This window comes from Lucilia sericata, unplaced genomic scaffold (assembly GCF_015586225.1).
Source record: "Lucilia sericata isolate MDLA Ls3-8-SP2 unplaced genomic scaffold, ASM1558622v1 Contig000023F_arrow, whole genome shotgun sequence".
Taxonomy (NCBI): domain Eukaryota; kingdom Metazoa; phylum Arthropoda; class Insecta; order Diptera; family Calliphoridae; genus Lucilia; species Lucilia sericata.
In genome coordinates this window covers 203,616-347,794 of record NW_023994061.1, presented here as the reverse complement: position 1 = coordinate 347,794, position 144,179 = coordinate 203,616, and the positions used below count along the sequence as shown (strand labels likewise).

At 31.6% G+C, this 144,179-nt stretch overlaps 1 protein-coding gene across 2 annotated transcripts; it reads left to right on the top strand.

The window, feature by feature from the left end:
• Positions 1 to 32,639: 32,639 nt before the first annotated feature.
• Positions 32,640 to 131,678, top strand: LOC119609416. 2 transcript variants are annotated; one of them, XM_037964179.1, is made up of 6 exons: positions 32,640 to 33,125; positions 64,507 to 64,664; positions 115,844 to 116,010; positions 123,825 to 123,961; positions 130,678 to 130,854; positions 131,440 to 131,552. In XM_037964179.1, exons 2-6 carry the CDS (start codon positions 64,581 to 64,583, stop codon positions 131,550 to 131,552), a joined length of 678 nt encoding a protein of 225 aa, XP_037820107.1. In that variant the 5' UTR covers positions 32,640 to 33,125; positions 64,507 to 64,580. The 2 variants fall into 2 exon arrangements, with proteins under 2 accessions (XP_037820107.1, XP_037820115.1); XM_037964187.1 differs by lacking the exon at positions 32,640 to 33,125 and having other exon boundaries at positions 64,581 to 64,664; positions 131,440 to 131,678.
• Positions 131,679 to 144,179: the final 12,501 nt, after the last annotated feature.

The window sequence follows — 144,179 nt, the reverse complement described above, 5'->3', positions numbered from 1 at the left end:
AGACTAGACTATAGACTAGACTATAGACTAGACTATAGACTAGACTATAGACTAGACTATAGACTAGACTACGACTAGACTATAGACTAGACTATAGACTAGACTATAGACTAGACTACAGACTAGACTACAGACTAGACTAGACTAGACTATGACTAGACTATAGACTAGACTATAGACTAGACTATAGACTAGACTATAGACTAGACTATAGACTAGACTATAGACTAGACTATAGACTAGACTATAGACTAGACTATAGACTAGACTATAGACTAGACTATAGACTAGACTATAGACTAGACTATAGACTAGACTATAGACTAGACTATAGACTAGACTATAGACTAGACTATAGACTAGACTATAGACTAGACTATAGACTAGAATAGACTAGACTATAGACTAGACTATAGACTAGACTATAGACTAGACTATAGACTAGACTATAGACTAGACTATAGACTAGACTATAGACTAGACTATAGACTAGACTATAGACTAGACTATAGACTAGACTATAGACTAGACTATAGACTAGACTATAGACTAGACTATAGACTAGACTATAGACTAGACTATAGACTAGACTATAGACTAGACTATAGACTAGACTATAGACTAGACTATAGACTAGACTATAGACTAGACTATAGACTAGACTATAGACTAGACTATAGACTAGACTATAGACTAGACTATAGACTAGACTATAGACTAGACTATAGACTAGACTATAGACTAGACTATAGACTAGACTATAGACTAGACTATAGACTAGACTATAGACTAGACTATAGACTAGACTATAGACTAGACTATAGACTAGACTATAGACTAGACTATAGACTAGACTATAGACTAGACTATAGACTAGACTATAGACTAGATAGACTATAGACTAGACTATAGACTAGACTATAGACTAGACTATAGACTAGACTATAGACTAGACTATAGACTAGACTATAGACTAGACTATAGACTAGACTATAGACTAGACTATAGACTAGACTATAGACTAGACTATAGACTAGACTATAGACTAGACTATAGACTAGACTATAGACTAGACTATAGACTAGACTATAGACTAGACTATAGACTAGACTATAGACTAGACTATAGACTAGATTAGACTAGACTATAGACTAGACTATAGACTAGACTATAGACTAGACTATAGACTAGACTATAGACTAGACTATAGACTAGACTATAGACTAGACTATAGACTAGACTATAGACTAGACTATAGACTAGACTATAGACTAGACTATTGACTAGACTATAGACTAGACTATAGACTAGACTATAGACTAGACTATAGACTAGACTATAGACTAGACTATAGACTAGACTATAGACTAGACTATAGACTAGACTATAGACTAGACTATAGGCTAGACTATAGACTAGACTATAGACTAGACTATAGACTAGACTATACTAGACTATAGACTAGACTATAGACTAGACTATAGACTAGACTATAGACTAGACTATAGACTAGACTATAGACTAGACTATAGACTAGACTATAGACTAGACTATAGGCTAGACTATAGGCTAGAATAGACTAGACTATAGACTAGACTATAGACTAGACTATAGACTAGACTATAGACTAGACTATAGACTAGACTATAGACTAGACTATAGACTAGACTATAGACTAGACTATAGACTAGACTATAGACTGGACTATAGACTAGACTGTAGACTAGACTATAGACTAGTCTATAGACTAGACTATAGACTAGTCTATAGACTAGACTATAGACTAGACTATAGACTAGGCTATAGACTAGACTATAGACTAGACTATAGACTAGACTATAGACTAGACTATAGACTAGACTATAGACTATAGACTAGACTATAGACTAGACTATAGACTAGACTATAGACTAGACTATAGACTAGACTATAGACTAGACTATAGACTAGACTATAGACTAGACTATAGACTAGACTATAGACTAGACTATAGACTAGACTATAGACTAGACTATAGACTAGACTATAGACTAGACTATAGACTAGACTATAGACTAGACTATAGACTAGACTATAGACTAGACTATAGACTAGACTATAGACTAGACTATAGACTAGACTATAGACTAGACTATAGACTAGACTATAGACTAGACTATAGACTAGACTATAGACTAGACTATAGACTAGACTATAGACTAGACTATAGACTAGACTATAGACTAGACTATAGACTAGACTATAGACTAGACTATAGACTAGACTATAGACTAGACTATAGACTAGACTATAGACTAGACTATAGACTAGACTATAGACTAGACTATAGACTAGACTATAGACTAGACTATAGACTAGACTATAGACTAGACTATAGACTAGACTATAGACTAAAGTGCTGGATTTTCCATTTGTGGAGGGAATAGTGTTTGAGGCATTTAATTTAAATCTTTTAACAACGAAAGTGGCGGGAAATACCACTGCGGAAATTCTTTTCCACATACGGACGGTTCAGCTGAAGAATAAAATTTCCCTACATATGCTCCGTAAAATAGGGTCCGCTTTATAATATAAAGCATAGTTGAAATTCCTTAGTATTGTAGAAATCATTAATTTTAAATGAAAACTCCATATTATATTATACGTTAAGTTGCGTTTTTTTTAGCAATTTTGATTTTCAAAGAATTTGTCTAAATAAAGAAAAAAGAGCCCATCAAAGCTTAAAAAGAGATATCTGTAATAAAATTTAAATGTCCAGACAGACAATTGCTTTCACATTCATGGATTTAGTGGTCATTTTGATTTCTTACGCATGGCTTAACATAATACAATTTTATTTGTTTTTATAATTTAAAGAACATTAGAAAAATATCCAATAAAAAGTCAAAACAAAAGCAACACAGCGGAAATTGATAAAATTTTAAAATAAACATTAGGAATGTCACAAATAAAGGGAGGATGGATTTTGAGTGGTTATCTGTTGTTTTAAAAAATGTGACAGTTTTAAATTTGTGTTACTTTGTATAATCTCCTCCACCAACAGTAGTGATGGACAGAATTTTCATACCGGTGCACCGAGATGATTATTTGTTTAAACATTTAAAATTATTATGAATTAAACTTTTATAACTTTATTGTACTATATTGTGTTCTTTAATTTATGTCTCACTCTTTATAGGCAATTTTTATTTATTCCAAATTGATTGCTGTCCTTTGTTTTTAAAACAATAAATTTTTAATGTGCAAATAAAATTGTGGCTGTGAAAATGTAATACTTATTATACAAAATAAATTGTTTAATGACATTATTTTAATGTTTTGGATCGTAAAAGATTAATTAAAGTAATGCAATAATTTTTAATTACAACGTTTAAAGTGTTATAAATATCTTCACTATTTAATCAATCCAAATAAGAAAATATAAAAGTGATATTTTATAATTAACCGACCTAAACTTAAAATCATGGCAAAATAATTCGAAACTTGAGTGAAATTTCATACAAATAATCTTCAACAAGATCCGTTACATATGTTGCTACAAAATTAAGTATAAAGTGTTCTATTATGATAAGTAACATACGTACTAGAACATTATACCTGCCCTTTTAGGAAGGAATAGTTTTTAAACTCCAAAAAACAAATTGTGAAACAATCAAATTAAAAAATATTTATTGGATTTTTTCTAAACTGATTTTTCATATGTAAATAGTAATACATATATTCAGGGTGATAGTAGTACTTATTTTATCACATTTAATAATTTTAATGATTTGATGTAAATTTACTTATGACCGATCCTCCTAAGATTTTGGTTTTAATAAAACTTGTTATGTCAATGCTTTCTAAGCCTTTTATGAAGGATTTGATCCTATATAACCCGATACTCATAATATTTGACAGAAAGATTTTAGATCCTACAAAACTAGTTCATGATGAATTTTATCGTCACTTAGGGTGTTAATGTCATTCTAAGAGAAAGGCGATTTAAAAGGGATAAGGTCAATTATGGACCAATTCTGAAAAAAAAACAAGTTAGAGTGCTATATTCGGCTATGCCGAATCTTAAATACCCTCCACCAGCAAGCTACTTTTTATTGAAAACCATTTAACTATATAATTTTTAGATAACTTGGCAAAATTTTTGTTTCCTTATTGAGGGTACTAACATTTATGCATATGTCAAATTAATTTTAATTAGGTCTAGAAAAATGTATATTAATAGGCCAGTTTGATAACATTTTAATATAATGATTTATCAGTACACAGAACATTCTCATTTTGAATTTTATCCGGATATAATCATTTAATTACGAATTAAGTGGTATTAAGTGATTTTCAGAAGTATACCTTATATGTGAGCTAAGACAACCTATGGACCGATCCGGAAGAAAAAATCCGTAGAATGATTTATATATACAAAATACGCATTTGAGTAATTTTCGGAAATGGTCCTTATATGGGAGTTGTGACTAATTATCAACCGATAAGGAAAAAATTTCGTATAATGATTTATATGCCAAAAAAAATTCAAGTCGAATTTTACTACAATAGATTTATTAATCAATGAAATACGTGCGTTTAGGTGATTTTCGGAAGTGGACTTTATATGTATAGGAGTTATGACCTTACACAAAACATATTTGTGTCGAATTTTATCAAGATATCTTTATTTGATAATGAAATATGTGCGTTTAAGTGATTTTTTTGAAAGCAATATTACCATATATGGAACAATCCGGAAAAAATTTGGTAGATTGATTTATATGTTCACAAAGCATATTTAAGTCGTACTTTATCCATATAGCTTTATTATAATATGTGCGTTTAAGTGATTTTCGTAAGTGGGCCCTCTATGGGAGCCTATCCGGAAAAAAATTCGTAGAGTGATTCATATAAAGACCAAACATATTTGTGTCGAATTTTATCAAGACAACTTTATTTGACAATGAAATATGTGCGTTTAAGTAATTTTCGGAAGTGGGACTTATATGGGAGCTATGACCAATAATGAACCGATCCGGGGAAAAAGTGGTAGAATGATTTATATGTACACAAAACATATTCAAGTCGAATTTTATCCTTATAGCTTTAGAATTTAATGAAATATATTCGTTTAAGTGATTTTCGGGAGTGGACCTTATATGGGAGCTATGACCAATTATGAGCCTATCCGGAAAAAATTTCGTAGAGTGACTCATATAAAGACAAAACATATTTGTGTCGAATTTTATCACGATAGCTTTATTTGACAATGAAATATGTGCTTTTAAGTGATTTTCGGAAGTGGACCTTAAATGGTAGCTATGACCAATAATGGACCGATCCGTAAAAAATTTGGTGAAATGATTTGAATGTATACAAAACATATTTGTGTTGAATTTTATCCCGATAGGTTTACAATTCAATGAAATATATGCGCTTAAGTGATTTTCGGAAGGGGACTTTATATGGGAGCTATGACCAATTATGGGCCTATCCGGAAAAAATTTAGTAGAATAATTTACATTTATACGAAATATATTTATGTCGAATTTTATCACGATAGCTTTATTTGATAATGAAATATGTATTTTTAAGTGATTTTCGGAAGTGGGGTTATATGGGAGCTATGACCAATAATGGACCGATCCGTAAAAAAATTTGCAAAATGATTTGTATGTATACAAAACACATTTAACTCGACTTTTATCACAATAGCTTTACTCATCAATGAAATATGTGCGTTTAGGTGATTTTCGGAAGTGGACCTTATATGAGAGCTATGACCAATTGTGGACCGACTGAGATCTGCGTTGATAGTATGATTTCTATTCATATTATATTTGCATGTACAAAATTTTGTGTTGATACCGATATATTTGAGGGAGTTATTAACGATAAACTAATTTCCGGGAATATATGCCTTTGTATGGGGGCTATGGGAAATATTGGATCGATTCTAAAGATTTTCAACATAATTGATCACTGCCATGAAAAAATAATGTGTGACAAAATTCATCGAAATATCTTTAGTAGTTTCTGAGAAAACTTCAAAAGAATTATGAAAAAAACGTAATTTTTTTCGAGGTAGTCTTAAATTTTTACTCATAACGTTTTACGTTGTGAACCGATTTTGCTGATTTTCAATACCAAACTGCTTAGGATAATAATAAATATTGGGTGAATTTGGTTGATTTCCTTTGCTTAGTTCTAACGTGAGCGTGTTTTACACAGACAGACAGACAGACGGACAGACGGACATAGCTAAATCGACTCAGAATTTCATAAGGACCCAGAATATATATACTTTGTTGGGTCTTAGATGAATATTTCTTGGTATTACACACGGAACGACAAACTTATATATACCCTCTATCACCACTGATGGTGGTGGAGGGTATAAAAAAACAATTAGAATTATGTTCCTATAAAACTTGTTTATGTCGAACTTCATTGTTTTACTATAATTTTGAAGAAGTTGTTTTTTATGTTGAATCAAGTTATAGTTATGAGCGTTAAAGCCATTTTATGTGCAGGACCTTTTATGGGGATAGAATCAATTATGGACCGAGCCTCTTAATATCTGGCTGAGAAAGTTTAGTTTCTAAATAACATGTTTATGTCAATTTCGATGAAATGCTGGAATTTTTAAGCAAATTAAGAACTTTTAAGTAATTTTCTGAAAAGAACCTTATATGGGGGGTAGGGTCAATTATGGGCCGATCTCCATAAATTTTTGCACATAGATTTTGTTTACATCGAATTTCGTAGCTTTACTATTACTTTGCAGCAAGCTATGAGCGTTATAGTAATTTTATTAGGGGACCTTTTATCGGGGGTAGGGTCAATTATGAACATATCCTCATATTTTTTAGTTTCTCTAAAACCTGTTTATGTTGACTTTCGATGATTTACTGAGATATTGAAAAAAGTTATGAACTTTAAATTAATTTTCTGAGTGGAACATTATATGGGGGGTAGGTCCAATTATAGGCCGATCTCCCTAAAATATGGAAAATATTCTAGTTCCCCTAAAACTTATTTACTTCGAATTTCGTTGCTTAGCTGCCATTTTGAAGCAAGTTATAAGCGTTAAAGTAATTTTCTGAAGGGGAGCTTATATAGGGGGTAGGGTCAATTATGGACCGATCATCATAAAATTTTGTAGAGATATTTATGTTCCTCTAAAACTTGTTTGTGCTGACTTTCGTTGATATACTGAAATTTTGAAGCAATTTATGAGCTCTAAAGTGAGTTTCTGAGGGGAACCTTCTATGGGGGGTAGGGTCAATTATTGGCCGATTTCCATAAAATTTTTCTGCGAGAGTTTAATTCCCCTAAAATTTGTTTATGTCGAATTTCGTTGCATTGCTATCATTTGAAGCAAGTTATGAGCGTTATAGTCGTTTTCTTAGAGGGACCTTATATGGGGGGTAGGGTCAATTATGGACCGATCCTCATAAAATTTAGTCGGGGGATTTTGGCTTATATTAAACTTATTTATGTCGAATTTCATCGCTTGTACTTTTAAAGCAGATATGCCCGTTAAATCTGTTTTTCGGGGACCACTTGTATGGGGGCTACCCGAAAACGTGGACCGATATTGCTCATTTTCAATACCAAACAAACCTTATCTATTGAGAATATTTTTGGAAAATTTCACCTTCTAGCTTATTCCGTTCGGACTTTATCGTGCTTTCAATAGACAGACAGACGGACCCAGAATATATATACTTCTGTGGGTCTATGACCAATATTTCGATGTGTTACAAACGGAATGACAAAAACAACATACCCCCCATCTTTTTTGATGATGGGTATAAAAAGGAGCGCACAACAGGCCCGATGGTGACCTAGGAGTATTTCTACCGATTTGATGTAGTATACATCCTCCTATCAACCTAACCATGATTTTAAAATCAAATAATGAAAATTATGCTTTTATGGGTAAAATATGCAAAAAAAATATGCGCTGAAGATATTCCAGTATATTTGACCTAGTTATGGACATGGATAATACCCTCCCCTCTAAGGTGGTATAGGGTATAATTATCCCAACGAACCAAGTCAAGAGTCATATCTAAGTCAGATTTACATACATATATTTCGATGTTTTTAGAGTTCCACTTTTTTGGTGTCATGTATATGTATTGGGCCACCCCATATTTACATACGTTTACAAATTGATTGACTGTTGGAAAAAGTAAATATTTTACTACTTACAATAAAGATTTTCTACTCCGCGAACACATTCTATTTATTTAGGATTGTATGTATGATGTGAAATAACGAGATGATTTTGATAATGATGTGTGTAAAGTAAATGTCACAATAATGATGTTTACCAAAAAAAAAAAAAAAAAAAAAACAAGTTAGAGTGCTATATTCCGCTCTGCCGAATCTTAAATACCCTCCACCAGCAAGCTACTTTTTATTGAGACCCATTTAACTATCTAATTTTTAGATAACTTGGCGAAATTTTTGTTTCCTTATTGAGGGTACTAACATTTATGCATATGTCAAACTAATTTTAATTAGGTCGAGAAAAATGTATATTAATAGGCCAGTTTGAAAACATTTTAATATAATGATATATCTGTACACGGAACATACTAATTTTGAATTTTATCCGGATATAATCATTTAATTACGAATTAAGTGGTATTAAGTGATTTTCAGAAGTATACCTTATATGGGAGCTAAGACAACCTATGGACCGATCCGGAAGAAAAAAATCCGTAGAATGATTTATATATACAAAATAAACATTTATGTCGAATTTTATCCCGATAACTTTGATTATCAAGTGCATTTGAGTAATTTTCGGAAATGGACCTTATATGGGAGTTGTGACCAATTATCAACCGATAAAGAAAAAATTTAGTATAATGATTTAGTATAATGATTACTACAATAGATTTATTAATTAATGAAATATTTGCGTTTAGGTGATTTTCGGAAGTGGACTTTATATGTATAGGAGCTATGACCTTACACAAAACAAATTTGTGTCGAATTTTATCAAGATACCTTTATTTGATTATAAAATATGTGCGTTTAAGTGATTTTTTTGAAGTGGACCTTATATAGGAGCTACTACAATATATGGATCAATCCGGAAAAAATTTGGTAGAATGATTTATATGCTCACAAAACATATTCAAGTCGTACTTCATACCGATAGCCTTATTATTCAAAGAAACATATGCGTTTAATTGATTTTCGTATGTGGACCCTCTATGGGAGCCTATCCGAAAAAAAATTTCGTAGAGTGATTCATATAAAGACAATACATATTTGTGTCGAATTTTATCAAGATAACTTTATTTAACAATGAAATATGTGCGATTATATGGGAGCTATCACCAATAATGGACCGATCCGGGGAAAAAGTGGTAGAATGATTTATATGTACACATTACATATTCAAGTCGAATTTTATCCTTATAGCTTTAGAATTTAATGAAATATATTCGTTTAATTGATTTTCGGAAGTGGACCTTATATGGGAGCTATGACCTATTATGAGCCTATCCGGAAAAAATTTCGTAGAGTGACTCATATAAAGACAAAACATATTTGTGTCGAATTTTATGAAGATAGCTTTATTTGACAATGAAATATGTGCTTTTAAGTGATTTTCGGAAGTGGGCCTTATATGGGAGCTATGACCAATAATGAACCGATCCGTAAAAAATTTGGTGAAATGATTTTAATGTACACAAAACATATTGTTGTCGAATTTTATCCCGATAACTTCAGAATTCAATGAAATATACGCGTTTAAGTGATTTTCGGAAGTGGACCTTATATGGGAGCTATGACCAATTATGGGCCTATTCGGAAAAAAATTAGTAGAGTAATTCATATTTAGACAAAATCTATTTATGTCGAATTTTATCACGATAGCTTTATTTGACAATGAAATATGTGTTTTTAAGTGATTTTCGGAAGTGGGCCTTATATGGGAGCTATGACCAATAATGGACCGATCCGTAAAAAATTTGGTAGAATGATTTGTATGTATACAAAACACATTTAACTCGACTTTTATCACAATAGCTTTACTCATCAAAGAAATATGTGCGTTTAGGTGATTTTCGGAAGTGGACCTTATATGAGAGCTATGACCAATTGTGGACCGACTGAGATCTGCGTTGATAGTATGATTTCTATTCATATTATATTTGCATGTACAAAATTTTGTGTTGATACCGATATATTTGAGGGAGTTATTAACGATAAACTAATTTCCGGGAATATATACCTTTGTATGGGGGCTATGGGAAATATTCGATCGATTGTAAAGATTTTAAACATAATTGATTACTGCCCTGAAAAAATAATGTGTGACAAAATTCATCGAAATATCTTTGGTAGTTTCCGAGAAAACTTCAAAAGAATTATGAAAAAACCGTAATTTTTTTCGAGGAAGTCTGAAATTCTTATCTATAACTTTTTACGTTGTGAACCGATTTTGCTGATTTTCAATACCAAACTGCTTAGGACAATAATGAATATTCTTAGTGAATTTGGCTGATTTCTTTTGCTTAGTTTTAACGTGAGCGTGTTTTAACCAGACAGACAGACAGACAGACAGACAGACAGACAGACGGACAGACGGACATATCTAAATCGACTCAGAATTTCATAGGGACCCAGAATATATATACTTTGTTGGGTCTCAGACGAATATTTCTTGGTGTTACACACGGAATGACAAACTTATATATACCCTCTATCACCACTGATGGTGGTGGAGGGTATAACAAGTTAGAGTGCTATATTCGGCTCTGCCGAATCTTAAATACCCTCCACCAGCAAGCTACTTTTCATTGAGACCCATTTAACTATCTAATTTTTAGATAACTTGGCGAAATTTTTGTTTCCTTATTGAGGGTACTAACATTTATGCATATGTCAAACTAATTTTAATTAGGTCGAGAAAAATGTATATTAATAGGCAGGTTTGAAAACATTTTAATACAATGATATATCTGTACACAGAATATACTCATTTTGAATTTTATCCGGATATAATCATTTAATTACGAATTAAGTGATATTAACTGATTTTCAGAAGTATACCTTATATGGGAGCTAAGACAACCTATGGACCGATCTGGAAGAAAAAAATCCGTAGAATGATTTATATATACAAAATAAACATTTATGTCGAATTTTATCCCGATAACTTTGATTATCAAGTGCATTTGAGTAATTTTCGGAAATGGACCTTATATGGGAGTTGTGACCAATTATCAACCGATAAAGAAAAAATTTAGTATAATGATTTAGTATAATAATTATTACAATAGATTTATTAATTAATGAAATAACTGCGTTTATTTTCGGAAGTGGACTTTATATGTATAGGAGCTATGATCTTACACAAAACATATTTGTGTCGAATTTTATCAAGATACCTTTATTTGATAATGAAATATGTGCGTTTAAGTGATTTTTTTGAAGTGGACCTTATATAGGCTACTACAATATATGGATCAATTCGGAAAAAATTTGGTAGAATGATTTATATGCTCACAAAACATATTCAAGTCGTACTTCATCGCGATAGCCTTATTATTCAAAGAAATATATGTGTTTAAGTGATTTTCGCAAGGGGACCCTCTATGGGAGCCTATCCGGAAAAAATTTCGTAGAGTGATTGATATAAAGACAATACATATTTGTGTCGAATTTTATCAAGACAACTTTATTTAACAATGAAATATGTGCGATTAAGTAATTTTCGGAAGTGGGACTTATATGGGAGCTATCACCAATAATGGACCGATCCGGGGAAAAAGTGGTAGAATGATTTATATGTACACATTACATATTCAAGTCGAATTTTATCCTTATAGCTTTAGAATTTAATGAAATATATTCGTTTAATTGATTTTCGGAAGTGGACCTTATATGGGAGCTATGACCTATTATGAGCCTATCCGGAAAAAATTTCGTAGAGTGACTCATATAAAAACAAAACATATTTGTGTCGAAGTTTATGAAGATAGCTTTATTTGACAATGAAATATGTGCTTTTAAGTGATTTTCGGAAGTGGGCCTTATATGGGAGCTATGACCAATAATGAACCGATTCGTAAAAAATTTGGTGGAATGATCTTAATATACACAAAACATATTTTTGTCGAATTTTATCCTTATAGCTTTAGAATTTAATGAAATATATTCGTTTAATTGATTTTCGGAAGTGGACCTTATATGGGAGCTATGACCAATTATGGGCCTATTCGGAAAAAATTTAGTAGAGTAATTCATATTTAGACAAAATCTATTTATGTCGAATTTTATCACGATAGCTTTATTTGACAATGAAATATGTGTTTTTAAGTGATTATCGGAAGTGGGCCTTATATGGGAGCTATGACCAATAATGGACCGATCCGTAAAAAAAATTGTAAAATGATTTGTATGTATACAAAACATATTTGTGTCGAATTTTATCCCAATAGCTTTATAATTCATTGAAATATATGCGTTTAAGTGATTTTCGGAACTGGACCTTATATGGGAGCTATGACCAATTATTGGCCTATCCAGAAAAAATTTCGTAGAGTGATTCATATTTAGACTAAACATATTTGTGTCGAATTTTATCAAGATAGCTTTGTTTGACAATGATATATGAGCTTTTAAATGATTTTCGGAAGCGGGCCTTATATGGGAGCTATGACCAATAATGGACCGATCCGTAAAAAATTTGGTAGAATGATTTGTATGTATACAAAACATATTTAACTCGACTTTTATCACAATAGCTTTACTCATCAAAGAAATATGTGCGTTTAGGTGATATTCGGAAGTGGACCTTATATGAGAGCTATGACCAATTGTGGACCGACTGAGATCTGCGTTGATAGTATGATTTCTGTTCATATTATATTTGCATGTACAAAATTTTGTGTTGATACCGATATATTTGAGGGAGTTATTAACGATAAACTAATTTCCGGGAATATATACCTTTGTATGGGGGCTATGGGAAATATTGGATCGATTCTAAAGATTTTGAACATAATTGATTACTGCCTTGAAAAAATAATGTGTGACAAAATTCATTGCAATATCTTTGGTAGTTTCCGAGAAAACTTCAAAAGAATTATGAAAAAACCGTAATTTTTTTCGAGGTAGTCTGAAATTTTTACTTATAACTTTTTACGTTGTGAACCGATTTTGCTGATTTTCAATACCAAACTGCTTAGGACAATAATGAATATTCTTAGTGAATTTGGCTGATTTCTTTTGCTTAGTTTTAACGTGAGCGTGTTTTAACCAGACAGACAGACAGACAGACGGACAGACGGACATAGCTAAATCGACTCAGAATTTCATAGGGACCCAGAATATATATACTTTGTTGGGTCTCAGATGAATATTTCTTGGTGTTACACACGGAATGACAAACTTATATATACCCTCTATCACCACTGATGGTGGTGGAGGGTATAACAAGTAAGAGTGTTATATTCGGCTGTGCCGAATCTCATATACCCACCATCAAACCGTATGCCGTAAAAGGAATGCTCCCCTATAAACATCAGCGTGATATTTGGAATATGGCTTAAGTCAATTATGGCCCGAGCTCTTTTGAACTAACAAAATATTAATTTTTAATTTCAATTTTATTAATTTCAATTCTTAAACCGTGAGCGTCAATTATGAACCGTATTTTAAATAAGGAACACTCGTAGTTTATTAGCCAAAACTCTTTCCTGAGGGGAACCTTTTGTGTATTACCGACACATTCCGCATGAAATTCGGAGCGAATTTCATAACCGTATTTCATAACTCATATTTTTAAGCCAGTAAGTAATTTTCTGTAGGGGACCTTATATGGGCGGTAGGGTAAATTATATACCGATCCTCCCTAAATTTGGTGGAGAGATTAAACTTATGTGCGTCAATTTTCGTCACATTCATATTTTTAAGCCAGTAATGAGCATTGTAGTTATTTGCAGGCCCCCCTATATGGGGGAAGGGTCATTAATGAGCCGATCCAAAAAAAATTGGTACAGAGGTTTTGGCTCGTAAGAAACTTACGTGTGTAGCATTTCATCATTTTACTCGTATTTTTAAGACAGCAGTAAGCGTTTAAGCTATTTCCTGAAGTGGACCCAATAGGGGGAGTAGGGCCAATTATGGACCTATCCACATAAAAGTTATTAAAAAGATTTTGGCTCGCGAGGAACTTTATTGTGTAAAATTTTATTGCTATATTCGTATTTTTTAGCCAGTAATGAGCATTAAAGTAATTTTCAGAAGGGGACCTAATATGAGGGATAGGGTCATTTATGGGCCGATCCTAAAAAAATTGGTAGAGAGATTTTGGTTTATAAGAAACTTACTTATACCGAATTTCATCGCTATACTCGCATTTTTGGACCAGTAATGAGTGTTAAAGTAATTTTCAGAAGGGGACCTTATATGGGGGGTAGGGTCATTTATGGGCCGATCCTCAAAAAATTTGCTAGAAAGACTTTTGCTCATATGGAACTTATTTATTTCGAATTTCATCGCTATACTTGTACTTCTAAAGCAGTTATGCCCGTTAGAGCTGTTTTTTGGAGGTCCACTTGTATGGGGGCTATCCGAAAAAGTGGACCGATATTGCCCATTTTCAATACCAAACAAACCTTAACAATAGAGAATATTTATGCAAAATTTCAACTGTCTAGCTCCTCTCGTGTGGTCCCTATCGTGATTTCAACGGACAGACGGACGGACGGACGGACGGACAGACGGACGGACATGGCTAGATCGTCTTAGAATTTAATAAGGACCCGGAATATATATACTTTTATGGGTCTATGACCAATATTTCGATGTGTTACAAACGGAATGACAAAATCAATATACCCCCCATCTTTTTTGATGGTGGGTATAAAAAGACACATATGTATGTAAGGCTTAAATTTAGCGACTAATTTAGCAATAATTTTGGAGATTTTGCAGGAAAATCAACAAAATTAAGAAAAGTTTTAATGCATATTTGTGTATCTATTGGGGTATTTAATTATTCGAGTTTTTGGATTATTCGGTTTATTCGACAAATAATTATTTGAGGTTTTGTGTTAGCCGGTTAATAATCGGATAATTCAAAATTATTCGGTTAATCGAATAAAAGTAAAATGGATGTTTTTTATTAATTTTATTGTTTTTACAATATTTTTTTTCTTATAATGAAGAAAATGATAATTTTCAATTATTTTGAGTTAAATTCAATGTAATTATACCCTACACCACTTCAGTGGGGAGGGTATATTGGGTTTGTGCTGATGTTTGTAACGCACAATAATATTGGTCCTACACCCACCTTAAAGTATATCAATCGGCTCAGAATCATTTTCTGAGTCGATTTAGCTATGTCCGTCCGTCTGTCTGTCTGTCCGTCCGTCCATGTAAACCTTGTAATCAAACTACAGGTCGCAATTTTGAAGATAATTCAATGAAATTTGGTACATGATCTTCTATTGTCCCAGAGACGAGCCTATTGAAAATGGTTAAGATCGCTCCATTATTTCACCTAGCCAACCCCACAATAGGGCTTGTAAACCTTGTAATCAAACTACAAGTCGCAATTTTGGAGATAATTCAATGAAATTTGGCATATGATCTTTTATGGTACCGTAGACAAAGTCTATTGAAAATGGTTAAGATCGCTCCATCATTTCACCTAGCCCCCATACAACTGAACCCCCCAATAGGGCTTGTAAACCTTGTAATCAAACTACAAGTCGCAATTTTGAAGATAATTCAATGAAATTTGGCACATGATCTTTTATGGTACCGTAGACGAAGTCTATTGAAAATGGTTAACATCGGTCCATTATTTCACCTAGCCTCCATACGACTGAACCCCCCGAATAGGGCTTTTAAAACTTGTAATCAAACTACAGGTCGCAATTTTGGAGATAATTCAATGAAATTTGGCACATGATCTTTTATGGTACCGTAGACAAAGTCTATTGAAAATGGTTTACATCGGTCCATTATTTCACCTAGCCCCCATACAACTGAACCCGCCGAATAGGGCTTTTAAGTTCATAATTATGTTTAATATACTCATATCTCGAAAAAGCTGCAAAAACCAAGTTCTATACAAGATTTGATGACCCTCACGAATTCCATAATAATAGGTCCTCATATGACCCTAGCCCCTATAAAAAGCCTCCATCAAAATTTCACTTAAATGTCCACAATTTTATTTAACAATAAACGGCTTAAGTATGTATATCTGAGGCAATGTACAATTCAATTTAAATGCTTTATTATGGCAAACAAATCACATTATATTTTTGTCAAAGGTGTAGGGTATTATATGGTCGGCCTCGCCCGACTAGGCTAGGGTCAAATGAAGTCGAAATTTCGAAATTCGGCAAGGTAATTAATGATATATATATATATATATATATATATATATATATATCAGTTTTACTGTTAAAAAGTGAGTTTTTATTAATCGGTTATTTGATAGAAATTATTCGGTTAATTCGTTATTCGCAATTTGGCATTTTTAATTTATTCGGACGATTAATCGACAAAAATTCATCGATTAACCGATCGACGATTAATCATTTGAATACCCTAGTATATATACATATAAATATATATATTTATATTAAAGTTATAAGGACTTTTCTGAGGCTTTTCTAAGACAAATTACTTAAAATTCATAATTAGCTCAAATACTTTTAGCAACGTTTATGGGGATCGCTTCAAAATGATAAATTGTGTTCAGTATAGGTCACCTGTTATAATTTTGCCCGATTTCAGCAGCAGGTTGACCTAGCTTAACTATTTACCTATGGTAAGTGTCGCATTTTTGCACATGCTTCGTAGAATACGTGATACCAACATAATAGTTTTTCTAAGACCGCTAAATTCATCTATATATATAAAATTCTAACGTTACTGACTGACTGACTGACTGACTGACTGACTGATTCACTGACTGATTCATCATCGCACAGCCTAAACGGTTGAAGCTAAAGAGCTGAAATTTGGACAGGAGGTTGGTCTCCCGCCAAATAGATCCACTAAGACGGGATTTTTGGAAATTCGAATGTTTAGGGGGTAAAAAAGGGTAAAAACGGGTAAATTCGGTAACCTTATATCTCCTAAACTAGAAAAGATACGAAAACAGTTTAAAGCTTATCGCCGTTCATTTAAAAAATAAACGGACAGGTGTCTGGTACTTTTTTAAAATTCGGCCCCTTTAGGGAATAAACGGGTAAAAACTGTATTTTGGTACTTTTTTCGCACCCCATGTATCTTTTAAACCAGTGCACATTCAAAAAATATTTTTGACTCCTTCATAACTTAACGAAAAAATAAAAATATGAATTTAGTACTTTTTGGATATTCGGACGTTTAAGGGGTTAAAATTGTACCTATTTTTGGTACTTTTTTCATAAAACATTGTTTTTGGTTTATTAACTTATACATATGAAAACATAATAACAGGCTCCCACTACGATGTTGCAACTTTTTGGAATAGAATTTTTATTTCGTTAATGGGGAGGAAAAAAGTACCAAAAGGGGTAAAAACGGGAAATTTGATTTTATTCAACCACAATGATCCAATTTAGATAAAATTTTTAAATTTAGAAACACTAAATATCCTAATGGGGTGTTATTTGGAACCCCGGTATCAAGTGATATTTTTTTGGTACTTTTCATTCTCCAACTGGTCCTTTTTGAGTTTTCTATGATATTGAAATAGAAACATGAAATTAATAATAAAGGGACTTTTCGCTACTTTTTCGTTCTACACAGGTACTTTTTTGAGTTTTCTTTAAAATTAAAGCTAGAAACATGAATTTAAGCATGTAGAGCTCGGAGTAAATGAGAATCTATAAAATGGGACTTTTTGGTACTTTTTCGTTCTTCAAAAGGTACTTTTTGAATTTTCTATAATATTGAACCTAGAAACATGAAATTAAACATGTAGAGACCGGAGTAAATGAGAATCTATAAAAGGGACTTTTTGGTACTTTTTCGTCCTTCGACTGGTACTTTTTGAGTTTTCTATAAAATTTAACCTAGAAACATGAAATTAAGCATGTAGAGCCCTTAGTAAATAAGAATCTATAAAAGGGGACTTTTTGGTACTTTTTCGTCTTTCGACTGATACTTTTTGAGTTTTCTATAAAATTTAACCTAGAAACATGAAATTAAGCATGTAGAGCCCGGAGTAAATGAGAATCTATAAAAGGGGACTTTTTGGAACTTTTTCGTCTTTCGACTGGTACTTTTTGAGTTTTCTATAAAATTTAACCTAGAAACATGAATTTAAGCATGTAGAGCCCAGCGTAAATGAGAATCTATAATAGGGGACTTTTTGATACTTTTTTGTCCTTCGACTGGTACTTTTTGAGTTTTCTATAAAATTTAACCTAGAAACATGAAATTAAGCATGTAGAGCCCAGAGTAAATGAGAATCTATAATAGGGGACTTTTTGGTACTTTTTCGTCCTTCGACTGGTACTTTTTGAGTTTTCTATAAAATTTAACCTAGAAACATGAAATTAAGCATGTAGAGCCCTTGGTAAATGAGAATCTATAAAAGGGGACTTTTTGGTACTTTTTCGTCCTTCGACTGGTACTTTTTGAGTTTTCTATAAAATTTAACCTAGAAACATGAAATTAAGCATGTAGAGCCCTTAGTAAATGAGAATCTATAAAAGGGGACTTTTTGGTACTTTTTCGTCTTTCGACTGGTACTTTTTGAGTTTTCTATAAAATTTAACCTAGAAACATGAAATTAAGCATGCGGAGGCCTTAGTTAATGAGAATCTATAAAAGGGGACTTTTTGGTACTTTTTCGTCCTTCGACTGGTACTTTTTGAGTTTTCTATAAAATTTAACCTAGAAACATAAAATTAAGCATGTAGAGCCCTTATTAAATGAGAATCTATAAAAGGGGACTATTTGGTACTTTTTCGTCTTTCGACTGGTACTTTTTGAGTTTTCTATAAAATTTAACCTAGAAACATGAAATTAAGCATGTAGAGCCCTTAGTAAATGAGAATCTATAAAAGGGGACTTTTTGGTACTTTTTCGTCTTTCGACTGGTACTTTTTGAATTTTCTATAATATTGAACCTAGAAGCATGAAATTAAGCATGTAGAGCCTGAAGTAAATGAGAATCTATAAAAGGGGACTTTTTGGTACTTTTTCGTCCTTCGACTGGTACTTTTTGAGTTTTCTATTAAATTGAAAATAGAAACATGAAAGTATGCATGTAGAGCCTGGATTAAGTGAGAAACTATAAAAGGGGACTTTTTGGTACTTTTTTGTCCTTCGACTGGTACTTTTTGAATTTTCTATAATATTGAACCTAGAAACATGAAATTAAACATGTAGAGCCCGAATTAAGTGAGGACCTATAAAAGGGGACTTTTTGGTACTTTTTCGTTCTTCAAAAGGTACTTTTTGAATTTTCTATAATATTGATCCTAGAAGCATGAAATTAAGCATGTAGAGCCTGGAGTAAATGAGAATCTATAGAAGGGGACTTTTTGGTACTTTTTCGTTCTTCAAAAGGTACTTTTTGAATTTTCTATAATATTGATCCTAGAAGCATGAAATTAAGCATATAGAGCCTGGAGTAAATGAGAATCTATAAGAGGCGACTTTTTGGTACTTTTTCGTTCTTCAAAAGGTAGTTTTTGAATTTTCTATAATATTGAACCTAGAAACATGAAATTAAGCAAGTACAGCCAAGATTAAATGATAACCTATAAAAGGGGACTGTTCGGCACTTTTTCGTTCTTCAAAAGGTACTTTTTGAATTTTCTATAATATTGAACCTATAAACATGAAATTAAGTACGTAGAGCCCGGAGTAAGTGAGAACATATAAAAGAGGACTTTTTGGTAATTTTTCGTTCTTCAAAAGGTACTTTTTGTATTTTTTATAACATGAAATTAACCATGTGGAGCCCGGAGTTAATGAGAATCTATAAAAGGGGACCCTTTGGTAATTTTCCGTTCTTCAACTGGTACTTTTTTAATTTTCTATAATATTGAACTTAGGAACATGAAATTAAATAAAAGAGGTCTTTTGTTACTTTTTCGTACTTCATTGGTACTTTTTGAGTTTTCTAAAATATTGAATATATAAACATAAATTTAAATAGGGGACTTTTTGATATTGCAGATATATATACATTTACAATAATATTTATTTTATTTCATTACGATGAGGGTAGCGAAGCACACTGGGTATAGCTAGTATATTATATAACTCTCCCGTTTAAGGGATTTAACACCATTTTTATACCCTCCACCACCATCAGTGGTGATAGAGGGTATATATAACTTTGTCATTCCGTGTGTAACACCAAGAAATATTCATCTGAGACCCAACAAAGTATATATATTCTGGGTCCTTATGAAATTCTGAGTCGATTTAGCTATGTCCGTCTGTCTGTCCGTCCGTCTGTCTGTCTGTCTGTCTGTGTAAAACACGCTCACGTTAAAACGAAGTAATATAATTTAACCAAATTCAACCAAAATATTCATTATTATCCGGTACAGTTTGGTATTGAAAATGAGCAAAATCGGTTTACATCGGGAAAAGTTATGAATCAAAATTTAAAACAACCTCGAAAAAATAAGCACATCCTAATGTAATTTTCTCCAAAACTATGCAAGATAATACCATGAAAATCACCACACATTCGTTTCTACACAAGATCTTGATCCGTGCAGAAAATTGCCAGAATCGCTCCACAATTTCAATACCTCCCATACAAAAGTACATATTCCCGGAAAATGGGTTTTTCGTTAATAACTTCCATCACAATGTCGATATCTTCACAAAATTTTACAAATTAAAATCTTATGCCAATAGAATTCTTTCAGAGAAAAATTTTCTGGATCGATCCATAATTGGACATAGCTCCCATACAAGGTCCCCTCCCGAAAATCACTTAAACGCGCATAACTCATTACTAAATTAAGATATCCATATAAAATTTGGTATAAGTATTGCCCATATGCATAGAAATATTACTGTGAAAATTTTTTCCGAGCGGTCCAAAATTGGCCATAGCTCCCATACAAGGTCCCCTCCCGAAAATCACTTAAACGCGCATAACTCGTTACTAAATTAAGATATCCATATAAAATTTGGTATAAGTATTGCCCATAGGCATATGTGCAAGTATTGCACATATGCGCGGAAATATTACTGTGAAATTTTTTTCCGATCGGTCCATAATTGGTCATAGCTCCCATACAAGGTCCCCTCCCGAAAATCACTTAAACGCTCATAACTCATTACTAACTATAAAGTTTGGCAGAAGTATTGCTCATATACAGAGAAATATTGCCCACATGCATAGAAATATTACTGTGAAAATCTTTTTGGATCGGTTCAAAATTGGTCATAGCTCCCATACAAGGTGCCCTCCCGAAAATCACTTAAACGCGCATAACTCATTACTAAATTAAGATATCCATACAAAATTTGGTATAAGTATTGCCCATATGCATAGAAATATTACTGTGAAAGTTTTTTCCGAACGGTCCATAATTGGTCATAGCTCCCATACAAGTTCCCCTCCAGAAAATCACTTAAACGCGCATATGTGCAAGTATTGCACATATGCGCGGAAATATTACTGTGAAATTTTTTTCCGATCGGTCCATAATTGGTCATAGCTCCCATACAAGGTTCCTTCCCGAAAATCACTTAAACGCACATAATTCATTACCAAATATTGATATCATAAATTTAGCAAAATTATTGCTCTTATATACATAAATTACACTATAAAATTGTTTTACGATCGGTCCATATTTATTCATAGCTCTCATACTAGGTCCTCTCCAGAAAATCACTTAAATGCACAGTATTTATTACCAAATAATGATGTAGATACAGAATTTTGAAATTTTGTTTTTATATATAATTCGTCATAGCTCTCATACAAGGTCCTTTTACGAAAATCTCTTAAACGCACATTACTCATTACCAAATAAAGCTATTGATACAAAATTTGGCACAAATCTTAGTTTTGTATACAAAAATTCTATTTCAAGATTTTTTCACGATCGGCTCGTAACATGGGTGCGGTCGGTCCCATACACATTACTTATTACTAAATTACGATATAGATACAAAATTTGACTGAAATATAGCTTTTATGTACAGAAATTTAGCTTAAAGAATTTTTTACGATCGGACTATAATTGGTCATATCTAGGTCCTGCTCCTGAAAGCACTTTAACCGTATTTAACTAGTTGCATTACCAATTTGTGTAGATTATATATATGTATTTTGAAAATCCTTTAATTTTCACACACATGCATACATGCAAATTACTAAATATCGCTAAGCGCTATAAAAATATAAAGAAAATTGCGTTTGTAATGTTCAATAAATCTTGGAATTGTAATAGATTTAAGCTGTTTAAATCTTGGGATTTTTCAATTTAAGACATGAGATAACTTATTTCTACAAATATTTGACCAATTAGAAAAGTCTTAATATAAAAGTAGCTGGTGGAGGGTATTTAAGATTCGGCTCAGCCGAATATAGCACTCTAACTTGTTTTGTCTAGTTTTATATTAAAGCCAATCGAGTCTCAAAACTCAAAATTCGTGACATTTTATGGCAAATTTATTATACATAATACACTTTATAATAATCCTATTCTGTTTTATAAATACTTGGAGGAATGTCATAAACTTTATGTTTGTGTTCCATGAATACTTTCATACATACATCTTCCCTCATTCAGGTTATAAAAATAAATTAACAACCACATATTTTCTCATTAAACATCTTTAATAATCCACAACCGTTGTTTGTTTAAATCTACAACTTAAGTGTACATTATATGCAAAATGACATTCAAAACAAGAAATATTTTAAAGTCATGGGAAAATAAAGGTGCACAAATCGTACAACCATAAATAGAATTCGTTCATATGGAACACTTACAAATCATCAGATGTACATAAGTGGTTTAATTTTGACTCCTTTTAACATAAACAAAAAAGTATGTAAAGGATTTTCCATTAAGAGCATCCAGTCTGCCTCATAAAAGTCCCAATTAGTAGAAAAATGTCTACAAATTGAGGAACTTTGCAAAACTTTAAAAGTTTTTTGGTCCATATTTCCTCGCTACTTCTTTTAATTTATAATTCGAAAATTTCTGTTAGCCCAAAATGTTAAAACGTGACATTCAGCGCATTTCTCTTTAATTGTATACCCATCTTTATTGGAAAACCCTTTACTAAATATGTTGATACTTACACACACTCATAAATTAAAGCACAAGTGCTATAGAAGACGACAACAAAACATAGAACAAAGTGACATCGACAAGAAAGACATCTCTACGAATGAAGTTCTATCATGTGAGAATATGAAACATACTTCTTTCGCAGAAACTTGTTCCATTTTTTAACGAGTATATATGGCATGGCCGACTATATGTTTTACTAAATCAGTTAGGAGTATATTTGTTTATATAATAGTTATTTATGCCGAATTTTATGTCATAGAATTAATAAGGTGTGTTATGGGTGTTTAAGTAAGTTTATGGGGTAGTGTGAAACCAGTCCCGAGTACTGTAGTATGGTGTTTTGATAAAATAATAAACCAATTTAGAATTTCATTCCATTCCTCCAGAAATATATTGCTAAATCGACTCAGAAAATTATTCTAATATGATAATATTTTTTAGGTGCCACAAGCATTAGCACAAATACATAATACCCTCCCCACTTAAGTAGTATAAGGCATAAAAGCACGTTCCTTTCAGTTATTAGAAAATAAAAGTGAAATGTTAATCTTCTTCTACATACATAATTTTTATTTCAAAGAAATGAGTCGATATGCTTATTAAGTTCCACCTGCTTTTAATAATATAACCCATTAAACATTTTATATGAGTTTTGAAAAATATATGAGACAAAAATTTAATTTGAATATGTTATGAAGAGATGCATACATTAAATATAAAATATACAGTGTATATTTATAATACCTATTACACTGATGACAAAAAGAGACACGAATCGGATGACATACCTCTGAAACTATAAATTTAATAGAGAAAAAATGCAGTTTTAGTTTTTCATTTTGTGATCCTGTATCCTTTTTAAAGGACTTCAAAGTTTTAAAGAAGTACATTTTTCAAAAAATATTTTAAAATACTTCTACTGATCAAAAAATGCAAAATTGTATGTCAAGAGAACTAGAAGAATTCGGGAACATTTTACAACACTTCTTAAGCAAAAGTATTTATAATTTGTTTAAAATTTTGTAGTCCTTTTGCAAGAAAATAGGATTACGATATAAAAATCTGTAAGCTCAGTTCTGCTTCATTTAACCTCTAGTTTCAGACTAATAACATCTGGTTGGTGTCTAACTTCGAATGTCGGACTGTGTTATTATTCGATACATATTTAATAACCCTATAAGTGGTGTCTACACAAAACATCGTAGGTATGAGATCAATATGAGGATCGATTGCCCTCACATACACAGAAAAAATTATCAGTAGTTTATTTTCAATTAACATGTTTTTCTCTTTCTTTAGTTTTAATTTAAGAAATTTTTTATGTGTCTTAATTATCTCGTTGTTTAAAACCTAAGTTTACAAATTTGATTAAATTTTTAATTGATTCAATTAGTTTTTTAATTGAATCAATTTTTAATATTTTATTTTGATTTCTTATGCTAACAATGTTTATAATTCTTAAATAGTCAATACGATTTTAGGCATATAATATTCAAGTTTCCTGACAATTTATAAAACACTTTATATGTTCAAATTAATAAAGTGATATTTGTTGTAAATGCTCAACGCATTGTTAAATGCCAAGCATTCCTTTAACATTGTGAGTAATCAGTTAATAATTTGATTGTTTTAATCATCAACTTAATTGGTTTTTAATACATTTTCTACCAAACAAACTAATTCATTTGATTAATAAATTAATAAAAATTAGATTTTATTTTTATTAGACATTTAATTTATACAATTAATGAATTAATCAATTTTAAATTCTGTCTCAATTATTGATTAATTCGTTATTTGGAAAAAAAAGTATTTTTTAAATTTTTTTACAAATTTGATAATTGATATCATCATTTTGGTGATAGGTGCAAAACTTGCTTGATACAATTATTTTGATAGTTGTCAAAGTATATACATACATACGACAACACTATGTAATGTTGACAACTTTGCAGCAATTAGTTGTCGAAATCTAAATTTTATACACATCCGTTGCCTAATGTTAACAAACGTGGTAAGCTCACTATTGGCAACGGATTGTTTGTCAACATTACATAGTGTTGTAGTACGTTATTGAAAAATTATAAACTCTTTGGTGTTAATTTGGTACCAGGCGTGTATATTTCCTTTTCTCTCTAACCTTATATGGGGGGTAGGGTCAATTATGGACCGATCCTCACTAAATTTGGTAGAGAAAATTTGACTCATATAAAACTTATGTGTATATAATTTTATCGCTTTAAATATTCGTATTTGTATGTCAGTAATGAGCGTTAAAGTAATTTTTAAAGGGTACCTTATATGGGGGATAGGGTCAATTATGGACCGAGCCACATAAAACTTGGGAAAGAGATTTTGATTCACAAGAAATTTACTTATGTTGAATTTAATAGCTATACTCGTATTTTTAAGCCAGTAATGAGCGTTAAAGTAATTTTCTGCAGAGTATCTTATAAGCGGGATTGACTCAATCATATGCCGATTCTCATAAAAGTCAGTAGAGAGGTTTTGGCACATAAGAAACTTACTTGTGTCGAATTTCATCGCTATACTCGTACTTTTAAGCCAGTAATGAGCGTTATATTAATTTTCTGAAGGGGACCTTATATGGGGGTAAGGTAATTTATGGGCCGATAATCCAAAAAATGGGCCGATAATCCAATAAATTTTGATAGAGAGATTTTTGATTTTTCATATGAAACTTATTTATGTCAAATTTCATCAGTATACTCGTATTTTTGTATGTATGTAGATATCATTCCCTCTTTAGTAGAAGGTTTTAGCATTTATTTTAAATTCGAAAACTTGTGATAAATTTTTGTTCAAGTTACAATTTAATATTTGTTTACAATCGTTAGAAAATGCAAACAATAGTAAGAAAACGCAAACAATAAAAACATTTTGTCTGGTCTATGAACTTTTTGTCGAGTAAATAAATTTTAAGGAATGCTCCCTCATATAAAATGTATTTTATATTATGTACATTAGGGAGGCTCTGAAGTGAAAGTTGCTGATGTCCCCACAAATCAAAATTTTGTTCTAAGATATTTTTACATATAATGCTATGCTTTGGGATGAAAGTTGATTTCGAAAAAATCCTTTCATATGAATTCAACATTTCTTATCATAAATGAATGAAGCAAGAAAAAATTGGAAAAATTTTAAAAAGTATATTTTTATCCTTTGATCCAGCTCACTAAATATTGATCCCAGGACAAAGATTTTGAAAAATGGTATCTTAGAAAGAACGGGGCCATCGTAATACATATTCATATATGTATAGTATACATACATATATTGTATACATATACTTATAAGTCATATGCTTTTGACAAAATGTATGGTACTTATGTATGTATTCAAATAAAAGTTTATTTGTCATATTCGGCACATGTGTTTGTGTATTATTAAAATTGTCAACAATGAAAAAATACGAATATAATAAAGTAATGATTTATTTGGAAAAAGTCAACATTATTTGCAAACCTTAAAAAAGTTAAAAAAAAAAACAATTTTCCATACAAAAACAAATAATCCCTTAATTTTGCAGACAAACTTAAGAATTACTTTCGATACTTCTTTAAGATTTTATTAAGATTTGAATACTTTAAGTAGAAACGCATGTATGTATGTCTCTCTAGTTAAGAATCTGATAAATGAAAGAAAAGGGTTGGCAAGTTATTAATAAACCAGACTTTTTTTATAATAAAAACTTATAAAAATCTTCATACTCAGTTGTGTTATATTATACATGTAGGGTATCCACAAAATGTCAATATCATGTGTTTGATTCATTTGAGAAAAAAATTTTAAAAATATAATTTCCACAATTTGCTTCAGGATCAAGTTATGTTTTCATGTACATAATGAAATATAAAGAAAATTTAATATTTTAACAACAAATTTAATTTTATTTCACAGAAAAAATCTCCTTTAGAGTTTGAGTAAAAACATAGAAGTGTATAAACGATTCTGACACTGACTATATTAATTTTTAAACCAAAAAGAGTGATGGCATGTTTTTGCTTATGTTTTGTCTTTGACAGTTTTATGATGGTTTAACAAGAACCATCATAATGTAACTGACAAATGATTGACAATAGGGTTGAGGAGAGAATTTTGTTTTTTATTTAGTAGGCTTAATATGTAAAGGGATAATTTTAGTTTTTGTTTTTTGGTAAACGATTATATCTTGCAGTGATTTTTGACTTTTTTGAAGGGTAATAAAATTTAATATTAAGTTGATGAAGATTTAAATTTGTTCGAGTATAAAAACATTTTTGTAATTTAAATATTTTAGGGTGATTAGGTTACAATAAGCTTTTAGTTATTAAGATTAGTATTAGTAAGTATATTCTATATTAACATTCATCTTAAAGTGTACCAGCAGACAAAGAATTCCTTTCTGAATCCTACAATTGTAACAATTTTGAAACCAAACATTGAGTATAGTTTTTTAGTTGAAAGAACAACCCTCTACATGGATGTCTTAGAGCTCGTAGAAAAATTATTATAGTAGAATTTGAAACATCAAAAGCTATACCAGATTTTTCCAGTATATCTTTGCAATTAGTCGTTCGCAGAGTATATATACAAGTCCTCAAAACCGAGTATACTTTAACAAGCTATTTTATATTGTCTTCTTAACTGATACACAGAAAAAACTAAAAATATGTTTCAATTATCAAAATAATTGTATCAAGCAAGTTTTGCACCTATCACCAAAATGATGATATCAATTATCAAATTTGTAAAAAAATTAAAAAAAAATACTTTTTTTTCCAAATAACAAATTAATCAGAACAATTAATATCAATAATTGAGACAAAATTTAAAATTGATTAATTCAGTAATTGTATAAATTAAATATTTAATAAAAATAAAATCTAATTTTTATTAATTTATTAATCAAATGAATTAGTTTGTTTGGTAAAAAATGTATTAAAAACCAATTAAGTACATGATTAAAACAATCAAATTATTAGTTGATTACTCACAATGTTAAAGGAATGCTTGACCTTTAACAATGCATTGAGCATTTACAAAAAATATCACTTTATTATCAAATTTGAACATATAAAGTGTTTTATAAATTGTCATGAAACTTGAATATTATATGCCTAAAATCGTATTGACTATTTAAGAATTATAAACATTGTTAGCATAAGAAATCAAAATAAAATATTTAAAAAAAAACTAAAATGACTACTGATAATTTTTTCTGTGTAGTGGTCCCTGGAGATCCATAGTGGTCGAAAGTAATCTCATAAGCAGACGACAGAAATACATAACTTGCACAATTGAGGTTTAGATCTTAAATAGCATTGACTCATTTCGATTCTTTGACAAAAAATAGTATGTTTGGGTTAGCTCATCTGATACGAAAAACTAGACTTACGACGCTATTGGGCTTGTTTGTGCACTCCTTTTCGTGGAAAATGTTTTTGGAAAAACATTATATAGCGATTTATGAAAAATTATCAGAAATTTAGTCCCTTAGAATTAAATTAAATTCTGAAGATTGAAAGGGACGATAGGTGAAAACCGCTTTAAACGAAGTTGTCCACTACATATGTAGGTGCATCCTTTGATATCAAACTGTATGCACTGGCGGTATGCATTGAAATCGAAGGCGCTTTCAATAACGTGCACACTGATACTCTTATCCAATCCCTAAACCAGTTTTATGTTGACCGGGTGCTCCGTAACTTGATCAACAACATGCCAAGGAACAGATGGATAAACTGCGAGATGTACGATTTAACTATCAGGAAAAAGGTATTTCGCGGTGTACCACAGGGCGGCATTTTGTTAAGGTGTAATCCTCGACCTGAAATTAAAATGGAGATACCACATAGAGGATAGGATCAACAAGGCACATCGGTGCTCGGCGATATGTAGGAGAACTATAGGCATGAAATGGGGTCTTAGTCCTACTATGACAATTTAGTTTTATAAAAGTGTAATTAGAGCAGCGTTGCGCGTTCATATTGTTCAAATTACGAAGATTTTCGGCAATTCACACGTACACTACCCGATCGTAAGCAAAACTCATAGCAAGAGCGTGTTTTATCTGTAAAATTTACTATTTTACTTGTTATGAATTTTGATCATAACAAGCGTAATTAGGCAATATTTTTGTTTTTTAGTATTTTCTCACCACTACAATAACAGTTTCTTAGCGTCTCTCTTTCTGCGCTTGGCTGAATTAGAGCAATTTCAGCTTATGCTTCAATAATCTGGTGGACTGCTTTAGACAAAAAATACAATACCAAACTAGTACAGGGATTTTAGTTGCTTGGGTATAAGTGTTGCCATGTGTACTACTTCAACCAAGCCTCTGGAAACGTTGGTAGATATTCCACCCATTGAAACATATTTAAGATATGAGGCGGCGCTTACAGCCGAACGGCTCTTTACTTTAGGCGAACTGGCCAAAAGCGGTTATAGGACACGTCACCAATGTATACTGGACACATTGGAATGTTACACACAATCATCGGACGTGCCTGATCGTATACCAGACACAGAATATGTCGGAAACTTTGAAACGCTGATCCCAGATATAATGTCTTGGAATCCGTTGTTACACGGATGGCTCTAAATTGGGGGACAAAGTGGGGGTGGGGTTATATATTGAAGACCCACAAACAGAAATATACCACCGTTTACCAAATCAGGTAAGGCAACGAAAGGGCGAATGTAATAGTTTTAAAGGAAAGGGAGCTCGAGGCAGTTAACCTGACAAAAGCAAACCCATTTGACGCAACACAAGCTGAGCTAAAAATATGGGTGTTGATTCAGACGATGTAGAGCCTGTGGAGAGGAAACTCTGGAGCACTTTCTTTGCCACTGCTAGGCATTCGTCGAAGTTAGATCCAAGTATCTTGGAAGTGATGTTATTCCGGAAATAATATTCCTGACTAACACTGATTGGATGATTCTTAGAAATTACGTTCAGGAAACTGAGTTTCTGAACACTGAAAAATAATTCATTCAGTGAACTTTTTTCATGATAAGGAGCGCACAACAGGCCTGATAGCGGACTAGGTGTATTTTTTCGGATTTGATGTAGTATACATCGTCCTATCAACCTAACATAACCTAGAATTTTAAATTCTGAAGGTTGCATATCAGGAATTAGCATAGTTTTCAAGTTATTTGGTTATACTTTTGACGAAAGTCTGGCAATTTGCAGAATGTTCTAGAGCCTAACCGACCTCTCTGAATGCTCGCTTGGCTCTCTTCCCATGATTCTCAGATTGAATCGCTGATTTCGCTCTAATTATCTTCTGGCAGTGGGTTAATATGTATGTTTGTTAACCTTTGTTATCGCCATAGTTAGTCCAATCCATTTAACATATTCCGTCACAGCACAGACTTCCGTTTGGAACCTACTGTTGAGATTGTGGTTTCCGTGTTTTCCATGTGTCTGGATTCCATTTTATCTCCCAATTTAAAGCCTAGGTGTGCGATCGGGCTTGTTTATCCAATACGTCCAGTATACATTGAATAACTTTTTTTGCATAAGAACCAGATTGTGTGACAATAGTTATTCACAGTTGGGTTTCGATGAAAGTGCCTTTAGAAGAACCTTAGATTTTAGTGTCATGTAAGAAAAATAATATGTTCCATTTAACATTGTGATGTCCTAGGTACGTAATATCAAATCTCCTGCCCGTGTTATTAACCACTGATTCTGATTAGACATGGGTTTTGGAAAAGTTCACTACAGTTTACATAAAATTCTCCAGGAGTCTCATTCTCTAATTTTCAAGTAGCATTTATCATAATTTTGAAATCACACAAAAGTTCCAAACTTCTAAATATATTGTATATAAAATATGTATAATAAAAGGTTTTTTCTTTCTTTATAGAAAATATAAGAACGAACAAGTGAGAGTGTTATATTCGGCTGTGCCGAATCTCATATATGGGCCGATCCTAAACAAAATGGTTGAAAGGTTTTGTCTCGTAAGAAATTTACATGTGTCGCATTTCATCGCTTTACTCGTATTTTTAAGCCAGTAATGAGCGTTAAAGCCATTTTCTTAAGGGTAAACCATATGTGGGGTAGAGTCGATTGTGCACCGATGCACATAAAATTTGGAAGAGAGATTTTGGCTCGCGAGGAAAATTTATTGCTATATTCGTATTTTTTTAGCCAGTAATCAGTGTTAAAGTCATTTTCTGAAGGGGACCTTTTATGGGCGGTAGGGTCAATTATGGACCGATCCTCACTAAATTTGGTAGAGAGATTTTCGTCACTTTATTCCTAAAAAAATTGGTATGGAGGTTCTGGCTCGTAAAAAACTTACTTATAACGAATTCCATCGCAATTTCAACTGTCTAGCTCCTCCCGTGTGGTCCTTATCGTGATTTAAGATCCTCTTAGAATTTAATAAGGATCCAGAATAAATATACTTGTATGGGTCTATGACCAATATTTCGATGTGTTGTAAATGGAATGACAAAATCAATGTACCCCCATCTTCAATCCCCAAAAATGAGCAATGTTTTTCGATATTCGCATATCTCTCACAGCTGGTAAAATACTTCAAAAGTAAGTAGTTGAAATCCAGATTTGGACATTTTTTCACTTATTAACAGACTAGCATAACTCAAAGACCATCCTTTCTAAAAATAGCTTTGATAATTTTAAGATATTTGACTCAATATCATATTGATCCTCTCTTCGCTTCCTTGCGAACGTTAGAAAACTCAAAAATACTGTTTTAATTTATTGTAATCGGGTCATAATTGGACATTATTTTTCATATATGGGCAATTTGTGTCAAGTGACCCAACTTAAAATTTTGCACCAGCTCTATCGGTCAAGAACTATCGGAGTTAGAGGTGGTCAAATTGTGACATTTTCGTCACTTGACAATTCGTCACAATTGCCTATATATATAATATTATATAGAAATATTTAACATTTTCTATTTTACTACTTATGTTCACAATTCTTTTTATAAAAGTACTTTATTTTGTTACTTTCCTTTCGTTAAAAATCCTGCAAGAGAATAGCGGACAAGAGAATAAATAACATTACACGGCGTATACTTAACATTTTCTCATTTTATCAATCATACGTACCGTAGTACAAACTGTAAAGCTCTACATAAATGTTACCTTAAAGTGTTAAGTAACATTGCTTTAAGAAAACAACAACTAAAGTAACAGCTAAATTCTATCCTTAAAGTACATGAGTGGCTCTTGTAAAACGTAAACAATGTAAAAAGGAATCAAAACAAATCAATGATTTGAAAGCGCCTGCGTTAACATGCAATATGATCGAAAAATATGTTTTATAGCTGCTAATCTGAGACGCTGCTGGAAAATCTCATTCAGTCACACGTGTACTTTCAAACAGTTCATAGCCCGTAAAGGAGCAACGGTGCAACGAAAAGTTAAAAAAGCAAAAAATAAGTAATAATATCACACAAAATAAAAAGAAAAGTAATTAGAAATATAAGAGAAGTGATGGTGATGATGTAAAATATCTCAAGAAAAAGTGTTAAATTTAAATCAATTAAAAAATATATATTCTAGAAGCAGTTATTAAAAGTTGAAATAATTGAAGATCAAAATTTGCAAATATTCATAAGTATTTTAAAATAATAATAAAAATTTTTAAAATAATAAGTAAAAATTTAAATAATAAATTGCTCATTAAATATTTTTAAAATAACCAATTTAAAATGTGCAATAGCTATAACAATTATATTAATATAATTAAGTGAAACCTTTTAAATATAAAATAAATTCTTGTTTATGTTTTCTACATGTTTTGTACTAGTGTGAGTGTAATTAAAATTTTAAATTAATTGGATACAGATCACTGATTTTTAAAAGGTAAATAATTACGACGTTAAATAAATTCCCTTGGGTACAAGTAAATAATACACATTTTTATTATTATTTACTTTGTTAGTTATTTATTCTCTTTGAAAGTTAAAACAAAAACAACAACAAATATATGAAAATAAACCTCAAGTGTTTAATACTTAAAGTTCAATGAAATAGGATAAGTTTAAGAGGAAATCAAAATGTGTTTAAAGGGTTCATAGATGCTGTGGAATTTTTTTCTTAAAAGTTAAACTTTTTAAAGTCTTAAAAGAATTGAGTAGAAATTCAAATTTAATGAAGTTATAAATTACTTATGAATTGTGTATGAATCATAAAATAAAATCTAAACAAATTTATAAAAGAAATTTAAAATAAAAAAACTTTGTTAAACACAAAAGACTTGAGTGCTTCATCTTCACAAATAAAGTTTTTTTCAACAATTTTTACAGGAAAATTTTTAAAATAAATCACATAACAAAATTTCAAAAAAGTTTCGGCGAAATTTTTGTACAACAAAATTAAAAGCTGTAAAAGCATTTTTATTATTTTCTTCTTTCAAAGTTTTAATTATTTATATTGTGAATAAAAGAAATTTTTTTATAACAGAATTTTTCAATTACACAAATGAAAAATGTTTATACATTTAATGAAAATTTTAAAAATAAACTCATGAAATATATAACATAAATTTTTCAAAAATCTTAAACTAAGGCTTAATCGATTAAATAGTAAGAAATGAGTCTAAAATTAAACAAGTGAGACTGTTATATTCGTCTATGTCGAATCTCATATAACCACCATCAAGCCGTACGCCCTAAAAGGAATGCTCCCCTAAATACATACATCAGGGTGATATGTGAAATATGGCTTAAATTAATTATGGACCAAGCTCTTTCGAATTAACAAAATATTAATTTTTAAAAACATTATATTTTTGTTCAATTTTTAAACCATGAATTATGGAGCGATTGTCGTAAAATTTAATAGAAAGGTTTCGATTCGTATATTACTTATTTTTTTCGAATTTCATCTCTATACTCTCATTTTTACGCCAGTAATGAGCGTTAAAGTAATTTTCTGAAGGAGACCTTATAGGGGGTAGGGTCAATTATGGGCCGATTATCATAAAAATAAGTGAAAAGGTGTTGGTTCTTCAGAAACTTACTCATGTCAGATTTCATCGCAATACTCATAATTTTTAGTCAGTAATGACCGTTAAACTCATTTTCTAAAGAGGATCTTATATGGGGTGTATGATCAATTATGGACAGATCCTCAAAAAAATTGGTAGAAACTTATATATGTCAAATTTCATCGCTATACTCGAATTTTTATGCTAGTAATGAACGTTAAACTCATTTTCTGAATGGGATCTTAAATGGCGGGCAGAGTCAATTATTGGCCGATTCTCATAAAATTTGGTATAGAGATTTTTGATCATATGAAACTTAGCTATGTCGAAATTTATTGCTATAATCCTACTTTTAAGCAGTTATGCCTGTTAAAGGTGTTATTCGGTGGTCCACTTATATGGGGGCTAAGCGAAAACGTTGGCCGATATTGCCCATATTCAATATCAAACAAACCTTACCTATAAGGAATATTTGCGGAATCTAGCTTTTTCCGTTCGAACTTTATCGTGCTTTCAACAGACAGACAGATGGACATGGCTAGATCGTCTTAGAATGGGCCTATGATGTGTTACAAACGGAATGACAAAATCAATACACCCCCCATCTTTTTTGATGGTGGGTATAAAAAATAAAATTTTATTAGAAGGAAAATATATTTACTATTAGAATATCGATAATGAACTAAATTTTAGTTTAATTTTTACACAAAACTAAGCTATAGAGTATATACAGCCAAGACCTCCCAGTAGAAATTTCCATTACCATGTAAGGGGTTGAAATGCTATACACAATAGATGTTATTGGAAGCAAGTAGGTACTTACCACATGAGATTACAAGTAATTAGAAAAAGTAGAAAAAGGCATTGAAAATCGCAGCTTCTATATCTGCACTGGCAAGATAACTAATGAATTAGGAAATATTTACATAACACACAATACAATGACTACTTTTTCTAATTATTTTGTAATCATTTGTGGTAAGTACTTGCCTCCAATCACATCACCGTGTTAAAAAAATGACTTAAAATGCTATTGTGTAAGTAAATTTTAGCATGGTAATGAAAATGTTGACTGGGTTGGACCAACCATAGAAAAAATTTATTTATAAAATGTATTCACATCGAATATTATTCATATATCGTTATTTATTAGTGAGTTATGTGCGTTAATGTGGTTTTCATAAGTCAACTTTATATATATATAATTACGAGCTCTAAAGCCGTCATATCTCAGGAAGTGATTCTAAGCCAAATGGTATACTTTAAGATGAATGTAGAACCTGTAATTCTATGCGTTATAAACATCAGAAAAACTCCAGTTAAAATGTACATAAATGATAAAAGTACATTCATATATTCTGGGTCCCTATAAGATTCTAAGAAGTTCTAGCAATGTCCGCCAGTTGAGCTAAAATTTTGCCCAAATATTTTTAGTCAATGCAATTTGTTTGGTATTGAAAATGGCCAACTGTCCACGATTTTATGTAGCCCCCATATAAAATCATGTTTAGAAAGCGTTTTAACGATAATATCGACTTTAACACTAAGTGTAACAGATAATACATTATGTGGTCAATTACAATTACTTGAAATGTGTAATTGAGCAATAAACGATTACAATTATTTGTAATATATTTTTTTCGGAATTTTCTTAAATTTGTCATGTATAGTTTTGACTAAATTTGAGTGTAACATTGAATAAATATTTCTCAATGTTACAGACTTTATCACCATGAATTGACCTAATCCCCTAGAGGGCTTTAGTAAATCATGGGTCAATTACGGACAAATCATGATGGAATTTGCTAGCGTGATTAAGGTTCTCATAAAACTATCAATTCGATTTTTCCCTAGGTATAAATCTGTGTTCAAACTGTAAATATATATACTTACTTAATATATCAGCTCTTAACTCCAGATTTTACATTAAATGTTTACATTAAAGTGGGTGTAAACCCAACAACACAAACATTTTATCTCTATATATTTCACTATAAGTAAGTTGTATGTGCTATAATAATAATCTGAAATAATTATATCTGACACATATTTATATTTATTTTAGGTTAATTATTATCTTACCAATTTCTCTTTATTACAAAATAATTTAATTTAACGATAAATTTACGTTGAAGGGCACTGTACACTCGGCTTCGATTGTGCTGAGTTAAGAATTCTTATTTTTTTTTTTTTTTCGCCAACTTTTATTTTCTTAAACTTTCTGTTTATTATTCCTCTTTGCATTCCATTATACTTACATACTTTTACACTTATTATTATTCGTTTCACTATTTCCCCACTAGATATTCAAAAGCATATATACATACACACATATTTACATTCAACCATTGAGATTCTTATTTACATTAGAGTAGGTTATGTTATGTTTTTGTTTGCAACATCAATTTCCTTTTTCCAGTTTTTCATATGTTATATGTATGTACGTCCTGGTGTATGTGAATTTTTATCTATTTGTATGTGAAGTGTTTGTCCTTTTGTATGTTTAGTTGAGAAGTGTCTCTTTGTGTTGTTCTAATAATGTTTATTCTAGTGTAACTAAATTAAGTGAAACCATTTTTCTACACTATACCCCCAGAGAAATAGCTTCTAGTTGTAGTGGTGCTAGCGATACTAAGTGCTGATATTTGTTATAGAATGGAAATATTTTTGAAAAAATATATTCAAACCAAAGCCTGCAGATGTGGTAACAATATCCGTAGAGGCTAAAAAATAGAATAAAAATAAGAACATATATTTGCACTTCATCAGAATTGTGAAAAAATATATTTTTTGTGGTTTAATATATGAAAAGGAAAATTGTTTATATTTTATTTGGAAATATGCATGAGCTCAATATAAACAGAAAACACATTATTGAAAGTATAATTAAATGGACACTTTATTGTATATCCTTAATGTATATAGAATGAAATGAAATATGTTGTGTTATGAGAATTTATTATAAATGGTTTTCGAGAGAAGATTTCTTTAAGGTGCTGAAAATTAATATATTTAATAGCTCACGAAAACATGCTATTCTCTAAACCATTGAATTTGTATTACACTTTTCTATTCACTTCCCTTGTGACAGTTTCATCATATATCGAAGTCCAATGAGTCGAGCCTGAGTTTCATAATGAGAAGAAGTTTTACTGAAATTTTAAAAATTTCATATAATTTTCAAAACTTTGGTATGATTACTTAAGGAAAAACTCTAAATACCGGCCTTTATTTTCATTTGTCAAATTACAATAATCATTTGGAATGCTAAAATTATCTCTAAATCTTATTAAAATAAATGTACAAACAGTTAAATGTTTACTCTTAATGCTTATTTCTATTCTAAAGCATTAAAGTAGTGATTTGCTAAATGTTTAATGAACATTTATAATACTGTCCTGTCTAAATCCTTTGCATATAATTAATTTTGTCCTATACACATTTCAATAAGAACTAGTGCAATTACTAAAACAATTACATACAATATTGTCAATTTTGACAGACAATAATTGTTTCAACACATTTGTTTATCTGCTTATATTCCTTATCTAAACTACACACATAAATACATAGCATATATGTATGTGTTTAACTTTAGTGTATATGCCCTGCAGTTCGACAAAGAGAATCAGAACAAGTAATAGTGTTATATTCGGCTGTGCCGAATCTTGTATACCCACCATCAAAACATTGCCGAAAAGGAATGCTTCATCTATATATATAAAATTCTAACGTTACTGACTGACTGACTGACTGATTCACTGACTGATTCATCATCGCACAGCCTAAACGGTTGAAGCTAAAGAGCTGAAATTTGGACAGGAGGTTGGTCTCCCGCCAAATAGATCCACTAAGACGGGATTTTTGGAAATTCGAATGTTTAGGGGGTAATAAAGGGTAAAAACGGGTAAATTCGGTAACCTTATATCTCCTAAACTAGAAAAGATACAAAAACAGTTTAAAGCTTATCGCCGTTCATTTAAAAAATAAACGGACAGGTGTCTGGTACTTTTTTAAAATTCGGCCCCTTTAGGGAATAAACGGGTAAAAACTGTATTTTGGTACTTTTTTCGCACCCCATGTATCTTTTAAACCAGTGCACATTCAAAAAATATTTTTGACTCCTTCATAACTTAACGAAAAAATAAAAATATAAATTTAGTACTTTTTGGATATTCGGACGTTTAAGGGGTTAAAATTGTACCTATTTTTGGTACTTTTTTCATAAAACATTGTTTTTGGTTTATTAACTTATACATATGAATACATAATAACGGGCTCCCACTACGATGTTGCAACTTTTTGGAATAGAATTTTTATTTCGTTAATGGGGAGGAAAAAAGTACCAAAAGGGGTAAAAACGGGAAATTTGATTTTATTCAACCACAGTGATCCGATTTAGATAAAAATTTTAAATTTAGAAACACTAAATATCCTAATGGGGTGTTATTTGGAACCCCGGTACCAAGTGATATTTTTTGGTACTTTTCATTCTCCAACTGGTCCTTTTTGAGTTTTCTATGATATTGAAATAGAAACATGAAATTAATAATAAAGGGACTTTTCGCTACTTTTTCGTTCTACACAGGTACTTTTTTGAGTTTTCTTTAAAATTAAACCTAGAAACATGAAATTAAGCATGTAGAGCTCGGAGTAAATGAGAATCTATAAAATGGGACTTTTTGGTACTTTTTATACCCTCCACCACCATCAGTGGTGATAGAGGGTATATATAACTTTGTCATTCCGTGTGTAACACCAAGAAATATTCATCTGAGACCCAACAAAGTATATATATTCTGGGTCCTTATCAAATTCTGAGTCGATTTAGCTATGTCCGTCTGTCCGTCTGTCTGTGTAAAACACGCTCACGATAAAACGAAGCAATAGAGCTTAACCAAATTCACCCAAAATGTTCTTCATTTTCCTAAGTTGTTTGGTATTGCAAATGGGCAAAATCGGTTCACACCGGGAAAAGTTATGAATCAAAATTTAAAACAACCTCGGAAAAAATAAGCATTTTTTACACATTCTGATGTAATTTTCTCGAAAACTATGTAAGATAATTCCATGGAAATCACCATACATTCGTTTCTGCACAAGATCTTGATCCCTGCTGAAAATTGCCAGAATCGGTCCACAATTTCATATACCTCCCACACAAAAGTACATATTCCCGGAAAATGGGTTTTTTGTTAATAACTTCTGCCACAATGTCGATATCTTCACAAAATTTTACAAATTAAAATCTTATGTCAATAGAATTCTTTCAGAGGAAAAATTTTATGGATCGGTCCATAATTGGACATAGCTCCCATACAAGGTCCCCTCCCGAAAATCACTTAAACGCGCATAACTCATTACTAAATTAAGATATCCATATAAAATTTTATATAAGTATTGCCCATATGTATAGAAATATTACTGTGGAAGTTTTTTCCGATCGGTCCATAATTGGTCATAGCTCTCATACAAGGTCCCCTCCCGAAAATCACTTAAACGCGCATAACTCTGTACTAAATTCAGATATCCATATAAAATTTGGTACAAGTATTGCCCATATGCATAGAAATATTACAGTGAAATTTTTTTCCGATCGGTCAATAATTGGTCATAGCTCCCATACAAGGTCCCCTCTCGAAAATCACTTAAACGCGCATAACACATTACTAAATTAAGATATCCATATAAGGTTCGGTACAAGTATTACTCATACGCACAGAAATATTACTGTGAAATTTTTTTCCAATCGGTCCATAATTGGTCATAGCTCCCATACAAGGTCCCCTCCCGAAAATCACTTAAACACGCATAACTCATTACTTAATTAAGATATCCATATAAAATTTGCTACAAGTATTGCCCATGTGCATAGAAATGTTACTGTGAAATTTTTTTCCGATCGGTCCATAATTGGTCATAGCTCCCATACAAGGTCCCCTCCCGAAAATCACTTAAACTCGCATAACTCATTACTAAATTAAGATATCCATATAAAATTTGGTATAAGTATTGCCCATATGCATAGAAATATTACTGAAATTTTTTTTCCGATCGGTCCATAATTGGTCATAGCTCCCGTACAAGGTCCCTTTCAGAAAAACACTTAAAGGCACATAACTCATTACCAAATAATGATATAAATAAATACTATTTTTGTTCATAAATACTATTTTGTAATGCAAAAAGCACTTAATGTTATTTCAAAAATTTTTCACGATCGGTCTATATTTGGTCATATCTCTCATACTTGGTCCTGCCCCTAAAAGCGCTTTAACCGTATGTAACTATTTGCATTATCAATTTGTGTAGAACAAAATTATATATAAAATCCTTAAATCTTTCACACACATGAATACATGCAAATACGAGATATCGCTAAAGCATATCTTAGGGCGCTATAAAAATTTAAATGAAAGTGGCGTTTCTAATGTTCAATAAATCTTGGAATTGTAGTAGATTTAAGCTGTTTAAATCTTGGGATTTTTCTATTTAAGACATGAGTAAACTTGTTTCTACAAATATTTTATTAATTAGAAATGTATTAATACAAAAGTTGCTGGTGGAGGGTATTTAAGATTCGGCTCAGCCGAATATAGCACTCTAACTTGTTCGTTCTTCAAAAGGTACTTTTTGAATTTTCTATAATATTGAACCTAGAAACATGAAATTAAACATGTAGAGACCGGAGTAAATGAGAATCTATAAAAGGGGACTTTTTGGTACTTTTTCGTCCTTCGACTGGTACTTTTTGAGTTTTCTATAAAATTTAACCTAGAAACATGAAATTAAGCATGTAGTGCCCTTAGTAAATGAGAATCTATAAAAGGGGACTTTTTGGTACTTTTTCGTCTTTCGACTGGTACTTTTTGAGTTTTCTATAAAATTTAACCTAGAAACATGAAATTAAGCATGTAGAGCCCGGAGTAAATGAGAATCTATAAAAGGGGACTTTTTGGTACTTTTTCGTACTTCGACTGGTACTTTTTGAGTTTTCTATTAAATTTAACTTAGAAACATGAAATTAAGCATGTAGAGCCCGGAGTAAATGAGAATCTATAAAAGGGGCATTTTTGGTACTTTTTTGTTCTTCAAAAGGTACTTTTTGAATTTCCTACAATATTGAACCTAGAAACGTGAAATTAAGTATGTAGAGGATGGATTAAGTGAGAACCTATAAAAGGGGACTTTTGGTACTTTTTCGTTCTTCAAAAGGTACTTTTTGAATTTTCTATAATATTGAACATAGAAACATGAAATTAAGCATGTAGAGCCCGGAGTAAATGAGAATCTATAAAAGGGGACTTTTTGGTACTTTTTCGTTCATAAAAAGGAATTTTCTATAATATTGAACCTAGAAACATTGAACCTAGAAACGTGAAATTAAGTATGTAGAGCCTGGATTAAGTGAGAACATATAAAAGGGGACTTTTTGGTACTTTTTAGTTCTTCAAAAGGTATTTTTGGATTTTTGTATAATATTGAACCTAGAAACGTGAAATTGAGCCCGGATTAAGTGAGGACCTATAAAAGGGTACTTTTTGGTACTCTTTCGTTCTTTAAAAGGTACATTTTGAATTTTCTATATTATTGAACCTAGAAACATGAAATTAAGCATTTAGAGCCTGGATTAAGTGAGATCCTATAAAAGGGCACTTTTTGGTACTTTTTCGTTCTTCAAAAGGTACTTTTTGTGTTTTTATAATATTGATCCTAGAAACATGAAATTAAGCATGTGGAGTTAATTAGAATCTATAAAAGTGGGCCCTTTGGTAGACATAAAACTAAGCAATCAGGGACTTGAGTGAATGAAAATTTAAACTGGAATATTTTGTGGTACTTTTTCGTTCTTTTTGAATTTTCTATAATATTGAACTTAGGAACATGAAATTAAATAAAATAGGTCTTTTGGTACTTTTTCGTACTTCACTGGTACTGGTACTTTTAGAGCTTTCTAAAATATTTAATATATAAACATAAAATTAAACACGCAGTATCCTAATTGAACGAAAATTGAAAAATGACACTTTGGTACTTTTTTGTTCTTTTACTAATAATTTTCTATAATATTGAACCTAAAAACATAAAATTGGACATGCAGCTTCTTGATTGTATAAAAATCTGTATGCGATTTTTTTTGGTTTCTGGTTGAAAATTAAACATGCGTCATCCTGATTTAATGAAAATATATAAAAAGGCACTGTCTGGTACTTTTTCGTTCTTCAACTGTTTTTTTTTTTAATTTTCTGTAATATTGAGACTAGAATCATAAAATCAAACTTAAAGAGTTCTCTAAAAGGGGAATTTTACAATAATGATATTTATTTTATTCCATTACGATGAGGGTAGCGAAGCACACTGGGTATAGCTAGTTATAAATAAACGTTGATATGTAAGAATCGTTGCTTTTGTTATTATCAAAACAATTTTCTCATTTATTGCATCTATGTATAATTTTACCATCATACATACATATGTATATCGATAGGATCAATTATGGACTGATCCTCCTAAAATTTGGTAGAGAAGTTTTTATGGAATTTTGTCGCTGCACTTGTAGGTTTTGGTCAATTATAGACCGATCCTCGTCAAATTTTTTAGAACGATTTTAGTTTAGGCTAGTAATGAGCTTTAAAGCCATTTCTGAAGGGGACCTTATATGGGGGGGTAGGGTCAATTATGAACCGATCCTTATAAAATTTTACAAAGCGATTTAGGTTCCTATACAATATGTTCATATTGAATTTCATCGCTATAGCTGCTTCTTTCAGTCAGTTATGAGCGTTAAAGTCATTTTCTGAGGATAAGGTCAATTCTGGACCGATCCTCATAAAATTTTACAGTGATATTAATGTTCTTATAAAATATGTTCATGTCGAATTTCATGGCTATAGATGCTTCTTTTGGATAGTTATGAGCGTTAAAGTCATTTTCTGAAGGGGGCCTAATACCTTATCCTAGCTACTTCCGTTTGGACTCTATCGTGTTTTATACCCCCATCTTTTTTGATGGTGGGTATAAAAATATAGTGATTTTCACTAACGTCTAACCACCCGGTTGGCTCTAATTCGTCTTTCGGCACGGATGTACCCTTTGCAAACGAGGATGAAAATTATCTTCACTTTAGTGTCCCCTTTGTAAGCGAGAGGGGGACACTTAAACATACTTAAGCTTTTTGTCTGTCTTTTCGTAATCTATGGGGTGACAATTCATTTCCTAGTAGGACAAGCACATGAAAGATCGGGAAAGTCTCCATATATTGGAGATTAGTACTGATTTAGTATGCCTTTTTACGCTTGGGAAGTTCTTCGGTGCATTGTGATTGATCCCTTGCTGCCTGTCATTCCTCAACGGGGTTGCTATGGTAAGAGATTAGATAGCTCGAGTTCTTTAACAAAGTGCTTGTACATGGACCGGCTCAGCCATATACAACAATTGCTACCTGTGTTCTTCATTGAAGGATTCATTAGGACTGTCTCTAGTCTCCCCAGTGGATGAAAAAGATCACCGTGAAATTAGGCCGTCATGGCAGGTGTTCACGAAAACTCTTAACATGTGACTCCCCCCGAGAGCATGTTACCTTAAAGAAATCTCCACTTTGGTGTTATTGCAATATACGGAGGAAAAGAGGTGATACCAAGACCTCTAGTCTGCGGGGACTATAAACTAGTGATGATCAAATGTATCCTCGGTCTTTCCTTGGAATGATTTGACATGGGGTCTAACCAGCGTATTATATAATCTGGCACTACGTGTCGGCAGTTGCCCGCAGGATTTGTCCTGGCTAGTCAGTTTATTTAGTTTCCTTTGGGATCCACGTTGTGGCTGTGGTTTATACCCAAATTCGCGGGGAGAGAATGTTGGTTCAAGGACTGATATATCCAAATGCCAAATATGTGTGGATTCTCTCTCCGGTGCTGTTGCCATCTCAACAGATGTCACAGGGTGATGTGACAGAGCAAATTATGCTGGATTCCTGAATCCGTTGAGTATCTCTTACTTTTCGTATAGTTGGGAAATTTTCAGGTTGACACTTGGTAGTTGCCTGTCATCACGAAGATCGTTCTTTATGGTCTGAGAATGGAACTGATGTAATTGGTGAGTGATCGGGAAGGACTCGAATTGACTTTGGAAATTTCTACATCCTTTGTCACAATATCTGACATACAGAGGGATCCTGATTTATTGGCTGGGTACTTCGGATTAAAAATACTTCTCTAGGTGCTGTTGCCGAATCAATAGATCCATATCAGTAGTGTGGTTGCGCGGGCTTTAAGAGATTTAGGAATTCACTGGATTGGGTCATTAGTTGATGCCGATTATATTTTTAATAATACAATCTTTCATGACATCATAAGGTTACCACTTCCGGTATACCGGAAGATTGATTTCACCAGATGTTGGGGTTGTCGCCCCTTCTATTGACTTTACACCAGTGATTGCTTTTTCCATGTCGGGGTTTGCATTGGTATTGATCCCATGCTGCCTGTCATTCCACAACGGGGCTGCTATGATAAGAAATTAGATAGCTCGAGTACTCCAGCAAAGTGCTTGTACATGAACCGGATAAGCCATGTATAAAAATTGCCACCTGAGTTCTTCATAGAAGGATTCAGGGACGCGTGGTAGACCGTCTCAAGTCTAAACAGTGGATGAAAAAGACCACCGTGAAATAAGGCCGTCAAGGCCTCGGAAAACTGCTGGGTATAAACTAGTACAAACTTAATAGTACATGTTGTATTGACAAATATTGACATACTGTGTGACGTTTCAGTAAAATAGTTTTAGTATAATCTTGTTGTTTTTATTGCTTCATGTCCAGTCCTTTCATTTCAATTTAAAGTGAAAGTTTGGGTGTTTCCATGATTTTAGATTTAGCTATTTAGGTGAATATTTACTTTTGTTTAATACTTTAATAATGCGTAGTGAAACTGGTTAATTTTTATTACGATAAAATAACTATATGGTCAATTATAGGTCGATCATTACAGAATACGATTCCTATTTATATAAGAGTTATTGTTTGAATCTTGTATAGAATTCAATATTTTTAGAATAATTATTGAAATGAAGTGTTCCTCCGGTAGGTGGTACTCTGAAAGTCATAGGTTCGATTCCTACCAGAGAAACTAAGTTTATTTCTTTGGATTTGGTGTAACATACATCCTACTTTCAAAGTTAATATCTATTGAACTTAAAGTGATTTCAGATGTCTTTATAGAGGATCCATCTGTTTGATTACACAGTTAACAAGACCTTACAGACGAACATGGAAAAAGATGCTGCTATACTGTAAGGTCCTTGCGTTTTTGCTGTGTAAAGGTCACTGAAAAATGTTATCTGTTTATTTTTTTCTTTCACAACAATCTTTAAAAAAGGTTTTGTTTTGTTGTCTTTAATTTTCCATTTTATTCATAGATTCGTGTTGTCTAAAACAGACAACAGCTTGTGTTACTGCGTCTATTCATTCTCATCCGTTGGAAACTTTAACAGATGATTAATTTACAAGATAGATAAAGAAAATTTGTGATAATTACAAATTACGTTTTACTTATTTACTACATACTAAGAATGCTTAATTATGCATGTAAATTGCTATTGTTGTGTGTATGTATTTGAAAATACTGTAAAAAAAATCCATAAAAAATCAAACAATATTTAAATCCATCAGGTGGCCATCAATGGCAAGCAACGAAAATACCAACATTTATAATTATTTTTATTTGCGTAATTTGTAATTTACGAATGCGTAAAATATTTCACTAATGAGTGAAATTATGTATAAAATGGCAGCTGAAAATGTTTAATGATATGATTAAGTTGTTTTCCGGAATATAATTTTTAAAGGTTATCATTTGTTTGTTGTTTCTTTGCTTTATTTATTATTATTATGCATAATATTAAATGTTAAATAGGCAATAAGATATATGAAAACGAAATAAAGAACGTCATTTTAAGTATTTTGTATAGGTATTGAGGCAGAGTTTATGGCAGATTAATATCTGTATTTGAAAGATGAATAATAATTTGAAAAGATAATCTTGAGATATTTACGATTGTGCTAATTATTGTAACACACAGCAAATAAATCTCTTTCGATGTCTCTCTATATGTTGGTCTACACTAGTTACAATAATCGAATTATTTTACTAATACTTATATAGGTCTCAATTTTAAGGAACAATTAAAATAAATTTTACACTTACGTACACAGTTTACCCATTTAAAGAATCGTAATATATGTATACATATCACGATTACTTAATCTACCATCGTCCGTGGAAATATTTCCATTATAGGACCTCTTTACATAAAATGTACCCCCATAACTGAAAAATTACAAACACGACAGAATTTTTGAGTAAAATATTTTAAATTTTTTACTAAACTCATATTTTTACTTTAAAAAATCCTAAATCTCTTATATTTTTCTACTGACATGAAATAAAACTGTTTTGCTTTAAAATTTACTACCGAAAAAAAAATCTACTAAATTATAAACTTTATGGCTGTTTCGCGCAAACATGAATATGTATGGAGTTAAAAAAGCACTTAGAAAAAGTAAAGTCTGTAAAAACATTTGACACAGTTACCTTAATTTACAAAACGAAAAAGGGAAAAACGAAAAAAAAAAAATAATAACAAATCCAACATATCAAGCCAAAAACTGACAACATAACAAAAAATTTAAGTAAAAGAATGTAAAACATATAAGAAATGAAACGGAAACGGATGTAAAGCATGTGAAGTGAATAAAATCTTTTTTACTCTCTGTATAACTCACACATACTGTAGACCCGCAAATATTCGTACATGAGCCTTAACACGCAGCAGTACTTAAGTGAGCCATTATGAGACTATTTAAACAACATTGACATACAAAAACATACTCCAACAACAAATGTACATTTACATTTAAATTAAATATTTGTTTACAGTGATGGACAAAAATGCAACAAATTTTAACTTATAGTGGAAGCAATAATCCCTCATTTGTGTTGAATTTTTTAATAAAAACATTCGTCCCGCTCCTAGTTTACAGTATATTAAATCACTAAGATTTAGCTATGTCCGTCCATTAGTCTGTCCATTCTTGAAATTATGGAATTTGCTCAAATGATTTCATCTAGCTCACATACAAATATTAGTTCTGCTTCTGCCCCCTTTATAAACCGTCATTCATTAGAAAATATCTATAACATTAACTAATCTTGTATAATATTGATGGTGGCATGTCATAATGTCCAATGTGTCCATGGACATTATAGCAATTTCAAAAGTGTCAAAGTGTCCATGAGCAAAATGACATAAAGTCCATGGATTTCAAAGGGTCTATTTATAAAAATGGCTTAATTTAGCGAAGCCGGTATTCGAATAGCCCAAGAATTTAAAACCCCTATGCCCGAAGGCCTGATATCCTGGAAACTTTTAAAAAGAAATACAAAATTCAACTTACACTAAATATAGGAACAATTCTTTTCGGGATAAGAGTGTAGCTTTCCTAAATTATAACAGATTTTCCAATACATTTCTGTTTTAAAAGTGTCACAATATACATGGACATTATTACACTTTTAAAAATTTTCACAGCGTCCATGGTCACTATGATACTTTTTGGTGTGTCATAACGTCCATGGACATTATGACACGCCACCTTATTCTGTTAAGATTTGTTCCGTCGAAAGTTTTTGCTTTAAATAAAATACTCTCCTTATAATCGTTGTAACATAACATACATATGTATGTATGTATATTGTATATAATACTTTTATGCTGTACATATGTATGTACGTTGTTATGTACGATAAGTAAATATGTATATACACTTCAACTTATTAACTGCGCATTATATTTTTAAATAAATTTTTTAAAATAATTTTTAAATATAAGCTGTCTTTGCCGCGGAAACAGATTGAAACCAAAATACATTTGGCATTTCAATAAGATAACCTACACCGTGATAATTTTTGGTTTAGTCTTTGTATTCAATCCAATTATTTATCTATTTTTATACCCACCATAAAAAAAAAACAAATCAAAATATTGGTCATAGACCCTCAAAAGTATATATATTCTGGGTCCTTATTAAATTCTAAGACGATCTACCCATGTCCGTCTGTCTGTCTGTTGAAAGCACGATGGAGTCCGAACGGAAACAGCTAGAGGTCTAAACTATTCTTATAGGTAAGGTTTGTTTGACATATATATATTCTGGGTCCTTATTAAATTCTAAGATGATCTAGCCATGTTCGTCTGTTGAAAGCACGATGGAGTCCGAACGGAAACAGCTAGAGGTCTAAACTATTCTTATAGGTAAGGTTTGTTTGACATTGAAAATGGGCAATATCTGTCCACTTTGTCGGATAGCCCCCATACAATTGGTCCCCACGAGAACAGCTTTAACGGACATAACTGTTTTAAAAGTACAAGTACAACGATTAAATTCGATATAAATGAGTTTCATATGAGCCAAAATCTATCCACCAAATTTTATGAGGAGCAGTCCATAATTGATTCTATCCCTCATACAAGGTCCCCTTCAGAAAATCACTATAACGCTTATTACTGCCATAAAAATACGACTATAGCGATTAAATTGAGCACATAAGTATATGTTTCATGCGAGCCAAAATCTTTCTACCAAATTTTGTGACGATCAGTCTATAATTGATCCTACCCCCAAAACATATATGGCCCTTTTCAGAAAATTACTTTAACGATCATTGCTGGCTTATAAATACGCGTACACTTATGAATTTTGACATAAGAAACTTTTATAGGAACGTACATAAATCTTCCCATTGAATTTCATGTAAAATGTGTTGGTAACTCACCCTAAGCCCCTGGTGGTGTGTCATAATGTCCAGTGACATAATGTCCAGAGGCATAATGTCTAGTGACATAATGTCCAGTGACATAATGTCCAGTGACATAATGTCCAGTGACATAATGTCCAGTGACATAATGTCCAGTGACATAATGTCCAGTGACATAATGTCCAGTGACATAATGTCCAGTGACATAATGTCCATCGACATAATGTCCATAGACGTTATGACACACTAAATTGAGTCACAGTGTCCATGGACGTTGTGACAATTCCAAAAGTGTCACAATGTCTATGAGCTTAATTACATAAAGTCCATGGATTTCAAAGAGTCTATTAATAAAAAAAGACTAATTTAGCAAAGTTAGTATTTGAAATACCCCAGAGTTGGAAACCCCTGCGTCCGGCTAAAGGCCAGCTATCCAGGACACGTTTTTAAAGGAACCCAAATCGCAACATACATCAAATTTAGGAGCAATTCTTTTCTGGAGCGAGTACAGCGAAGATATTCAATATAAACAAGTTGTATATGAACAAAAATCGGTCTATAAAATGTTAAGAGGATCGGTTCAGAACAGTACTGTTACGCTCATGACTGAGTTGAAATACGAATAGAGCGATGAAATTCGAAACAAAGAAGTATTATATGAACTGAACCATTATAATCAAATTTCACGACAATCGGTCTATATAAACAAGTTGTATATGAACAAAAATCGGTCTATAAAATGTTAAGAGGATCGGTTCAGAACAGTACTGTTACGCTCATGACTGAGTTGAAATACGAATAGAGCGATGAAATTCGAAACAAAGAAGTATTATATGAACTGAACCATTATAATCAAATTTCACGACAATCGGTCCATAATTGACCTTACCGCCCATATACATATGTTGAAGATTTAAAAATTTAACAAAAATATTTTGTTTTTATACCCACCATCAAAAAAGATGGTGGGTCCGTCTGTCTGTTGAAAACACGATAGAGTCCGAATGGAACAAGATAGAGAATTGAAGTTTTCCGCAAATATTCTCTATAGATAAGGTTTGTTTGGTATTGAAAATGGGCAATATCGGTCCACGTTTTCGGGTAGCCCCAATATAAGTGGACCCCCAAAAAACAACCTTAATGGTCATATCTGTTTCAAAAGCATAGCGATGAAATTCGATATAAATAAGTTTCATATGATCCAAAATCTCCCTACCAAATTTTATGAGGATCGGTCCATAATCGGTCCTACTCCCCATATAAGGCCGCCTTCAGAAAACTACTTTAACGCTCATTACTAGCTTAAAATACGAGTATAGTGATAAAATTCGACACACATAAGTTTCAATGTAGGCAAAAAATATCTCTTTCGATTCATAGTTGACCCTACCCCCCATATAAGGTCACCTTCAAAAAATTAGTTTAATGCCTTAAAAATACTAGTATAACAATGAAATTTGACATAAGTAAGTCTCTTATGAGCCAAAACCTTTCTACCAAATTTTATGTTGATCGGTCCATAATTGAACCTACCCACCATATAAGGTCCCCTTCAGAAAATTACTTTAACGCTCATTACTGGCTTTAAAATATGAGTATAGTGATGAAATTTAACACACATAAGTTTCATATGATCCAAATTTCTCTATCATACTTTATGTGGATCGGTCCATAATTGACCCTACTCCCCATATAAGGTGCCCTTTGAAAAATTACTTAAACCATCACTACTGGCTAAAAAATACCAGAAAAGCGATGAAATTCGACACACATACATATGTTTTATACGAGTTAAAACCTCTCCACCAAATGTATTGAGGATCGTTCCATAATAAAATTACTTTAACGATCTTTGCTGACTTAAAAATATGTGAACAGTTATGAAATTTTAAAAATACGTGAACAGTTATTAGATTTTATATAAGAAACATTTATAGGAATGTAAATCTCGATGTAAAGATGTTTTGTATGAACCAAAATTGGTCTAAAAAACTTTTATGAAAAACGGTATATTATTAACCCTATCACTCATATAAGGTCCTCTTTAGTTAATTTGATGAGTAATATCACCCTGATATTTATAAGGGAGCATTCCTTTTAAGGCATACGGTTTGATGGTGGGTATATGAGATTCGGAACAGCCGAATATAACACACTCACTCATTAAAATTTAATATTTTGTTAATTCAAAAGAGCGTGGTGCAGAATTGACATAAGTTATATTCAAAATATCACCCTGATGTTTATTGGGGAGCAATCCTTTTAGGGCATACGGTTTGATGGTGGGCCGTGTCACATATCTCATATCATCTAATGTCATAAAATAAAAAGATTTGTATGAGTTCAACTGAATGGTTGTATACTTATGTATGTAGCATTATTGACAGATCCACAAACAAATAACCTTCTCCATATAATGGTGTAGGGTATAAAAAACATGTGTACCTGTTCATGTGTGCAAAAGTAAATTTTCTACGAGGTTTAAACCGGCTTATGATTTTTATCACATGTGAATTTATAGATGCGAGTTTTTTGCAAATTATGTTAAATACTAGAATTAAGGCATAAAAAGCAGAAATGTACTGAGATATCAAAATTCAGTCAAAAATATTCAATAAAAATTTTAATTTAAAATTATAAAATATAAAATTTTGTTTTAATTATTTTTTATAAAATTAAAAGACAGTCAGGAAATTTTATTGAGATCTTTAGATATAGGTATGAAAATAGGAATATATACGAATTGCTTATACATAGATTTAGTTCAATCAACGATTTTAAAGGTGTCTAAACGGAAATAGAAAACTCGAAGATATTTGTAAGTAACAAAAGCAACACACGCCCATATGTATGAATGTGTATTTTGTTTCCTTTCGATTTAAAATCCAACCTCAACTGAATGCCACCGTGTATGTTCTTGAATTTTAATATAGTTACATACATACATGTATTCTTTTGAAAAAATTTTAACCATATTTTATTTATTTTTTGTAAACAGTTTTCTTTTGTATAAATCATTCTTGCTAGCCTATGAAAAATTCAATAACATGCGTGAATTTATTCCCAAAATTGTTGTAAAGCTGTGGTTATTTTGTTAAAGGTTTTGCATTGAAATATTTTTAAATTGAAAATAGGAAAGAATAAAAAAATCTCAATTCCATTGTAAATAGAAAAGAATGAAAGAAAAAACTTAATTCCATTGTAAATATTTAGGAAATTTCTGCGCACTATGAATGTTTAAAATGTCTTTAGCCAAGGGTTAATTCCCTAGTGTAAATGCTGAAAACAAACATATTATGGATTACATTTAACATTTTTAGTGAACATAAAATTTAAATTCAACGAACTATATTCAACTCGTAATTATATTGAAAATAATGTAGAGGGCAATGTTGGCAGTTTGACTTTTTGTCTGTCCACTGTTGCCAACTTTTTTCCCAAAAATATCGCTAAAGTCGACTGAAAAATAGCTAGAAAATAGCTAAATTCAAGACATTTTGAAAAATTTAGCGATAAATCGTCAAAATAATATTTATTATATGATTCTGAAAACAAATAGCTAAAAAAACTAGCTAAATTTTTCAGATTTTTCATATTATTCTAAAAAGTCAGCGATTTATCGCTAAAATCTATATACATACGTAGGAATAGGATAGTGATACAAACACATCTTATAACAAACACATAAGAGAATCTTTTTTTATGTTAAATATTTTCACTTTGGGTTAGGAAAAATGTCAAGTTGAGGTTAATTTCGATATGCGACCCTATACAGATTGCTTTAGAAATGTTGTAAAGATAAATTGAATTTCGAAATGCTGGCCTTTATGGATCGAGAGTATTATTTATTTTTCCATTACAATACAATTACAAATTATATTCTTACCTAATTTACCGAGCAGGGTGACGATAACCATACGACCGTTGTAGTGTAGCAGACCAGGATCTCTGCTGGGAATCGAACCCACAACCCTCAGACTGACAGGCTAGCACACTACCAACTAGCCTACCGGGGCACCCAAGATTATTATTATACACTCCTTTTGTGGGAAGTTTATCTGCAATATCGATATGCGGCCCTATACGCCTTAGAAATGTTGTAAATTTTTAGGACTTTATGGATCGATCCTTTCGTCACTTATTTCCAATGTTCACAAATTTTTAGAATTATGGTAAATTTTATTATCATATCACTCATTTACTAAAAGACTAGAATAATTAAATATTCGTTTTTTGAGTACAACAAAATATACCCCTTTTAAAGTTTTTCGTATAACTTTACCTGTACGCACAAATATTTGCTCCTAATTATGTTCTTCAGAACATTCAAAATAAGTATAATACACACAGCTAAAACTCAAATAATTTACATTGAATGCATATTTTTATATACATACATATATGTAAATCGTCATTCGTAGCAACTTTTAAGCGATATTATCAAAATATAAATAAATAAAAAATGCCTTAAAATCTAAAGAAAAATCGCTAGATTTCCCGCTAATAGCTAAATCATATTTTTCCCTGCAAAATGGGATTAAAAATCGCTAGATTTGACGAGAAAATAGCTAAATTGGCAACAGTGTGTCTGTCTGTGTGTCCATGTAAACGTTGAGATAATTTGATGAAATTTGGAACGTACCTTTCTTTTGGTCCAAGGGCGAACGCCATTGAAAATGGTTGAAATCGGTCCATTATTTCACCTAGCTCCCATACAACCGGACCCCCCGAATAGGGCTTTTGACCTCATTACTTTTTTCAAATATACTAATATCTCTCCAATAATCGGCACAACTAAGTTTGATATAATTATAAATAACACTATCGATTTTTATAATGATCGGGCATTATTTGACCCTATCCCCCATACTAAGTCCACTTCAGAAAATTACTTAAATTTCCACAATTCACTTATAAACACTAGTATCACGATGAAATTTGACACAAATAAGTTTTATATAAACATAAATTCTTACAATAAATTTTATAAGGATCGGACAGATTTTTACCATAGGCCTCATATAACTGCACCTACCGATTTGGGCCCCTTAGCTCATAACTACATCAAATATGCTACTATCTCTCCAAAAATCGGCAAAACTAACTTTGATATAATTGTAAATATCACTGTTGAGTTTCATAATGATCGGACTTTATTAGGCCTTAGTCCCCATACAAAATCCCCTTCAGAAAATGACTTAAATGTCCACAATTCACTTATAAACACTAGTATCACGATGAACTTTGGCACAAATAGATTTTATATAAACATAAATTTCGACATTAAATTTTATTAGGATCGAACCAACTTTTGGCCTAGCCACCATACATCCGGACCTACCGATTTGCGCCTTTTAGCTCATAACTACTACAACTATACTACTATCTTTCCAAAATTGGCAAAAATAAGTTTGATATAATTATAAATAACACTGTAAATTTTCGTCATGATCGGGATTCATTTGTTCTTAACCCCATACAAAGTCCCCTTCAGAAAATGAGTTGAATTACCAAAATTCACTTATAAATACAAGTAAAACGATGAAATTTGGCACAAATAAGTTTTATATAAACATAAATCCCGACATTAAATTGTTTAAGGATTGGATCAATTTTTGCCCTAGCCCCTATACAACCGAACTATCCACTATCTTTCCAAAAATCAGTATAATTAGGTTTGATAAATAACACTGTCGATTTTCGTAATGATCGGGCCTAATCTGACTCTAGCCCCTATACAAAGTACCCTTCTGAAAATGACTTGAATGTCCACAACTCACTTATAAACACTAGTATCACGATGAAATTTAGCACAAATAAGTTTTATATAAACATAATTCCCAATAATAAATTTTATAAGGATCGGCTCAATTTCCGTCCTAGCCCCATACATCCGGACCTTCCAACCTTTTATCTTTTAACTACGTCGAATATACTACTATCTATGTATCCAAAAGTCGGCACAATGTGCTGATGTTTGTAACACTCAAAAATATTTGTCCCTTAGTATACCAGTCGGTTCACTTTCTGCTTCGATTAAGCTATGTCCGTCTTTGTGACCGTTTAAACCTTGTGTGCACGCAACAGATCGCAATTTTGAATATTATTTGTTAAAATGGGTCACATACTATTCTCTGGATCCAAATCGGTCTTTTATTTCTCCTAGTCAGCATACAACCGTACATGAACTTACATTATTTGGAACCTATATAAGATTCAACATAAATGCTTAATTATTGAAATGAATCACATTTAATATTCGCAATTGGTGTAGGGTATCATATGGTCGGCCACGCCCGACTATGATTTCTTACTTGTTTTCATTATAAAATAATTATAACAAGTTAATTTAAAACATTGTTAATAATGACAAAATGACAGTTGTATAAAGAGGAAAGTATAATAATAATACTAAAGCAATTTTCATAACACATTCCATGCAAACTCCTATATGAAATATAAAGAAAAACAAGTAAGAAATTACAGTCGGGCGTGGCCGACCATATGATACCCTACACCAATTGCGAATATTAAATGTGGTTAATTTCAATAATGTAGCATTTATGTTAATCTTATATAGGTTCCAAATAATTTCTGTTCATGTACGGTTGTATGCTGACTAGCAGAAATAAAAAACCGATTTCAATCATTTTCAACAGCCTTCGCCATTGGATCCAGAGAATAGTATGTGACAAATTTTAACAAATTATATTCAAAATTGCGATCTGTTGCGTGCACACAAGGTTTACACGGTCACAATGACGGACATAGCTTAATATGGATAAATATTTTTGAGTGTTACAAACATCACCACATTGTGCCGACTTTTGGATAGATAGTAGTATATTATACGCAGTTAAAAGATAAAAGGCCGTAATCGGAGGGTCCGGATGTATGGGAGCTAGGGCAGAAATCCTTATAAAATGTATTATTGGGAATTATCTATATACATATATAAAAATTAATGTGTGTTTGTTTGTATGTTTATATATTTGTATATCTGGCAATAGGCTACTTTTTATTTCCGATCATGGCGAAAAATGACAGTGTTATTTATAATTATATCAAACTTAGTTGTGCCAATTTTTGGAAAGATTGTTGTATATTTGTCGTAGTTATGAACTAAAAGGCCCAAATCGGTAGGTCCGGTTATATGGGGGCTAGGGCAAAAATTGGTCCGATCCTTATACAATTTAATGTCGACATTTATGTTTATATAAAATCTATTTGTGCCAAATTTCATCGTGATACTAGTGTTTATAAGTGAATTGTGGACATTGAAGTCATTTTCTGAAGGGGATTTTGTATGGGGGATAGGGTCAAATAATGCCCGATTAATATAAAAATCGACAGTGTTATTTATAATTAAATCAAACTTAGTTGTGACGATTTTTGGAGAGATAGAAGTATATTTGACAAAGTTTTGAGCTAAAAGGGCCAAGTCGGAAGGTCCGGTTATATGGGGGCTAGGGCAAAACTTGGTCCGATCCCTATAATGTTTATTGTTGGGAATTATGTCTATACAAAACTCATTTTTGAAAAATTTCATCGTGATACTAGTGTTTATACGTGAATTGTGGACATTCAAGTCATTTTCTAAGGGAGACTTTGTATGGGGGCTAGGGTCAAATAATGTCCGATCTTTACGAAAATCACTAGAATTATTAAGGCGTATATAAAACTAAATTTTTTCAATTGTAGTGGAGATAGTAGATCATCTAACATAATTATGAGGTGAAAAGCCCTATTCGGGGGGTACGGTTGTATGGGGGCTAGGTGAAATAATGGACCGATTTCAACCATTTGTGCATGTTCCAAATTTCATCAAATTATCTCAAAAATTGCGACCTGTAGAGTGCGCACAAGGTTTACATGGACACACAGACAGACAGACGGACGGACAGACGGACATAGCTTAATCGACTCAGGAAGTGATTCTGACCCGATTGATATACTTTAAGGTAGGTGTGGGACCAATATTTTTTGGTGTTACAAACATCAGCACAAACGCATAATACCCTCCCCACTATAGGGGTGTAGGGTATAATTAAAGAGAAATAAGAACAAAATGGCAACAAAAACCTTGATTATCAATGTTACAAAATTAAAGGAAATTTTCTATTTACTAGAATTTATCCAGCCTTAAATAAAATATGTTTTCCTTAAATATTGTCTATACAAAGAGGAGTTTACTTTACTTCGATTTTCAATCTTGGTTTGTATTCCATTGAGGGTCATCATTTTAGCCACCACATCTTATTACACGGTTGTTATCAATTCGTTATATATTTGTGTTTTTCTTTAGGTTTAAGGAATTTTACAAAATGTTTTTCAAACCAAAATGAATTTAATTTTTTATTATATCATAAGTTTTTTCTTTCATTCTGTAAATACATTTCCTTTCGTTTATTTAACAAATCTCAATCTCAGCCAGACGTGAAATGAAGCAACCATCCGTTGTTTCAACAAGCAGACAAACAGACATTTATACAATAATATGTAATCAATGAAACTTATGACACTTTTGGGTCTTGTTATTACCAAAGATTTGTGTTAGAATTTTTATTCCATTTTATTTGTTGTTTTTTTTTTCTCTTATTAGATATTTGAGAAATTTTCTTTCTTTTTATTAATTTCAATTTCAAAGTTTATGTATGAATTTATCGTTTATTTAATTTAGTTATTTTATTATACCCTACACCACTTCAGTGGGGAGGGTATATTGGGTTTGTGCTGATGTTTGTAACGCACAATAATATTGGTCCTACACCTACCTTAAAGTATACCAATCTGCTCAGAATCATTTTCTGAGTCGATTTAGCTACGTCCATCTGTCCGTCCATGTAAACCTTGTAATCAAACTACAGGTCGCAATTTTGAAGATAATTCAATAAAATTTGGTACATGATCTTCTATTGTCCCAGGGACGAAGTCTATTGAAAATGGTTAAGATCGCTCCATTATTTCACCTAGCCCCCATACAACTGAACCCCCCAATAGGGCTTGTAAACTTTGTAATCAAACTACAAGTCGCAATTTTGGAGATAATTCAATGAAATTTGGCGTATGATCTTTTATGGTACCGTAGACGAAGTCTATTGAAAATGCTTAACATCGGTCCATTATTTCACCTAGCCTCCATACGACTGGACCCCCCAATAGGGCTTGTAAACCTTGTAATCAAACTACAAGTCGCAATTTTGGAGATAATTCAATGACATTTGGCATATGATCTTTTATGGTACCGTACACAAAGTCTATTGAAAATGGTTAACATCGGTCCATTATTTCACCTAGCCCCCATACAACTGAACCCCCCCAATAGGGCTTGTAAACTTTGTAATCAAACTACAAGTCGCAATTTTGGAGATAATTCAATGACATTTGGCATATGATCTTTTGTGGTACCGTAGACGACGTCTATTGAAAATGGTTAACATCGGTCCATGATTTCACCTAGCCTCCATACGACTGAACCCCCCGAATAGGGCTTTTAAACTTTGTAATCAAACTACAGGTCGCAATTTTGGAGATAATTCAATGAAATTTGGCACATGATCTTTTATGGTACCGTAGACAAAGTCTATTGAAAATGGATAACATCGGTCCATTATTTCACCTAGCCCCCATACAACTGAACCTGCCGAATAGGGCTTTTAAGTTCATAATTATGTTTAATATACTCATATCTCGACAAAAAGCTGCAAAAACCAAGTTCTATACAAGATTTGATGACCCTCACGAATTCCATAATAATAGGTCCTCATATGACCCTAGCCCCTATAAAAAGCCCCCATCAAAATTTCACTTAAATGTCCACAATTTTATTCAACAATAAACGGCTTAAGTATGTATATCTGAGGCAATGTACAATTCAATTTAAATGCTTTATTATGGCAAATAAATCACATTATATTTTTGTCAAAGGTGTAGGGTATTATATGGTCGGCCTCGCCCGACTATAATTTCTTACTTGTTTAGTTTTGTTGGTTTCTAAGGTTTCGACATATCTGAGCATTTACAATATATTTATATGGAACATATATCGTACACAAATCGGGAATTTCTTTATTATTAAAATTTAATAATAAAACAATTTTTTCTTAAGAACAGAATAAAAATGCCTACAACAATATGAAGGCATAATTCCGATAGAAATAAATAATATAAAAATATACACAAATATTTTTATGAAAATTATAAAAAAGACAAAAATTCTTATCGTTCTATCTGTGGTCGCCTATTGTGTCCCCCAAAAAATTCCATGTTGTTTACTCATATTTCTTACTTTGATATTTAATTCGCAGACACGAAAAAGTTATTTTCATTTTGGGTTCAATGAATTCAATACATGAAAGTGGGTACTACTTGACAAAAAAAAATCACATTTTTAACTTTATTTGTATTTGTCGCATAAATATTTTATTCAATTAATATAAAAAGGAAAGAGAACAGAAAATGGTATGTGACTTGAAATAAGTTTAGTCCTTATCATAATGTAAAAATCTTTAAGGTCAATATACTTATCAAAGATTATTTGTAATAAGCAACAAAATGAAATTTTGCGTAGTTTCATGAGTTGTCTAAAAAAATGTTTAACAAAAGAACAACTATTCAAAAATAACTAGTAAGATTGTTATATTCGGCTGTGCCGAATCTCATATACCCATCATCAAACCGTATGCCGTAACAGGAATGCTCCCCCTTTAAATATAAGGGCAATATTTGGAATATGGTTTAAGTCAATTATCTTTTTTGATGGTGGGTATAAAAATAAGTTAGAATGCTATATTCAGATGAGCCGAATCTTAAATACCCTCCACCAGCTTCTTCTTTATTAATGCCAGTTTACTTGGTCAATTATTTGTGTAAATCAAAACTCTAATATTTCAAATGTGTTACAATAGTAAGATTTATTGAACATTACAAACATCATCATTACAGACATCAATTGTAACTTTCAAATAAGATTCTCGCGGATTCCCGTATAATGTTTTATCGTATATTTATCTGTATAATGTCCACTTTAGAAAAAAACAGGTGCTGTTTTTCACCATGATGTGCTAAAAATCAGTCGAATTTTACTACAAACAAGTAAGAAATTATAGTCAGGCGAGGCCGACCATACAATAACCTACACCTGTTACAAAAAAAAAATGTGATTTAGTTTTCATAATAAAGTATTTAAGTTGAATTGTACCTTACCTCAGATATACTTAAGTCATTTATTGTTGAATAAAATTGTGGATATTTAAGTTGAATTTGAAGGGGGCTTTGAATATGGGCCATGGTCAAATGAGACCCTATAATTAAAAAATTCATGAGGGTCATCAAGGCTAGTATAGAACTTGGTTTTGCAGCTTTTTGTCGAGATACGAGTATATTAAACATAATTATGAACTTAAAAGGCCTTTTAGTCCGGTTCAGTTTTATGGGGGCTAGGTGAAATAATGGACCGATGTTAACCATTATTAACAGACTTCGTACAATAAAAGATCGTGTACCAAATTTTATTGAATTATCTTCAAAATTGCGACCGGTAGTTTGATTACAAGGTTTACAAGCGCTATTCGGGGGTTCAGTTGTATGGGGGCTAGGTGAGATAATGGACCGATATTAACCATTTTCAATAGGCTTCGTCCCTGGGACAGTAGAAGATCATGTACCAAATTTCAATGAATTATCTTTAAAATTGCGACCTGTAGTATAGGACCAATCTTATTGTGCGTTACAAACATCAGCACAAACCCAATATACCCTCCCCACTAAAGTGGTGTAGGGTATAAAAATACCAGTCGCTCAACCAAAAAGTACCAGAAAGTCTCATTTTAAAGATTTTCAATCAATCAGGGTGATACCTGCGTGCATAAGAGCAAAAAAATACCAGTCATAGAACGAAATATTACCAAAAATCATTTCCTGCAGATCTATACTAACTTAGGACTCTTACTGCCTTATGCAAAAACAATTATTAAAGTTAACAATGGTTGACTACACACTTTTTCCATATAAAAATAGATTTTAACAGCCAATGTTAACTTAATAAACGTTTTTATATAAGACAGTTATTGTTTAATTTTATGTTTCTAGGTTCATGAAGAGGGAAAAAGTGCTAAAAAGTCCCCTTTTATATGTTCTCGCTTACTTAATAATAATAAAAAAGTAGCTTTTCACTTAATCCGGTCTCTACATACTTAATTTCATGTTTCTAGCCAATAACAACACTTCATTCATAATTGTTTCTTTGCTTTATTTTTATAAACAGGCAAGTACAATAATAAAATTTACCGTATGGTTAAAAAAATCTAAATTTTTGATGAAGTTTTCAGAGGTAGTCTCAGATTTTTGCTCATATCTTCCTTATTTAAGGATAGACAGAAGGTCAGACGGACATGGCTAAGTCGACTCCGCTAGCTATAAGGATACAGAATAATATCATAGATATCATAATCTGATAGTGAGTTATTTGCGTTTAAGTGATTTTCGGAAGAGGATCGTACATGGGAGTAAAAACCAATTCTGGACCGATCCAAAAATGTTTTTGATGAATATGAATTCTATTAACATAAAACTTCAATTTGTAAAATTTTGTAAAGATATTGACATTCCAACGGAAGTTAAAAGCAATAAATTAATTTTCCGAGAATTAGTAAATTTGTATGGGAGGTATGGAATTGTGAACTGATTTCTCCAACTTTCAACAGAAATCAAGTTTTCGCTGCATTTAGTTAGTTAGTTATTTCTATTTCAACTATATTCCGTACTTGCTATACCCAGTGTACTTTGCTACCCTAAAAGCAATATGTATAAATAAACAAGTAAGAAAGTATAGTGGGGCGTGGCCGACCATATGATACCCTACACCAGTTATGAATATTAAATGTGATTTATTTTTCATAATAAAGCATTTATCTTCAATATTAAGGTGGGTCTAGGACGAATATTTTTGTATGTTACAAACATCAGCACAAATCCAATATACCCTCCCCACTAAAGTGGTGTAGGGTATAAAAACCCACTTAACAATTTTGAAGATTCTAACTACAATAGTTTTCCAGATTCACAATATGTTACATTTGAGAGATGTCAAGCAAATTATTGCAAGTTCGCCTGTTTCTATCTATCGCCAATTTCTATCTATCTATGAAAAATTTGAAGAATATAAGAGTTTCCAAGATACACGAAATTTTGTAATTAAATCATATATGTGGTGCCAAGCCACCCATTGAAAGTCCGCCCGTTATTCTCTAAATGTTCCCATGAATATCAAAGTTCTTCATGTAAAATTTTAAGATTCTAGCTCTAATAGTTTCTCAGTGGGGGCTTCAAGCTCCCCAGATGAAAGCCCGCACTTTTTCCCTAAAACGTTCAGATGAATATTAAAATAATTTGTGCAAAATTTTAAGAATAAAGTTCTATTAGTTTCCCAGATAAACGAAATTTTATATTTAATTCATATGGTAGGTACATAGTTTTCCTTTGAAAGTCCGTCCGTTATACTCTAAATGTTCAGATGAATGTCAAAAGTCTTCAAGTAAAATTTGAAGATTCTAGCTCTAATAGTTTCTTAGATATACGAATTTTTCTATTTAATTCATATGGGGGCTTCTAGCCCCCCTAGATGGAAGTCCGCTTTTTTTCCTCCAAAATGTTCAGATGAATATTTAAGTTCTTCGTGCAAAATTTGAAGAGCTTAGTTCCATTAGTTTCCCAGATAAACGAATTTTTGTATTTAATTAATATGGGAGGTGCCGTTATTCGCACAAAATTTTAAGATTCTAACTGTAATAGTTTTCAAGATAAACGAATTTTTTTTTGATATATATGGAAAGTGCCCCCTAATGCTAGTCCGCCAACTTTTTGTCCTAAATAATCATATTGACACTATAGTGGCTCCGAAAAAATTTGAGGACTCTAACTGTTATATTATCTCAAATATACGCATTTCATATTTTCTTAATATGGGCGTGGCACCCCGCCAACTTGGAATTTCAAAATAAAAAGTAGCCCATTACCTATTCCAGACATGAAGACATACGCTGTGAAAATTTTAAGAATATCGGTTCAGCCGTTTAGTAGTCTATAACGTTCAAACATACAAACAAACACACATTCATTTTTATATATATAGATGGTGGTATGTGAAATCGTGGTCGATAATGTCCATTTTCTTTGGGAAATTTTATCTTCTTATGTTCTTTTTTCTGGGATCTATTGTGCATTTAGCAGTCAGACGGACGGAGATGTCGAGAGGACTCTGAATATTTAAGAGTTTGTATTGTGTTTGTGTGAAAAGTTCGTATTCTAGAGAATACATATTTACAGTCATAAACACCTTAATGTTATTACATCTGAAACAACTTATTTCATTTTATGACAAACCACCGTCAACAGCACTGCATGTTTGTCTTTGATAAAGTTTTATCTTGACTTGTCAGTTTTTTTTTGTGTGCTATACATGTCAAAATGAAATTATTACAAGTGTCAGTTGCAAACGTGTTGCACTTGTTGAGCTGAAATTACTGTTGAGATCCATTAGAAAAAATCAGTCATACGCATACAATGAAAACAGCAAGAACACATATATAAACATTTATTCATACTTCAAGGTAAAACCTGCAGATTCTGGTGACTGTCCCGCACTTGTATTTTTACCAGAGCTACACTTATATACACTTCTCAACCGACTAATTAGCGTAATACTTACATGAATCTTCTAGGGGAAAGTCTATGGATGGTTTACATATTACAATCCCTATTAATTTTCATTAGAAATGGACAATGGAATAGTTACACATTTATCCAAAAGGTATCCATCGATTCCATTATAAAACTGCAGGGATTTGCATGTATGATAGTGTTTGTACATCTTGCAAAATGTTTATGTTGCAAGCACTTGAAATTGATGTTAGAACATTACGAACAGCACGCCATAGTCAGTTAAATGTCAGTGCTAAAACGAAATTCTTGAAAAGTGTTTAAATAAACAACCTTTAAAAACAGTATAGCTTGAGCGTGATACTTATGCACATATAGTTGACTAACATTTCATATCTTACCACAAGTTGCAACACACATTGTTTATGTTTGTTCTTTTTTCGAAAAAGTTGACACATTTTTTAATACAATGAAGTAGTTTGGATAACGTTTAAAAAAATATGGTTTTTCTTACTCCCGCATAGATATCGTGAATAAGAATGGACCAGTTCAAAGCGTTATTGTAAAGTCGACGAAGTACTTTTCATCAATAATAAAGAATATAAATATGAAAGTAAATTTTCAAGCTTTTTTGTTTGTATTCATGGGAAAATTCTTATAAACTTATAAACACGTTTTACGTGTTAAATTTTGTTTTTGGTTTATTTTATATAAATAATTTACATATTTACATACATACTAACATATTTATATTAAAGTTTGTTGTATTTTCTATTTTCAGTTAGTATTTTCTTGGTGACTTTGTGCAACTTTTAAATTAAGATTAAAGACTTAAGCGAAGATTTTTGAAGAAAAATGTTGACGACACATCATTTACCACATCTGCATCATCGTGGCAGTACGGCAGTAGAATTGGATAAAATAACAAATTTAAATACGGTAAGTTAAGACTTATTTTGAAAAAAACTTTAGATTATATAACATTGGCTCAATAATTGAAGTAGTATGTATTTGTTTATTTATTTTATTAAAGATTTTCCAAATTTACACAAATTATCCAGCAACAACACAATTAACCAACAAAAACTTACATTGAAATGTAATGAGTTCTTAAGCTATTCGAACTTATTCACATTTAAACTCATTATTTCAAAATGTCGATGTCATTGGAGGCAAGTATTTACCAAGCTCGCTTACATATAAGAACATAAGTAAGTACTTGAAAATAAGGAATACGATCCTGGGTCTCATGTTCATTAGTACACTTTCGTTGTGAGTACAACACCGCAGCTTAGTTATTTTACTATGAGCATCTCTCCACTTAGTCCTTGCATTCGTATTACGTCTTCCGAATCACTCTTATAGAGTATTTCTGGCAATAATTTCTAACTTTTTTATACCCTCCACCACCATCTGTGGTGATAAAGGGTATATATACATAACTTTGTCATTCCGTGCATAACACCAAGAAATATTCACCTGAGACCTAACCTGGGTCCCTATCAAATTCTGAGCCGATTTAGCTATGTCCGTCTGTCTGTATAAAACACGTACACGATAAAACGAAGCAATATAATTTAACCAAATTCACCCAAAATATTAATTTTCCTAAGTTGTTTGGTATTGCAAATGAGAAAAATCGGTTTACACCGGGAAAAGTTATGAATCAAAATTTCTTGAAAACTATGCATGATAATTTCATGAAAATCACCACACATTCGTTTCTACACAACAGCTTCATCCCTGCTGAAAACTGCCCTAATCGGTCCACAATTTCATATACCTCCCATACAAAAGTACATATTCCCGGAAAATGGGTTTTTTTGTTAAGAACTTCCGTCACAATGTCGATATCTTCACAAAATTTTACAAATTACAATCTTATGTCAATGGAATTCACCCATTTTCTTGATCGGAAATATTACTGTGAAAGTTTTTTTTGGATCGGACCATAATTGGTCATAGCTCCCGAAAAACACTTAAACACGCATAACTCATTACTAAATCAAAATATCCATATATAGTTTTGTACAAGTATTGCTAATATGGACAAAAATATTACTGAGAATTTTTTTCCTATCGGTCCATAACTGGTCATAACTCCTATACAAGGTCCCCTCCCGTAAATCACTTAAACGCACATAACTCATTACTAAATTAAGATATTCATACAAGGTTTGGCACAAGTATTGCTCATATACAGAGATAGGTATTTCCTATCGGTCCATAATTGATCATAGCTCCCATACTTGGTCCCTTTCAGAAAAACACTTAAAGGCACATAACTAATTACCAAATAGTGATACCCATAAAGTATTTGGCATAAATACTATTTTTGTACACATATATGTTATTTTAAAATTTTTTCACGATCGGTCCATCTTTGGTCATATCCAAATATTGATATCCATACATTTAGCAAAAATATTTCTCTTATATACATAAATTACACTATAAAATTGTTTTACGATCGGTCCGTATTTGTTCATAGCTCTCATACTAGGTCCCCTCCAGAAAATCACTTAAATGCACAATAATAATTACCAAATAATGATATAGATACAAAATTTTGAAATTTTGTCTTTACGAAAATCTCTTAAACGCACATTACTCATTACAAAATAAAGCTATTGATACAAAATTTGGCATAAGTATTAGTTTTATATACAAAAATTCTATTTCAAGATTTTTTTCACGATCGGTTCTAACACGAGTGCGATCGGTCCCATACATGTTTCCATTCCGAAAATCACTCAAACACACATTACTTATTACTAAATTACGATATAGATACAAAATATAGCTTTTATGTACAGAAATTTAGCTTAAAGAATTTTTTACGATCGGTCTATTATTGGTCATATCTCCCATACTAGGCCCTTCCCCTAAAAGCGCTTTAACCGTATTTAACTAGTTGCATTATCAATTTGTGTAGAACAAAATTATGCATATGTATTTTGAAAATCCTTAAATATTTCACACATATGCATACATGCAAATTATTAAATATCGCTAAGCGCTATAAAAATATAAAGAAAATGACGTTTGTGATGTTCAATATATCTTGGAATTGTAATAGATTTAAGCTGTTTAAATCTTGGGATTTTTCTATTTAAGACATGAGAAAACTTATTTCTACAAATATTTGGTCAATTAGAAAAGTATTAATATAAAAGTGGCTGGTGGAGGGTATTTAAGATTCGGCTCAGCCGAATATAGCACTCTAACTTGTTTTATATACTCTATTGGATTCATTCATACAAACCAAACTGTAACAAAATTTTTTTATACAAAATCCAATTTATTAAAACCTTATTTTTATTATAAATAAAAATATGTTGTATGTAAAAGTGTGTTTATTTGTATGCAAATTGCCAACAATTCTCGAAGGAAATGTATCAAATATTTTAATAATTCATAAACATAAATTTGATTTATATTGTGTAAAAACTATTAAAGGTACAAAAGCAAACAAGTGGGAAAGAATAGTGAATCGAGCTCAACTTTCATGTTCCCTACAACCATAGTAGAGTAAACTTTTAAAGTAATTTATATTAAAGTTATTTATGTTGAATTTTGTCTCTGTACAGATATTTAAAATCGAAATATGCGAGAGGTTTATTAAAGTCGCAGTGATTTACTTACGAGATCCTTTTACATATGGAGATTGCTTTACTTGGGGCAATGTCGAATTTCGGCGGACCATTTCAATCAGTTTCAATCCAGTACAATCGCATTGTATCCCCTATAGGAATACCATAAAATAGAAGTGTACATAACATAAATTTCAGTTGGAAATAGATATGAAAGAACATATTTTACATTGAATAAGTCTGCAATTCATCTAATTGTGTCTGTCGGAGAATGACAGGCACATTGTAGGTAAAACATCTGCACCTAAGAATACCATATTAAATATACATTTTTGTTTTTTTAAGTACATATATAAAAAAAATATCTTAGAAATCAAAAGTAATTCAATCCATTATGTTAAATTACCAGTAAGCTAAAATTCATAACTTTAAAAAATAAAAAATAATAAAAAACGATTATATATTTTACTTGTTGAGTGTTATGAAAATAGTTACGTGCAAAATTTCCATTTAAACTTAATGGACATTTCGATCGATATTGAATACCGCTACTTGACCCTTGACTTTTTTGTGTTAGTATTTACATATACATATGTACATGAACATTTCCATTAGCTCCATTATATTTATTTATTCTAAAAAATTTATGTAATTCAATATGCTTAGTTGCTTTCCCAAGGATATGAAAGTCATATCCTGTTTTAATAAATGCTCACTTATAGTTATGAAAAACTACTATTTATTTATATAGAAATATTTGAAAAACAAGTGCTTGTATATCTAAGTAAGTAATATTATTGTTTATTTCTGTAAAATGAGCATGGAAATAATAAATGAAATTAGTATTATTATTAAATAAAATATTCATAATGTTAAAATTTACTTATTCAGGAATTCTATAAATTAATTTGAAATTTTAATTACCAATTTTTTAATTATTTGATAATAAATGATTTGTAGTTAACTCAACTGAAGGGTTACATGTACATATATAATGTATACATCGACCAAACTATGAACTAACTTAGCGATCCATGACTCCCCAAACTTATACAAGAAATGTGGTCCACAATTCTATCTCTCTTCAAGCCGACGAAGAACGATGACAGGGTTGCGATTAAGTTTGCACACATTCACATTTCTGACCTTGAACAGTTCTCGCGTTAATTTTTCCAAAAAACAAATCAAAACCTTAAAGCCACAGACTTTTCACAACCCTACACCGCAGCTGAAGTTGCAGAATTCATCAAGAATTTCAAAACATCTAAGGCGATTGGGCACTACAAAATATCCATGCTGATGTTCGAACACCTTAGCGAGGGGAGATTTGGTTCTCAACATGTCGGTGAGCAGCTTCATAAGACCCGATATCAGAAGATAGAGTCGACCCAATTTTAAAAGCTTGTAGGGACGCAGTGTGGGGGCAATCTTCTGGGGCGAAATCTCTCTTGTCAACTGTCTCTAAGGCTCGCTTGAGGCTCTACTCCTACCCAGCCTTACAGCAGCTTGTCACCAACATGGTTTCTGAAAAATGCACAGCATTGACCGCAAATGTCCCTCAAGTATGAAGAAGCCCTGCGAAAGAACAGTATTAGTGGAGTCTTTAGTTATTGAACCTTAGACATAATCTACAGATAAGATCAATGGAAAACACAAGAGGCAAAGTGTATAAATTTCTTGATTTTAAAGATCATGAGCACGCTCACAATTTGATAAGGTCCCAGAATATATATACTTTGTTGGTTCTCTGATGAATATTTCTTGGTGTTACACACGGAATGACAAAGTTATATATACTCTCTATTACCACTGATGGTGGTGGAGGCTATAGAAATTATGATAATGTTTTTTTGATTTTATATGTTCACAATTTTTTTTTTTTTTTTTTTTTTTTTGACTGAGAGTAAATCAAAATTTCGAACGGTTTGCAAGATATGAGCCTGAGAACCTGAATCTATGGTGGCCCATAAAAAAAGTGCATGATTTTGGGCAAAACTAAGAGACACTTTTTTTGGCCTTTTATCACGTAGTGGTGCCCGTATATGTTATATTTCCATGACTTAAAAAATTACACAATGTTATCAAATTCACGAGCTATATGTATTTCAACTTGCCATCTAATTACAACTTGGGAAAAATTACTTTCATGGTTTAAAACAACTCCGAAAAAAAAGCTTTTTATACACATTCTGATGCAATTTTCACGAAAACTATGCAAAAATACATAATTCCATGAAAACCATTACACATTAATTTCTTGATTCCGGTTGAAAATTTGCGGAATCGGTCCAAAATTTCATATACCTCCCATACAAAAGTATATATTCCCGGAAAATCAGTTTATTGTTAATAACTACCGTTAAAATGTTGATATCTTTACAAGATTTTACAAATAAAAATCGTATGTCAAGAGAATTCATTTAGAAAATAATTTCCAGGATCGGTCCTTAATTGGTCATAGCTCCCATACATGGTTCCCTCCCAAAAATCACTTAAACGCACATAACTCATTACGAAATTAAGATATCCATATAAAATTTGGTACAAGTATTGCTCTTGTATACAAAAATATTACTATAATTTTTTTCAGATCGGTCCTTAATTGGTCATAGCTCCCATACATGGTCACCTCCCAAAAATCACTTAAGCGTACATAACTCATTATCAAATTAAGATATCCATATACAATTTGGTACAAATATTGTTCTTATATACGGAAATGTTACTGTGAATTTTTTTCCGATCGGTCCATAATTGGTCATAGCTCCCATACAAGGTCCCCTCACGAAAATCACTTAAACGCTCATTACTCAATACTAAAATAAGATATCCATATAACATTTGGAAGAAGTATTGCTCTTATATATAGAAATATTACCATGAATTTTTTTTGAGTTCGATCTATTATTGATCATAGCTCCCATACAAGGTCCCCTCCCGAAAATCACTTAAACGCGCATAACTCATTACTAAATTAAGATATCCATATAAAATTTGGTACAAGTATTGCTCTTGTCTACAAAAATATTACTATAATTTTTTTCAGATCGGTCCTTAATTGGTCATAGCTCCCATACATGGTCACCTCCCAAAAATCACTTAAGCGTACATAACTCATTATCAAATTAAGATATCCATATACAATTTGGTACAAATATTGTTCTTATATACGGAAATGTTACTGTGAATTTTTTTCCGATCGGTCCATAATTGGTCATAGCTCCCATACATGGTCCCCTTCAGAAAAACACTTAAACGCACATAACTCATTACCAAATAGTGATATCCATATCGAAGTTGGCGAAAATACTATTTTTGTACACAGAAATGGTATTTTAAAATTTGTTCATGATCGGTCCATATTTGGCCATAGCTCTCATACAAGTTTCTCTCCCAAATATTGATATCCATACATTTAGCATAAATATTGCCAAATATTGCCTCCAGAAATTCACTGAAATGCACTTAAATTCATTACCAAATAATCATAAAGATATATTTAGCCAAAATTTTGTCTTTATCTATCATACAAGGTACTCTTACGAAAATCTCTTAAACGCACATTACTCATTACCAACTAAAGCTATTCATACAAAATTTGACACAAATATTAGTTTTGTATACAAAAATTTTATTTCAAGTGTTTTTCACGATCGGTTCATAATATGGGTGCTAGCGAGCCCATACAAGGTTCCCTTCCGAAAATCACTTAAACACACATTACTTATTACTTAATTACGATATAGATACAAATGACTGAAATGTAGATTTTACGTACAGAAATCGGTCTTTAATTGGTTATATCTTCCATAGTCGGTCCTGCCCTGAATATCACATTAACCGTATTTAACTAGTTGCATTATCAATTTGTAGAACAGTATTATATATATTTTGAATTTCCTTAAATCCTTCACACACATGTATACATGCAAATTATTAAATGTAGCTAAAGTATAACTTTGGGCGCCATAAGAATATAAAATAAAATGGCGTTTGTATTGTATTTATGCGAAATCAGTCGATAATTGGTCACAACTCCCATATAAGGACCATTTCCCAAAATTACTTAAATGCACATTGACAATCAAAGTAATTGGAATAAAATTCGACTTAAATGTGTATTCTGTATATGTATATGAATCATTCTACGGAATTTTTTCCCGTTTACTTCTGAAAATCACTTAATACCACTTAATTCGTTATTAAATGATTATATCCGGATAAAATTCGACATGAGTATCTCAGTTCTACATGAGTTCTGTGTATAAATAAATCATTCTATTAAAATGTTTTCGAACTAGCCTCTTAATATACATTTTTCTGGACCTAATCAAAATTTGTTTGACATATGCATAAATGTTAGTACCCTCTGTACGGAAACAAACGTTTTGGCAAGTTTTCTTAAAATTAGATAGTTAAATGCGTTTTAATAAAAAGTAGCTTGCTGGTGGTGGGTATTTAAGATTCGGCATAGCCGAATATAGCACTCTAACATGTTTCAATTCAAGTGGAAACTTTTACATTGTGAAACTGTACTGCCTTATTAACGACACCTTTACGTATACGTGTTAATGATTTATTGATATTACAAATATTAAGTATACGCTTAAATTATAAAAGAACTTGAAAGTAAAAGAAGTAAGAGTGTTATATTCGGCTGTGCCGAATCTCATATACCCACGATCAAACCGTATGCCGTAAAAGGAATGCTCCCCTATAAACACCAGGGTGATATTTGGAATATGGCTTAAGTCAATTATGGACCGAGCTCTTTTGAACTAACAAAATATTAATTTTTAAAACCCAAATATTTTATTTAAATTTTTAAACCGTGAGCGTATGAGTAATTTTCTGAAGAAGACCTTTATATTCGTCAATTATGAACAGATACTCATAGAATTTTGTACATAGATTTCGTTTGTATAGAACTTGTTTATGCAAAATTTCAGCGCTATACTCATACTTTAAAAGGAAAACTCGTATTTTAATAACCAAAACTCTATCTTGAAGGGAACCTTTTATAGGGGCTAGGGTCAGTTATAAATCAGTCCTCATTAAATTCGGAATGAAGAATTATGTTCCTGTACTTCCAATTATCTGAATTTTCTTCATAAAATTTTCTAAAGAGGATCTCATACGTGGGGTATGGTGAATTGTTGACCTATCCTCATAACTTTTTGTAGACAGATTTTGGTTTATATAAAACTTGTTTACATTGAATATCATCACTGTACTCGCATTTTTATGCCAGCAATTAGCGTTCATGTAATTTTATAAAGGGGCTTATATGGGAGTAGGGTGAATTACTGACACATTCCGCGTAAAATTCGGAGCGAATTTCATAACCGTATTTCACAACTCATATTTTTAAGCCAGTAATGATCGATCAAGTAATTTTCTATAGGGTAAATTATGGACCGATCCTCCCTAAAATTGTTGGAGAGATTTTGGCACTCATTGAACTTATGTTATTTGCAGAGGGGACCTTAAATGCGGGAAGGGTCATTTATTGGCCGATACAAAAAAATTGGTACAAAGGTTTCAGCTCGTAAGAAACTTACGTGTGTAGCATTTCATCGCTTTACTCGTATTTTTAAGACAGTAATGAGCGTTGAAGCTATTTCCTGAAGTGGACCCAGTAGGGTCAATTATGGACCTATCCACATAAAAGTTATTAAAACGATTTTGGCTTTTGAAAATGTTTGAAAATTCGTAAAGCGAATTTTGTTTGTAAGAAACTTACTTATACAGAATTTCATCGCTATACTCGCATTTTTGGAACAGTAATGAGTGTTAAAGTCATTTTCTAAAGGGGACCTTATATGGGGGTAGGGTGAATTATGGATCGATCCTCAAAAAATTTGGTAAAAAGATTTTGGCTCACATGAAACTTATTTATGTCGAATTTCATCTCTCTACTTGCATTTTGGGACCAGTAATGAGTGTTAAGGTCATTTTCAGAAAGGGACCTTATATGGGGGGTCAGTATTTTTGGGCCAGTAATGAGTATTAAAGTCATTTTCTGAAGGGGACCTTATATGGTCGGTAGGGTCATTTATGGGCCGATCCTAAAAAAATGGTAGAGAGATTTTGGTTCGTAAGTAACCCACTTATCCCGAATATCGCTATACTTGCATTTTGGGGCCAGTAATGAGTGTTAAAGTCATTTTCAAAAGAGGACCTTATATGGGGGGTAAGGTTAATTATGGACCGATCCTAAAAAAAATTAGTTAAAAGGTTTTGGTTCATAAGAAACTTGCTTATACCGAACTTCATCGCTATACTCGAATTTTTAGGCCAGTAATGAGTGTTAAAGTAATTTTCTATATGGGGGGTAGAGCCATTTATGAGCCGATCCTCAAAAAATTTAGTAGAAAGATTTTGGCTCATATGAAACTTATTTATGTCGAATTTCATCGCTATACTCGTACTTCTAAAGCAGTTATGCCCGTTTAAGCTGTTTTTTTGAGATCAACTTGTATGGGGGCTATCCGAAAAAGTGAACCGATATTACCCATTTTCAATACCAAACAAACCTTAGTAATAAAAAATTTCAACTGTCTAGCTGCTCTCTTGTGGTCCCTATCGTGATTTCAACAGACGTCTCAGAATTTAATAAGGACCCGGAATATATATACTTTTATGGGTCTATGGCCAATATTTCGATGTGTTACAAACGGAATGACAAAATCAATATACCCCCATCTTTTTTGATGGTGGGTATAAAAATATCTAATTTTTTTAAGTTATTTTTTACGATTTTGATCTTAAAGAGGAAGTTTTTTTTTTGTCTTTTATGACAATTTTTCTTTATGACAAGAGCTACAGCTCTGCCTCAGAGAGTAAATCCATATTTCGAACGGTTTGCAAGATATGCCAGATTTATAATAACTTTTTTGCAAAAATTACACCGAGAACAGAAAGTGCATGACTTTAGGTAAAACTGGAAGGCGCAGGTCTTTCTTTCACGTAGTGGTGTCTGTATATGGTTATATTTTTCCATGTTGTACTGTGCTTTTGTTAAATTTGGTAAATTTTACAAAAAAAAAAAATGTACACCGTCCCATTCAATATTCTTGCTGTTGGTGGCTTTTTATTTTTCGTCGGGAACCACCTTCTTTTAGGAACAAAACGCCAACACAATTTTGTAACATTGTAAATAATTTCATGTTCTCTACAGCAATGGGCGTTGAATATGTTGTTGTTCTATTTAATGTGTGTATTTTTTAAATATAAGAGGCCAGTGTAAATGATGCCACTTTTATTTACAATAATTTTTTTTCTTTTTGATAATTTGTGATGCCAAACTTAATGGACTGAAGTACAAAAAGCATGTTGGAATTATAGTAGAGCATGTACGATTACAATGAACCCTATATTACAGGCTGAATTTAGAGCTTTAGGGAGGGTAAAAGCGGTTACGAACTTCACCTTTGGCGAATTATATCACTATTATCGTTTCGATCTATGTATATGGATGGACGGTCAGACTGAAGGACATTATTAAATCATGATTAAACCTGAATCGAATTGGTTACAAACATCATTAGAAACGTCTTATATCCTGATCAATGTTTTAGGGTATTAAAGTGTAGAAAGTGTGAAAAACTAAAGTCTATTTCAATTTGATACAAAAACATTTTAATGCATCATTGATTCTTTATTTCTAAAACCCCAAAGCAATTTTTCTTTTCTTTTAAATTTATACTACTTAAATAAGTGTAGCCCTATTGTGTAGTACTAAACCTAAACAAACAACTAGATAAATTTAATATCCGGTTGAAAACAACAAAAAACATTGTTTATTGCTTAAAAGTATATTAAAGTCTGGGAATAATTCCAGACTTCCTGTTTGAATAAAAAAAAAAATTATAATTAAAAGAAGAAACAATAAATTTTATTTAACAAAATTTTAAGATTTCAAGAAACATAATGGAAAATTTAAATTAAAATATTGTATAGAAAGTTATGAATTTATGAAATATACACACATGTTGTTCTTCTTATCTTTATGTCCTTGTCTATGATAAAATGATTATTTTTTCATTTTTAAAAATAATGTCTTTGTTGAAATATTTTTCAACATTTCATTTAACAAACTTTAAAGATTATAAATTTGGCAAATTGTTTCAAAGCCATTGCTTTTACATAAATAAATATTGTCAATCTTATGCATCATTGAATGTTGGAAATTTGAAAAGGCTTTTCAAAATTAAATCTGACATTTTCTTCTCCAAAGCTCTTTTAAAAATTAATGAATTTTGTATTTTTTTAGTATAAATATCTTAAATACATTATTTGTCCTTTTTAAGTTAAAGGCTGGCTGCTTTTTGTTGGTAAGAGGAAGTAAAAGGAAAATCTTTTTATTATTTTCACTTAAATAGCAATTTTTTGCTTGTGTGCATAAATTATGAATTTCTCGCATTTTTCTAACACACACACACACACACACACTTAACTCCATTGATAAACTTTTCTTTTACGAAATTCATTTATTTTAATGCTGGTTTTATAAATTTTTTAACATACAATAGAAAAGACATCAATACTTTTTTTGTGAGTTTAATTTATGCCAAAACTTCTTCTTTAATATTTTATAATAAGTAAGTACTCATTCATACATAAAAAACAAACTTTTGTATTTATTGCTGTTCGTTAAATTTGTGCATTTGCTGAAAGGTTTTTGCAAAATTCAGCAACTTTTTAAGTTCAAACAAAACACAATGGTGAAGAAATTGAAAATCAGCACATTTAGTTTTCTTTTCATTATTTCTTTTATGAAAAAATGTTGTTATAAAAGTGTTGTTATACTGATAATTCTTTGATTTATTTCCATATTTTACTGTGATCGCCCCACTGTCTCTTATCTCATCTTTAACACTTTTATTATACTATCAATTCTCCATAATGGCTAATTAAATTTCAGACCTTAATTAAATTTACATAAAATACGCAAATAAATTTTGTATTTTTATGTTTTTATTAAAGAACATTCTCACAGAATTCTAGTTTTTTTCTTTGCACTTAAAATTTATTACTATTATTTATTTTATTTCATTCATGTTTTATTTGGTTTTTTTCCTCTTTCGCTCGTAAAATCACCACCTCTAATGATTACCTTGAAGCTGTTTGTGCTGACAGTGTTACAGTTACTTTGCTCTATGGCAGCAGTAGTAATGTTTTATGTTAGAAAAATAATATTTTAATATTCACCATGAAAAAAGATAGGGGGTATATTGTTTTGTCAATCCGTTTGTAACAAATCGAAATATTCGTCATAGACCCATAAAAGTATATATATTCTGGGTCCTTATTAAATTCTAAGACATTCTAGCCATGTCCGTCCGTCTGTCTGTTGAAATCACGATAGGGACTACATGGGAGGAGCTAGACAGCTGAAAATTTGCATAAATATTTTCTACTGCTAGTTAGTTAGTTAATTTGAAAGGGGGATGTACATATATACATCAAATCCGAAGAAATAAACCTAGGCCTCCATCGGGACTGTTGTGCGCTCCTAACCAGTGTCTCAGGTGGGAATCGAAACCACCAACTCCGGTCTACCAGACTAGAACAGTAACCACTAACCTACTGGAGGCCACTCTCTATTGCTAAGACTTATTTGGTATTAAAAATGAGCAATATCCGTCCACTTTTTCGGATAGCCCCCATACAAGTGGACCTCCAAAAACAGCTTTAGTGGGCATAACTCTTTTAGAGGCACGAGTATAGCGATGAAATTCGATATTGCTAAGACTTATTTGGTATTAAAAATGAGCAATATCCGTCCACTTTTTCGGATAGCCCCCATACAAGTGGACCTCCAAAAACAGCTTTAGTGGGCATAACTCTTTTAGAGGCACGAGTATAGCGATGAAATTCGATATAAATAAGTTTCATATGAGCCAAAATCTTTGAGAATCCGTCCACAATTGATCCTACTCCCCATGTAAGATCCCCTTCCGATTATGACTTTAACACTCATTACTGGCCTAAAAATTCGAGTATAGCTATGAAATTCGGAATAAGTAAGTTTCTGATGAGCCAAAACCTCTCTACCAATTTTTTTTTTTAGGATCGGCCTATAAATGACTCTACCCCCATATAAGGTCCTCTTCTAAAAATGACTATAACGCTCATTACTAGCTAAAAAATACGAATATAGCAATCAAATTTGACACAATTAAGTTCCTTGCGAGCCAAAATCTCACTACCAGCTTTTATCCGGATCGGTCCATAGTTGACCCTACCCGCCATATAAGGTCCCCTTCAGAAAATTCTTAAACACTCATTACTGGTTAAAAAATACGAGTATAGCGATAAAATTTGATACAAGTAAGTTCCTCGGGAGCCAAAATCTATTTAACAAATTGTATGTGGATCGATCCATAATTGACCCTACCCCCATATAAGGTTCCCTTCAGAAAATTACTTAAGCGATCAATGCTGGCTTAAAAATACGAGCTATGAAATACGGTTATGAAATTCGACATAAGAAACTTTTATACGAACTTTAACCTTGCTATCGTATTTCATGCAGAATGTGCCTGTAACTCACGCTACCCCCGATATAAGCCCCCTTCAAAAAATTATTTTAACGCTAATTACTGGCATAAAAATGCAAATACAGTGATGATATTCAATGTAAACAAGTTTTATATGAACCGAAATAGGTCTACAAAAAGTTATGTCAATAAGGTCCTCTTCAGAAAATTTGATGAGGAGGATTCAGAAAATTACTAGCACAGCGATGAAATTTGACATAAACAAGTTCTATACAAAACAAAATCTAAGTAAAAAATTTTATAAGTATTCAGAAAATTACTTATATGCTTGTTAAAAATTGAACAAAAATATTTTGTTTTTAAAAATATTTTTTAGTTCAAAAGAGTTCGGTCCATAATTGACTTAAGCCATATTGCAAATATCACCCTGATGTTTATAGGGAAGCATTCCTTTTACGGCATATGGTTTGATGGAGGGTATATAAGATTCGGCACAGCCGAATATAACACTCTCACTTGTTTTTGTCTCGTTCTTGGTTTAAATGGCTTCGCTATGAACCTGCTTAAAGGCATGAACTTTTTACAACACTGCATTAAAAACCAAAAAACGCAGCAATGGAATGAGAATGTTGTAAAATATAAGAAATTCCTTATTTACTAAAGTTATTTGAATATTTCTAGCACAATATTTATATACATATACATATATAGTAAGTGGTATTTTATTTTTCAGCTTTTTATTTGAAGCTATATATTTTATATGCCAAAATAAATACATTCATTCTAAAGTATAGTAAGATACATGTAGTCATTTTATTATCAAAACATTTCTTTTTATATTCATATGGGTATAAGTCTAAATAAAAGGGTTCTTTTTATTTGATGTTTTAATATTCATACAAATTATTCATGATTTTAATCATAAAATAGAATCGAAATTTTTACTTTGAAATGTTATTCTTTTTTATCCTTATTATTCTAATTTGCTCTTAAGATATTAGCACTTAAAAGAACACTTGAGTTTGTGGTTTGAATGATAAATTAGACTTATTTTAAAGAAACATAATAATTTAAATGAAACTTTAGTTTTGTGTAATATTATCACATTTGTACTGCACTTTTAGATATTCAATTGATTAACTTTAATTTGGTTATCCAAACCGAAGGTTTAATGAACTTTATTTGTGTTTTAGATAAACTTAAATTGTATTACATTATATACATATGTGGATGATATTTGGACCATTGGATCAATTAGATTTGTTCGTGACATATCCTTGATGCAGCCAAGCTTGTAATTATTTGGTTAAACTTAAAGTTCCTTAAATCGTCGACTATAGAGAACATACTCACATTGCCTACAACTAAAAAGGATGTTACTACATATTCCTTCCAGTCAAGTGTTTTCTTTAGAGTTACTACAAAAAAGCCATGTAGGGTTATTTCCGAAGACTATGACAGAATTATATGTCTATGGTTCTGCCTAGTTAGAGGGACGCAAGAAAATACTTTTTTCTCAACCCATACCCCTAACGTCCCTACTACTTAAAATTTTGCACAAAGACCAAAACTATAGTTACCATGCTTATAATAAGGGTGGCTTAGTCTAAACCGCGCACTGTTCGTACAATTTGGTCTTTGGTCCTCATAGGTCTACTGGAGGCTCGGAGTATAACACCAAGAGATACTGGTTTTCGATAGAATAAAATAGTGAATAAATTTTAAAATTTTGATAGTATATAACGAAGGCAATTTTTATGCATTACTTGGTAATCAGTGGTCGTCGCCGATCAAATACAAGGGACAGAACAAATTGTGAGACATTTTAATTCTTATGTGAGAATTGAAATGTCTTACAATATTTTCAGTCCCACGGAATGATAAACCTTTATATACATAAATGTTTATCATTCTGTGTGTAGCACCAAGAGATATTCATCTAAGACCCAACACATATTTATATTCTGGGTCCTTGTGAAATTCTGAGTCGATTGAGATATGTCCGTCTGTCTGTCTATGTAAAACACGCTCACGTTAAAGCTAAACAAAGGAAATCAGCCATATTCACCAAAAATATTTACTATTGTCCTAAGTATAGAAAATCAGCAAAATCGGTTATGTAAATAGTTATGAGTCAAAATTTCAGAATACCTCGAATAGAATACGTTTTTTCCCAATTCTTAAATAGTTTTCCCAGAGACTACCGAAGATATTTCGATGAATTTTGTCACACAATATTATTTTTTCCAATATGTTCAAAATCATAACAATTGATCCAAAATTTCCCATAGCCCCCATACAAAGGTATATATTCCTGGAAATTATTTTATCGTTAATAACTTCCTCAAATGTATCGGTATCAATACAAAATTTTGTACATGGAAATATAATATGAACAGAAATCATACTACCAACGTAAATCTGTATCGTTCCACAATTGGTCATAGCTCCCATATAAGGTTCACTTCCGAAAATCACTTGAACGTACATGTTTCATAGGTAAATAAAGCTATTGTGATAAAATTCGACAAAAATATGTTTTGTCTATATATGAATCTCTATACTAAATTTTTTTCGAATCGGTCTATAATTGGTAATAGCTCCCGTATAAGGTCCTCTTCCGAAAATCACTTAAACGCACATTTCATTTCATTGGCAAATAAAGCTATCTTGATAAAATTCGACACATATATGTTTTGTTTTCATAAGAAAAATTCTACTAAATTTTTTCTGGATAGGACCGTAATTGGTCATAGCTCCCATATAAAGTCCACTTCCGAAAATCACTTTAACGCACATATTTCATTAATTAATAAAGCTATTGAGATAAAATTCGACATGATTTTGTTTTGAGTGCATTTAAATCAATTTACGAAATTTTTTCCGGATCGGTCCATAATTAGTTACAACTCCCATATAAGAACCATTACCGAAAACTATTTAAACGCACATTGACAATCAAAGTTATCGAGAAAAAATTCGACATAAATGTGTATTTTGTATATATAAATAAGGGATTTTTTCCGGATCGGTCCATAATTGGTCCAACTTCTGAAAATCACTTTATACCACATAATTCATGAGTATATTCTCTGTATAGATGAATCATTCTGCTTAAATGTTTTCCAATTGGTAGTTTCAAAAATCACTTAAACGAATTTAGTTCATTAAAAATATACACGTTGGAGTAAAAATCGACTATAATATGATTTGTAAATATACAAATCATTTTCTTAATTTTAATATATATTTTTGTGGACCTAATTAAGCTATATAGTATCTTTATTTATATTCCAATATTAGCCATTACATACAGATTATAATCTAAACGTTAAATATGCTGACACAATTGTGTAGGGTATACTTTATGTATAATGTGGTTGCAGTAGGTTAGGTTGTAACCTGGTTGTAGTAAGTATCTAACGAAATTTTTCCTTAACTTAAAAATCTTGATATTTAATATAAAATTATAATTTAAAATGCATAACAAATTTTACCATATTTCTTTTTAAAATACATTATTTAAATTTAAAATATGTGTCAGAAAGTTTCTAAAATTAACTTGAAAACAATTTAATTTGAATTTACAATTCCTTAATACTTGAACACTTTTACACACATTTACACGATTTAACACTCTTATGTACCAGACAAGCTCACATGCTCACAGATAATGAACTTAAAACACTTTAATATAAAATGCCAACGGATAAGGATGTTGATAACAAGGGAAACAGTACATACTGCACAAACATTGTCAGTAAATAATCGTTGTACTCGTACATAGATATTTACACATACATACATTCACTGAAACATTAATATCCATTGTTTAAGCGGCATTTCTACTCAGACTTACAAACAAATACGAAAGGCATTTTTGAAGTCTTTTCAAAAAAAAAAAAAAAAAAACAAGTAAGAGTGTTATATTCGGCTGTGCCGAATCTCATATACCCACCATCAAACCGTATGCCATAAAAGGGTGATATTTGGAATATGGCTTAAGTCAATTATGGACCGAGCTCTTTTGAACTAACAAAATATTAATTTTTAAAAAACATATATTTTATTTCAATTCCTAAACCGTGAGCGTCAATTATGAACCGATACTCATAAAATTTTGTTTAGAACTTGTTTATGCAAAATTTCAGCGCTATACTCGTATTTTAAATAAGGAACACTCGTATTTTATTAACCAAAACTCTTTCTTGAAGGGAATCTTTTGTGAATTACAAACACATTCCTCATGAAATTCGGAGCGAATTTCATAACCGTATTTCATAACTCATATTTTTAAGCCAGCAATGATCCTCTAAGTAATTTTCTGAATGGGACCTTATATGGGCGGTGGAGAGATTTTGGCACGCATTAAACTTATGTGTAGCATTTCATCGCTTTATTCGTACTTTTAAGACAGTAATGAGCGTTTAAGCTATTTCCTGAAGTGGACCCAATAGGGGGAGTAGGGCCAATTAGGTCCATAAATATCCTTTAATAAAAGTTATTAAAAAGATTTTGGCTCGCGAGGAACTTAATTGTGTAAAATTTTATTGCTATATTCGTATTTTTTAGCCAGTAATGAGCGTTAAAGTAATTTTCAGAAGGAGACCCTTTAAGGGGGATAGGGTCATTTATGGGCCGATCTTAAAAAAAAATCGTAGAGCGATTTTGGTTCGTAAAAAACTTACTTATACCGAATTTCACCGCTATACTCGCATTTTTGGACCAGTAATGAGTGTTAAAGTAATTTTCTAAAGGGGACCTTATATGGGGGGTAGGGTCATAATGAGTGTTAAAGTCATTTTCAGAAAAAATTGGTTAAAAGGTTTTGGTTCGTAAGAAACTTACTTATACTGAATTTCATCGTTATACTCGAATTTTTAGGCCAGTAATGAGTGTTAAAGTCATTTTCTAAAGCGGACCTTATATGATGGGTAGAGGCATTTATGGGCCGATCCTAAAAAAAATTGGTAGAGAGATTTTGGTTCGTAAGAAACATACTTATACCGAATTTCATCGCTATACTTGCATTTTGGAACTAGTAATGAGTGTTAAAGTAATTTTCAGAAGGGGACCTTATATGGGGGGTACGGTCATTTATGGGCCGATACTCAAAAAATTTGGTAGAAAGATTTTGCTTCATATGAAACTTATTTATGTCGAATTTTTTTCGCTATACTTGTACTTCAAAAGCAGTTATGCCCGTTAAAGCTGTTTTTTGGAGGTCCACTTGCATGGGGGCTATCCGAAAAAGTGGACCGATATTGCCCATTTTCAATACCATACAAACCTTAACAATAGAGAATATTTGTGCAAAATTTCAACTGTCTAGCTGCTCTCTTGTGGTCCCTATCGTGATTTCAACAGACAGACGGACAGACGGATGTACGGACGGACAGACGTACGGACATGGCTAGATCGTCTTAGAATTTAATAAGGACCTGGAATATATATACTTTTATAAGTCTATGACCAATATTTCGATGTGTTACAAACGGAATGACAAAATCAATGTACCCCCCATCTTTTTTGATGGTGGGTATAAAAATACTAGACGTGCTGATGTTTGTAATGCCCAAAAATAATCGTAATCTGGAACACTAATAGGTTTTGTCGAAGCCTGTTAAAATACTGATACATTTTGTATTTAATCATGCTTCTGAATTCCTTATGAACTGCGAGACCTGCCTTCGTAAAAATATTTAATTTATAAAAAAGTTTGTATGAATGAATGTACTACTATTGTTCTACTTATTTTTCCCCGTTCAACATTTTCCTGCTTTCAGGGGAAAAATATTGTTAATTTTTTTGTTTCGTTTTGCTTTTATTCTTTAGAATAAAATATATTTTTCTTTAGTTAGCGTTAGTATGGCGAAACTTTATTGTTGCTCGTAATTTTCGTTATTGTCTAAGTATGAACGTATGTCGTTTGTTTGTCTATTTTAAGATAATTTAATTGCAAGAAATTCACCATCTTTAATTTCAACATATGAAAAGTGCTTTTTTATTTTTTGACAATACTCGTGTTATAATAAAAGAAAACAACAAAAAGAAAATTAAAAGAAAAACTGAAGCAAAGCAATATGACACTTGCAGAAATTTTATGGGTCATGATGATACTTCATTTATTTATTCTGATTCTTTTTCTTTATATTTTCTTGCTTTTGTTCTTTTCTTCATTTGTATCTTAAGAATGCTCTTGTCTAATGTTTAAGGACATTTGTGTCTTTCCATCTGTATGTGCCATAAAGTAGGGAAAATTATACAATATGCTTTGGTTTGTAAAGTAAGTGAGAGTAGCACTCCATTTTTTGTACTTTAAGAATGAGTTCGAAAATAAAAGTAAACAATAAAATCCGGCACAGTGAAGCAATTTAAATAGCGCTCATAAGTCTTGTATTGATATCGGTATTAATCTATTCATGAGGATTGACCATTATTATATGCCATTGGGTTACAATAAGTTCTTACTTGAACAATGGATACAACTAGACCTATAGTCTACAGCATTTTTATACAGAAATTTAGCAGATACAAATGCCCGCTTAAGATCTTTCTGAACCACTGTTCTTCCTTATAAACATGTGCATTTGTAATAAAGTTAAATTTTATGGCATTATTCCCATCACCTTCTTTTCTGTTGGAAAGCAAAAATTCTTATATTCAAGTATTTATTTATATAATAACATTAAATGTGATTTAAAATTTTGTAAAATGATTTGCGGAAAATTTGATACTTTGTTTTGATTTTATTAGTTTGTTGTTTAATGCGACAATAACTTGAGATGTACAAACGTATGTATGTATGTATGTACATTAGGGTGTCCCGTGGACCACTTTTTAGGAGGAATACCTCTAAAACGATGCGTTTCAATGTACTAAATACGAGAAAAATAAATGTGTATGTGTTTGTGCTGATGTTTGTAACCTCAAAATTTAGTCACGTTAGTGTCCCCTTTGTAAGCGAGAGAGGGGACACTTACAAACACAAACGTATGTTCTTTGTCTGTCTCTTCGTAACCTATGGGGTGACGATTGAATTGCTCGTAGGAAAAGCACATGTTAAAATAGCTAGTCACCTGGATAGTCGGTGGCTAGCGGTGACCCTAAGTGGTAGGTTATAGATATCTTTTATGTTATAAGTTGGTGTAGGGTGTAATTACTTATGTATATCTATTTTTAATACACTATAAACTACAGTGGGGAGGGTATTGTGCGTATGTGATGATGTTTGTAATATAATAAGGTATACCAATCGGCTCAGAATCATTTTCTGAGTTGATTAAGCAACGTCCGTCAGTACGTAAGTTCATCTGTCTGTATGTCTGTCTGACCGTCTGTGTGTCCATATACCTAAACATTTCCACCGGGGCATGTTTCCGTGATAAAATGTCCCATCGTGGTGTATTGCAATCCCGGGGTAAAGAGCTGCTTCCAGTATCTCTAGTCTGCCGGGACTATAAACTGGTGATGAGACTTCACTCCTCGTCTAGTCCTTGGTATAATTTGACATGGGATCTAACCAGAGAACCACATAATCTGGTACTACGGGTGGCCAGTTGCCCGCAGGACTATGTACTGGCTGGTCAGTTGGTTGAGGTTCTTTCGGGATCCACGTAGTGGCTGTGGTTTAAACCCAAATTCGCGGGGAGCGTAAGTGGCGGTTAAAGGACTGATGTAAGGTGAAGCCAATATTTCGGGATAACTTCGGAGCTGTGTGTCGTATGTTTTTCTCTTATGAATGTATCGAATGAATGAGAAGTGTTCTGGGTTGAATGATGATGGATGAAAGATATCATATACAAATATATGAATTACCACAGAATTACCTCAGTGTGTCACTGTGAGTAAGAATAAAGTCTCGGCTTATTTGATGGATTCGTACTTCAGTCTAACGGTTACGTCTCTAGGTGCTGTTGCTTTGTTTTTCTCTTGACCCCAGTACGAAGGTTTTTGAAAATAGTTGAAATCGGTCCATTATTTCACCTAGCTAGCAGTACCCCCTAATAGGACTTTGGAGCACATTATTCTGTTTAATGATCTAGTATCTCTATAAAAATCAGTTTGGTTTTGTACAAGCCTCTACGATCTGATGATGATTTTCAGAATCATTGGGCTTCATTTGGCCCTAACCTCCACACGAAGTCCCCTTCCGAAATTGACATAAAAGTCAATACTTTAGTTATAAACACTGTTAAGATACTTACTGGTGTAGGGTATCATACGTACAGCCATACCCGACTGTTCATTTTAACTTGTTTATTATGATACGTATGTATTTTATTTACATTATTTTGATGAAGTAATTTGCACCACCTCATCAAAGCAATATTTCCATAAAAAATATTACTTTTACTTTTTTGGCATCTTTTCAAATAAGTCTTCCTTACATTAAAAAAAAAAAAAAACATAAAATTGTTGTAAAAATTTCTCATTAAATAAACATAAATATTTTTTTAATATTTTAAAGTAATGACTCAAATGAAAATATTAAAAATTTTATATAAGAAAATATAGTCGGTCATATCTAACCACATGATACCCTACATTCATAAATATATTTATACGATTTCTAGTTCCTTATAATATCCTCTTCGCTATTTACAAAAACAATAAATTAAAACTTCGCATTCTTTATGGGTAATTAAATTCCATTTCATTGATACGAAAAAATCGACACCAGCAACATTAACATAAAATATAGAAATATTTTTCTTAATGAACAATTAGTTACTAAGTAAATGGATCTAAATTTATATATATGAGGATACAAAACATTAAATATTTAGGCGAATTACAATTAGTATACGTTTTTATGTATATTTTGATATACCGAACATGTAATGAAATTTTTGACAAGTCATTAATTACAAAGAAGTAAACGATAAATATGTTGATACAAATTGATGGACTAACTATTTTATGTACATGCACATACATATATACATGCCAACAAACGGATGTACATAAGTGTTTAGTACATAACATATGTATATATGTAACGAAATCTAAATATAACATATATGTAATAGGGGGTATTAAAAATTAACAAGTTGGGACTTAAACTTGACACCAACATAAAGAATATTCATTACTTGCATATGAACATATAAGGGTATTAAGTTCACAAAACCCACACAAACGCCTATGAACACATATGAAAAGAAAATTTTGAAAATATAGGACTAATTAATCTTTATTGATTAGAAGTAATTTAAGTGGCTTATAAAATGAATGATAACGGTTTTAGTATATTTGACAGCAATATAAAGTTAAATACCATGACATTGTTCTATTCAATACATAAGAAGAATGAAATATGTATACGTTGTAATATTATCCACCATTGGCTAGATATTTTATTATTACATATTGACAATGTGTGGAAAATAGGTGAAATTCAACATAAATCACATCTTATAATCACAACTGGTTAAGGGTATCACAGGATCATTGGTTTTTAGGTCCATTAAGTAACTCAGTTATATGCCGGGGGTCACATGTATAGAGGCTAGGTGAAACTATCCTCTAGATATTGCCCACTTTCACCAAACTGCATCGATATAAAATATCTGTGCAAAATCTGTGCTCTGTATCTCTTTCCGTTCGGAATATATCGTGCCTTAAACGGACAGACGGACGGACATGGCTAAATCGTCTTAGAATTTAATAAGGAACTAGAATATTTAAACTTTGGTGGATATATCATCAATATTTCATTGCGTCACAAATCATTATACCCCCAATATTTTTGATGGTAGGTATAAAACAAATAAGAAATTATAGTCGAGCGAGGCCGACCATATTATACCCTACACCTATTACAAAAATAAAATGTGATTTAGTTTTCATAATAAACCATTTAAGTTGAATTGTATCTTGCCTGAGATATGCTTAAGCCATTTAATGTTGAATAAAATTGTGGACATTTAAGTCAAATTTTGAAGGAGGCTTTGTATAGGGGCTATCATGAAATGAGACCCTATATATAGAACTTGGTTTTGCAGCTTTTTGTCGAGATACAAGTATTTTAAACATAATTATCAACTTAAAAGCCCTATTCGTCGGGTTCAGTTGTATGAGTGCTAGGTGAAATAATGGACCGATGTTAACCATTTTCAATAGGCTTCGTTTCTGTGACAATAGAAGATCATGTACCAAATCTCATTGAATTATCTTCAAAATTGCGACCTGTAGTTTGATTACAAGGTTTACATGGACGGACATAATTAGTCCGGTTCAGTTGTATGGGGGCTAGGTGAGATAATGGACCGATGTTAACCATTTTCAATAGACTTCGTCTCTGGTACCATAGAAGATCATGTACCAAATTTCATTGAATTATCTTCAAAATTGCGACCTGTAGTTTGATTACAAGGTTTACATGGACGGACGGACAGACAGACGGACATAGCTAAATCGACTCAGAAAATGATTCTAAGCCGATTAGTATACTTTAAGGTGGGTATAGAACCAATATTATTGTACGTTACAAACATCAGCACAAACCCAATATACCCTCCCCACTAAAGTGGTGTAGGGTATAATAAATGGCTTAAGTATATCTAATGCAAGGTACAATTCAACTTAAATGGTTTATTATGAAAACTAAATCACATATTTTTTTTGTAACAGGTGTAGGGTATTATATGGTCGGCCACGCCTGACTATAATTTCTTACTTGTTTAGTTTGAAATTGTTCACATTTATAATCTAGTATGTATTTGTGTCTGCGAATGTCGTAAAACTTGCAGTACGGAGTGGCTGGTTTGAAATAGTGATTGTTATTGGTTTTGGTTATAGAATTAGTTGAATGATATTTACTTATAGTACACAAACTATAATACTATTTCTGAAGTAAACTACAGATGTAAATTTCTCTATGTTACTTACAATTAACTTTCTTCTAAAATACTACAAATCCAAAAATATATGAGTCAAGCAAACTTGGTAAACAGTGATAAATTCGCTTCTTGTAAAACTACTTGGTTTACACAATACACAATACATCTTAAGATCCCATTTATCCATACTCAAATAGAAGTAAATTTTATATTAGTGTTACAGTAAGAAATAGAGAAGTTTTTTTATTGACATTAAGTAAAATTTCTTTTTTATATGTTTTATCTTAATACTTAGTATATAAACTTAGTATATATTTGTATCGCTAGATGATACAAACATACATTGCCTTGCAGTAAATCAAAAAGCCAAAAGCAAGCAATAATAAAATCGTTTTTCGTATAGGATTCCTTACTTTATGTTTTTAGTCTTTTCGTCTTTTATTCTAATTAAAGTCATGTGGGTTAAATTTACAAACTAGTAAAGTTTTATTGCTGTTTGTAGTGATACAAGGTCGCGTCAATTACTAAAATATTTAAAGAAACCTCAAATGAATTTTTGTTGAATATAACTTATAAGAATTCCATAATTGTTAAAACTTTTCCTTTTAAAAATTTAATTTTTGTTCTCATGAGCAAAATGTCATACCAAAATTCTTAACTATATATAATTTTAATAAAATACACCAGTTATGAATTTTAAGTGTGATTTATTTTTCATAATAAAGCATTTATCTTCTATTATCTTGTTCCGATACATTTAAGAAATTTATGAATGAAAAACTAATTTTCTGAAAGTGGATTTATATGGTGGCAAATATGGACCAAGACCTATAAAATTTTGTGAATATATTTATATTTACATAATATTTTTTTGTGCGGAATTTCATCGCGATATTTACGTTTATAAGTTAATTTTGTACATTTAAGTTATTTTCTGAAGGGGATTTTGTATGGGACTAAGGGTCAAATGATCCCGGATCTCTAGGCTTGTATACAACTTAGCTGTGCCGCTTTTTATCAATATACAGGTATATTTAACATAATTATGAGCTCAAAAGGGGGATAGGTGAAATAATGGACCGATTTTAACCATTTTAATAGGCTTCGTCCTTGGGCCGAAAAAAGAGTATGTACCAAATTTCATCCAATTATCTTGAACATTGCGACCTGTACCTTACGCACAAGGTTTACATGGACAACCAGCCAGACGGACGGACGGACGGACGGACGTAGCTTAATCGACTCAGAAAACGATTCTAAGCCGATATATACTAAGCCGGTATACTTCAAGGTGTAGGAATATAATATTTTTGTATGTTACAAACATCAGTACAAACCCAATGTACCCTCCCCACTAAAGTGGTGTAGGGTATAAAGATGAGGGGTATATTGATTTTGTTATTCCACTATAGACTGATCCTCATACAATTTAGTAGAGAGGTTATCGCTTTACACACAGTTTTAGTAATTAGCATCAAGTTATTTTCTATAGAGGACTTTATATGGGGGGAGGGTGGACCGATCCTTATTAAATTTGATAGAGAATTTTTGGCTTGCCCAAAAATTGTTTATGTAGAATTTCACCGCTGTACTCGCTTTTTTGAGTAAGTTTTGAGCGTTAAAGTCATTTTCTAAAGGGGACCTTATATGGAGGGTAGGGTCAATTATGGACCAAAATAAACTGCATTAATTAAATGTATCTATGCGAAATTACAGCCGGCTAGCAACTTCCATTTGGACTTTATCGTGTTTTCAACAGACAGACGAACATGGCTAGATCGTCTTAGAATCTAATAAGGACCCAGAATATATATTCTTTTATGGGTCTTAGACGAATATTTCTATGTGTTACAAACGGAATGACAACAAGTTAGAGTGCTATATTCGACTGTGTCGAATCTTAAATACTCTCCACTACCAAGCTATTTTTAATTAAAACCCATTTAACTATCTAATTTTTAGATAACTTGGCAAAATTTTTGTTTCCGTATTGGTATGCATACATATGTCAATCTAATTTTAATTAAGTCCAGAAAAATGTATATTAATAGGCCAGTTCGAAAACATTTTTATATAATGATATATCTATACACAGATCATATTCATGCCGAATTTTATCCGGATATAATCATTTAATAACGAATTAAGTGGTATTAAGTGATTTTTAGAAGTAAACCTTGTATGGGAGCTAAGACAAGAGCCTATCCGGAAAAAATTTCGTAGAGTGATTCATATAAAGACAAAACATATTTTGTCGAATTTTATCATGATAACTTTATTTGACAATGAAATTTAAGTGATTTAAGTGCATTTAAGTGATTTTCGGAAATGGGCCTTACATGGGATCTATGACCAATAATTTACCGATCCGGGAAAAAAGTGGTAGAATGATTTATATGTACACAAAACATATTCATGTCGAATTTTATCCTATAGCTTTAGAATTTTATGAAATATATGCGTTTAATTGATTTTCGAAAGTGGACCTTATATGGGACTTATGACCAATTATGAGCCTATCCAAAAAAAATATCGTAGAGTGATTCATATAAAGACAACACATATTTGTGTCGAATTTTATCAAGATTACTTTATTCGACAGTGAAATTTGTGCGTGACTTTCGGTAGTGGGCCTTATATGGGAGCGTTTAAGTGATTTTCGGAAGTGGACCTTATATGGGAGCTATGACCAATTGTGGACCAACTAAGATCTACGTTGACATTATGATTTCCGTTCATATTATATTTGCATGTACAAAATTTTGTGTTGATACCGATATATTTGAGGGAGTTATTAACGATAAACTAATTTCCGGGAATATATACCTTTGTATGGGGGCTATGGGAAATATTGGATCGATTGTAAAGATTTTGAACATAATTAATCACTGCCTTGAAAAAATAATGTGTGACAAAATTCATCGCTATATCTTTGGTGGTTTCGGAGAAAACTTCAAAAGAATTATGAAAAAAGTAATTTTTTCCGAGGTAGTCTGAAAGTTTTACTCATAACTTTTTACGTTGTGAACCGATTTTGCTGATTTTCAATACCAAAATGCTTAGAAAAATAATTAATATTTTGATTTAGTTGATTACCTTTGCTTAGTTTTAACGTGAGCGTGTTTAAGGCAGACAGACAGACAGACGGACGGACATAGCTAAATCGACTCAGAATTTCAAAAGGACACATAATATATATTCTTTGCTGTGGACGCTATCGCGCCAACAGACGGACAGAATATATATAACTTATGGGGTATATGAACAATATTTCGATGTGTTACACACGGAATGACAAAATCAATCATCTTTTTTGATGGGGGTATAAAAATTTTATTATGTTTTAGTAAATATCCATCACTAAAGTGTACATTGTTAGAAATGGCTTATCTGGTGTCGCTTTAACAAATTTTATATTTAGGATTACTTAACAGTTTTTGTAATTTTAAAATGGTGGATATGATTGAAAGAAATTTTATTTTTTTCCTATGTCTGATTTTTTCAGGTACTTATAGAATACCGAATCAATTGAGATAATAATAAAAGCATTTTAATTTAACGAAATTTATCCCAAAATATTATGAATCAAAATTTATCAACCAATTATTATTAATATTTGATTAATACATATTAAACTACATTTTATTCCGTTTTATATTTGTTTATTTTATTATGTCTCCTAAAGTTTTGTTTGACTTTGCAAAAAAACTAATTGGATTCATAAAATTAAACTTTTGTATAAATATCGATATAGAAAAATGTCAAAAAAAATCCTAAAAACTTTTTAACGATTTAAGACTAGGTTTAGTTTTTCCACTAAGCTTTCTTTAGTAATATTTGTATTTCAGTTATTTAACATTATTACATGTCAAATATAACAATAAATAGTAATATTTTTTTCAAGGATTCGACTGATTGTACTGTGTGAGGTTAAATGTGAATATGTTACTTAACTAGCATGTATTGTGTACTTTCTACTAAGTAATAATTGTACGTGTACTTTGAATGTACTGCGTATTTGTAATTTAATAACTTGTTGGTCCATATTACATAAACACTTACAACTACAAATACAGCTTTTCGAATACAATATTGTATTGTAATAAATTTATTTAATTTAATTTATTATTCTTTTATTTCTTTATTCATTTCATTCTTTACATTCATTGTTAGAATGTGCACAATACAACAAAGGAAATAACTTTTTGTTATAGAAATATTTTACTGGAAAATATGTTTATTATTTGTTAAAGGATTTATGTATTTATTAAAAATAATAAAAAATTAATAAAATTTTAGTATTTAGACAAGATTTGAGACTATAACACAATAGTATAGAAACGATCTATTTTAGGCATAACTTAATATTTCATAAACTTTCTAAGATAACGAAACTTGAGCAGTCGTTGTCCGCATAGATATTCACTATTCACTTGTAGACACTTTATTTGCATAAACACAAAATTTAATATTTCCATCTCCAAGTTTTGATGCTTTTTGACTTTCTTAAAGTTTTTAGATAATTTTCAAGAAATATTCGGTAGTAAGCATTATTTTGCTCTATCGGATCTAAGAATAATTGAAAGGAAATTTTATCCCAATCCGGTATATAAATAATCAAATCGTTTGCCATTGTTACCACATACATAATTAAAACATTTCAGTCTTTACATTATGGGCGGATGTAAAGTCCTTTTAAACTCTGTGGTCTAAGTTAGGTTTGCTAATTTGGTGATACTTTTGGAATTGCCCCTAAATACTCATAAATTCGTTAAAGTATATTTTTTTCTTTTTTCACATTCTAATGAAGAAATAAATTAACAGTATTAATTACTTATTCTTCAAACCAATGGTTATCCACATGAAATCGTACTTGTGTGCAAAACTGCTGCCTCCCACAGGAAAACAAAAACAACATTAAAAGTTAACCGTTTAATGACAATGAGACGAGAACAAAAAAAAAACGTACTAAAAAACAAAAACAAAATAAACATTTAACCATGAATATTTTATGACCAAGATATATACAATAATACCGACAGCAACCAACAACAATAAAAACAAATATTTTGCAACATTTATTACCTCAATGTTTTGTTTTCCTTTAAAAGGGGTTCAATATGAAGTATTCTTTTACTTTTAGATGCACGTTTTATTTATTTTTTCGCTTTAACGATACAAAATAAGAATAAGAAACGAAAACAGAAATAAAATTGTACATTTCGAAACACATTAAAGTAAAGAATAGAATTAAAAGGATGAAAAGAAAGCAATGAAAGGTCAATAGGAAATTAGTATTAGGACTTTTATATACATACATATAAGATATTTAACTTACACACACAGACAGACGGACGGATGGACATAGCTTAGTCAATTCAGAAAGTGATTCTGAGCCGATTGGTATACATTAAGGTGTAGGACCAATATTTTTGGGTATTACATACATCATAATACACTCCATACTAGAGTGGTGTAGGGTATAATTTTCAAAAAATCCTAAAATACAAATATTTTCCGATTTTCCGTAAAGTTTTCTTTTCGCAAAATCATAATTTTTTAAAGATTTTGGTCCTTCAGTAATTTCAATAAAATCAGACTATTTAAGCCTGATTTATAAAGTTTACAGGACAGACAAAAAACGAAATAAAACAAGTCAGAGTGCTGTATTCGGCTTGGCCGAATCTTAAATACCCTCCACCTGTAAGCTACCTTTTATGAAAACCCATATAAGTAGTTTTAGATATTCGTTTAGAAATCATTTATTAGTTGCATTATACATCTATGGGATTAACTAGGATCAAGTCTGTAACCTGTATGAAAGATATGACCAATTTCGCAGAATGATTTATGATACCAAAAAAGTGACTTCAGAAAGTGGATCTTATATTAGAGCTTTGAGCAATTATGGACTGATCCAAACATTTTTCAGAATGATCTTTTTGTCAATGAAATATGTGAGTTTAAGTAATTTTCGGAAGTGGACCGCATATAGGAGACTAGACAAATTATGAGTCTATCCAGAAAAAAATTTAGAGTGATTTGTATATATAAAGAACTTATTTATGCAGAATTTTAGTCCGATATTTTTATTTATCAATGAAATATGCAATTTTCGGAAGTGGATCTTATGTGGGATCTATGACCAATTATGGACCGTTTCGGGAAACATTTCTCAGGGTGGTTTATATGTATATACTTTAAACATATTCATTAAGGATTTTATACCGATATCTTCATTCAGTAATGAAAAATGTCCGTTTACGTGGTTATCGAAAGTGGTCCTTATATGAGATTTATGACCAATTATGGACCGATCCGAAAAACACTATTAATATCGAATATTATTCCAATATCTTTATTTCATAATTAGTTATGTACATTTAAGTGATTTTCGGAAATGGGCCTTGTATGGGAGCTATGACCAATTATGGACCGATCCGAAAAAAAATTTAGTCGTATATGTATACATAAAACGCTATTTATGTCGAATATAATTTCAATATATTTATTTCTTAATTAGTGATAAGCATTGAAGTGGATTTAGGTAGTGGACCTTATATGGAAGCTATTACCAATTATGGACCGATCAGGAAAATATTTCTTAGGGTGATTTATATATACTTTAAATACATTCATGATGAAGTTTTTACCGATATCTTCACTCAGTAATGAAAAATGTTTGTTTACGTGGTTATCGGAAGTGGGCCTTATATGGGAACTATGACCAATTATGGACCGATCCGAAAAACATTTAGTAGAGTCATATATGTATACATAAAACACTATTTATGTCTAATATTATTCCAATATCTTAATTTCTTAATTAGTTATGTGCATTTATGTGATTTTCGGAAGTGGACCTTATATGGGAGCTATTACCAATTATGGACCGATACAGATCTAAGTTGGTAATATGATTTCTGTTTATATTATATACATATAGGCAAAATTTGTTGGTTATACCAATATTTTTGACGAAGTTATTAACAATAAATCAATTTCCGAGAATGCGTACCTTTGTATGGAGGCTATGGGAAATTTTGGATCGATTGTTTTAATGTTGAACATAATTGATCCTTGGGCGAAAAAAGTAATGTGTGCCAAAAATTATCTTCAGTAGTTTTTGAAAAAACTACTCGAGAATTGTCTAGATAGTCTGACATTTTTACTCATAACTTTTTACGTTGTGAACCGACAGATTCATAATTGATTCGCATCAGTTTTTAACTTCCCCAGTATGAAGGATTAGAGCATTCAAATTTTAAGGCATGGTCGGTGTAACAAGGGTTAATAAGGAATTTTTTCAGTAATGTGATAGAATGAAATTAAATGTAGATAGAGATTCAGTAGATTATTATAAATGGAAGATTTTAGGGGTAAACCATTGTTTAGCATATCTAACTCAGACATATTAACTTGTAACAACTAAAAACACTTTGTACTATCAGATAAAAAAAAAACAAAAACAATTTTGGAAATGTTAAAGGTTGAACATTACCTTTAGTAAATAGATTTTTTTTACCCTCTTAACATAAAAAGGACGATATTAATGATAAAATAACATACCAAAGCAAACATACAAATACACATGTATATTGAAATTTCCACAAACACATATACACAGTTACACATACGATTAAGTTTATCAAGGACTACAATAAAAACACTTAACAATATTGCTTTTATTTTATTGCTGTTTTCGTTTCTCTCCATGGGCCAATGTTTAAAAAAAATCCAATAGAAACACGTGTGGCATTTTCCTAAAAATAACATTTTCAGAAGATTCTTTTAATGTTTTCTTTTGTTTGTAACCAGTAGTTTTAGGAGGAAGCAATGGATCTTCTTTCACTTAGGTAGTGCTTTTTCGAATGTCTAATTATTAAACATTAACTAGGGACAGCCACCCCGAACTGCAGGTTATTTACTCTGAAAACGTTGGTATCTGATGCCATTCAAGATGATTTGCTTTGTGTATGTGTGTTAATGTATTTTAGGCTTTTTTTGTCTCAGCCACATCAAAGTAAAAGTCTCACGTAAATCTCAATGACCTGTATGACATGTATTTTGGTTGCTGATGCTAATGCCTGATATTCCACCTTCTGTTATGACAGCTGATATTTGATTTTATGTGCTTGTTTTTGTACTAATGTCTTGAGAATGTATTTCAAATTGCATAATAATACCCTACAGTCTTTGGAATTCGTATCATCAAGACATTTTTCTCTAAAATTAACCATAAAAAACAAATTATTTCGGAATTCAACTATTTTATACTACTAAGCGTTAAAGCTAAAATTGCCAGATACATCATTTAAATCTGCAGGGATGAAATTCTGAACCTGATGACTTTATGTTCCTATTTATACAGGTTGTAGCAATTTACAGTTTGTTTGTTTTTATACCCACCATCAAAAAAGATGGGGGGTATATTGATTTTGTCATTCCGTTTGTAACACATCGAAATATTGCTCATAGACCCATAAAAGTATATATATTCCGGGTCCTTATTAAATTCTAAGACGATCTAGCCATGTCCGTCCGTCTGTCCGTCTGTCCGTCCGTCCGTCCGTCCGTCTGTCCGTCTGTCTGTTGAAATCACGATAGGGACCACACGAGAGGAGCTAGACAGTTGAAATTTTGCATAAATATTCTCTATTGTTAAGGTTTGTTTGGTATTGAAAATGGGCAATATCGGTCCACTTTTTCGGATAGCCCCCATACAAGTGGACCTCCAAAAAACAGCTTCAACGGGCATAACTGCATCAGAAGTACAAGTATAGCGATGAAATTCGACATAAATAAGTTCCATATGAGCCAAAATCTTTCTACCAAATTTTTTCAGGATCGGCCCATAAATGACCCTACCCCCCATATAAGGTCCCCTTCTGAAAATGACTTTAACACTCATTACTGGCCCTAAAATGCAAGAATAGCGATTAAATTCGACATAAATAAGTTTCATGTCAACCAAAATCTTTTTACCAAATTTTTTGAGGATCGGTCCATAATTGACCCTACCCCTCATATAAGGTCCCCTTTAGAAAATTGCTTTAACACTCATTACTGGTCCAAAAATGCGATGAAATTCGGTATAAATAAGTTTCTTACGAACCCAAATCGCTCTACGATTTTTTTTTTAAGATCGGCCCATAAATGACCCTACCCCCCATATAAGGTCCCCTTCTGAAAATGACTTTAACGCTCATTACTGGCTAAAAAATACGAATATAGCAATAAAATTTTACCCAATTAAGTTCCTCGCGAGCCAAAATCTTTTTAATAACTTTAATATGGATAGGTCCATAATTGGCCCTTCTCCCCCTATTGGGTCCACTTCAGGAAATTGCTTTAACGCTCAATACTGTCTTAAAAATAAGAGTAAAGCGATGAAATGCTACACACGTAAGTTTCTTACGAGCCAAAATCTCGGTACCAATTTTTTTTTTTGGATCGGCCCATAAATGACCCTTCCCCCATATAAGGCCCCCTCTGCAAATAACTATACTGCTTATTACTGGCTTAAAAATATTAATGTAGTGACGAAAATTGACGCACATAAGTTTAATGCGTGCCAAAATCTCTCCACTAAATTTAGGGAGGATCGGTCCATAATTGACCCTACCGCCCATACAAGGTCCCCTTTAGAAAATTTCTTAAACGATAATTACTGGCTTAAAAATGTGAGTTATGAAATACGGTTATAAAATTCGCTCCGGATTTCATGCGGAATGTGTCGGTAATTCACACTACCCCCCCATATAAGCCCCTTTATAAAATTACATGAACGCTAATTGCTGGCATAAAAATGCGAGAACAGCGAATGTAAACAAGTTTTATATGAACCAAAATCAGTTTACAAAAAGTTATGAGGAAAGGTCAACAATTGACCATACACCACATATGAGATCCTCTTTAGAAAATTTGATGAAGAAAACTCTGATAGTTACAAGTACAGTACAAAATATTAAAAATTAATATTTTGTTAGTTCAAAAGAGCTCAGTCCATAATTGTCTTAAGCTATATTCCAAACATCACCCTGATGTTTATATGGGAGCATTCCTTTTACGGCATACGGTTTGATGGTTGGTATATGAGATTCGGCACAGCCGAATATAACACTCTTACTTGTTTTTTCTTTCGAATGTCGATTTGGTGTCTGACTAAGTGTATGAATATGTATGTATCTAATTCGATTTAATGATGTCTGCTGAACCGTATTGCCATAAATGAATGAATAAACAACATAATTGTGGAATATAAAACTAATAATATACATTTTGGGTAAATGAAGCAGCAAAATAGAGAACAAAATTTTCCGCATCAACAATGCAAATATTGGCATTTATAGGCATGTGTTCAAAAGTTAATATTTAATGAATTAATAAGTTATTTATTAAAATTGCCATTTGCGAGAAACATCAAACAAACTTATTTTTATTTAAGGAACATAGAAAATATTTTTATACCCACCATCAAAACATTGAGGGTATATTGATTTTATCATTCCGTTTGTAACACATCGAAATATTGGCCTATAAAAGTACATATATTCTGGGTCCTTATAAAATTCTAACACGATCAAGCCATGACCGTCCTTCTGTACATCTGCCTTTTGAAATCACGATAGGGATCACACGGGAGGTGCTAGACACGAATGCCGAAGTGCTTTGCGTGAACACCTGCCATGTTGGCCTATTTCACGGTGGTCATTTTCAATCACTGGGTGAGCTATTGCAACGGCTAACCACCGCTCCATTGTGCTTCTTACACGCCGGTAGCAATTTACGTATATGGAAATTCCGGTCCAGTATACGTGCACTTTGCTCAAGTAGTCGATCTATCTAATCTCTTGCCATAGTAGTTCCGTTGGGAAAGGACAGGTGTCCTTGAGCAAGCTCAATCTAACCCCGACAAAGGAAAACCTTATATGTCGCCAAACCACACTACTGAGATGGCTCTGTTGATTCGGCAACAGTACCTAGGGGACGTAATTGGTAGTCCGAAACACGGATCATTTTAATGAACAGACTTATTTCAGTGGCCACAGAGACCTACTGTGATAAGTTGAGCATATTTTGGAGCAAATTCCGACACACTCAATCATGAAGGAAAATCGCCGATAAATTAAAGAAAGGGCAATGACGACCTTGCACCATCTCACTCCGATTTACCAAACCTCAGTTCAGCACATCGCTTCCGTCATTCCATCGCTCCCTCCGTAACTCCATCCGACTAAACCTGGTACAGCAACACTCGTATATTCAATCTTTGCATTATCAGCTCAAATCTAACATTTTATTAATCCACAGTCATGCTCTGTGAAACTTGAAACTTGTCCCGAAAATTTATATTTCCTGCGAATTTAGGTTTAAACCACAGCCACTACGTGGATCCCGAAGAAACCGCAACAAACTGACCTGCCAGGACACTGTCCTTCGAGCAACTGGCCACCCGTAGTACCAGATGTGGTTCTCTGGTTAGACCACATATCAAATCATACCAATGCCTAGCCGAGGAGTAAAGTGACATCACCAGTTTACAGTCCCGCTAGAATAGAGGTACTGGTAGTACCTCTTTACCCTGGGATTGCAATACACCAAGATACGGGTCATACATCAAGGAAACATGCCCCGGGGGAAGGGAGGAGCTAGACAGTTGAAATTTTGCACAAATATTCTCTATTGATAAGGTTTGTTTGGTATTGAAAATAGACAATATCGGTCCTTTTCAGAAAATTTTGATGAGGAGGATTCAGAAAATTACGAGTACAGCGATAAAAATCGACCTGAAAAAGTTTATACTTAGGAACATAATTCTTAATTCCGAATTTAATGAAGTTCCTTTCAGCAAAGGGTTTTTAAAATACGAGTTTTCCTTATTTAAAATTACGAGTATAGCGATGAAATTTGACATATACAAGTTCTATACAAAAAAATTCTATGTAGAAAATTTGATGAGTATCAGTTCATAATTGACGCATATAAAGGTCCTCTTCAGAAAATTTCTCATACGCTCACGGTTTAAAAATTTAACTAAAATATTTGGTTTTTAAAAATTAATATTTTGTTACTTCAAAAGAGCTCGGTCCTTAATTGACTTATGCCATATTACAAATATCACCCTGATGTTTATAGGTGAGCATTCCTTTTACGTCATACGTCTTGATGGTGGGTATATGAGATTCGGCACGGCCGAATATAACACTCTCACTTGTTTTATTTTGTAAAGAAACACTTTTAATTGTTTTCACTTGCTTAACGTACTTTTTAGCAACTTCTACATACTGTCTTGATTACATAGAAATATTCTATACACGTCTTGTTAATAATGTGTTATATAAATACTTACTTGTTTAAAGTAATTTCTGAAAGTTCAACGAAATCTAGTTTCAAAGGCCTTTCACGTGATAATAATATTTGCAAGAACAAAATCATAGTAACACTCTTATCATTTGAACCAGCTGAAATTTTAAATCATTTAGGATTTTTTTACAGTTGGTAATGTCCTCAATTTTTTTAATTTAAAATACATGCATGAATATTCTATATATTAATTTTCTTATTTACAATCTAAGTTTTATAGAATAAATTTTGTATGAAAATTAAGTCCTAAGTTTATTTCTCTAACACTCTAACATTCTGAACTGCTTAAGTCAGTAAAAAAGTTGTGTTAATAATAATTTACTGCAAATTATTTTCTTTCATTTATTAAATTTCGTAGAAAAAACAATTCGCAATAAATTGTTTACTCAATTATACACCATGACAGTTACTATATAATTTATTTTCAAGAAGAAAAAAAAACCAAACAAACAAGTTGCAGATACACCTCTCATAATGTGTATTTGCTTCCAAATCTGCAAATATTCCTAGTTTATGAAACGACAACTTACATAAATAAACAAAGAAAGAAAGACAAATTGTTAAAGTAAAATAAAAACAATAAAGTGCCAAAAATTAATATAAGTTAAAGAAAAACATTTGATTTGTTCGTTTATTTATTTTCACCTAGTCTTGGGAACATATTACACCCTTACCCACTTATCATCATACATAAGGACATACATACATACATATATTTATATGTATGTATGAATGTATATACTGAAAGAAAATTGTTTTATTACTTATAAATTTGTTATTGAAGACCCAGCAAACATTCGGGTTTTATTTACATTAATATAATCACACATAATTCAGCTTTTGTTGCTTCGAATGGTTTTGCATTCGTCAGGTTAACTACCTCGAGCTCCCTTCCCTTTAAAGCGATTACATTCGCCCTTTCGTTGCCGACTACTCCCGAGTGACCTGGTATCCATATGATATAAACCTTACCTCTGGGAGAGTATTCAGTTAAAGCTTTCTTACAATCCAATACGGTCTTAGATTTAGTTCTACCGCCTGATATCGCCCTAATTGCCTTCTGGCAGTCGGTAAATATATTAAGGGCTGTGAGCGCCCGCTAAACTGTCTGGAAGCTTGTTCTAGGCCCACTCTATCCCCCAATTTAGATCCATCCGTGTAACAACGAATTCCTACTGGTATTTGCTCTAGATTTCTGCGTGCCCAAGACATTCTATCTGGGATTAGCATTTTAAAGTTTCCGACTTATTCTGTGTCTGGTATGCGATGAGGCACGTCCGATGATTGCGTATAACCTTGTTGATCCTATCTTCTATGTGGTGTCTCCATTTTAACTTCCGATCGAGAATTACACCTAAGTACTTAACTTTGTCTGTCACCGGTATCTTCTTGCCCAGGAAGCAATGTTCAGTATACGTAAAAATGTTTGTCTTTCTTGTGATAAAACAGATTGCCATCTTCGCCGGGTTAACATTGAGGACTCTCGTTTGAGCCCAGCTCAAGGCCGTATTCAGAGCCTCCTCAGCTTTTCTACACAAGTAATTTGGATCCTTTCCCTTTGAAAGTATTAATAGTATAGGAGGCTATTAATCGTGGTAACCCAGAGTAAAGGTGACAAAATGCCACCCTGTGGAATAGCGCTAAATATCTTTTTCATCATAGTTATATCGTACATCTCGCAGTTAACCATCTGTTCCTTAGATCAACATAAAACTGGTCTAGGGATTGGATAAGAGTATATCAGTGTGCACGTTATTGAAGGCGCCTTTGATGTCAATGCATACCGTCAGTGGATACAGTGTGCTATCGAAGGATTCACCTATGAAGTGGTTTCCACCGATCGTCCCTTTACATAAGCATGGTGCTTAAATTTTAGGTCTTTGTCTAGTATACTGCTTTTAACCATACTATCGACTATCCGTTCCAAGGTTTTAAGTAGGAAGGACGTAAGACATATTGGTCGATAGATGTCGCATAGCTAGGTTTCCCTGGTTTGGGTATAAATATTACCCTTGCATCCAAAACTGTTGATTGCCCCTTTAACCATATCAGATGTAATACAATTTCCGGAAATTGAAAATTTCATAAAATTAGTGTCAAATTAGTTTTAAAACACTAACATGACTGTTTAAATTTTTTTGTTCGATGTCTGCTGCTTATAGCTATCACTTAACGTTGCGGACTGAATTCTATTTTCAGCTGATTCATCAGGGAACAAAACTTAGAAACTAGCTGAATCTTTAAAGCTTTTATTCGATTAACACTGCCGTTCCACTGCACAGTGGGGCAGAATGGAAATTTTTTGGAAATAAATCTGGCATTTCTAAACGGCTGATCCGATCGGGATAAAATTTGGCGTGAGCGTAGCCAAGGAGTATTCGAGTTTAAGTTTTAAAGATGAACCCTGCAGATGCCCCAGGGACGGCGCTGTGGCGGCTCAAAGTAGGGTACCTACGACATGTAAAATTTTTAAACTCGTGCCATTTTTTTGTTTTTCACCCAAATACAAAGATTTTTATATTTTGTGAAAGCGCTCGACGAGATCTTGAAAAAACATGCTTGGACATACTACTTATCTCTTATAATATCCGAGTTATAGGCATTTAAAAATTTAGTGATTGTTAGTTAGACAACAAAATTTCCAATAATATACAAAAAATTTCAGATCAATATTGTTTACAGATCCAAAAATATATGTTTTTTAATTTAAAAATTCAAAAAATTTTAGATTTTTGGCGTTTTTTTGCCAAAAATGTGTCTTAACTCTTTTATTAATAAAATAAAATTTTTATTAAGAACATATAACAATTTTATAGTTTTCTAAAAGGTATCTTTACGCAGAACGCTTTGGCGTAAAAAACTTGTCCTATTTTTTGAAAATGTTGCCACTGCGTCCTTCCGAATATGACCTATTTTTTATCAAAACTTCAACTTTGGGCGACATGTTCTAAAATCCCAAAGCTGGGATCAGAAAACTGAAAGCAGTTTTGGAAACCTCAATATGTTTTCTATTTACTCCAAAAGTATTTTCCCAGCCCTGAAAGAAATGTGGACCCTATGGGCAAAAAATAAAAAATCCCATTTTTGGGATTTTCATTCCTATTTTTGGGAATTGCGGGATGCCCTTTGACCTTTTCAATTTTTTTTTGCATATTCTAATTTGAAATGACAAATTTAACAAGCGTTGAAAATTTCATTGAGTTTTGTTCATAAATAAAGATTTTGTCATATATTACATATTTGTTTAATTTCTAAAACTATGATTTATATCAACATTTTAATAGGATCGCAGATAGCTACAACAATTTAGTCCATATTTATCCCTTAATATCATTTTTTAGTTAGAAATGGAAATTCTCGACACTTTACAAAAAATTTCAAGCCAATATCTCAATTACATTCAAAAATATGTTCATTTAAACCTGTGTCCTTTAATTTCATCTTTTTCATATTTTAGTATTAAGTATGACAGAACATACATTTGGTGTTGAATAAAATATTTGGACAATTTTTAAAAATTATTTAGTTAATTATTTTATTATAATATAGTATATAAAATAAAAAAAATTATAATTTTATTATGAGCCACGCACAACAACACCTAAATCACCCCACACAAATTACCTTTCCCGCCCACCGAAATATAAAACACAATTTAATACAATATCATCAGTTAGTATAATAGCTTTTTTTATTTGAACTGTTTATCTTAAACATAATACAATTAATTCTTACAACCTACTTATATAGTTAATTCCTAACACTACTTATTTTCTATAAAATAATCTGTCATATCGGTATACATATCCAGAAGGTAATATAAGTCCTTTAAATCTTCCTTGTTTTGAGATGATAGAGTTTCATAACAAATCCATCTTTTTCGCATAGTTGAAAGAACAGGATCAGAAGATAGAAGTAAACTATTAAAATATCTTCATTCTGTGATTGCCTGGAGCATTTTCTTGAGCTGAATAGTTGAACATGCTTAAAATCTCGATTCCTCGCTTCCTGGGCTTCTTCTGTTAACTCTCCAAGTGGAAGAATATTCGATTCAATTATTATTTGACCATGACACAATACTTTGTGTACTGTTGGTGTTAGTTCCCTCCATGGATACAGAGATACAAGTAATTTAGAAATTTCAGATGTGTATTCCCCAAATTAATTTTCATTAATTTTATGTTTACTATTCAGTGCCATTAAAATAGTTTTAACTCTTCGAAGCAACTCCTTGTCGATTCCAGTTATTTTTGAAGTAATTTCAAAATCACGAAAAAACCTTCTCGACGTATTACCGTCATTTGTACTACCGCAACTTGAAAGTGGTTTGTCGATGTTTAATCCCATCTGAACTTTAAATTCTTCTTGAATTCTGCTTTTTTTCGCAGCTCTCAGTTCTTTCAATTCTTCATTATTTTTTGTTGATTTAGTAGGATAGTTTGTTTTTTTTTCCTGGATCGCCTTGTATGATGGTAATATATTGTGTCCTTTTTCATGAAGAGCTTTTCTTAATATTTGGTACTTATTTCGACTGAGACCCAGTTCCAACATAAGCGCTATTGCTTCCTCTTCAGTAAAATTTGATTATGATGTTGGAGTTGGTATACTTTCCACAATTCGCTTAAGTCGTTTTGGTGATGCATTAGGAAGAATAGTTGCAATATGTACGACATCCATATGTTGGTTTTCCTTTTTCAGCATTTCGTTAAATGTATCAGCAATTTCCTCATTTGAGATTGAAAAAAGTTTTTGTGTGACCCTCTTTTTTTTTACCTTGAACATAAGTCTTCGTATGACTTGCAAGGGGCTCCTATTGATGTGTTGTAAGTTGAGATTTCCGTAGTAGTTTCCATCCAACTACAAAATTTTAATCGAAATTTCTTTTGATTTCCATCCACAGACTTACTTTTTACATCAAAAAGTTTTAAAAAGTTTTCAATTTTTGATATGCCTGTTTTGTCTACTTTTCTACTATATGTAGTTTTTATATAATTTGAAATGTCTTCAATTCTTTCTGGCCCTTTTGAAGATATACTCCATAAAACGGAACACAACTCTTCGTACTTTAATGTAATCTTCATTGTAGATTTATTAAATATGGTACTTAAAATCTGAGAAGTTTACTTATATACCAATTCTTGTCATTTCCGATACAGGTATTCCAAAGAAAAAAATTACGAATTGTCTACCTATTAACATTTAGGACTATATTACTATAACCTGTAATTCAGTCATTGATATTTCTTATTAGTGAATGAATCGAAATTATCATTACCTGTATATTTTTACCTACATGATCATAAACGAAACAGAACGAAATGATCTGTCGAAAAAATTTAGGTAAAAAATAGTTATAAATTTTTGAAAATTTAAGCATAAGCATTATAAGGATAAGCAAACAAATAGAAAATAGGTAAATATAAGATTTAAATATGTGCTGTCATACTTAATACTAAAATATGAAAAAGATGAAATTAAAGGACACAGGTTTAAATGAACATATTTTTGAATGTAATTGAGATATTGGCTTGAAATTTTTTGTAAAGGATCGAGAATTTCCATATCTAACTAAAAAATGATATTAAGGGATAAATATGGACTAAATTGTTGTAGCTATCTGCGATCCTATTAAAATTTTGATATAAATCATAGTTTTAGAAATTAAACAAATATGTAATATATGACAAAATCTTTATTTATGAACAAAACTCAATGAAATTTTCAACGCTTGTTAAATTTGTCATTTCAAATAAGAATATGCAAAAAAAAAATTGAAAAGGTCAAAGGGCATCCCGCAATTCCCAAAAATAGGAATGAAAATCCCAAAAATGGGATTTTTTACTTTTTTGCCCATAGGGTCCACATTTCTTTCAGGGCTGGGAAAATACTTTTGGAGTAAATAGAAAACATATTGAGGTTTCCAAAACTGCTTTCAGTTTTCTGATCCCAGCTTTGGGATTTTAGAACATGTCGCCCAAAGTTGAAGTTTTGATAAAAAATAGGTCATATTCGGAAGGACGCAGTGGCAACATTTTCAAAAAATAGGACAAGATTTTAACGCCAAAGCGTTCTGCGTAAAGATACCTTTTAGAAAACTATAAAATTGTTATATGTTCTTAATAAAAATTTTGTTTTATTAATAAAAGAGTTAAGACACATTTTTGGCAAAAAAAACGCCAAAAATCTAAAATTTTTTGAATATTATTGGAAATTTTGTTGTCTAACTAACAAGAAAAAATTGAGTCCATTTGGTCCAAATTACGTCCGGTATTCAAAAAAAGGCGGACCAAGGTATGGTAAATTTTGTATCACTAAATTTTTAAATGCCTATAACTCGGATATTATAAGAGATAAGTAGTATGTCCAAGCATGTTTTTTCAAGATCTCGTCGAGCGCTTTCACAAAATATAAAAATCTTTGTATTTGGGTGAAAAACAAAAAAATGGCACGAGTTTAAAAATTTTACATGTCGTAGGTACCCTACTTTGAGCCGCCACAGCGCCGTCCCTGGGGCATCTGCAGGGTTCATCTTCAAAACTTAAACTCGAATACTCCTTGGCTACGCTCACGCCAAATTTTATCCCGATCGGATCAGCCGTTTAGAAATGCCAGATTTATTTCCAAAAAATTTCCATTCTGCCCCACTGTGCACTGTCATGTTGACAATATCTACAGCTAAGTTAATAATGACCATATTTATGTTAACGGCTGTTAATCGGCCTATAAACAACATTGGCCGCAATAAAATCTCTTAAGAAATAGAAGTATTGAGAAACATTATGAGACTTGAAATCATCCATTACAAACCGTTAATGTTTAAATCAAATAAAATTTCATAATGACCTCTGCTTAAGATTGACGTGTCTTTTTGGGTTTGCTGGGTATATACAACAATATATTTTTTGCTATAATATATAAGGTTTGTAAATTTTGTTTGTATTTGGATCTTTATTAACTTTTTCCAAGAAATACAGTTAAACAAGTATTAAGTTCTACAAATAATTTAACAGACATCTAATATATAGAAAGTCAGAAAGTAAGTTCTAACATAAAGGATTTTGCAAAGATTACTGATGGTGGTGAGGTTTTCAATATTCAAGATATAGAGTTCCTACCACCAAATTAGTGCTTTTCAAGTGTATATTTTTCTGAACAAAATTCTTTCAAATTTATTTAGGCCCTTCATACAAAACCTTTGGTAAATGATTATGAATAAGACCCCTATTCGAAATGCATATATCAACAAATAAGAGTGTTATACTCGGCTATGCCGAAACTTATATACCCATCATCAAACAGTATACTCAAATAAACATCAGGGTAGTATTTGGAATTGGGCTTAAGACAATTTTCAAACAGTTTTATCAAAACAGTTTTGTCCAATTTCTAAGCCATGAACATATATATTTGTATGTATATATGGGCGGTAGGGTCAACTATGGATAAATTGTCGTAAAATGCGGTTGAAAGATTTCATCGCTTTTCTCGTATTTTTAAATAAGGAATACTCGAATTTTAAATAAGTAAAACCCTTTCCTTTGGTTACTTTAGAACCATATATATGGGCTATTGTCAGTTATGGATCAATCCCCATCAAATTCAGAATGAAGAATTATATTCCTATAAAACTTTTTTATGTCGATTTTCATCTCTGTACTCGTAACTTATATGGGGGATAGGGTGAGTTACAATAGGGAGTAAGGTGAGTTACAACCCATTCCACATGAATTTCGGCAGGAAAATTTACGTTCCAATAAAAGTTGCTTATGTCGAACTTAAGTTCGAGTACTGTACTCGTACTCGAACTTAAGTTTTTGACAACAAATATATAGGTTCTTGATGACAGAGGTACCGCTTAATGTACTCTAATACCAATTTAACAGAATCACGATCTCGTGTCAAGTGACCCAACTCAAAATATCGATTTGGATGAAATTTGCACCAATACTATTGGATAGTATGCCAGACACATAGGTCAAGAACTTTATCGGTCAAGTACTGCCGGAGTTAGAGGGGATCAAAGGTAGACATTTTGGTCATACAGGTTTTTTTTCAAATGAGTGTAACTTTTCAATTATTGATCCTGGAAAATTTGGAAAGTACATTAATAGGTTTGTGGTTGGAATTAAAAAGTATTTGCTGGGTACATATATTTATACCCTACATCACTTTAGTGGGGAGGGTATATTGGGTTTGTGCTAATGTTTGTAACAACCACCTTAAAGTATACCAATCGGCTTAGAATCATTTTCTGAGTAGATTTAGCTATGTCCTGTTCGTCTATCGTCCGTCTGTCCGTCCGTAAACCTTGTAATTAAACTACAATGCAATTAAATTTGGAACATTATCTTCTATTGTCTCAGTGACGAAGCCTATTGAAAATGGTTATGATCGGTCCATTTTTTCATCTAGCCCCTGATACAACAGAAACCCCGAAAAGGGCCTTGAACCTTGTAATCAAAGTACAGGTCGCAATTTTAAAAATAATTCAATGAAATTTTGTACATGGTCTTCATCTAAGTATTATTTCACGTAGCCCTTATACAACAGAACCCGCCGAATAGTGCTTTTATGTTCATATTTATGTTTATTATACTCTTAACTCGACGAAAAGCTGCAAAACAAAGTTCTATACTAGCCTTGGTGAACCTCATGAATTTTATAATTATAGGGCCTAATTTAACCCTAGCCCCTATACAAAGCCCCCTTCAAAATATGACTTAAGTGTTCACAATTTTATTTAACAATAAATGGCTTAAATATATCTGAGGAAAGGTACAATTCCACTGAAATGCTTTATTAAATCATATTTTATTTTATAACTGGTGTAGGGAATTATATGGTCGGCCTCGCCCAACTACAATTTCTTACTTGCATAAAGTTTTATGGTGGTCGCTAGGTAGGTTTTAATTGAGTATACTTAATATAAGATATTCTCATTACTCATACGCCCATAGGGGCAATGTAAAAATTTGCTTAAAATTAAATTGAACTGAAATAATTTTTTACACTTGAAAATAAAATTTTAGTTTTGGTCATCTATTTCATTCTGGTTTCAGCCGGAACGATTACTTTACTGTTTTTGATAACATTTCATTGGGTTATGCAAGGAGTTATATGATCATGAATAAGAGTTGTAATTAAATTTCAGATTCAGTTTAAATTTTAAATTAAATTTTTAAGAAGTGGATACTTTTAAAACAAATTCCATTAAGAATAAAAGTAGTATATGAAAGTGTAAAAAATACTGAAAAATAATAGATATATAAATGTCACTCTGTATATTAATATGTTGTATACTTTATCCATCTAAACTGTGTATATTTTCACATACAATATTTTTTGTCTAATATTTGCTATAAATTAAACAGCTTTCACAACCAAAAATTGCTAACATTACAAACTCCTACTATATACCAATAGATGTTTGTTTATTTTTTCAACTCCAAAGGAAATTATATCTGTCACATATATGATGAGTATTTTGCCAACTTTCCCCATCCCAACCGCTGGCACTAAATTCTTGTCATGTGACAGATGTTTGTTTTTGTTTCACTCGAAACCTTTTTTCTATACTCTCCTATTCCATATAGACAACAAAAAAAAAAAAAAAAGATAAAGAAAAACTTTACTTTGTTTTGTTTAGCATTTCCTGTGTTACAAATTGGAAAAGTTTACTTTTTGGAATAAAATTACAACTTACAATACACATACTCTTGCTCATAGATTATATGTGTGTATATAAAAAAGAGTTTCTTATTTCTGGTTCCTGTTGTTGTTGTATATATATGTTGCTTGATGTTTTTAGTGTTTTTTCTTTGTTTATTTATTTATTATTCTTATATAAACTCATTCTACCACAATTTGTTTTCTTTTTTGCTCCTTTTTTTAATAATTTATATCGTTTTTTTTTTTCTTGTTTAAGACTTGAGTATTTCAAGAAAATGTGAGAATATAAACAAAAATTAGAGAATATTTGAGTACATTAAGCAAACATGTGTTTGGTGGAAGGGGGAAGAGAGAAAATTAAGCATGTGTATATTTGGAATAGTTGTATTATTAAGTTAGAAGGTCGGGTAATAGATGTAAGATGTTTGCAGACAAAGAAAACTAATATATCTTTAATTTCTAAAAAAAAATCGTGTTTCGGATATAAAAAAGTAAGATATTATGGTACGCAATCATACTATATAAAACAAAATCAAATTTTGTTTTAATCTGAACGCTAATCAAATATTTGACAAAAAAAACCGTTACTAATAATTAAAAATGGTTTTTGATTTTATGTTATTTTTCTTATAGAAAATAGTGTTAAACAAAAATATAAATTCATTCTAAGTGACTGTTTCCTGTTTCCCTTAAAAACATAAAGTTCTCTTTAAAGCAGATATTTAAAAATTCCCATACATAAATGTTTGTTTAATGTTCATACATACCTTTATGTTTGTATCTAAACACTTTTCCTATGAATATAAATTGTTCAAATTAATCTTTTAATTAAGAGGATTATATATACTTAATTGTAAAAATAAACTTAAGAAAATACTTTTCTGGTAAGTGTTACCGATTACGGTGTATGCGGAAATGAGCCTTAAGTAAACAATTCTATGAAGTATTAATAATTCAAATGAAAATTTTTATAAAATATTCAATAATATTACAAAGGCCTACGATGAAAAAGACTTTTTTAATAATTTTCACTGATTCCGAATGTGGAAATAAAAGAATCGCATCAACCACATATTTTCCACATTTTAATTTTTTAGTCCTTCTGAATGTATACTTGTATCCCAAAAAGGAAATTCTGTAATATTACGGAAGATCTTTACCTCTAGAGGTATACTTTAAGCTAAAGAAATTCATTTAGCTCGACAGGACCACGTTAACTTCAGCACTAAAAGTATCTTTTTGGTTTTCAACAGCAAATAATTGGAAGATGTATGCAATTATAGTTCCAATAAGATATAAAACTCAAATTCCTAACTAAACCGCGGGACTTTTTATTAAAATGAGTTTACTACATACTTTATTTTGACGTATATTGCAGGATATTATCCTTTTTGTCCTGAAATGGCATACAATTCTAAAATAGAAATTAGTTTTCTTTAGAAATAACTATTTATTGTAGCTGTGAACTCAAAATTACGCTCTACATCGAGAAAAATAAAAAAAACTTTGGGAAACCAGTGTCCCGTATATGAGAAAGAGTAAACTGAGAAATATTTAAAAAAAATAATACCACTATAGTGGTGTAGGGTGTAATTGACAAAGTTTGGGAAATATTCTAATAAAACCATGACATTACATTAAATATTTTCATCTTCATTAGATAGCGTAAAGCGTATAATAGGTCGATATCTCTCATATGTTATCGGTATGCACCTCCGATATTAATTTTGAAAATTTTGGAGAAAACAATATTTTGTTAACATTTTTATAAAAAAACAGGCTTTATTTCTTCTTGATATGCATATTATATAAAGCTTTTAAATAATATGTATAAACTTCAAGATAACACCGTCCGACACTCAAAATTAGACACGAACGGGATGATATACGTCTAAAACTATAAATTTAATGGATAAATACTGCGTTTTTAGTTTTTCATTTAGTGATCCTGTGTCGTTTTTAAAGGACTTCAAAGTTTTAAAAAGTACATTTTTCAAAAAATATTTTAAAATACTTCTACTGATCAAACAATGCTTAATTTAGTGTCAAGAAGAGTTGGAAAATATTTCGTGTTATTTTTATTTATTTTTTTTGGAAAACTTATATTGAAAACCTGAATAGATATTAAAGGATAAAAATTGTAAACGACATTTTTGATATCTTTTTATTCAGTAAGTAAAAAATAAATATTATAAAAAATATTTCCGAACTCTTCTTGTTCTCTTGGCATTAAATTCGGCATTGTTTGATCAGTAGAAGTATTTTAAAATATTTTTTGAAAAATGTACATTTTAAAATTTTGAAGTCCTTTAAAAAGGACACAGTATCATGAAATGAAAAACTGAAAAGGCATCTCCATTAAATTTATAGTTTCAGACGTATACCATCCGGTTCGTGTCCAACGAAATTTTTTTCTTTTTGTCGTATGGTGTAATAGAAAATATACATCTGAAGTTTTAATAAAATCGAATAAATTTAACCCATAAACTGTTAAGGGCAAACTTAACCTATACTCGTATTTTTCTCATAGTGGCTTTATATATGAGGGTTAGGTTCAATTGCCGACCGATTCATCCCTTTACTCGTTTATAAGCCAGTAATTGGCGGTAAAGTAAATTTCTCAAGGGAACCTTATATAGGGGTGGTATCAATTATGGACCGATCCTAATCAAATTTGGTAGATAGATTTTGATTTATGTAAAAATGATTTACATATATCGAGTTTCATTTATATATTCGTATTTTTAAGCCAGTAATTAGAGTAGTTTTCTGTAGGGGACCCTTTAAGGGGGTTAGGGTGAGTAACCAAGCCATCCTGCATGAAAATAGGTAGGAAGATTTCCTCGCTTTATTTGTATTTTTAAACCAGTAATGAACGTTAAAATCGTTTTTTGAAGGCGACCTTAAGTGAGGCGTCCGCTATACTCGTATTTTTAAGTCAGTAATGAGCGTTTAAGTCATTATCTGAAGCTAATCTAATATGGGGGTTAGGGTAAATTATGACCGATCCCCATAAAATTTGGTAGAGAGATTTTGATGCATATAAAACTTATTTATCTAGAGTTACTAGTACAGCGAGTACTAGTATTTTTAAGCCATCAATGAGCGTTCAAGTAGTTTTCTGACCTTATGTGGGCGGTAAGGTCAATTATAGGGACTATTTATAGAAAATTTTAACTCTCTATCTCTTTCGGTTCGAACCCTATCGTGCTCTCAACAGACAGACGGACGGACATGGCTGAAACGTCTTAGAATTTAGTAAGGACCCAGAATATAAATACTTTTGTAGGTATACGACCAATATTTCGATCCCCCTCTTTTTTTGATGGTGGGTATAAAAATAATGGGTGATAGAGGAATCCATATATCAGATTCGGTTTCAGCAGCTAAAAATACATTAAAGTCAATTGAGTTGGTGGCCTGTGTTAACAAACTCAATTCTTAAAAATTGATTTAAGTATTTTTATCTGCTTGCTATAGAAATAAATTTTCAATTTGAAGAGTAAAGAGAGGGAACAAAATTTTGAATTGCTAGATCGATTTTTATACTCACCATCAAAAAAGATGGGGGGTATATTGATTTTGTCATTCCGTTTGTAACACATCGAAATATTGGTCATAGACCCATATTGGGTCCTTATTAAATTCTAAGACGATCTAGCCATGTCCATCTGTCTGTCTGTTGAAAGCACATTAGAGTCCGAACGGAATGAGCTAGAGGGTTGAAATATTCCACTAATATTCTCTATAGATGATGTTTGTTTGTTATTGAAAATGGACAATATCGGTCCACGTTTTCGGATAGCCCCATACAAGTGTAACAGTACGATTATAGCGATGAAATTCGACATAAAAAAGTTTCATATGATCCAAAATCTCCCTACCAAATTTTATGAGGATCGGTTTATAATTTACCCTATCCCCCTTATAAGGTTCCCTTCGGAAAAGCAATATAACGCTCATTACTGGCTTAAAAATAAGAATATAGCAATGAAATTCGACACAAATAAGTTTCATGCTAGTCAAAATCTCTCTACTAAATTTTATGCTGATCGGTCCATAATTGACCCTACCGCCATATAAGGTCCCCATCAAAAAAATTACTTTAACGCTCATTACTGTCTTAAAAATATGTGTATAGCTATGAAATTTGACGTAATTAAATCCCTGACGAACCAAAACCTCTCTACCAAATTTTATGTGCATCGGTCCATAATTGGACTCATTACTTTCTTAAAAATAAGAGTAAAGCAAAAAAATTTAACATAAGTAAGTCTCTTACGAGCAAAATCCTCTCTAGCAAATTTTATGTGGAACGGCCCCATATAAGGTCCCCTCCAGTTAAATACTTTAACGCTAATTATTGGCTCACAAGTACGAGTGTAGAGATGAAATTTGACATAAGTAAGTTTCTTACGAGCCAAAGTGTCGGGAATTGCTATTCGATGTAAACATGTTTCATATGAACCAAAATCGGTCTAAAAAATTATGAAAAATTTTATAAAAACCGTCAATAATTCACCCTACCTCTCATAAAAGGTCCTATCTGAAAATTTGATGAGTAATATCACCCTGATGTTTATAGGAGAGCATTCCTTTTACGGCATACGGTTTGATGGTGGGTATATTAGATTCGGCATAGCCGAATATAGCACTCTTAGTTGTTAATAAATATTTTTTGAATTTGTTTCGACAAATTCATTATCAGCTCTAAATATTTCATTAAATTAGAAATTGTATACCTTAAAAACATTTACTTCCACAAATTACTAAATATATGTATTTCTGCCAACAATATTAATTTAAAGAATTTCTTTTTTCCACTTTTATCTTTATCTAGGTAAAACAGAAATTTTAATTGCTATTTTTATTAAAGTTTATATTAACAAATAGGCGGCAATTGACGCCTTATTTTAAGCTGTAAATATATTACTTACTTTTTATTTGAACTTTAATCCTGTGGGTAACAAAACAATCACAGAGAAAACATAATTAAAAATCTTTAATAAAATTTGCGCAGATAAAACAAAATAGTTACACCTTTTGTCTACGCAGACAAATTCTAAATAAACTAGAATTTTCCCATTACAATATAAATTTGATTTTACATTTAAATACGTTTCTTTTTCTTTAATTTTCAGCTGATTGTAGAAATTAATAGTCATGTGGCGTTATTTCGTGATCTTTTAATACATGTTGGCCAATCTAAAGACTGTCCGGAATTACGTGAAAAAATACGCAAACTGCGTCGTACTTGTGTAGAGGCCTTCAAGCGAACTGAACAGATTTTAATACCACAAGTAAAAAAGTAAGTTTTGCTATTTTACCATTTTCATTGAATTCATATTTTACGTGTTTAAAAGGTTTTAAGTTTGTTTGCCTCATTACTTTTTTTTTGCTATTAAATGAAAATATAAGTATATTGATTGTAAGTTGATAAGAAAACTATTTTATATAGAATTCTAGTTAAGAGAAAACTTTATTTCTAGAGCTTTTTATTAAGTTTATTTTCTTCAACTTTATTTTTAGTCTACTTTGAGGTTAACAGGTGTTAAAGTTTTCTACTCAAGTTGTTGAATATATGATTAGCAGTTCTTATCTGTTCATTTAAACATTTTCATGGGGAAGGAGTGAAAGAATATTATTTTTATGAAATGTGTGTTAATTTTGTAAGCAGAGTTTATGTTTTTGTAAATATGTATGTACTTTTGTTGTGGGCGCAAAATGTGAAACAAAAACTTTGTGCGTTAATTAACTAAACATTTAGATATTATTTATGATTAAATTAAAAAGGGAATGAAAGTTAGGTCGGTAGAACCTAATTATGTAATAGTCTACATGGTTATAAGTTATTTTTTGTGGTAGGCCATTATCGTTCTCTACACCACTATTTTGTGGTAAGCTCACTATTGACAAACAATCCGTTGCTTACCACGTTTGTTAACATTTAGACAACAGATGTGTATAAAATGTAGATTTCGACAACGAATTGTTGCAATGTTGTCAACATTACATAGTGTTGTCGTACGTATGTATATACTTTGACAACGGATGTTATTGGAAAATTATAAAAAAATTATTTATATTTATTTTTAAACCCACCATCAAAAAAGATGTATATTGATTTTGTCATTCCGTGTGTAACACATCGAAATATTGTTCACAGACCCCATAAAGTATATATATTCTGGGACCTCATAATATTCTAAGACGATCTAGCTATGTCCTTCCGTCTGTCTGTTATTTCACCTAGTTCCCATAAAAATTGTACTTACGAATATCGGTTTGGCACTCATAATAATTTTTAATGTAGTAGTATCCCTACACAACTAAGTTCTCCGTAAACCTAGATGATATTACCTATGATTTTGACCCTCACCTTCGTATAAAGTTCTATACAGTAAATAACTTAAAAGTCCATAATACTATTATGCATAACTATTGGAATCATGATAAAATTTGCCATAAACCAATTGTACATAAAAATGAATTCCCCTATAAAATTGTATGGCGATCAATATTAATTTAACTTAAGCCCCCAAATCTCATTTATTCGCATCAGAAAATAAATTGTACGTCGATAATATAGATAAAAACACTAAATTATGATCAAACTCTGCTCAAATAACATAAATTTCTCCAATAAATTTTATGAGTATTGGCCCATATTGGATATTTAACAGATTTACAAATCTTTCAAGATGTGTTTTTAAGGGTTACTCGCTACCAATACTATTTACTTACAAACATCAACACAAACGCATAATACTTTCCTTGGTATAATAAATAGTGTAGGAAATAATGAACTGTATAAACACTGTATTAATACGTATGACTAATATTTAATTATTTGTTAATTATAAATACATATGTTTAGTAGTCAAGCTACACATTAGAGGTAGACCAAATCGGATAACGGGAACCCGTGTCGGAAATCATTATCCGGGTATATTGTTTTGTCATTCCGTGTGTAACACATCGAAATATTGTTCACAGACCCCATAAAGTATATATATTCTGGGACCTCGTAGGATTCTAAGACGATCTAGCTATGTCCGTCCGTCTGTCTGTTGTTGTCACGATAGCGTCCACAAAAAAGAGATATTGAGATGAAATTTTTCTAAAATATTTCTTATTGACCAAAAATGTTTGGTATTGAAAATGGACAAAATTGGTCAACGTTTTCACATAGCCCCCATACAAATGTACCCCCGGAAAATTGTGTAAAAAGCTTCAAAAATTCACAAATTCGTTGTTTATCACAAAATTTCGCATAGGTCAGTTTTTTGACTTCCGCAATAAAATTCTGAATTATGGCGGACATAGGACCAAAATTGGCCCTATCCCCAAATAAGGTCCCCTTTTGAAAACGACTATAATGCTGATTACTGGCTTAAAAATACGAATATAGCGATGAAATTAGACACACATAAGTTTCATGCAAGCCAACATCTCTCTATCAAACTTTATGTGGATCGGTTCATAACTGATCCTACCGCCCATATAAGGTCCCCTTCAGAAAATGACTTTTACGCTCATTATTGGCGTAAAAATACTAGTATAGCGAATAAATTTGACATAAGCAAGTACTTTAGGAGCCAAAACTTTTCCACCAAATTTTATATGGATCAGTCCATAATTGACCCTACGCCCCATATAATGTCCCCATGAGAAAATTACTTTAAAGCCCATTACTGGCTTAAAAATACGAGTATAGCAATGAACTTCGACTCAAGTAAGTTCCTTGCGAGCCAACATCTCTTAACCAAATTGTATGTAGATCGGGCCTTAATCGACTCTACCCCAAATATAAGGTCCCCATCAGAAAATTACTTCAACGTTCATTATTGGCCAAAAAAAAATGAGTAAAGCGATGAAATTCGATATAAACATGACATGTATGAACCAAGATCGTTCTACAAAATTTTTAAGAGGATCGGTCTATAATTGACCCTACCCCCATATTAGGCCCCTTAAAAAAATTACTTTAAAACTCAGCTCTGGCTTAAAAATGCAAGTAGATCTATGAAATTCGACATAAACTAGTTTTGCATGAGCTAACATCACTTTAAAAAATTTTGTGGGAATTGGCCCATACCCTACCCTTCATTTAAGGTTTCTATCAGAAAATTTCTTTAACGTTCATTATTGGCTTAAAAATGCGAGTACAGCAATGAAATTTAACACTGATAAGTTCTAAAGGAACCGAAATCTCTCTACCAATTTTTATGAGGATCTGTATATAACAACCCTACCCCATATAAATTCCCCCTCAGAAAATGGCGTCATGAAATAACTCCCCACGAAATAACTCCCCAAAACAAAAATGAAATAACTCCCTAAAAATTTGTTCAGAAAGCAAAAACAACGAAATTTGGGGATTTAATTCGTTTTTTGGGGCATTATTTCACATTTAAAATCGGGAGTTATTTCATTATGAAATAATTCCTCAAAATTCAAAAATGAAATAAATCCCTAAAAATATTTTTGGGGATTTATTTCATTATATTAATTTTAACACATGAAATAAAAAATATATAGCTGATAGCCGGCCTTCGACCGGGCGCAAAGGTTTTATCCTCTGGGGTACATTGGACACCGGCTTCGCTAAGAATACACTCTTCTTGTATCAAAAGTGTTCTGCCTTAGGCTGGCTATTTAGGAAATCTTTATTAAGCGAAGCCGGTGTTGGTCATATTATAGAGTGGTAAATCCTTGCGTCCGGCCGTAGGCCGGCTATTTAGGAAATATTTATTAAGCGAAGCCGTTGTTGGACATACCATAGAGTAGAAAGTCCTTGCGCCCGGCCGCAGGCCGGCTATTACGGGAATCTTTATTAAGCGATTAAACTGAAATGTATTGAACTTTGAAGCCCCACTCGAAAGTATGAGCGACCTACTTTTTTTTAGAAATGTCACTTTGTTATTTTTAAATGGGAACTTATTTCATTTTAAAATTAGGGATTTGTTTCATATGAAATAAATCCCCAAAAATGGGGTGTTATTTCATTTTAATTTAGGAAGTTATTTCATTCCGTTGGGGCTTTTTTCATTTTTTAAATTGGGGAATTATTTCATAATGAAATAAGTCCCCAAATTTAGGGAGTTATTTCATTTTTGTTTTGGGGAGTTATTTCGTGGGGAGTTATTTCATGACGCCTCAGAAAATGACTAAAACGTGAAAAATACTAATTTTAAGCTAAAATCTCTTTACCATGTTTTATGAGGATCGGTCCATAACTAATCCTAACCCCCGTATTAAGTCCCTTTAAGAAAATGACTTTAATGCTCATTACTGGATTAAAAATACATGAAATTTGAAATAAATACGAAACTGAAATCTTCCTACCGACTTTTATGAGAATTGGTTCATATATGTATAAATAATCGTACTCCCTTTATACATCAATATTTTTAATTCGAAAGTGCACTGTCAATAGTTAAACCCCCATTAGTGGACCTCTTTTAAATATTACCCCGATGTTCTTATTAATATCGATATATAATAATAAAATATTCAAAATATCAAAGTTTATTTGTATGACAGTGATTTGATGGTGGGTATATAAGATTCAGCATAGCCGAATACAACACTCTTACTTGTTCCCTCTGTGTAGTTCCATTAGTATCGCGATGAAATTCAGCATAACTAACCTTTATATAAAAATATATCCCTCCTCCCAATTTGTTGAGGATCGGCCCCTATTTGACCCTAAGTCCCATATAAAGCCTCGGCCATGCCTGACTATACTTTCCTACTTGTTTGCATTACAAACATCAGTACAAACACATAATACCTTCGTCAGTATAATAAATAGTGTGGGTAATAATATCCCAGCAAAAAAATTTTGAAGTTGTTCAAGAAGAAGGGATATTTTCATGATTTCTTTAGTACGTATTCAATTTAATGCGTTCTAAATACATGCCTAAATTCTAATAAATTTTTCATAAGTGAAGGCATGAAAAATTGCACCCAATTCACTCATGTAACTCTACTATAGGAACTGTAATATATCACTTTAATTTGGTATACTCTTAGAATTTAAAGGAAACGTGCATTTCATACAACAAATTTAAAAATAACATTAATTTTATTAGATTTTTGTATTTAATATTTGTTAAATTAGTAATATTAAGTCCATTTTAACATCTTACTTAATAAGAGAAGGAAAAAAACCAAGTTGACTGACTGATTTTAAATTATAATGGGTATTTTTACTTCAAATGAATTTTAATGCAATTCAAAATTTGTTTTATTTTGTTATCACATTTAATTTTTATCAATATCATGCTAAAATATTAATTTAAATATTAATAATTAATTCGTAATACCTTTAATAATGCATTTTAAAATAAATATAGTGCACCAATGAAAATTCGCTTGAGAATCATCGGATGTTCATTGGTTGTAAGCACTCATTTTAATGCCGAACTATTTTTCCAAATACGAACCCATGCACGCCAATGACACGCTAATGTTAAAATCATGCATGTTTCACCTAAATATGAACCAGTTCATTATCAGTTGAACCCATGCATTTACTACTTTTTTTGCACGCCTTTTTTTGGATACTATACTGTACACTTGTACGTATGATTAATATTTAATTATTTGTTAATTATATGTTTAGTGGTCAAACTACACATACTAAATATATTTTTATATAAAAACAGTTCATTAGTTAATTAATTTTTATTCAATTGTTCATTACAGACAAAAATGAAACATTGTTATAAATAAAATTATTTTACTAAATATTTATTTAACTATATAATAATGTATTTTTAAGTTTCGCCCGCGATTGAACTTTGATTTATTATTTAAAATAGAAAAATACAAATAATAAAATTAAATAATACCTTCAATGAGTAAACATATGCGGGTTTATAAAAAGCAGTTAAAAGTTATACAAAAAATACAAAAATGTTATTATAAAAAATACTTTTTTTTTATTTTAGAAAAAAAGATAAATAGAACATGATTTATATTCTGTGCGATTTCAATGTAATAGACAAATAAATTTATCACAACTGTCAAATGTTTACACATTTGAAACAAATAGCATCAAAATAAATAGAAAATATATTTTAAAAGAATTTCATTTTTTTTTTTTCATGAAAATGAAAGTGTGTTCATGTATGTATATTAGATGACTCAATAAAGATGTTTCATTGGCCAATAACAAGTTTGAATACTTTTCCAATGTTCTGTATATAGTTTTGATTGAAATTTTAGTACGTTAGTTTTATATCTCTAAATTAAAAGGATATAGTAGTTATTAGGGTTGTCAATTATTCGTGTTTAAAATTATTCGAATAATAATGTACTATATTTTTTTGTTCGAGTAGTCGATTAAATTTTAAAAATTATTCGATTATTCGAACGAATAACGAATAAAAGTTTTTATTCGAATAATATAATAAAATATAAATATAATAAAAATATAAAAAAAAAACCTTCAAAATCTTAAAATAAAACGGTTTTCTTTATAAATCAGTAACTTAGCTGAATCTCAACCTATTTTAAATTTCTCAACGGATTTAAAAGTGGAAGCTGAGGCCTTTATAATGATATATACGATGTTTAGCTAACCTGTTTTGCAGACATTTTTACAAACTGTTTTATATAAGTAAATCGTACTATTTATTAATGTATTAGAAACAGTGCGCTGCTTTTCATGGAAGAAACAGGTTTTCTGGTAAAAAAAACAACATAGAGTCGACTGAATGTATTATCTTTCAATGTTCTGAAACTCAGTTTCCTGGCCGTAATTCCTAAGTATTTCCCAATCAGTGTTCGAGAGAAATGTTCCGCTTGATCAAGACATTCTATCTGGGCTCAGTATTTCAAACATATTCTGTGTCTGTTTCTGACATATTCTGTGTCTAGCATGCGATCAGGCGATGATTGTTTATAGCTTCCCAATGTGTCCAGTATACATTGATGACGTGTCCTATAACTGATTTTGGACATTTCACCTAAAGTTATGAGCCGTTCGGTTGTAAGTGCCGCCTCATATTTTAAATATGTTTCAATGGGTGGAATATCTAGCAACGTTTCTGGAGCATTGCTTGCTACTTGTACCCAAGCTACAACAACAAATATTTTATCATTTTTAAATCACATAATAAATACATTATTCAAAATTAAATCCCTGCTAAAAAAAATGTAATAAATAAATATCAATTCCAATCCATAAATCAGTTACAATCTGAAAGGAAACACATTAAAAAACAATCTATACCACAAGTTGTACATATTACGCGATGAAATCATTTTATGTTTTACTTAAAACATTTTAGTTTCATATTAAAAATAATCTTTATTACAAACATTTGTTCTACTTAAACATCACCCTCCATTTTTTCCCTCTTAGCTAAATGTTATATTTTTACGATTCATCACAATTACTATCAGATTGTACGAGTATTGAGTTAAATTGTTTATTATTATATTTATGCATAGTTGAATCTAAAAACAATACACGAGTTTTTGAATAAATAGATGTTAAATGTAGTATGTCTAAGTCGAATGTTATGGATACTATAAAAGTCAAACGAAACTGGTTCCAAATGTTTCTTTGACCATTGTCTTTCAACTAATCACCTTTGCATAAAGTAGTGTACCAAAAAGTGATTGTTTTTATTACCACCCACTTCACTTAATCTTGAAAAAGAAAACTAAGGACTTCTTGAAAAATAGAGTAAACAAGAAAAAACAACAACATGAAAGAAGAGTTTTTATATCTCTCAACGTATTATTAAATTTTATTACTATTTTCTTAGTTTTATCTCCTCCCTGTTTTGTTTTCTTGTTATTTTTTCCTTAATATTAAAGAAACATGGCAAATATAACAAAACTAACTTCTTTTGGTGTTTTTCTTCTATTTCTGCTCTTTTCATCTATTTACATTATTGTTGGTGTTGTCATCATTATTCCAACTGTCTTATATCTCCTGCTGCCATGGTGTGAATTTGCTGCTGCCACAACTTCTTACTTATGCTGCCTCTAACGCTGTGTGAAACAAACTGTGTTGTTGCTGCTAATTTTGTTATTACTGCTTTTACTAACTCTGGGTGGTACTTGTCCATGCTTTGCTGCTGTATCTCTCCTTGATTGTAGTGCTACTGCCGATGGCGTACTTACTGACAATCCCCATCTTGTATTGTTGTTTTACATGGCACAATTGTTTTTACGCGAATTAGTGAAAAGCTATCGTCTTATACAAGTGGTGCCAATGGACATGTCAGGATATTATGGTAAGTTTCATCAGTTTTATATCCTTTTCTTTTTGCCATTTACGTATTCTTTTAATAAAAAACAATATCTTTTTCTGCGTCTTGAACTTATATTTAATATAATATTTAAACAGCATTTTAAAAGGATTAACTCAATAAAGTAATCTCTTAAAACTTTAGATAAGAGATTTGTGAAGTGTTTAGAATTTTACATTATTTAATTTAATTTCGTTATTATTTGGAAAGTACTTAAGTTCAGGTAGGCTGTCATATGGTACAAGGCCTTTTTGGTGTTCCGTAGTGTCCATGTACATTATGACATTCCTCTAAAGTTCAAATGATAAGCACTATCAAAAGCAATGTTATAGTAATAATATGGCACAAATACTTACCAGGACCACAGGCTCGATTCCGATAATTGATGTATAGTTGAAACACATTTCTCTACTGGCTATTATTGGTCAGTAAGCTAAATAATAGGTTGGTTGGTTCATTTTCACGAAGACTTAATAATATGATAATCATACGAATCGTTCTTGTACGAAAATGTTTCACGAAAAGGTATTTTTTTTTCTTGGACCAACACTTAGTAGAGTTCATCCCCACTTATGCGAAGCATTGTGTTGGAACTAGGAAAATAGGAAATATGGGGAGGAGGATAGAGGGAGTATTGTTTGTGGACATTTGATTTAAATCCTCTTACATCGAAAGTGGCAGGGAATACTTCTGCCGGAAATTTATTCCACATACGAATAGTGCGGCTGAAGAATGAATTTTCCCTGTAGTGTGTTGTGCGGTCCACTAGCCAATCTACCACTAATGGATGTGTTCTTGAAGAAAGACGTGTGTTTCGTAAGAATATATGCGATAGACCCTACTGTCACCGATAAGTACCTTCGCCCTCTCCTGTACGTGGTCGAGTATCGCCAAAATAGACTTCGAATCTGCGGTCTATATATGAGAGTTGTATTCCATTTTCGATCGGATATAAGTGGTGTAAGTATGACTTACACCGTTTTAAAAAACCGAGTCTCTGTAATGCTTCTTTCGACACTTGAAAATGTGTTTATTGCAGTGGACATCTCCCCGTATTTTCATGCCCAGAACGTCAAGACTATCCGATTCCTTAATATATACATCACCCATATATATAGATGGAACAATAATATCTGCCAAGCGTTTATGTGTTAAAAAAAACAACATTGAGTCTTACGGAAGTTAAAGTCGACTGTTAACACTCATTGCCCCAATCTCTAGAGGGCTTAGCTAAAGAATGGCTGTCATTCGCTGTCATCGGAAAAAGAGTAGATAGAGTTGGAAGTTTGACATATCCTGGGGAAAAGAGGTGATACCAAGACCTCTAGTCTGCCGGGACTATAAACTGGTGATGATCAAATGTATCCTCGGCCTTTCCTTGGAATGATTTAACATGGGGTCTTACCAGAGTACCATATAATCTGGCACTACGGGTGGTCAGTTGCCCGCAGGACTTGTCCTGGCTGGTCAGTTGGTTGAGGTACCTTCGGGATTCACGTAGTGGCAGTGCTTTATACCCAAATTCGCGGGGAGAGAATGTTTGTTCAAGGACTGATATATCCAAATGCCATATATGTCTGGATTCTCTCTCCGGTGCTGTTGCCATCTCAACAGATGTCACTGGATGATGTGACAGAACATCTTATGCTGGATTCCTAAACCCGTTGAGTATCTCTTACTCTTCGCTTAGTAGGGCGCCAATATAGGTTGGGGAATTTTCAGATTGATTCTTGGTAGTTTCCTGTCATTCCGTAGATCGTTCTTTATGGTCTGATAATGGAACTTATGTAATTTGTGAACGATCGGGAAAGATTCCTCTGCCCGACATGAGACTAGTACAGATTAAGTACACCTTTTACTTCAGGGAAGTTCACGGTGCTGTTGCCATCTCAACTTTATTCATATTGTTTCATGCTACGCGACTTATGGTTGAGGTCCACCACTCAACTTGTCGGGTCAATTATTGGGTTCGAATTGACATACAGAGGGATCCTGATTTATTAGCTGGGTATTTCTGTCTACCAAATACGTCTCTAGGTGCTGTTGCCGAATCAACAGAGCCATCTCAGTAGTGTGGTTGCACGTGCTTTAAGAGGTTAAGGAATGCGCTGGAATGGGTCATTAGTTGATGGGGATTGCATTTCAAATATTGCAATCTTTCATGACATCATAAGGGTGATCACCTTCCGGTATACCGGAAGATTGATTTCACCTGATGTTGGGGTAGTCGCCCCTTCTATTGACTTTAGACCAGTGATTGCGTTTTTCTTGTCGGTGTTTGCATTGAGATTGATGTGTCTTTCCGCAACGGGGCTACTATGGCAAGAGATTAGATAGCTCGAGTACTCCAGCAAAGTGCTTGTACATGGACCGACTCAGCCATGTACAAAAATTGCCACCTGAGTTCTTCCTAGAAGAATTCAGGGGCGCGAGATAGACTCTTTAGTCTACCCAGAGGACGAAAAGAACCACCGTAAAGGTGTTCACTTTAAGCACTCAACATTCGGTCCAGGGTACTGTTTATGTTAAGAGTTTTCTGTATTGAGAAAGATCAAAGCAATGGAACTCAGTCCAAAATTTGTTTTTATTTATTTTGGAAAATAAATATCCACCATTGGCATATAAACACGACAAAATTCAGAATAATAGATTTTCTTTCGATTCTTTTCCACTATGGTAGTGCTGTGAATATCTTAGCTTTTGTTATTATTTAAAAAGAATGAAATTTTTAAAAAGAGCATATAAAAAAAATATTTTCTTTCATTACGAGCAAAATTTTGCAATAAAGTGGCAAGACAATACAACACTTAAGAGTGCGACAAGTGTGTATAAATGCAAAAAGTTTCCTTGAAAAAGAAAAACAAAATCACATAGACAATTTCTCTTATGTGCACTTAAGAGTGCGACAAGTGTGTATAAATGCAAAAAGTTTCCTTGAAAAAGAAAAACAAAATCACATAGACAATTTCTCTTATGTGCGCATTAGATCTGCCCTTGAAAAGTAAATAGTTTTTGATTTGGGTCTAATCAGTTGAATGTTGTACAATTGAGTAAACTATGTATAAATATAAAAACAAATTATGCGAAAAATTATCCGAGCCAAAAATCTATTTTCGACCCACCCTAATATATATACACATTGTATAAGAATAGCTCTAATATTACATACGCATTTATTTGCGTATACATATGTATGTATATTTGTACGTAAGCATGTAGTATGTATGGTTGAGATTGTGGGTTGAAACAATTACTGTTTGTGGCAACAATTTAAAAACTTACAATCATCATCAACACTGCAAGCAATGAAAATAATGAATTCTATGTACATAAGTACACACATACATACATACATACATACATATGTATTTAGAATGTATGTGTGAATAATTTTTTAAATGTTCATATAGTTATTGCTTCTGAATAGATTAAGTGACTAGAAAAGTTTTATTCAACAGAAAAAAAGTGGTTATTGTGATGATGTTTTACTTGCATTTTTATATTATACAGTCAAATAAAAAAGTATTCGATTAAATTTAAAATTTAAATTTTAACGCGATTTCTAAAGAATAAAAGTACATTTAATTTTCCTAAATTTTTGGAATGTTTTAAATATGTTCTTACAATTTGTATCTTATCTTATGTGTTCGAAAACTTGTTCAACTTACTGTTCAGGTACGAACATATTGTTACTTCTTTAGTTTATTATATTTTGATGTTATCAAATACACTTGTGTTATGAATGTCATTTATAGATTTGTTTGAGGAAATTATAAAAGTTTTTAAAATGTATTTAAAAAAAAATATCTCAAAGTTTTCTTTATTTTGCATTATTTTAGTTTTGTTTAGTAGAAAATGGCAATTTGCAAATGCATAACAAATATTTATTTATAATGGAAAATTTATCTTGTTGCTAAAAATGGAAAAACTATAGTTTTATTTATTTTTGATAAATTTTAAAACAGACAAGTTTGAATTGTATCAGCAAAAAAACAATAGAAGTTTTAATGAACACAAAAACAACAATACTAATCTAGGTCTTCATCTAAAATTTATTTTCGTATACAATTTCTTATTTGTTTAATTTATTTAAAACTACCATTTGCTACAGTATTAATAGAAAACACGTGTCAATATTTTCTGAACACTGCAGTTGTATATCTTTCCCACCTCCTATACGAACATCATTTTTAAAAAAATGTTTCATTAAATCGAAATATATTTACCAAATGATGTATCAATCAGCTTGAGGTTAAAATCTGTCAATAACTACATGTTCTGCATACTATTTTCCATAAAAAATTCAATTTTTAAAACTCATTAGTTCGAATGGTATTTCGTATAGCTTTAAAATGATTAAGAAAAACCTCCTTTCAATCAAGTTGTCAGTCAGTGTGTACCTTTTTAAGGTTTGTTTGTGAAATTTCTAATATTACTTATTGGATGTGAATGAAAATTAAAAGAAATCTGTGGAAAAATTTCTTTTGTGTAATCTTAACGAATGTTTTATTAAAGTTACTAAACTACACCCCTTTTTAACTTTTGTGCAATATTTTTATGAATAACGAAATTTTTATTTCGTTTATCTATTCTAACTGAAATTTTTTGCATGAAACTTACACAACAATCAAAAGTACCTACATCACTTGTCAGTGTTGCGCACTGGCAAAATTTGGAAAAAAGGGAAATATGTTTATAATTTTTATATGGTTGATCCAGAAAAGATGAACTATTATTGAGTTTAAGGAATCCAAACATTTCACTTCTTACTTTTGTGGTTTAACATGTATTTAAACTGTAAAAAATAATAATTTACAAGCTAGAGTGCTATATTCGGCTGTGCGGATTCTTAAATACCCTACTCCAGCAAACTACCTTTTATTAAAACCCGTTTAACTGTCCTATTTTTAGATAACTCCACAAAAGTCTAGTTTCCGTAGTGAGAGTACTAACATTAATGCATATGTGGAACTATTTTTGATTAGGTCTAGAAAAATGTATATTAAGTGATTTTCAGATATGGACCTTATACGGGTGCTATGACTAATTATGGGACGATCTTGCCGATAATAAAACGGAGAATTTTACACCAACGTTGATATTTTTATTTTGATCCCGATAACTTTGATTTTAAATGTGCGTTTAAGTAATTTTTGGAAATGGTCTTATATGGGAGTTGTGACCAGTTATAGACCGATTCAGAAAAATGATTTTTATGCACACAAAACAAATTCAAGTCGAATTCTATCCTAATCAATTAATCAATGAAATATGTGCGTTTAAGTGATTTTCGAAGGTGGAACCTTTATGAAAGCTATGACCAATTATAGGCCTTCCCGGAAAAAATTTCGTAAAGTGATTTATATATAGACAAAACATATTTGTGTGGAATGTTAATAATAATAGCTTTATTTATCAATGAAATATGTGCGTCTAAGTGATTTTCGGAAGTGGACCTTATATAGGAGCTGTGACCAATAGTGGACCAATACAGATCTACTTCGGTAGTATGATTTCATATTTTATTGTTCATATTATATTTACATGTACAAAGGTTTGTGTTGATACCAATATATTTAAGGGAGTAATGAACGATAAACTAATTTCCGGGAATATATACATTTGCATGGGAGCTATGGAAATTTTTGGGTCAATTGTTATGATTTTGAACATTCTTGATCCCATGTAGAAAAAAATTATGTTTGATAAAATTCATCGAAATATCTTTGGTAGTTTATGAGAAAACTATTTAAGAATTGGAGAAAAACGTATTTTTTCGAGGTAGTCTGAAATTTTTACTCATAACTTTTTACGTCGTTAAACGATTTGCTGATTTTTCAATAATAATAAATAAATTCTATGGAGTTTGTTGATTTCCTTTGTTTATTTTTAACATGAGCGTGTTTTGCACAGACAGACAGACGGACATAGCTAAATCGGCTCAGAATTTCACAAGGACCTAGAATGTATATACATTGTTGGGTCTAAGATGAATGTTTCTTGGGGTATACCCTCTATCATTAGTGATGGTGGTGGAGGGTATAAAAACATCACTGAAGCAAAAGTTCTGTCAGGTAATTTTTCGAGTGAGCCACCCTTTCTCCTTTTGAGCATTTGTTAAACCCACCAGAGGTTGATTTCCCACTTTTTTTGCTTGATGGTCTGCTCTTGACGCTAGTGGTAATTTTTATTTTTATTTTATTCAGCACGTATAAGTTGATGCTTTGTGCTTTTTAATGAAATATCCGGTCAGGGCCAAATAATCAGCATCCCTTATCCCCGGCGGTGTGTTAAAAAGATTTTATGATGAGAGTCTTATATAAACCCACCTTGTCAAATTAGGCATTTCGTCATGTGGTCTCGATCGTTATTTCAACAAAAATATGGATGGACGGATGGACAGGCATGGCAAGGACCCGGTATATATATACTTTTGTGGATCTATGAGCAATATTGCCATGTGTAACGAATGACAACAACAAAATATATTCTCCATCTTTGTTGAAGTTGGGTATAAAAACACAATTTTCCACCCATAAATATGTACAATGTATGTCAAATTAATCAGAGAAATTAAATCTCATATTGAGATTATAATATTAGTTTTAGTCCTAATTAGCTCAGAATAATAGTACCTCCGCTAGTTGTAGTGCAAACCTTTTTTTTAACAAATAGTTTTGGTTTTTTTTTTGTTTTTCCAGAAAATCGAGCTGGTCCCTCTAATTTGGGCAACGTTATAAGTCAAATATTACTGTGTAAACAAATAACACCAGATTTTAATCAAGAGGAATTATGTAGCATTACAAAAGACTCCCAGGACATAGCGATGCTGCTGTCGGAAATGCAAGAGTTCATGCCACAGCATGAAACATACCTGGGTAAGTTTATTGTCAATTCATTACAATTTTTAATGGCAAATTTATTGGTTTAGAATTTAAATTTATATTTTACAGAGTTTTTTTTATTGTCTGTACAAACAATAGAGAAATAAATTATTCGAAAGCAGAAGCAAAAATAGCAACATCATGATAGGGATATACATTATCTGAGAGTAATTTGAATAAATAGGATTTATTGTCTGTTGTAATTTGGTATTACATATTATATTTAAAATAAGGATTAGGGGTTGTAGTTTTATCTTTCTTTATTAGATTTGTCTATAGAATAATTGAATTTAAAATAAATTGAACACTTGTTGGTTTTTTTAAGTATTTAGGTGAAATTTTAGGAATAAGGAGTTGGTAGCATCAATTTAAACTTTAATAAACTGTTTACCCTTAAAATAGATATATGTATTTTACACTGCATTATCACAGAGATATTAAGCGTGTATGCTAAGGTCAGAGCCATTTGCTGATATTCAAAATATCTTCATTATATAGTTAGTCAGAGATGTTCAAATAACTATATTTTCTTAATCTTTTATTTAACACTATTCTAACAAATTTATTTCATTTCTACAGAACGTCACACTGCACTGGACAACAATGGACCATGGGCAAATAAAGGTCGTCATAATTATATTTGTAAAAATATGAGTTTACTTTGTTGCGTCTCTCGACCAAATTATCTCTGAAAGTAAATATTATCTTAAATATTTTAAAATGTTATATTATTACTAATAATGTCTATAAAAGTTAACTCTTTTTTAATTTTATTTTTCTAAATAATAACGAAAACAAAAAAAAAAAAAACAAAACAATTCAAGGCAATTACTTTTATTATATTTAATTAATTTTGTTTAATTTTTTTCTAAGAAAACGTATAAAAATCAAAATAATTTTTTATTAAGAAAATAATTTCTAACTTAAACATACAAACCAAAAAATGCACCAATTAGTAAAATAAATAAAAATAAATAAAAGTATTTATAATAAAAGAAAAAAAGTACTAAAATGAAATTAAGAAATTAATGTTAACATTACACATCAATTACTAAGTATAAATTAGAATTTAATTAATAAGTTTAGAATTTATTTAATAAATAAACTAAAATTTATTATATACATTTAGAAGTAAGTTTAAAAATGAACAAAAAAAAGATCAAAACCACTTGCTACATATTTAAATTTTTAAGAAATTTTCAAATACCTGAATATTTATTTAATTAGTTAATTAGTTAAGTGTTATTTACTGTAAATGATTAATAACTGAAAAATAGTTACAAATGCATATATACAATGTTATGAAATATAAAAAGCAATCTCCCATTACTTTTCATATTCAAGATAAGTACCCTAAACTAATAAATAGTCCCACAGTCGCTCATCTAAGGGGTACTGTTAACCAACATTCTCTTTCTACGATTTATGTTCAATCACAGCTATTACATAATCACCGAAGGGACTCAACTAATAGCCGCTAGTAGTATCAGAGATTATGTAGTTCTTTGTTCCGAAACCGAGTCAATCAAGTCCAAAGAATGATTTTAAGGAGTCTAATGACTCATCCCGTTTATACTACCGACAAAACTAGAAATATTGTTAGCACTTCAATGCTGCTGGATTACAATAACACCACGATAATATGCCCTGAGGGTAAACTACAAGTCTACAATTGGATCAGGGCGAATTAATTATTATTAGGGATTAGAAAAAATATAGATTTCTCGGGATTTTTCAATATCGGAACTATTGTAAATAGAGTGATTTTGTTTTATTGTATTTCTATATTTTAACATTATTTTGTACTGATAGCTGATATTGATAACTCAAAATCTTATAAGGACCAACATATACATATAAATAATTCTATGTTCACTCTCTTCGATTTTCAGGAAAATAAAATTTTAAAAATTTCAGAATATTCTAAAATTGTACATGTACACATGTACTTGCTCATAACTTTAAAGCTGCTCAATGTACAAATGTAGTCCCATACTATGGAAAATTATTATCGATAAAACCCTTAGGCTGTTACTAAGAAAACTTTTGATACCCACCATCAAAAGTATAGGGGTATATTGATTTTGTCATTCCGTTTGTAACACATAGAAATATTGATCGAAGACCCACAAAAGTATATTGTGGGACATTATAAAATTTTAAAACGATCTAGCTATGTTCGTCTGATCATTTGTCCATCAATCTGTAAGTTAAAAGCACGATAGAGGCCACACAGGCGAAACAATATAGAGTGTTGAAATTGCACACAGATATTTATACCCTGCACCACTTTAGTAGGGAGGTTATATTGGGTTTGTGCTGATGTTTGTAACGCACAATAATATTGGTCCTGAACCCGCCGAATAAGGCTCTTAAGTTCATAATTATGTTTAATATACTCGTATCTCGACAAAAAGCTGAAAAACGAAGTTCTATACTAGCCTTGATGACCCTCAAAAATTTTATAGTTATAGGGTCTCATTTGACCATAGCCCCTATACAAAGCCCCCTTCAAAATTGAAGAGGTTTGTTTGGTATTAAAAATGAGCAATATCGGTCCACGATTTCACCTAGCCCCCATACAAATGCCCCTTGTGAATACAGTTTAAAGAATCATAAATAAGTTAATTATAAAACAATCGTGATAAAATCTGGAACAAGTTAGTTTCTTCTATCAAGTATACTATCAAGTATGGCGGACATCGGACCATACTTTAAAGCTCGTAACTGGATAAATTATAAGGGTATAGTTGCGGAATTCGACACAAATAAGATTTGTAAGAACAAAACTCTTTTTACCAAAATTTTATAACTATTGATTCATAATTGGTTCTACCCCTCATATAAGGTCCCCTTAATAAAATGACTATAATGCTTATAACTGGCTTAATAATAGGATTGTTGAGGATCGGTACTGACTGACCCTACTCCGGCATAAGTTTCCCTTCAGAAAATTATTTTAATACTCATAACCGGGGTAGTGATAACAGTATAGGGACTAAATTCGACACAAAATAGTGTCATATTACAAAAACCTCCCTTTAAAAATTATCGGTTCATAATTAACCATAGGTCCCAAATAAGATCCTTATCAGAAAATTCCTTTAATTTTCATAACTGACGAAATATTCTTCATAAACTAGTTTTATAAAAACAAATATCTCTTTACCAAATTTGATAAGGATGGTTTCAAAATTTTCCCTACTTCCACATAAGGTCACCTTCAGAAAATTACTTTAACGTTATAACTGACTTAATATAATAGCAGTATAGTAATTGCCATAAACTACGATACAGCAGCGAGAAGAATTCGGGAACGGAATCTCGAAAATACGACTATACATATCTATTTGGACAGCCTTGCATCAATCACGGCTCTTAACTCCAACGTTATTAAGTCGAAATATCTTCTCAATTGTATTCAATCATTGGCACAACTCACACAACATCACATTGAGTTGATATGGGTTTCAGGACATGAGGGCATTCTAGTAAATGAAATATCTTATCCAAAGGATCATCTCTAGACTTAACTCTATCGCAAAGGGATATTAACAGTCCCCTGGTGACCCTATCAAAATTGATAGATGACTAAGCTTTGAGTGAGACGGAACTCAGTTGGACTTGTAGAATATCTAGACTACTTTGGCCTACTCTGACAAAAGATTGGACTAGGACTCTCTTGTTTTTTAATAAGAACTCGATTAGGCTTCTCACGGGTATAATTACTGGGCACTGTATGATTGGACATATGTCGGAACGTATGGACTACCCACGTTATAGCTACTGTAGAAATTGTTTGGATGAAAAAGAAGAGGAATTTATACAACCCCTTCCATGTAACTGTCCAGCCTTACAAAAGCACAGACTACTCTATCTTGGTAGAGATCTTTTCCATGATCTGGACTATCTTAGAGATGAGTCACTAATAAATATGATCGGTTTTATTAAAAATATAGTCAACTAAATTAGGGAGTGAAACCATTATCCTTTATGTACAAACTCTCAACATAAGCGAATGGTAATTGTAAGGGTATCACAATGGGTCACAAGGTTTCTGAGTGAACTCGCTAACTAGCAAGCAACCTACGTAACCTAACCTACAATCAATACTTTGGCTAATTCCATAATTTATAAAAACAATTTCATATGTTTACAATTCGAAAAACAAATAAAAAATGTAAATTCAATAAAGTAATTTAAATATTTATTTAAATTGGAAATTATGTACATCTATTAAATAAATTAAAACTTTACAAGTCAAGTGTGAAAAATAATAAAAATATTTAATTAAAATTTATTGGATTAAAAGTCACAAAAAAATTATAAATAACTGAGATTTTTTATGATTTAATTTATACACGTCATCAGATTCCATTTGTGTAATGTTTCAACGCGCAATAAAAATCATTGATATAAGTTAATCAATTAAAGTAAATGCTGTACTCAGAATATTAGCTGCAAACCCATATTGGGGCGCTTGGTTATATGGGGAATAGGCGAAATGGACCAATTTCAACAATTTTTCCTTGAACTAAGAGAAGAGCGATTTATAAATTGTCTTGAAAAATATAATGTATATTGAACATAAGGACGGACATGGCTCATTGGCTAGACTCTTGGTATACTATAGAATGGATATTTTAGTATGTTAGCATCAATCCATAATACCGCACTCTATAGTGATGTAGTGTTAGTTTCAAATTGCTGCCTTTGCTTTTAAACTTATTAATCGTTGTTAAACCACACATGGGACATCGAATTTAATTTAATCACATTTTTCGAATCATTTTAAATTTATACAATTTAACCTTCAATTTTGTGGTCTACCTTATAATAGCTCAATTTTGTAACAATTTACTTACTTTTGTTTAACTTCCTTTTTTTTTATCGTCATTCGCCCTAAAGTTATAATTGAAATAAGTGATTGACAAATGAAATCAGTGACATAAAAGTTTAAAATTATTTGAAATTGCTTTTTATTTACATTAAATTGTATTGTTTGTGACAAAAAAAAAATTAAAATGAAAAACAAATATAAATATCACTTATAAATCAATTTTCGTTATTTAATTCACATTGACAACATGTTGACATGCAACGTATAGAAATGTTGACAACAAAGGATTTTAAATGAAAAACATACAACCATGTGTACTAAACGAAATTACTCACACGTACTCACCCGAAATTGATTTATAAAGTAAAAAAAACAAAGACCTATAGAAAAGTTTAACATTTATTTTGTTTATAAGCAGAGTTTTAAAGGAATTTATTTTATATTTAATATATAAACATTGGTTGAGAATTATTTTATGAGAGATTCGAATCACAAAACTTGATATTAAATTCTGAATTGCGGATAGAAATAAATGAATCAAATATCTATCCAACTTTAGAATAAGCTATCTGATCCATCCGAAAATAAATTTAAACAAAGTTCAATCGTCCATATGACCCGTTGTCCAAAATTTTCACAAATGTTTAATTATTTCATCCATAAATGAGCAAAATATGTGGACTAATCAGAGAAAAAGTTGTTGTTCTTTATAACTGAAATCATTCTTTTAAATCTAATTGTACAACAACCACACTACCCGCTGTTTCAAACAAAAAAGTAAATTGTACTTTATTTTCATTCAAAAAAACAAACAATGAGGGTGGATTTCATTATTTCGCTTTTTTTGTACTTTGTTTAAAAAATGTTTAATGTATTTTTGTTTTTTTAACTTTTTGTTCAAATGTAACAATTGGAAACATTCATAGAAAGAAAGATGTAATGTACAAAAATACAGCCCTTTAAATAAGTTCAATTAAAAATTTCATCGAAATTGGTTGTAAATATTTCGTTGGTCTATATATATTTTATAATATGTTTTTATGCCTCTTGGAATAATGAAACGGTGGGTAGAACCACAAAGATTCTATGGGGTGACCCTGATGAGAGCAAGACGAGAAATCTCCTCAAAATGAGCAAGGTTAGTATGATGGTACGTATTCTGAGTGGACACACAGGACTACGTGCACATCTATACAAAATTGGACTTGCGGATTCCGACGAATGTAGAGCATGTGGAGAGGACAGTGAAACTCTGGAGCACTCTCTTTGCCATTGTCAGGCATTCGTCGAAGTTAGATCCAAGTATCTTGGAAGTGATGTTATTTCGGAAATAACATTCTTAACCAACACCGATTGGAAGATTCTTAGGAATTACGTCCAGGAAACTGAGTTTCTGAACATGGAAAAATAATACATATAGGAGCGCACAACAGGCCCTATAGTGGCCTAGGTGTATTTCTTCGGATTTGATGTAGTATAAATCCTCCTATCAACCTAACCTAACCTATTAAACCATGTTCACACGACACATTACTTTCCGAATTACTATTATTTATGAATTACGCCTCGTTCTAATGAAAAATTGTAATTAAAATTTGGCATGGCATTTAGTTCCACTTGTAATTGGAGGTTAATTAAGAATAAGAAAATTAATCAGGAATAACTTTGTCGTTTGAAGAAGGTATTACGAGCAGATCTAATAAATAATTTATACAATGTGACAGTAGATAATTGTACATTTATTTATGTACATTGGAGTAACTCGAGGGACAGCCTTTTTAAGAATCTTATATAGGAATTCCGCTAAAAAATCTATTTTTTATTTTTTTAATGGTCCTCAGTTCCCTACCAGCTACCAGAATTTGTGAAGAAAATATATTTAAAACTTTTTTGAAATAATTACCTAATTTTGAGAGTATTTTTGGAATTTTTGAGACCCATTTCGGAAATATTTCAGACAATTTTAGTACATTCATTTTCCTACAAAAAGTGGTTCGTACAAAAAATTGGTCCACGGGTCACCCTAATCTATATATATATATATATATATATATATATATATATATATATATATATATATATATATATATATATATATATATATATATATATATATATATATATATATATCTATATATATAGTATATATATATTATGTAAAGTGTTTGGTCTTTATAGAGCGCTAAACGGCTGCAGCGAATATCCTGAAATTTTCACGGAATCTTCATGTATGTCTGGAAAGAACTACCGCCTAGCTCTTACTTCAAAATTTCATGTGGGCAAGGTGCCACGCACACTGGGTATAGCTAGTGTACATATAAAAGTAAACGAAGACATATCAAGAAATATTTATATTAGGGTTCTATAAATCGAATTTCGAATAATTGAACAATCGACTTTTTGTCGAAAAGTCGAAGTCGACTATTTTGCTCCAAAAAAGTCGATAACTCGACTATCGTCTAGGAAAAAAGTCGAAAAGTCGACTTTTTAAATAAAAGTCAAAAAGTCGTAAAAAGTCGAAAAAAGTCGGAGAAAGTCGAAAAAGTGATATTGGCGGTCAAAGGATACAAATCCAAGTTTACTACAAATATCTCGAATATTTTGCATCTTGCGACTTTAAATGCTGTTACATTTTTTTAGACAATTAAGTAAATTTCCTACATTTAGTTCCACACTATTTTATCATTAGTTTTTTCACCATCAAAAAATATGGGGGGTAAATTGCTTTTGTCATTCCGTTTGTAACACATCGAAATATTCATCTAAGACCCAGAAAATTATATATATTCTGGATCCTTATTAAATTCTAAGACGATCTAGCCATGTCTGTCCGTCTGTCTGTTGAAAACACGATAAAGTACAAATGGAAGTAGCTAGCGGGCTAAAATTTTGCATAGATACTTTATATTGATGAAGTTTGTTTGGTATTAAAAATGGGCAATATCGGTCCACGATTTCGCCTAGCCCCCATATAAGGTCCCCTTCACAAAATGACTTTAACGCTCATAACTGACTAAAAGAAGCAGCTATAGGGTCCGTATTTGACCCTACTTCCCATATAAGGTCCCCTTTAGAAAATGACTTTAACGCTCATAACTGATTAAAAGAAGCAGCTATAGCGATGAAATTCTACAAGAACTTAATTTATAGGAACCACAATATCTTTGTTAAATTTTATAAATATCGGTTCATAATTAACTCTACCCCCCATATAAGGTTCCTTTAGAAAATGACTTTAACGCTCATAACTGACTAAAAGAAGAAGCTATAGCGATGAAATTCTACAAGAACATATTTTATAGGAACCTAAATAGCTTTGTAAAATTTTATAAGGATCGGTTCATAATTGACTCTATTCCCCATATAAGTTTCCCTTTAGAAAATGACTTTAACGCTCATAACTGACTAAAAGAAGCAGCTATAGCGATGAAATTCAACATATTTTATAGGAACCTCAATGTAAAATTTTATAAGAATCTGTTCATAACTGACCCTACCCTCCATATAAGGTCCCCTTCAGAAAATGACTTTAACGCTCAGAACTGTCTTAAAGAAGCTATATAGCGATGAAATTCGACATGAACATATTTTAAAGGAACCTTAATATCTTTGTTTATTTTATAAGGAAAGACCTGTAATTGTCCCTATCATGTTCTACAAAATTTTACGAGGATCGCGCCATAATTGATCTGAACTGAATTCGGAAGATCCTCATTAAAGGTCCTCTTCCAAATATTACCCTAATGTTCATATTAATATCGATATATGTATGTATGATGGTAAAATTCTACATAGATGTAATAAATTAGAAAATTGTTTTGATAATAACAAAAGCATCGATTCTTAGATATCAAAGTTTATTTATAATGAAGCATTACTTTTCGACAATGATTTGATGGTGGGTATATAAGATTTGGCACAGCCGAATATAACACTCTTACTTGTTAAGTATATTCAAATAGTATTTAAAGTTTGGGTGTATAACTAATATATTTGGGAGTTACAACTAGCACCTCCTACCATCCAATTAGGAAAGTGATGGGAAATTGCTATTATAACAGAACATGATTTGATAATTACTTAAATATTTATTAACATGTATATAACAAACCTGAAAGAAAATCACCACATAACGACCACCTGCAAACCAAAATCATAACTTCAATTAAAAAAGTAAATAAATAATAAAACAAATATTGCGTGTTTATTTAATGTGATTATTGTAATATAAAATTGAAAAAAGTATATATATATATATAAAGAGTAAAAAACACACATTAAATTAAATAAAAACTATAAATGTACAACAAAAGGAAACATGGTTTCTATAAATGAAATATAAATGGAATCAATTACAGAATAATTTATTTAATTAATTACCACAAAAAAAAATAAATAATAAACAATAAGAAAATCAAAAACCTATAATCAAATTTTCAATTAAACCAACACATTAAAAATTCCAACACAATTTAATGTAGAATTAAAACAAACACCAAAATCAATTAATTAAATATTTATAAAGATGGCAACAAAATAAATATTTAAAAATAATAATAAAAGCAAACAATTATGGAATGGAACAATTACATAATTTATTTATTTAATGAAATAATTAACATTGTATTACAATAAGTATTATTGAAAATATTGTATTGAAAGTACATATGATTAAATAAGTATTACATATATATTTATGTGGGTATGTGTGACTTGACTGCTAGAGTATGCAAGTATGTAATTGTGTGAAAGTGAAATGTCATCATTATCATTATATGATATTCATATAATGTTGAAATCTTTTTTCTATTATATATTATGTTTAAAATTTAATATTAAATTGTTACAATACTAACTACTTTACATTTATTTATATAAAAAAGTAGTTAATAATAATTAAAAATTACTATAATTATATAAAAAAAAGTTTTAATTTAATTTATTATAAGCTTATTACTTACATTCATACGACTATATATACTTATACACACAGACATGTATTAATTATTTAAGTAATTCTAGTAAAATTTAATTAAAATGCATATAACAAAAAAATTAAAACTAAAATAATTAAAAATGAAAAGAAATAAAAAGCTCATATTTTTCAAAAATCAATTAAAACCAATGTGTTTTATTAATGGTAGAACAAGGTAAGCTAAAGATTTTCTAAACAATCATAAACGAACCAGGACGTATGAGTAATATTTATTACAATCTGTATTTATAAATAATCATACGCATGTATAATGTTTTCTTCCACTCCCCGCAATATGTATTTTGATTATATTCATGAACATTACCGAAATATTTGGGATGTTGGGAATACAATTAATAAGATGGAATAACTAAAAAAATATTTTTTTTAACATGACTTTGCTAACGAACTGATTGATGTTCTTTAGACTCAATATAATGTGGGAAATATCAATAATTAATCTAAAGATTTTATTAAATTAATTAAATTAAAATATTTTGAAAATTTAAATACCACAGATTTACTACAATGTGGCAAAACTAAATATATATCGTTTCGAAAAACTTTTTTACGACAACTTATACAAAATTAATCGATAAAAGGGTCGATAAAGGGACGATCGTTGGAAACCGCTTTACACAAAGTTGTACTACATAGGTACATCCTTTGATAGCAAACTATATACACTGGCGGTATGCATTGACATCGAAGGCGCCTTCGAAAACGTGCACACTGAGACATTTATTCAATCCCTAGACCAGTTTTATGTTGACCGGGTGTTCCGTAACTGGATCAACCACATGCTAAGGAACAGATGGATGGAATACCGAAAAAGATATTTCGGTATTCCACAGGGTGGCATTTTGTCACCTTTACTCTGGATTACCACGGTAAATAGCCTCCTAACGACCCTAACCGAGAAAGGACTTAGACCTGTCTGCTATGCAGACGATGTTGCAATACTTTTAAAGGGAAAGGATCCAAATTATTTGTGTGGAAGATCTGAGGAGGCTCTGAATACGGCCTTGAGCTAGGCTCAACCGAGAGGCATAAATGTTAACCCGGCGAAGACGGAAATCTGTCTTTTCACAAGAAAGACAAACATTTCTACGTATACTGAACCTTGCTTCCTGGGCAAGCAGATACCAGTGACAGACAAAGTTAAGTACTTAGGTGTAATCCTCGAACGGAAGTTAAAATGGAGACACCACATACAGGATAAGATCAACAAGGCACATCGGTGCTATGCGATATGTAGGAGAACTATAGGCATGAAATGGGGTCTTAGTCCTACTATGACAAATTGACTTTATAAAAGTGTAATTATACCAATTCTGGCTTATGCTTTAATAATCTGGTGGACTGCTTTAGACAAAAAGTGCAATACCAAACTACTACAGGGAGTTCAGCGTACATGCTGCTTGGGTATAAGTGGTGCCATGTGTACTACTTCAACCAAGGCTCTGGAAACTTTGCTAGATATTCCATCCATTGAAATATATATAAGATATGAGGTGGCGCTTACAGCCGAATGGCTCTTTACTTTAGGCGAACTGGCCAAAAACGGTTATAGGACACGTCATCAATGTATACTGGACACATTGGAAGGTTATACACATTCATCGGATGTGCCTGATCTTATACCAGACACTGAATATGTCGGAAACTTTGAAACGCTAATCCCAGATAGAATGTCTTGGTCAAGCAGAACATTAGAGCAAATACGAGTAGGAATCCGTTGTTACACGGATGGCTCAAAATTGTGGACAAAGTGGGGCTGGGGTTCTATATTGAAGACCGAGAAACAGAAATATACCACCGTTTACCAAATCATAACACAAGCTTCCAGGCAGAAGTACGAGCAATAACGGAATGCGTAAATTGGATTAGAATAAATATAGCATCCACAGCCCTTAATATATTTACCGACAGCCAGACAGCAATTAGGCGATAGTACTAAATCTAAGACCGTATTGGATTGTAAAAAAGCTTTAACTGAATACTCTCCCAGAGGTAAGGTTCACATCATATGGGTACAAGCCCACTTTGGAGTAGTCGGTAACGAAAGGGCGAATGTAATAGCTTTAAAAGAAAGGGAGCTCGAGGCAGTTAACCTGACAAACGCAAAACCATTCGACGCAATAAAAGCTGAACTAAAAATATGGGTGAGAGAATCCCATAAGGCCTCTTGGAATAATGAAACAATGGGTAGAACCACGAAGATCCTATGGGATGACCCTGATGAGAGTAAGACGAAAAATCTCCTCAAAATTAGCAAGTCTAAAGTTAGTATGATGGTACGTATTCTGAGTGGATACACAGGATTACGAGCATCTGTGCAAAGTTGGACGTGCTGATTCAGACGAATGTAGAGCATGTGGAGATGACAGTGAAACTGTCTTTCTTTGCCACTGCCAGGCATTCGTCGAAGTTAGATCCAAGTATCTTGGAAGTAATGTTATTCCGGAAATAACATTCTTGACTAACACTGATTGGAAGATTCTTAGGAATTACGTTCAGGAAACTGAGTTTCTGAACACTGAAAAATATTTCATTCAGTTCCTTTTTTTCTCATGACATGATAAGGAGCGCACAACAGGCCCGATAGTGGCCTAGGTGTATTTCTTCGGATTTGATGTAGTATACATCCTCCTATCAACCTAATCTAACCTAATCGATAAAATGAGCATACTGTGTAATTTTAGATAGCTTTATGAATGTTGGCACATGGCTTCATCTTGGGATCTCAATTAAGGGACTAAAAGTACATGGTATTATCCCATGTACGCTAAGTGAAATATTGGAGATAAAAAGTTACAAAAATCTGTGTTTTACAAATTTCTCGCATATTGGGATTCCTACGACTTTAAGTGCTACTTACCGGCCCTGAAACATTCTTTGGTATTCCACAAGGATAAGTCAGACAAAGATGCAAATCGTGTGGAAGCTACAACAGGGCTTAGACAGACTAAGAGCTTAATTACGCTACCAAGAGAAGAATTCCAAAAGTTTCTATAGCTTAACAAAATCGATCTCAGAATACTAACGGGACTACTCACGGCACAATTTAGTCTCAGATATCATCAATTCATCGTAGCTAACGCCATATCGAAGCTATGTAGGTTTTGTGGCTGCCAGGAGGAAATCACTGAACACATATTGTGCAATTGTCAATTGTTTTTCCGAACGTATGTCTGACAGAATTGTTGAAGAATTGGATCTCGCAGATATCTGAGGTCATCTGAAAACTTATTTCAAGCATGTTTCCTTGATGAAAAACAATTGTCTTGCTGTATTACAATCCCGGGGTAAAGAGGTGCTACCAGTACCTCTAGTCTGACGGGACTTTCAACTGGTGATGACAATTTACTCCTCGGCTAGTCCTTGGTATGATTTGACATGGGGTCTAACCAGGGAACCACATATTTTGGTACTACGGGTGGCCAGTTGCGCGCAGGACTTGTCCTGGCTGGTAAGTTGGTTGAGGTTCCTTTGGGATCCACG

Bases quoted from the DNA above. Each gene is read 5' to 3' on its own strand.
- LOC119609416 (XM_037964187.1), top strand. From the start codon at position 64,581: ATGTTGACGACACATCATTTACCACATCTGCATCATCGTGGCAGTACG. The intron at 123,962-130,677 runs GTAAGTTTCATC...TTGTTTTTCCAG, and splicing joins GGACATGTCAGGATATTATG to AAAATCGAGCTGGTCCCTCT. The intron at 130,855-131,439 runs GTAAGTTTATTG...TCATTTCTACAG, and splicing joins ACAGCATGAAACATACCTGG to AACGTCACACTGCACTGGAC.